This window comes from Ictidomys tridecemlineatus, chromosome 11, assembly GCF_052094955.1.
Source record: "Ictidomys tridecemlineatus isolate mIctTri1 chromosome 11, mIctTri1.hap1, whole genome shotgun sequence".
NCBI lineage: Eukaryota > Metazoa > Chordata > Mammalia > Rodentia > Sciuridae > Ictidomys > Ictidomys tridecemlineatus.
This window is the reverse complement of record NC_135487.1, coordinates 118,453,849-118,563,391: the sequence shown is the minus strand read 5'-3', so window position 1 is coordinate 118,563,391 and position 109,543 is coordinate 118,453,849. Positions and strand designations below refer to the sequence as shown.

General features: G+C 40.4%; 2 protein-coding genes, 1 long non-coding RNA gene and 4 pseudogenes across 9 annotated transcripts; 4 read left to right on the top strand and 3 right to left on the bottom strand.

Moving 5' to 3' along the window:
* Positions 1-24,453: 24,453 nt before the first annotated feature.
* On the bottom strand, positions 24,454-31,217 carry LOC144368360 (myomegalin-like). The gene is made up of 3 exons (XM_078027181.1): positions 28,617-31,217; positions 28,199-28,316; positions 24,454-26,629 (listed from the first exon to the last, which is right to left on the bottom strand). The coding sequence occupies exons 1-3, from the start codon at positions 28,744-28,746 to the stop codon at positions 26,626-26,628; spliced, it is 252 nt and encodes an 83-aa protein (XP_077883307.1). The 5' UTR covers positions 28,747-31,217; the 3' UTR covers positions 24,454-26,625.
* A 5,958-nt stretch (positions 31,218-37,175) lies between these two features.
* On the bottom strand, positions 37,176-45,339 carry LOC144367789 (uncharacterized). Its single transcript, XR_013427285.1, has 3 exons — positions 44,858-45,339; positions 43,848-44,023; positions 37,176-38,207 (listed from the first exon to the last, which is right to left on the bottom strand). It is a non-coding gene; the product is annotated as an uncharacterized LOC144367789 (long non-coding RNA).
* Positions 45,340-51,939: 6,600 nt separating this feature from the next.
* On the bottom strand, positions 51,940-65,333 carry LOC144368359 (uncharacterized). Of its 7 annotated transcripts, XM_078027177.1 has the most exons (6): positions 59,596-62,855; positions 59,265-59,448; positions 55,893-56,067; positions 54,605-54,810; positions 53,584-53,668; positions 51,940-52,150 (listed from the first exon to the last, which is right to left on the bottom strand). In XM_078027177.1, exons 4-6 carry the CDS (start codon positions 54,800-54,802, stop codon positions 51,948-51,950), a joined length of 486 nt encoding a protein of 161 aa, XP_077883303.1. In that variant the 5' UTR covers positions 54,803-54,810; positions 55,893-56,067; positions 59,265-59,448; positions 59,596-62,855; the 3' UTR covers positions 51,940-51,947. The 7 variants fall into 7 exon arrangements, 6 of the variants coding, with proteins under 6 accessions (XP_077883303.1, XP_077883305.1, XP_077883301.1 ...); XR_013428135.1 differs by lacking the exons at positions 59,265-59,448; positions 59,596-62,855 and adding an exon at positions 65,012-65,325 and having other exon boundaries at positions 51,940-52,092; XM_078027179.1 differs by lacking the exons at positions 59,265-59,448; positions 59,596-62,855 and adding an exon at positions 65,012-65,329 and having other exon boundaries at positions 54,746-54,810.
* A 2,101-nt stretch (positions 65,334-67,434) lies between these two features.
* LOC144368702 (poly [ADP-ribose] polymerase 1 pseudogene) lies at positions 67,435-68,288 on the top strand (annotated as a pseudogene).
* A 6,557-nt stretch (positions 68,289-74,845) lies between these two features.
* LOC144368357 (myb/SANT-like DNA-binding domain-containing protein 3 pseudogene) lies at positions 74,846-76,073 on the top strand (annotated as a pseudogene).
* Positions 76,074-76,075: 2 nt separating this feature from the next.
* LOC144368701 (autophagy-related protein 16-1 pseudogene) lies at positions 76,076-77,892 on the top strand (annotated as a pseudogene).
* Positions 77,719-78,336, top strand: LOC144368358 (autophagy-related protein 16-1 pseudogene; annotated as a pseudogene).
* Positions 78,337-109,543: the final 31,207 nt, after the last annotated feature.

Here is a 109,543-nt window from a genome sequence, read left to right as displayed (position 1 = left end):
CATGGGATATAGCCATAAAAAAGACTTGGTAAAATTTATAGAATCAGGGAAAATATAGTAAATTGTTGGAAATTTCCTATTATATTAAAAGTAAATATATGGTATCTTTCCTCTGTCAATCAGTCAATCAGCATATATACACCCATAAATACACAAGTATTATATTTTATTTAATATTGTATAATTTGTTTTCAAAAATGAATTGAAGCCAAGATCTGTTTCATAGATTTTGTTGTTAAAAATGGGATTGTTCTCTTTCTCATTTGATACAGTAGATTGTAAATCACACAAATTGACTGTCAGAGCCTTAGTCTGCATAGATGGTGACCTTGGAACAATCAGTCATTCCTCAAACTAAGTGTACTCATCTGTAAGACCAGAAGTCTTCCAATCAGGGCTCAAGATACTGTAAAGATAAGGACAAAGTAAACAATGAATCAACAATACTGCCTGATACAGAGAAAGCTCTTGAATTCTGGTTTCTAGTGCAACCATTCATGCTTTAGTTTGGTGATGCAGAGTACATGTGGGAGACTATAACTTCATAGTTTCTTTATTTTATTTTATTTGTCCTTTTTAGATATGCATGATGACAGAATATATCTTAGCATATTACACATACATGGAGTATGACATTGTATTTAGGATTCTATTTTTGTGGCCCTACATAATGCAGTTACTCTGGTCGTGTGTTCAAATACAAGGATAAGGAAGTTATGTCCAATTCCATAGTTGATTTCTGTCACCTCTAGCTATAATTGTATAGACTTCAGTGTTTTCAAGACTTTTTTCTTATTGGTGTTATTGAGGTGGAATTCTCATAAGAGTGTCCATCAAAAAATAAATTAAGTAGTGACATTTACAATGTTGTGGTTTAATTACCAAAATTACCTTCTTTTAAACATTTTAATTACTGAAAATAAATTATGAAGAGCCGCCCCACGCACCTGCAAGGTAGGTGGACCTGTGACCCACCGGCAGAACAGGACCAGCGGCCCGCCAGTGTGGTAGACATACCGCCCCTGTTGGGGGAGGAGCAGAGCCACTGTGTGCCTGCAAGGTAGGCGGACCTGCCACCCACCAGCAGAACAGGTCCAGAAACCCGCAGAGGGGCAGAGCCGCCCCCCCGCGCCTGCAAGTTAGGCAGAGAGGCGACCCACTGGCAGAACAGGCCCAGCGGCCTGCGTATGGACAGAGCCACCCCTCCCCCACCTTCAAAGGTAGGCGGAAATGCAACCACCCACACAACAGGCCTAGCGGCCTGCGGAGGGGCAGAGCCACCACCCATGCCTGCAAGGTAGGCAGACCTGTTACCAACCAGCAGAACATTGCCCCAATTGGAGGAGGGGCAGAGCCGCCGCCCGCACCTGGGAGGAAGACTTTGCAACTATACAAGAGCAATATAAATATATAGGGGGAAAATTCAATAACACAACAGTTTCACCAAGCAGAAAGAAACGCGAACAGTATGAAAAGACAAGGAAAGAAAGGACCACAAGCCATTTAGGTCAACTCAATATTAGAAGAGGTAATATCTGCAGCAGATGAAATGTCAGATAAAGAATTCAGGATATACATGCTTCAGATGATCTGGAGTCTCAAGGAAGACATTAGACAGCAAAATCAAACAATGAAAGATCACTTTGACAATGAATTACATAAACAAATCCAAGAAGCAAAAGATCAACTATACAGGGAGATAGAGGTTATAAAAAACAAACAAACAGAAATCCTAGAAATGCAGGAAGCAATAAACCAACTTAAAAACTCAATTGAGAATACTACCAGCAGAGTAGAACACTTAGAAGATAGAACATCAGACAATGAAGAGAAAGTATTTCAACTTGAAAAGAACATAGACAGCTCAGCAAGACTGTTAAGAAACCATGAGCAGAACATCCAAGTAATATGGGCTAACATAAAGAGACCAAACTTAAGAGTCATTGGGATACAGGAAGGTATAGAGGCCCAACCCAAAGGAATGAGCAATCTATTCAATGAAATAATACGAGAAAACTTCCCAGACTTGAAGAACGAGACAGAATCCCAAATCCTAGAAGCCTACAGAATGCCGAATGTGCAAAATCATAAGAGATCCACACCTAGACACATTATAATGAAGTTGCCCAACATACAGATTAAGGAGAGAATTTTAAAAGCTACAAGAGAAAGGAAGCAGTTACATTTAGGGGTAAACCAATCAGGATAACAGCTGATCATTCAACACAGGCTCTGAAAGCTAGAAGATCCTGGAATAACATATTTCAAACACTGAAAGAAAATGGGTTCCAACCACGAATTGTGTATCCAGCAAAATTAAGCTTCAGGATGGAAGATGAAATTAAAACCTTCCACGATAAACAAAAGTTAAAAGAATTTGCAGCTAGAAAACCATCTCTCCAAAACATCCTTGGCAAAACATTACAGGAAAAGGAAATGGAAAATAACAATGAAAACCAATAGTGGGAGGTAGTACAGTAAAGGGGGGAAAATAATCAAAGAGGAAAACAAATCATGTTTAGTAACATCAATCTCAATAATAACCCTAAATGTTAATGGCTTAAACTCACCAATTAAGAGACACAGGCTAGTAGAATGGATCACAAAACAAGATCCAACAATATGCTGCCTACAGGAGACACATTTGATAGAAAAAGACATACATAGACTGAAGATGAAAGGTTGGGAAAAATCATATCACTCATATGGACTTCGGAAACAAGCAGGAGTGTTTATACTCATATCAAATAAAATATATTTCAAGCCAAAGTTAATCAAAAGGGATAAAGAGGGACACTACATACTGCTCAAGGGAACCATACACCAACAAGACATAACAATCATAAATATATATGCCCCAAACAATGGTGCAGCTATGTTCATCAAACAAACTTTTCTCAATTCAAGAGTCTAATAGACCACCATACAATAATCATGGGAGACTTGAACACACCTCTCTCACCACTGGACAGATCTTCCAAACAAAAGTTGATTAAGGAAACTATAGAACTCAATAACACAATTAATAACCTAGACTTAATTGACATATGTAGAATATACCACCCAACCTCAAGCAGTTACACTTTTTTCTCAGCAGCACATTGATTCTTCTCAAAAATAGATCATATATTATGTCACAGGGCAACTCTTAGACAATATAAAGGAGTAGAGATAATATCATGAAACTTATCTAATCATAATGGAATGAAACTGAAAATCAATGATAAAAGAAGGAAGGAAAAATCATGCATCACTTGGAGAATGAACAATAGGTTACTGAATGATCAATGGGTTATAGAAGACATCAAGGAGGAAATTAAAAAATTCTTAGGGATAAATGAAAACACAGACACAACATATCGGAATCTATGGGACACATTGAAGGCAGTTCTATGAGAAAAATTCATTGCTTGGAGTTCATTCCTTAAAAAAAGAAAAAACCAACAAATAAATGATCTCATACTTCATCTCAAAATCCTAGAAAAAGAAGAGCAAAACAACAGCAGAAGAAGTAGAAGGCAAGAAATAATTAAAATCAGAGCTGAAATTAATGAAATCAAAACAAAAGAAACAATTGAAAAAATTGATAAAACTAAAAGTTGGTTCTTTGAAAAAATAAATAAAATCGACAGACCCTTAGCCATGCTAATGAAGAGAAGAAGAGAGAGAACTCAGATTACTAGCATATGGGATGAAAAAGGCAATATCACAACAGACATTTCAGAAACACAGAAGATAACCAGAAGTTATTTTGAATCCTTATACTCCAAAAAAATAGAAGATAGTGAAGGCATCGATAAATTTCTTAAGTCATATGATCTGCCCAGATTGAGTCAGGAGGATAAACAGACCTATACCTAAACAGACCAATACTAATTGAGGAAATAGAAGAAATCATCAAAAGACTACCAACTAAGAAAAGCCCAGGACCGGATGGGTATATAGCAGAGTTTTAAAAAACCTTTAAAGAGGAACTAATACCAATACTTTTCAAGCTATTCCAGGAAATAGAAAAAGAGGGAGAACTTCCAAATTCATTCTACGCGACCAACATCAATAAGTACATGAAAAAATGCTCACCATCTCTAGCAGTCAGAGAAATGCAAATCAAAACCACCCTAAGATACCATCTCACTCCAATAAGATTGGCAGCCATTATGAAGTCAAACAACAACAAGTGCTGGCGAGGATGTGGGGAAAAGGGTACACTTGTACATTGCTGGTGGGACTGCAAATTGGTGCAGCCAATTTGGAAAGCAGTATGGAGATTTCTTGGAAAGCTGGAAATGGAACCACCTTTTGACCCAGCTATTTCCCTTCTCGGTCTATTCCCTAAAGACCTAAAGAGAGCATGCTACAGGGACACTGCTACATCAATGTTCATAGCAGCACAATTCACAATAGCAAGACTGTGGAACCAACCTAGATGCCCTTAAATAGACGAATGGACAAAAAAAAAATGTGGCATTTATACACAATGGAGTACTACTCTGCATTAAAAAATGACAAAATCATAGAATTTGCAGGGAAGTGGATGGCAGTAGAACATATTATGCTAAGTGAAGCTAGCCAATCCCTAAAAACAAATGCCAAATGTTTTCTTTGTTATAAGGAGAGTAACTAAGAACACAGTTGGGGGGAAGAGCATGAGAAGAAGATTAATATTAAACAGGGGTGAGAGGTGGGAGGGAAAAGGAAAGAGAAGGGAAATTGCATGGAAATGGAAGGAGACCCTCATGGTTATACATAATTACATACAAGAGGAAGTGAGGGTAAAGGGGGAAAAAAAGTGGGAGAAATGAATTACAGTAGATGGGGTAGACAGAGAAGATGGGAGGGGAGGGGATGGGGGATAGTAGAGGATAGGAAAGGCAGCAGAATACAACAGACATTAGTATAGCAATATGTAAAACAGTGGATGTGATGCTGCAATCTGTACACGGGGTAAAAATGGGAGTTCATAACCCACTTGAATCAAAATGTGAAATATGATATGTCAAGAACTATGTAATGTTTTGAACAACCAACAATAAAAATTAAAGGAAAAAAATAAATTATGTAATCTGTTAATCAACCACTCACTTACATGCCTTCAAAGCCCCTGGCAAACTCTCCAAAAAGGAGAGACCTTTTTAACTCTATGATTTCCAGTTTGGGATATATAATATAAATGTAGTTATAGCACAGGTAAAATTTCATGTCTGATTTTGTTTACTTTTCTTAATATTTTTGAGATTTTGTTTACATGGTTGCCTGTTTCAGTACTTCATTTTTATGGAAGAGTAATAATATTCATACATATATATAGATGCTATATAGAGATATATATTTGTTTATATGAATATATCTATGTGTACATGTGCTTACTTAGACATGGATACATATAAATACATAGACACATTTTTTATCATTTTGGAAGGAAATTTGAATTTTCATATATTTCCTGGTGGAAATGGCGATGCCATTGATATTCATGTTCAAGTGTTTGAATATCTGTTTTCAGTGAATTTGGAAATATAGCTAGGAATAAAATTGGTAGGTCATGTGGTAATTCTATGTTTAAAATTTTAGCAATCATCAAATTTATTTCCATACCTACTATACCATTTTATATATTTAACAGAAGTGCATGAGGCCTCCCATTTTTCACATGGTGTCCAACACTTCTATTTTTAAAAAAATGAAGGTATTCTCTTGTTCATGAAGTACTCTTTCATGTTATTTGTTGGATTTCTGTTGTTCAGGTGTTGTTGTAGTATTTTTGGTGTACGGAAATGAACCTTAAGGTAGTCTACCAATGAGATACATCTCCTACCTGTTTTGTTCACAAATTCTCACTAAGTTACCCAAGGTTCCCAAAAACTTGCAATACTCTTGCAGACTCTCTCTCTCTCTCTCTCTCTCTCTCTCTCTCTCTCTCTCATTGCCTAGTGATTGGCTTTTCTATTCAAGAAGTTTTCCCTGACTCAGGGTACATGATTAGGAATGGCTCTTTTTTTCCAGGTGTAGAGCCAAAGCCTTTTGTAGTTGGAGACCACCTGATTGAGGCTAAGTGGAAAATTTCACCAGCTGGATAAGCTGCTGGCATTCCTGCATTCCAGGTAGGTAATTGTTCACATGTAGTGCTCTGAGCTAGTAACTGGTTAAAACATGAATAATGAGAAACTTAGAGATTTCTTGAGACTGATTCAAGTTTTCCTTATACAAGTCTCTAATTCAGGGTCTACTTTCTCTGCAACTCTACACCCCACCCCGTTCCATCTCATTTGACCCCACTCCTCCACCAGTATCCTTTCTTTCCTGAATTCCTACAGCATTTAGTATCTCACTCCAGGACTTGGCAAGCCCCCCTTAATCTGCTACCGGGTTGATTAGTGTGCGTCACCTCAGCAGTTCAGCTATATTGTTTGGATCCACAGGATGAGTCAACATTGAGCATTTCTTTTATAATTGCCTGCTGGTACCTTGTGTTGAATTGACACATAGTAAAGACTCAGCAAACATTGGTTCTTGTTAACGTGTAGGATTCGATTTAAACTCAAAGGGAACTTGTGATATTCTTTCCCAGAAATGAGAGTTGGGTATCAGAAAATCATAGTTGGTTAATGTTCACCAGCCTCGTATCCAGCATGTACATCTTCATGACCACAGGAAAGAGGGGGTCTAGAAAAAGACCAGATTCTCAAGAATTTTAATATTTTCCCTTTAGGATGAACTAAGGTGTGTCATGAACTAATCTAGTCTTGTTATATTTTATTGCCTTTTAGAGATGGAAACTTTTTATGTCACAGATGCAGAAAGGTTATGTCAATGTCATATTAGCTAGCAAATGGCAGAAATAAGAATTGAGGTACTCACCTTTACACTCAATGCTTTTTCCAACAATTTAGGGCTAGAGTGTGGCAGGAATTCTCGCTAACTCTTGATCTTATGTTTTGGCAATCTTAAGTTAATTTTCTTACAAAGAATATTGTATTGACAAAACTGTACTTATTTGTTTAGGCAAACTGAAAACAATGACAACAAGGGCTCTTAGCTTCACTGTTCTTACTGTATTATTTTGAATTCTCCTTTAATCTATTCACTGTGTATATGTAAGTTTTCTCATGTATTATGGGGGATTGCTTCTCCAAATTGTGTCTCAGATGCCTTTTCTAGATGATAATGGCTTATACCACCAACTAGGGCATAGCAGTACATAGCTGACCACCACTGATAAAAACACAGATCCTGGGACATACAGTAAATGCCATCTATCATCTGAACTAAGAAAGTTTCATAAAGATTAGCTTTAACCCTTCATTTGAATGAAGCATCTGATTCAAACTAAGAGTCTAAACATACTAAGGGCTCATGAATTTGCTGCTATCATTTCTGTGAATATGGTATCACACACTTGGTTTCCACCAAGCATAGCCATAGCTGTGTGCTCTAAACCAGCTTTCAGAACTTCAAACTGGTGTTAAGGTGCCTTGATTGAGGAAGAGCTTGCAGACCCAGCCAATGCAGTTCTATTCAAGCTGCCTCGGTCATCTTTTAATAAGGCCTATATTGTTGGGTGCAGAGCAGGCTGAACTGTGTTGCCTGCAGGGCAGGCTGAACAGATGTTGGCTATAAGATAGCCCACGCACTCAAACCCCCCTCTGTCTGGTCCTTTATCACCTGTTTGCGTCAAGTCTGAACATTCAACCCCACTCAAGGCTGAACACTTAACGCCCCCTTGGGCCAACAAGGCAGCTTGCAGACTCAGAGCTCCATTAGATTTGGGCTATAAAAACTCCCTCCTGCCAGGCCCCCCTCTCTCTTGCTCTCTCTCTTGCTCTCTTTGTCTTTCTTGTGCACGCTCTCTGTCTCTCTCTTGCTCTTGCTCTCTCCCTCTTCATCTCTCCTCTTCTCTTTTTTCTCTCTCTTTCTCTCTCTCTCTCTCATTATTTCCTTCTTTCTGTTCTCTTTGTTGCACTGCTGCAGTAAAGATCTTTTGGTTGCTCTGAGTGTTGTGTTCGCTTTTCTTTCATTGCTGCCGAAACCCAGGAGAGGGTTAAAACCCACTTTTGGGTCCCTCTTCCTTTGGAAGTGCCACTCACTGGATGGCCTGAACCCATTTTCTTGATTGCCAGAACTCCATCCACCACTGACCTTCGATTGGTGAGTTTCCCCTTCCTGGAGTCCTAAACTCAACAGTGGTGTCAGGAGGATTTGACCGTTGATTGTCCGGCAAACCTCTCTGCCCATCTGCGGGGAGGAGAGCACCCCACCACAGCCTTTAAGGCCACGGTGGCCCTCAGGGACTCCTTCCTAGGGCAGAAGAGACTCCTGGTTCAAAATTATTCCCTTCCCTTCCCAGCTGGTAGTTTACCAGCATAGGCTTTGTAGGTCTTCCTCGAAGGACTCTGGAACTTCCAGGGACACATAACAGAGAACTGAACATCACACCCCACCCAGACCTTCACCGTCTTGGTGGCTCTCCTAAAATCCTAGTCCTCACACCTTCAAGACTCAGCCGCCAGAGAGAACCTTACCCTCCCCTTCCTCTCTCTTCCCCTGTCTCTCTCTTTCCCCTCTTTCCGGCCCTGGGAGTATCCGGCCTCTCCAGGAGTGGTCCCAAAAAGCCTTGGCCAAGGTCTCCCACGGCTCCAGCTCTGTCTAGGATGAGAGCTTCGACTGTCAGGATTCGGTGACAACCAATCTCTGCAGCTCGAACCTGCCACTAAGGCACTCCTGATTTTTGGCTCTAGTGGGGATGCCCCTTTTGCCAATAAATAAGTTTCCTCCTTCTCTCTTATACTATCTTTGCGTTTCTTTACCTCTTCCTCATACTATATTTGAATCTCCTTCCTTCTTCCCTATACTATGTTTGCATCCTCTTCCCTCCTCCTTATACTATGTTTGTGACATGGGTAATGTGTCCTCTCTGCTGGTCAACTCTCCCCTATGATGCCTCTTGGATAACCTCAAAACCCTCTCCTTGACACCAGACATCAAACCCCCAAAATTGATCAAATATAGCATCCAGGTCTGGCCCACTTATCCCTTAGACAACCAAAGCAGATGGCTCCACTTTTGGGTCCCTGGATACCCCCATTCTAAGGGATCTCTACAATTACTGTGAGCATTCGAAAAAAATGGGTAAAAGGCTGCTATATCAAAGCTTTCTTCTTTCTTGTGCTCTCTGCATCTCTTGCAGATCTCTGAAAATTTTTCTAGCTTGCAAACCAACACCCGCAACCACTGATCCCCAATCTCCTCCTCCTCCGGACTCATCCACTCCTTTTGACCCTACTGATGAATTTCCACCCTATCGCCTGGTTCAAATAGGTCCTCACCCTCAACCTTCTGCCCCAGACCCTCCACTGTCTCCCCCACCTGAACAACCTGACTTCTCCTCTCCACTCTCTAGATCAAAAACTTAAACAACCGCCTTTCCTCAAGCCACTGCCTCTTTTCTGAGGTAGCAGGTACTGAAGGAATCCCTTCACCCACTCACTCCTCTATTCTTCTGTCAGCGCCCACACCAGGTCCCACCAGGTCCTCTTACCAGCTAACCCAAAGCTCAAACTAGCTGAGGAGAGCCCTTGGACCCTATCAGAGATCTGGTGAAAATGCCCTTAAAGTTGCTTTGTCATCACTGAAAACAGGTTACTAAGAATTGTCCCTTACAGGCTTTTTGGGATATCCACTCCCATCCTCCCCTCTGCTCTACCTGTTCTACTGCTCAAGTTTTCCTTGCTGGGAAAATCCTATTCCTTTACATCACTCCTTCCTCATTCTCAGATCCACAGCTACTCTCAGCCCTGCCTTCCCATCTTCCCCTTCTTACCCAGGCCCACAGAAAGGTCTTAACTGACCTTCTCTACAAATCTTCACCATGGCTGATTTTAGGACTTTCAGCAAAAGAATCTCTCCAAAAATATTAATGTAGATAAACTTCCTATTTTCCTGTTGCCCTGTTTCACTTGGCCACTGTCTGGAAAAAATCAGCACTCCAGACCCTGGACACCTCCTTACTAGTTTTCCCAAAATATGTAAACAAGGCCTCTGGCCTTGAGCTGGGGTTTCACAGAGAAGGCTACATTTCTAAGATAAGGAAGTTACAAACTGGGCTCCATGATAACAGCTGTCAGGGGAGGGGTGGGGGTGAGGAGGAGAGAAAAGGAAGAAAAAGCTCTCCCCTTCCCAGGTGTGTCCTTGGAAGGGTTAACTTGCCCAGAACACACACACACACACACACACAAATACACAAAAACTGCTTTTTGTGAACTTCTGCAGACTGTGAACTTCTGAGCCCCTTCCCTTACATGTTGGGTACAAAATTCTGAAACAATCTAATCTTGGGGTTCAGAGGATTAATTGATTACAACAGAAGCTGTGCCTTCTGAATCTGGCTGCAACCAAATAAAACTATTTCCCTATCTTCAGTGCTATCTTAGGTGCCTTGCCTTGTCTGTCTCTACTACAGTATAATTCTATATACTTAAACATTGTTTATGTTTTCATGAAATGGTCAACAGATGTGATTAAATGTGTGCTGCAAACAACAAAATATCTCTTATTAAAATGGAATAATTTGCCTAAATTCAGAAATTTACAAGGATTGTTTCAAAGTGTGAATAAAGAAGTAGTTAACAGGAGAGAGAAATTAGAAGGTTCTAAGTATGGATTTAATAGAAGAAAAATGTGTTTCTGGATAAGAGAGTCTATTAAGTAAATAAGAGGATTGAAGCAAGTGATAAAGAAAGTCTGTGTATGCTGGCTACATAGGTTTAAGTAAGTGCTAAAGAAGGTCTGTGTATACAACTATGGTTAAACAACAACTGTTATTTTGCAATATTGTAATATGTTATTTCTTGAAAAGCTAAACTTGATTAATATAAAAACATCAATAATAATTGTGGTACTATTACTCTTCTTTGTATATTAAATGCGTTCATATTTTCCAGGTATATGTCATTAAGATGGAAGCTTTAAAAAATTTTATCAAGCTAGTGTTCTACAAAAGGTTGCATGGTTATTTTAGGCTTATAAAAATAACATATTGGAGATTTATTTATATCATTTAGTCTTCTAAAACTGAACCTGTTATCAATAAGATTAATATAAAATTCTATACACTGGGTACAATTTAAATGTAATATACTGTTTTACCTAGAATTAATGTGACATCAAGCAACAACATATATAAACTTTATAAAATAATATTTAAAAACAAAGTTCAGTTTGATAGTAGAACACTTTACCTAAGATTTATAAATCTTAGCCTTACCTGAGATAAGGCTATGCTTCCCATCTTACTACATGTCAGAATGATTCCAAAGTAGGCCAGAATTTAGCTAAAGCCCAATACTCTTAATTTAGGGTGAAAATGACTTTGCTGGATGTTATAATCAAGACTTAAAGTTAAATTAAAATGGCCAAGAAAACCAATATTTGGTTCTGGCCCTCTGAGTCAGTCTGAATCCAGGGAACAGGGAACTTCTCTAAAGAGCTTTGCAACTCTGGGCCACATAACCTCCTGGTCAGGGAGATTATTGAGACCACTGGAGAATGAAAAGCCAATCAGTGCACTTGCTGTGAATAGGAGGGTCATTGGAGACAGGAGACATCCCTGATGCTTCCAAGGGAAGCCACATGATCAAGCAAGACCTGGACCCATCCTAGCACAAATGGCATTAGCAGAACTAAGAAGCTGCTCTCAAGTTCCCCCACGAGCGACCCCTATGGGAACTCAGCTGACTCTTAACAATAGATAGAAACAAAGTCAATTTTGACCAACTTGATCTTAAACACCTACCAAAACCAGTTAAGCCAAAACACAGTCTTTCCTGGGAGTAATAAAACACAAGAACAGCTAGAAAAGAGGAGACAGCAAATAAGCCAACAGGCTCCATGGGGAATGTTCAGTCAAGTATGGCCTTGGCTCCTCCCCCTCACAGGACTCCTATTAGTCCTCTCTAGGTTTCTCCTAATCCAGTTTTCGCAACCCCTCTTTAACTTCCTAGGAATGAGAACTACTCTCCAGCAGGTCTACTCTGCTTATTCTGTCTGTTCTACAGTATCCCCACAAGGAAGCATCAAACCTAAACTCCCCATACCTCAGATGAGGAGCCACTAGCCAGGCAAAGACTGGTAGATCAACTTCACTCATGTGCCTAGGCACAAAAAGCTTTGCTACCTACTTACATTGGTTGATACTTTTTCAGGTTGGATAGAAGCTTTCCCTACATCCAGGGAAATTGCTGACACTGTCACCTCCATCCTCATCCAGCAGATCATTCCCAGGTTCAGACTTCCCGCCTCCATCCAGTCAGACAACAGTCTGGCCTTCACTTCTCAGGTTGTTCAACTAGTCTCCAAAGGTCTCAACATCACTTGGAGGCTCCACATCCCCTATCAACCCCAATCCTTGGGTAAGGTTGAGAGGCCTAACGGCATTCTCAAGGATCATCTCACTAAACATGCTATTGAAGTCAGGCTCTTCTGGCCCAATCTCCTGCCATTGGCCCTCACCTGAATTCAGGTAGCCCCAAGAGCTCCCTCAGGCCTTAGCCCATTTGAGCTACTCTCTGGGTGCCCTTTCTTAATCAACCAAAGCTTTCCAATCACTCCTCCTCCCCTTGTGTCCTACCTGCCTAATCTCACACTTCTATGCAAACTCCTAAGGGAACATGCAGACCAGTGCCTTCCTGTTCCATTCATTGCCTCAATCCCCGCACAACCACCAACTGAATTGGACCCTCTTCAACTGGGTGACAGTCTTACTTCAGGAACTGCATTCTCAATCATTGGAAGCTCAATGGATGGGACCCCATACAGTCATAGTTATTACCCCCATGGTGGCCAAGCTTTTGGGCCACTCCCCTGGTACCATGTCTCGCACCTTAAAAAGGCACTTGTTCCAAATGTCCAGTCCTGGACTTCCACCACACCCACCAAACTCAAAAATTTCGCACGAACCCTCTTCTTCTTTTACTAATCATTTTTCTCTCTCAAGTTTTTATCTCAAACCACAGATACCACTTCTACATCCAAGTGACATGACACCAGGATGACACCATCCACTCTCAATTTATGGGTCAAGGCAATTGCCCTTCCACTGGCTGCAATCGTTCTGTCATCCTTAACATTACTGGATTCAACCAAGCCACCTCCAATACTTCCTAGAGTCCCTGCTACAGGAACAGTGGCTTATACCAGAATCTCCTCCATACAGGACTGGTTTGATGCCATCAAGGACTTGTGGCTTCAAGGAACTTTTATGGACTTTACCCCTACCACAGTAGTTGTCTGTAGCCACTGAGTGTTATTTCTGGCTGCCCTGGTGTTCTCAGACCTGTCCCCCAAACATTCCTCCACTTTCCCTTATAGGTCAAATGCCTCCCACATTAAGCAAGAAGTAGCCAGAGGACTTTACACAGTTCCCCATGTCACTTAGAAAAACCAAAAGGGAGAAATGTTGGGTGCAGAGCAGGCTGAACTGTGTTGTCTGCAGGGCAAGCTGAACCGATGTTGGCTACAAGATAGTCCACACACTCAAACCTCCCTCTATCTGGTTCTTTATCACCTGTTTGCATCAAGTCTGAACATTCAATCCCACTCAAGGCTGAACACTTAACCCCCCATTGGGCCAACAAGGCAGCTTGCAGACCAAGAGGCCCCATTAGATTTGGGCTATAAAAACTCCCTCCTGCCAGGCCCCCCTCTCTTGCTCTCTCTCTCTCTTGCTCTCTTTATCTTTCTTGCATGTGCTCTCTCTCTCTTGCTCTCTCCCTCTTCATCTCTCTCTCTCTCTCTCTCTCTCTCTCTCTCTTTCTTTTCTCTTTGTTGCACTGCTGCAATAAAGATCTTTTAGTTGCTCCCAGTGTTGTGGTCACTTTTCTTTCATGTACCACAACATGTGTCACCTGGACTCCCAGAGAATTCTTAGGCTTGTGATTCTTCTGACTAAGTGGGTCACAAGAGACACTCCCTTAGGAAGCCATGGTCAGGCAGGCAGTTTGGTCTCCCTTGAGGTCATCTGTGCGCACATAGTGTTCATGCATGTGTATGAACCTGGTTGCTTCTGCACACAATCACCCAGTGACACACTGTGCTCATTGAAGCACAAAAGGGGCTGTACTTTGCACAGTCTTATTGCAAACCGTGTCAGAGTGAGGGAATTTAGTCGTGTAGCACTGGCGTTCAATATCCCTTGAAAATCAACTCAAATCAGTGCAGAGAGTGATTTTGGTCTCTTTGTCGTCTCCCATTCTTTAAATTAAAAAAAAAAATTGCAGAAGCAATTTTTAAGCCACTTGTTTAAAATCTTAATGAAGACAAGTGAACTCATGGGCACAGAAATGACTAGCTGACTCAAGAGTTATTATACAGATGCATAAAACAAGTTCTAAATGCATGAAGAAGTGGCAAATTAGACAATTCTCATTTTAGAAATAACTGTGTTTGTTGTAAGTTCTTTGTGGCTAATGGCATCCCACTGCAAAGTTTCCTGGTGTCTCAATGACCACGACTTAGTTGTAATATAAGGATCTATCATGATTGATGTTTTCTGTTTTATAAGAATATTGCATGACCAATGTTCCACCTTTTATTTCCTTAGAACACTGAGGCCCTCCAGGGGGTTGCCTGACTCAAAGCAAGACTCATGTGTACCTAGTTGGCAGGAAACCAAGAACTGGGCACAGGTTCAGAATCCAAACAACTACCCTCTTTGGAGGACTAGGACCCTAAGCCAACCAGTGCAGGATGTGTGATGTTGGAATCTTTTACCTCCCTTGGGACTGCGGCCATTATTGGGTGTTGGCTATGGTGGCCTCATAGGTTTTTGACCTTAGTCCTGCCTAATGGTTTAACCTGAAATCTGCCTAGGCCCTTAGTGATAGTGACGTAACTGCTCCTTATTGGTTTTTGGTACTGTCTCTTCTTACTCCTTCTTTCTATCACTGTATAACATTGTCCCTGACACAATAAAGTTGAGATTGCTGCACCTCTATGGTTGACTCAACTCCAGACTCCCTGTAATTCTTGGCCAGGCTGGGTGGTGGGACGGGTTGACACTCACCCTCTTGCTCAGATAAGGGAAGCACCAGCTAGTCTCGTGCATTCCCCAAAACTTTGTTGGAGGGCGGTTCTGACAGTGTGAGAAACTCTCCAATACTGTAAATTAAAAGCATTTTATCATGTAACAACCAACTGGGCTGGATTTTACAGCAGTGCCCAATCACTCTGAGCCATGTGGGAAATAACTGTAGTGCTAACAGAGGAGCCAGTATGACCCTGCAGGTGCACTTGGGGAAAGGCCCAGGAGACTTGCATCAGGGTGTAACTCAAGCAAACTTAGGTGAAGGCAAATTGTACAAAAAGGTCTTTCATCTATAAGGGGGAGCATGCAGGGGCTACCTTCTCCTTGCTTTGGGCTCATTCCCCAGCCTCTATGAGGCATTTCTTCATAGAACTTGGAAGTCTTGATACTCCCCAAATGTCTGGAACAGCAGGTTTTTCATCATTTCTTGTCTGAGATCTGGCACCCTCCTGGGCCTCTGTCTCATCAGCCTCTACCCCAGCAGCCTCTACCCCAGAGACCTGTTATCTGCTGACAGCTGGGAAGGAATAGGCACAGGCATCACAAATCCTATTTTGTCACAATCCCTCCTGAACCACGGAATGAGCCTGGTGTCTCAGGAGTGCCCAAAGTGGAGGTGGTAATGGCATTGCAATTCTTCACAATCTGAGGTATCCTAGTGCTGCCAGGAATCTGCTTGAGTAACCTGAGAAGCTACACCATGATTTCCATGATGTCAGTGATATTTCATGAGCATTTCTCTATAGGAAGCAGAGGCAGGAGCAGCTCCATGCTCTCCCTGCTCTTCTTGTTGGATTCATGCTGAGCTGACTGTGGGACACTTTAAGCACATAGCAAGTAGAAAAACTACATCAGTGTCATGGTGTAGCCTCCAGCATTAGAACTGGAGTAACCAGCTATGGAGTTTAAAGCAATAAAGGGCCCATCTGTGTTGTCAAAGAGCAACCTCTGCTCATACACAAGCAAGATTCAGGAATCTCACTTTAAAATCAGCAGCATTAACCATGTTTTAGAACTATTTCTTCTGTCCAATTTGATCATAATTTACTCATGCTCTGAAAAGTATTAAAATGTACTTCAAATTATCTCTAATTGTTTTTATATATAAATCCATGAGAAGATACTTATCTACTTGAAATTTGCTTTTAGAGTTAATAAACTTTCTGCATGGAAGCAGAAACCCCAAGCCTGTGCAATCTGTGCTGTCACATGTCAGGAGAGTTGTAGACCAGACCACTCTTTCTAAAAGCAGGGTAGGGTGAGGTGCTGAGATGCAGAATCCCAGCACAGGAGCATGAGGTGCATGATGCTCACTCATACTTGGGGACTTAGAGGTCTTGACCTAATGGGGTATCAGGGCCACCATAATGCTTCTTAGGAACCCTATTTTTCTGCTTTTTTTAGACCTCAGGACAGCTGGTGCCAAAAATGAGCAAGGAGTTTAACCAAATTGGGTGAAGAAAATGGACCAAGAAAGAAAAGGAACAGGGGAAGAAAAGAAAAAGTGAGGAGGATTTTAGGGAAGGAACTTGGAAGCTGGAGGGAAACTGTGGTAGGTCACCACTCATCAGCACCTGTCCCCTGGAAAGATGATGAATGGAGGGCAGACAGCCTGGGACTAGATGCAGATGTTCAAAGAAATAAAAACACAGCAAATAATGTCAGCTGGACTGTCAGGGAGACCAGGGGCTATTTTTCTCCATCTCAGGGATCATAAAATCACATCTCTGTGAATCTCATACCCAGAAAGAGGTCAACTTAACAATGTTGCCTAAGAACTGACTGGCCCACCTGAGCCCCAACACTCCTCAGGGTGACCTAGGGGCTGATCACAAGCCCAGTTGACCCCCCACTTGCCTCTCTCACCTTTATCATAGGGACACTACCAGTCTGTCAAGCATGGGCAGGAGGATTCCACTTGAGAATATCTGCCCTTGCACTCCCACAGATCCCTAACTTGAGAGAGGTATGAGTCCAAAGATCAACTGCTGAAAAACATCCAAACTTTGCTCCTTGACATATTGCACTGCCCCCGCCCCAAGCCTAGGCAGAGTGTTCACCTGCTGTACTGCAGCCCTTTCCAAAGAGACTAAAGAATAAGGGGAATCTCCTCCTCCTTAGTGAGAAGAAAAGGGAAGAGACATTGTCCTTGAAGTGTAACAACTTTACTACCTAATATGCTTCCACACAGCCAGACTGAGAAGTGCTGGGCACCTGATCCAGAAGCCACTCGGACCCCACCTGTGGATATCAAAGAGAAGGACTTCCCAGGTAGCCTGGAAGTGACTTGATTCTGGAGAGAGGAACTGGAGAGAGAGTTTGCACCAGGCTCTGCACCAACTCTTCCTGCACTTGGCTCTTTTGGGATTCACAGTCACATTCTTCTGCCCCTAACCTACATCACAGCTAAGAACTGTCAGAGCTCTCCCAAGCATGTATCATTCTCCTCACTTCACGATACTCATCAGATAATGACTGCTTCCACCTAACCGGAAAAATGGCAGGCTCAACTTCACGTCTGCCAAAAAACTGTTGGGCTGACCTCAGTTTACTGATTTAGTGGATTTTCTAAACACACATATCTTCAAAGCTGTTCTGTGGACTCCAGGAATATTATTATCTATGCCTCATGCTGGTCAGGCATATTCTGTGCATCTGGACAAGACTAGAACAAACACGAAAAAGAAGTCCCAGGTCACACACCTCACGATAACTCAGAAACTGAAGAAATCACCTGCCATACCATTGACAGTCCTCCCATCACTGGAGACTCTGACAATGGCTTGTGGTGGAGTAGAGGGCTGGATGGGACCAGGAATGTTCATTTCTGGTCAGGTAGCAACAAAGAGCCACAGCTTGTCAGGGTGGGGCTCCATGCCATTCCCAGTGCCCATATACCATGGTGCTTAAGAGGCAGGATTATTAGACAATCTGTGGCAGCCAGATGCCAAATTAGCCAGAGAAGAATCTGCCTAACACTGGCTGTTCCAATGACAATTAGGCATTTTTCAAAGTTGGAGCTTCTTGTAGGAACTCAGGATGGGTGTCTAGGAAGAACAGTCTCTAAATCAGTGAGAATAGAATCTGCAGTTGTCAACACAGGCTGCAGTGTAGTCTCCTGGGAACTCAAACACTGATGTTCAGTTTCCCCAGAGCAACACAGCAACAGTCTCTGCATTAGGAGTAAGGGTGGGAAATGTTGCAAAGCTGCCAGGTGGTCCCCAGGGCATCCAGTATTGAGAAGTACAAAACAGAGTCCATTTGGCCCTGCCTGGCTGGGCCCTCAGCTGATGAGGGAGGGGCTTGTGGTAAGACTGGTAAAGCTACGGATTCCATAGACATGGTATGAAGATGCCACAATGCCAGGGACACAGTACAACTCCAAAGATAAATGAGGTCATTTGCAGCCCTGTTCTCCAAGGTGATGTGACCAACCTCAACTTCTAAGCCATAGGGGTGTTCCAAATCCAGCAAACATCGGTAGTTCTAAAGATGGGTCCAGGATTCTGAGGCATTCATCCTGGTGCCTTTCTGGGATTTAGGAGAAATGTGCTAAAATCTGACTTTGCTACATGGTATATTTATCTCAGCAGTCTCTCCAACAGCCTGGGTGCAGCCTTTTGATCTGTTAAGTTGGGAAGGAATAGTGTGAAATCTTTGATAAGCTCCACACCCAGAAGTGCCAATAGGAAGCAGCAAGGAGAACTGAGTGCCAGCCCCTGCCTGCATCATGAGACAGAGAAGTACATGTCAGCATGAATCCAGGGTTATTGTAAAGAGCTTTCAAACTGTGTACAATAGTTTCAATTCATGTCACCAGTATTTAAATTAACATTTAAATAAAGTGCCTATGTGACAGATACTTTAAAATCCACTAAAAACTTCTCAGTGCTTTGGAGATAAAAGCATAGACAGAAAACTCCACTGAGAGCTCAGGACCCAGGTAAATCACATCTGTGTTCTGCCAAAGACCTCACATCCTGGAAATTTTATAAAGCTGGCATGAGGATGAACTGAACATCAGGGACAATTACCAAAGGAAAAATAAAAGTAAACTCCACTTGAGCCTGGAAGAGACGGCTGTCCTGAAAGTGCTGAATACTCTTTGAAATTTGCTAAAACATCTAACTTAATACTCAACTCTAACCACCTGTTTCTAAAAATCACCCTCCTGCCCACCTCAGCAACTTCATCACTCTGGTTTTCTCATCCTTTTTGCATAGTTTTTACCTTTTAAGGATATACAGATTTGACTTATCTAAGGGCATATGACTTAATTTTCTATTTCTACTAATCACTTTTTAAACTTACCCCTCTTATTAAAACTCAATTTTTTTCTTATAACTAGTTAAAGATTTACTAAGTGGTGTATCCAATCCAAAGTCTCGGTTTAAAATGAATCTAGCAATAAATGCAAGTTTATTTATGCATTATTTCATAAATTTTGACAATGATTTTTATTATTACTGTATGGCCAAGAGTTCACTTGATCATTTTGCTGTAAAAGTCAAAGATTCCATCAAATAAAATAAATATACAGCATCAATTAATCAAATTAATAGGAAAATATAGTGCAAATTTGCACCCACAATTAGATGGAAAAGGTAAAAGCTAAAACCAATGGTAAAAAGATGGAGAACCCATGAGTTCTGTGTGTATTCATATAGCCACCACAAATATTTTAATCCAAGGGTCTTGGGGCACATGTATTTAAACTTCTTTAAATACAAAGAGCCACATCACCTGTAAAATGGTGCAGAATGGTGAATAATGAATAAAATACAAAATAATGCAAAAATACTGCCTTTTGATCAATTGGGTTTTTTTAAAATTTCTTAATTGATGTTCTATAAATGGTGACATTTGGGTAAATTGTCCTTTAGGTGTATTGATTGCTAGGAGAATGGGCGTTAGACAAATCAGTTTGTGTTGTTCCCAGTTAGAAACAGTTCATCACCTCCTAGATTCTGGGAAGAAGTCTGTTAGGAGAGGCCGTGCAGCACTGGCAGAGCATACTGTAGGAGCCCTGTGCATCCTTCTGTGCATCCATCCTGGGGCCCCCTCCCTGTGTATCTCCCCTCCCCTGCATGTCTCAACTTCTTGCATGACCCCACCCACCTCCTACCTGGGGCTATGCACCAAGTCCACAGCTGCTAGCCTGACACAGGTCCGCTGCTCAACAGACCCCCTCATGTCCTTTTCCTCCAGTGTGGTGCCCGCCTTTCCTCCTGTGCTTCTGCCTGGTACTTCCTCTCTGCCCCTTCTGCCTTCCTCTTTTCTTTCTTGGACTCTTGTCCTGCCACTTGGGGATCTGCAGGTGTGTGCTGTCTTGGTGTTGCCCTTCTGGTCCCTCTGGAAGGTGGGTGCTTGCACCTTGCTCATGTGGATGCTGAGGACCACCACACCTGGCCACTCACTTCTCTGATGCAGGAGCTTGTGGGACAGGAGGCTGGCCTTCCACCTGGCAGAGGCTGGCCCCTGGGCCCCTGGCAGGTAAAGAGATGGAGTGCTGACTCTTGGAACCTCCTCTCTGGAGGCCCTCTGGGCCTCAGAAGTCTGCTATTGTTGTTCAGTGCCTTCCTCCTCAGCCCTCTCTTGGGCAAGGGTGTCCTGGTTCCCTGCTAGCTGCTAGGATTTACTTACTGCCTTCTGCCTTTTTCCCACACAGGAAAGGTCCTCAGGGCTCACAGTTTGGCAATGATGGCTACAATTGGACTGTAAAAGCTTATGCTCATCGGGATCATATGGTCTAGGATGCTCCCATCCTCCAGGCCCCAGCTGGAGTGCTAGGTCAGCATGGACCACACAAACTCAGTGAGTCTCTGCAAGCATTTTTGGGAGGTTGTAGGCTTCAGAACTTCCTCAGAGCCCAGCAGCAGCTCTAGCCTGTACTTTTCCCCAAACTGTTCGGGAGAGGGTTGCACGCAGCCTCCACCCAGCCTATGTAAGCGGCTCACTTTTGGAGGGATATTTCATGACGCGTGTCCCTTCCATGTATATCTGCCCCTGCATCAGGACTCTGGAACACTCCATTTAGCCCTACATGGTGACTTTCATCATGGCAGTAAAGCTGAACACGTTCCTTCTTTCAAGATCAAGACCAGAGAAATAGTTGAACAGGTAGTTGGTGATGGTGGGGTGTCCTGCAGGCACAGCTGTGATTAGGGCCATGTTCTCCTCGTTGCCTTGCCAGTTGATGCTTATGGGGGCACTCTGCTAAGGTTATCACAGTGTCCACAAAGCACACAACAAAAAGGCCCATCGAGCACTGCGGTTGGTCCCCTGCACCTTCTCATTTCGAGGACCCCACTGCACCAGTGCTTGAAGGAGCCCTCAATCCTTGGCACAGCAGTGCACAGGAAGGTGGCCTCCTCCAGGACATTGTCCAGGGTGCTGTCCATGCTCACCACACTGCATTTCTCATCACTTTCAGAAAGATAGAAGGAATCATCAGAAGCGATTCTATGGGTGTCTGCCAGAGTATTCTTTTCTTCACATTTTAGCTTGTCTGAAATTGGGATGCATCTCATTACCACCAACCAGTTGATAGTCACAGAATTATCCCAGATTGTGCACATGTGAATTATAGCTTATAGTGGTATCCTCTTGACTGACCTGCATACCATTAATATAAAAAATGCCAGGTTTGATTGGCATTGTAAAATGGCTTCAAAAATACTACCCTATGACTCAAGTTTATCATATATGCAGAAAAGCATGGAAACAGAGCAGCAGGGTAGAAATTTGATATTAGTGAAACAAATACTCAGTGTTAGCAGAACTGATCACCATTTCATATTTTCTTGAGTAGCACTCACAAAATATTTTGAGAGCTAACATAGGAAGATAAGCACAAGTAGATGAAGTTGAACTACATTTTGTCAGTGAGGCCTTGCAAAAGATTGTCTGTCTCATGCCAATCAATGAAGTTGAAGGCAAAGAAAATCACTGTCTCACACTGTCTCATATGTGAGACAGTGCAAGAAGGTTCAGAGGAGAAATGACTGACTGCTTGTCTTGATCTAATCAGTGAATTAGTTGAGTGGTAAACTCAAGGCAGGTGGGGTGTGGCTGGAGGAAGTTGTTCATTGGAGGCATGTCTATGAGGTATACATTTTGAATCTGGAGAAAAGAGTTTCTCTCTTTCTCTGCTTTCTGATCATCGTGTAAGTTGCCTCCCTATGCCACACTCTTTCTCCATTGATATTAAATTTATGTCTAATTACACATGAATATTCGTATTATTACATATGCTTTATATTAATGTGGTTTTATGTATAGAACTAAATTTAGGAATAGTGTAGGGTTAGACATAGGGCTAGGGAATGAATATATATATCTCAAAAGCATGAATATTCATAAGAATGTACACGTGAAAATGTGTATGAAAATATATGTTTTTTGAAAAAGGCAAGGGTTTAATTTGAATCATAATACACATTTTTAATTTGCAAATGCAGTGATAAATTATGTAAAACATATTGCTATATATGCAAATATACCATTGAAATTTGAATATATAAGTCAAAATATACATAAACATATTACTACATACACATTCATGTAAAATTAAGTATAGAGATTTTGAGAGTTAATATTAAATTATAGCTTGGGTTAAAATTAGAGAATGAATATGTAAATCAAAAACAAAAATATAATTACACATGAAAATATATGTAAGTGTACATTTTTCAAATGGAGAAGGGTTTAATAGGAGACATAAATACACATTTTTTAAAAATTATAAACACAGATAAATGTATATTAATATGTAGTAATATTTATGAAATGGACGTGTCTAATTAACAAAAATATTCATATTATTATATATGATGCTATATTAATATTTTAGGTATAATATTAAATTTAGGATTGCTATTGTTTTTAGTGTAGGGTTAGGAATTAACATATACATATTGAAAATCATGAATATTCATAAGAATGTACATGAGTGTATTTGTATGGCAATATATATCCCTATATATGGGTTTGTTTTTTTGGGAGGTGTTTCCAGGGATTGAACTCAGGGGCACCCTTGACCACCAAGCCACATCCCTAGCACTATGTCAATTTTTATTTAGAGAGTCTTACTGAGTTGCTTATTGCCTTGTTTTGCTGAGGCTGGTTTTGAACTCCAGATCATCCTGAGACTCCAGAACCACTGGGATTACAGGTTTGTGTCACTATGCCCTTGGTATATGTTTGAAATAGGGAAGTGAGTCTTATAAATACACATTTTAAAATTGTAATTGTAGAGATAAATTTTATATATGCATATACAATTATATATGTAAATATACCATTTGTAATTGAATATCTAAGTTGAAATACACATACACATTCATATTACTGCACATATACTTATGTAAATGGGTTTAGGTATAAGGATGTTGTGAGAGTTAGTATTAAATTATGGCTTGGGTTACGGTTGATGTTTGGGAATGAATAAATTTTTCAGAAAACATGAATATTAAAGAACATATACTTGTGAAAATATCTATGAAAATATATATAAACACATATGTTTTAAAACAGTGAAAGGTTTAATGTGAGTTGTATGAATATACATTTCTTATTTTGCAAATGCAGAAATAAAAAATATATATTCATACAAAAATATGCAAATATGCCATTGAAAATTGAATATATGTATCAAAATACACAAAAACATTTATGTAAGTACATAAGCTTTTATGTAAAATTAGATTTACTTAAAGGGGTATGCATAGGATTAGTATTAAATTATGGCAAGAGTTAGCAATATAGCTATGGAATGAATATGTATATCAAAAAACATGAATATTTCTAAGAATGTACATGTGAAAATATATAAAAATATATTTTTTTGAAATAGAAAAGAGTTTAATGTGAGACATATACATACACATTTTTAAATTTGTGAATACACAAATAAATATACATATATAATATATATGCAAATATATTTTTGATAATTAAATATATGTGACTCATTACACATGTATATTCACAATTTTATGTATGCTTCTATATTAATGTAGATTTAGGTATAAGATTATATTTAGGTTTAGTGTTAAATTTTGTGTAGGGTAATGGTTAGGGTTAGTAAAAAAAATGCATATGAACAACCAAGAATAGTCATTAGAATAACTCATGAATATAAGTATGAAAATATAAATAAATACATATGTTTTGAACTAGGGAAGACTTTATTTTTTATTATTTTAAAAAATTTAGTTTTTGACTTTTATTTTATTTATTTATATGCAGTGATGAGTATAAAAACCCAGTTACTCACACATGCCAGTAAATTGCACTACCACTGAGCCCCAGCCCCAGCCCTGAACTAAGAAAAGTTTTAACATAACACATATGAATACAGATTTTTAAAAATAGGACTGCACAGATTTATTATATATATATGAGTACATACTTATACATATTCTAATATAACATTGATACCTGTATACATAGTTATTTACAAATGAATATTAAAATTATTATATATGCTTTTATTTAAAGGTAGGTTTAAGTATACAAGTAAATATAGGGTTATTATCACTTTCAAATTTTGGTTTACATTTACGTTTATCTTTAGGGAATAAATATACTAGTTGGAAAAATGAATACACCTAAGAATGTGCATGGTAACATTTGCATAAAAATTAACATAACTATATGTTTTGAAATAGGAAAGGGTTAATATGAAATATAAATACAAATTTTTAATATGTGAATGCAAAGATAAATTTTATATATGTATATATAATAACACTTCTGCAAATATAAGTGATAAATGTGTATGTAAATATAAATACATATGAGTATTCATATAAGTATATATGCTTTTATCTGAATGTAGGGTAGTTATAGGGGTAAAACTATGGTTAGAACTAAATTTTGTATATAGTTAGGGTTAGGGAATGAATAAGTATATTGAAAAATATGAATATTTTAAGAATGTACATGTGCAATTTTGATGTTTTGAAATTCTGAAGGGTTCAATGTGAGATTTAGGAAGACACATTTTTAATTTGTGAAAGCAGATATATGTATATATATGTATATAAAAATGTATATATGCAAATATACCAATGATATATGAAGGCAAGTCAAATTACACATAAACATTAGGCAATGAATAAGTATATTGAAAAACGAGTAATTATAAGAATGTACATGTAAAAATGTGCATTAAAATACATAGAAATATATGTGTTTTGGGATAGGATAAGGTGTGAGATATATAAATACACATTTATTAATTTCCAAATGTACAGATAAATTATATGTGAACATATATAAATACTTATGTATACAATTATCAATTGGATATTTGAATATGTATGCAAGAATATTCATATTGCTATATATGCTTTTATATTAATGTTCGATTAGGAATGGGGTAAATTTAGGATTAATAATAAATATTGTGTAGGGTAAAGGTTAAAGTTAGGGTATTAATATATATATATATATAAAACATGAATATTCAAAAATATGCATGTGAAAATACATATAAAATATATTTGAAAAATGAACATGGACCTAGTAAAAAAGAACATTATATGGCGAAATGTTGACAATAACTAAAGGAAATCCACTGCCATATATACAGTTGGAAACATATAAGTTTAATATACAATAATAGAAAATAGAAAAAGTACAAGGGAAAAAAAGTTTATCTCCGATATTTCGAAGCAGTGAAGGCAAGATAACAAATGCAGTCATAAAGCAAGACTCAAAATTTCCTCAAGGATTTATTGAGAATAGATGATTTGAACATAGAATTCAATTATGAGTCAACAATAAAAAATAAGTGAAAGATCAACAGAAGTTTCAAATAAAGCAAAGACTTTATATAAAAAATACATATGGGGTAAAGAAAAACATTACAAGGAAAATTGGAAATGCTTTTGAGATGACAGATAACAAAGATTCAACAAATCAAAGCAATAGGAGGCTGATGAAGCAGTTCATAATTCCACCTGCTTACATTAGAAAAAGACACAGGATAAAATCAGTGTTGACTCTGATCATGCAACTTGAGAAGCACTAATAATAATTTATTTCTAATAATAATTAAGAATTTGCTTAGAGTAGATATGTACATGGAGTTCAGGGCCAATGAATGTAGCATATACTAACGTGGGATCACAAAGAGTGCAGCACCATAGCAGGCAGATGAGCAAGTGGCCAGGTGCAGAATGGTGTCCTGAAGATGTGTGCAGGTCAGCTGAAGATCTTGACTTTGTTGTCTCTGGATGGGGTGGAAGAGAAAGGAAGGGAAAGGACTATTTCTTAGTTGTTTGTGCTGCTGGATCCTGGGCACATTGACCACAACCATAGAACTTTTTTTTTTTTTTTCTCTGATGTGTGGTTTGGTCTTTGGAGCATTTTTCTTCTAGGTCCACTCCCACTCTCTGTGACACAGGCCACATTTCATAAGATGAGCGTACACTAATCATGTGACCTGTCAATGCAGGGACCTGTGGTGGCTTTGCTTCTTTTGTGGCTCCTGGAAGGCAAGGGTCTCAATGCTGGAGCACACAGAAGGACCCTTAACGATTTCACCTGCAAGTAAACAAAAGAATTCTGTTCAGATGGAACTGTTAGACCCCACTTATGATGCCCAGACACTGGAATTAGGGCAAAGCATGCAGGAAGGCATAAACATGGTGGGAGGTAGTAAAAAGAATGAGTCAAGGGGATGCACTGGGTCTGGAGGAGATTCCAGGTTCCAGCTTAGAGGATAAGCTTCCCTGTGCACCCAAATCCCTGGTGCCCCAGCCATAGCCCTACTGCATGTCATATGGTCAGATCCTACTACTGTCCTTTTATTACCCAGTTCATACTACATGTTATGTGGTCTGAAGAAAAATAAAGGCCTTGTCATATTCCAGGAAAAGAAGGATGAAGCATGAAACACGCACATGTAGAAACAGCCTGTACTGAAGAGGACATATTGGGGCAAGTTCCCCTGTTAATTGTGTGTCTCATTTTTCATAAGGAGAAGTCAAATTGGCAGGGACCTCAGAGATGGTCCACCTTTAACAGATGAAGGGTAGTAGCTCACAGAGGCAAAGGGGCCAGCCAATGGCATACAACCAGTTAACATTTAGCCTGGAGTTAGAGACCAGAAATTTGGAACAAAAGAGGGTGGCCTGCACACTGGAGGGAGCCAGCAGGAACTGGAGGCTGTGGGTTAACTTGGCAGGGATAGGAAGAGGCTGTACAGAGCCAATCCTCTAAGTGTTGTGTTAAGAGGCTCAGGAAAGAAAGCAATTCTCAGAGAACCAAAGGGAATTAGAAAACAAGAGCTAGTTAATATACATCCCATGCTTGATCACACTATGGGTGTCAAGGCTCTCAGGGTACAACTTAGGAACATTCCTAGAATGCTCAACTGCTCTGATGTTTACCATATAAGTTTAAAGGTTTAATTTCTCATATTTAAAACAATCAGTTACACATGAATTTTCTCTTAATAGGATTTCTAGGGAATTATTAGCACAGCATTTAAGTGAAAGTAGAGAATATCTGCTATATGTATATATTTTAAAACTTTTCCCTTAAAGTGTATTTTTTTCTTTTCTTTTCTTTTTTTTATTGGTTGTTCAAAACATTACAAAGCTCATGACATATCATCTTTCATACATCTTTTTTTCATTATCAGTTTTTTCTTTTATATCCAGGAGACCAAATGGATCTTCCTTCATGTTTTTTAAAGAAAATGAGATGTTAAAATAAAATGCTGTTCTTAACCTAATTTTGTGCACTAAAGTCAATTTATAAGGTTATGCCTTATTTGGTTTTTCATAAAGTAGTTCAGGAAAGTCCAGAATGCACTTATGGCCTCAAGATCTCTTGGTAGACAACTAATTCACAGAGAGACTTTGAAAGTTTCTTCCCTCAGGGACCAACTGAACTGCATTTCTCTGGCTCCTTGCTTGACTGACATCAAGGAGAGAAAATTGGGCTAAAGGGGAGAGATGGTGAGGAGAGGAGAATAATAACAGGGTAGAAAGCGGAGCGGGCAGGAGGGTGAAGGGATGGAATCTTAAGAGGAGGCTATCCAGGAGCTAAGACCTGTGTGGTGAACCTGATATCTCCTAGAAGGTAAAGGAGGTCAGGGTCACTTACAGAGCTGATGTCAGATGGTGATGTATTTGAAGCAGGCTCTGTGACTGTGTAAGATGGAATCGATGCTTTCGCTCCAAGTTAGTCCTTGCCTTCTTCAAAACATCATGTGTCCTGGTCACTGAAAGAAGAAAAGAGCCCCAGAGAGAAGGAATTTCCAGCTGGGCCCTACTTGCTGGGCATGCATTTTCTAGAGCATTTTCTTCTCACCCCTCAATCATGGCCTCTTGCTGACCCCTTTTTCTCCCCCTCCTTCTGCAACCACAACTGCTCATGTCACAGGAGGGTTGGGCCCAGTGCATCAGACTCTCCCTTCCCAACATTCCCAGTGCCTCTGTGGTCACTGTTTATCTGCAGCACAAGTGGGACATCTGCAAGACAAGCCCTTTCCTCTGCTGCTCCACAGCTCAGGGGCACCTACGCTGGCTGACAATGAACTGTTCCATGTTCTCCTTCTGCTGGTTAGCAGTCTTCAGACGCTCAGCTGTGCTCTCAAGGAGCTTCTCCTGTTTCGATACTTGGGCTCGCAGATCCAGGAGCTCCCTTTCCATTGATTCATCCTGGGGAAGAAGGACAAGCTCTCAGACAACAGTTTGGAGACCGAATGTATCCAGTTCTTTGTGGTTCCTACCAATCAGAAGCAGAACTCCAATCTTCTCAGCAGACTGAGTTCCCTTCATTATAGCTTCTCAATCCCTCAGTTCAGAACAGTTGAGAAAAAGACCACAGGTAGGAATGTTGAGAACCTGAAAGCCCCCAATCAAGGATCAAGGAGACCCTGACTCCAGACCCACAGCAACTCCCAACTGTGAACAAGACCTCCAAATCAGTCCTTGAAGTAATTTTGTCTCACCCTTCTCCCATCCATGCTGGACTTGGAATTTCAGAGATACTATGTCTGGGACACAGGGCTACCTGATGACAGTGTTCACATTTCAAAATGTCTGTACGAATCTGAAGATGGTAAAGTGCTTCCTTGTAATTAGCATAGTTTTTTCCCCAAACATACCAGTTACATTAATATGGAAATAAAAACTAGTGAGCGGATCCAGATTCTAGTCCAACCAAGGCAGGACAATTCTTTAGGGGCTCTACCTTTTCCCCAGACTGGAACAGAGATAAAAGGTGTGTTGGGATTCTAGGAGCATGACTGAAAGAAGCTGCAGGATCACAGTGACTTCCTTTGATCTTTTGACCAAGAAGCCCTGAGGAATGGAGAAGCTTCAAAGGCCCCTGAATTTTAGTTCAAACTTCAGATTTATTGGAAGCAGATATTTATAGATTACCATGGCATCTATGTCTGTGCTTCTCCATTTCCTTTTCTTCTCTTCGAATTATTATCTTGGGGTTTGGGGTGTGAGGACAAAGTAAGGTAATCAGAGCTTCAATGAAAACATCCACCAGGGGTCTCCCTCCAGGATGCTACATTAAGATCCAGCACATTCTAACAACCTGTGTAGCTCCTGACCCTCAGAAAGCCCTGGAACTGAGAATACAGAATCTCATGGGGCAGAAGAGCAGGGCTTATACCAGAAGACAACACTGGCCTCTTACCACTTTGCCAGGCAGCCCAGGGCCATGGATACTTGGTAAAGCTGCTCTCCAGAACATGGTCAGGAGGGAGGCTGACTCATCTAGGGTGCGCTGCAGGGCATGAGCACTGCTTCTTAGCTCATGGAAACATTTGCTGCCTGGTGCCTGTGGAAAGGTGGGAGGGAGCCATGGACATCACTGAAGTTGAGACATCACAGGGCTCACGACATTGCAGCCCTGCACAAGACTCAAGCTTTCTTTGTTGATGAGGCACAAAGCATGGGCTGCTTGAACCTGCAAAACCCTAGCTCATCCCTTTGAGGTCCCAGGACTGAAGTGTGGCTCCTTTTACCTGGAATGACTCCTCACCTGGACACCCTATATAAGGCTGTCACAGCTCATTCCCATGTCATGTCCTCTACAGACCTTTTACCTTCCCCGCATGCAATAAAAGACCCTTCTGCACCAGTGAACGAGAGGCACAGATGTGACTTCTCACATTGGTCCTGTGGCCCATTAGTTGGTTTATGAATAGGGGTATGTATCTTGCCCTGAAGTGGGGGTTACCTGGATGCAAGGCTCTGTCTATACATCCATGGGTCTCTGGTAGCTCAGACAGCACAGCCATTGGCCCTTGTTGTCTCTGAACACAGATGCACTCTGAGAAGCATTTGCAGATTGCCTCCCTCCCACTGCCAGATTCTTACTCTTTCCACACACAAGGCCTTTATGGATGTGAATCCCATAGTACCTGTCCACCTGACAGATTTTAATCCACATGGGTCAGCATGAGTGTAACAGATAATGAGCCATGAGACTGTGCTGATTTCAACATCATATGGGCATCAACTCTTAACAAATACTTTACTGAGGATGGTGGCAACACTGCACAGACATCTCTGTGGCTCTGAGGCAGAATATCTAGTTGGTTTCCTATACCACAGAATAGAACATAGAATTAATAAGGAGATAGGGAAGCAAGGGCTTGGCTAGAATAATTGGAAGATGCTTCCTCTGTCATTGGGAGATGCAGGCCACAAAAATAAATAGGGGAGAAGAAACTAGAATTAAGGACGAAGGGCACAAAGAAAGAGTGAAGGCAGGAGCTGCAGGTGTGACTACCTCTGAGCCCTGAGCGTCAAGGCCCAGGAAGTTGCATGTGGGTGTCAGGAGAGACTGGATCTGTTCAACCAGCTGTTTCCCCTCCGCAATCTGCTCTCTGAGAGCAGTATAGTCATCAATGTGGCCTATGATGTGGCGGCCATGCTTGTTGGCGAAGGAGCCATCCATAGAATCACCCTCTAGCTTCAGAGAGTTCTTCATTCCTGAAGGATCATTTGAATCCAGCTCTGAAAAAGAAAGCCACAATAATAAAGATCTGCTGTTATTCATGAAAATATCCTCAGTTCTCACAGTGCAGAGACAGTGAAAGAGCTCAGGGTCAAGAAAGGCAGCCTTCAGAAATGCAGGGTGGCTCAAGCCTATAGACACCTTTTGGTTTCTTTATTTTTATAATCTTTCTTACAACATTACATAATGATAAACTTTCCAGAAGAAAAATTTTGTTTTCATTGACAAGTGGGCTATTCAGGACAATATTATAAACATGAAAGCTTTCTGTATAGAAAAGGCACAGACAACTGAATAAGAATGTGTACAGGGCAATGACCAAAAGACAGCAATAGGACAACTGTGGCAAGAAGAAGAATGAGAAGAAAGGCAGCCACAGAAGTCTCAAGGAACATGGAAGATGCTTTCTCTGTGAGGAAAAAGGATGTCGCACACAGAAAATTTTCTAAATTCACATGACACACTTACAGAGGACCAGGAGATATTTGCATTAATAATTTTCCTTCATTGTGTCCAAGCCCTTTAGTTGTCATATTTATACCATTTGTCCTGGTGACAATGACAGTATCTGAGCCAGGAGAAGAGAAAGAAGAGCTGTGGAGGACCAGAGTTAGAAAATCTATGCCAACACCCCAAATACAGAGGAAATACCTGAATCTAGGGAGTAAAAACAACCAGTATCAAGGACATCACAAACAGCCTGCACCCCAAATCATGCACAGTCTGGCCTTCACCACACAAGATCTAAGGTGCCAGGACTTCCCTCTCATATCATTAGCCTATATATGTCACATAGAAAAGCAAAAGTCAACAGATTGATATGTTTCTATTATTTAGAAAAAAAATGTTTGATGGATGGATATTCCACATGAATGTAACTTCCAGTAAAAACTTGTTAGGTACAATTTCATAAACCAACTTTGAGTATAATTTTCTATGTGCTTTCTAGTACAATGCCTTGTATTGAAACTTAAATATGCACAAAATCACATACATATATAAAATACACATATATGCATATATATGAAATATGTATATGTTAAAATATTTATCAAGGGCTGGGGTGCAGAGTTCAGTGGTAGAATGAAGAAAAAGAAACCACTCTATATAGTGTGGCAGGTCTAGCACACACAGAAGAACTTGGGTTCAAATTCTCTGTATTACAAAAGTAGATCAAAATGTAAACTATCAACAAAAGGAGTTCCTGGTAAGAGGAGAGTGAGTCATAGCCAGGTTCCAGTTCAGGCCTCTGGAAGCTGAGAACAAGAGGAAGAGCAGGGACTGAGCCATGCTGCTGCATCTCAGCTGGTACATGGGAACACAGTGACAGGGAAGCCCTGTCAGGAGGAAGTGAAGAGGAAACTCAACACCACACCCACCATGGCAGCTCCAAAAGGGCAAGGCAGCAACCTAATGTATGCTGAGCACTTCCTGCCAGCTGGGTACTGTGCTTAGCAGTTTACAGATATATCTTACTTACAGGCCACAATAAAAAGTCCATGAAATAGTCCACTTTCATCTGACATTTGAGGACATTAACTGAAAAATGAGTATTCAGTGCAACCAGAGAAAATAAGGATTAATATGACCCAAGAATATCTGGCATGAGAATGTCAAGGCTCAGACTTAGAGGAATCTGAGCAGAAGTGATTGAGGATATGGCCATGCAGGTTATTGGAGAGGGTGAATTAATTGGTGCCCCCCAAAAGACAAAACAGAAGACACAGAGTGGAATGTTGTGTCAAGAGGCTGGGGAGTGGGGCCTCTGTTAACACTCAAATTAAAACTAGGGAGGCAAGATACAGGCTGGATATGGAAGAGAGCCAGAGAAATCTGGTGAACATGCTTATCTGAACAGGCAGGCAAGAGACTGGGGCAGGACTGAATGTCAACCACGTGAAATAAGTGTGCCTTCCACCCAGCACTTTTCCACAGCCCTGATTTCCTTAGGGACACGAGCATTGTGCCACAAACTGAGGTCCCCCTAGGTGAAGAAAAGGAAGCCCTTCTAGAGAGTGTGGAAGGTCTGTGATGCTGAGACGGAGCCTAGTGAGGTGGAAGGAAGACCAACTAAAAAGCCAAGCACCTGATTAGGTCTCTAAGCCCTGTAAACCCAGCTTGTCTATTAATGTCTCAGTTTCCCCTTTGTCAGTTGGATCATGTAAAATATAAAAATGTAGTAAAACCTGTCCTACAATAAATGACATTGGGAAACACAGGCTCCAGGCCAGTATGTGTCTCCCACCTATAGCCAAACTTCCATAGAAATTTGTTTTTGCCTTTTTAGGTTTCATAATGATTTTCTTACCTATATTTCTTTTTTAAAATTAGAACTGTGTAGTTATATATAGTAGTGGGTTCATTCGGTCAAAAAAATACACACATGCAATTTGACTTCAGTTCATGATTGCCCCCTTCCCTCTCTCTTTTTTCTCCCATTCCCCCTAACATTTCCCAAATCTCTTTCATCTACTCTATTAGACTTCTTTTTTGCTCATCTATTAATTTATATTTGATTGCTTCTTTCTACCTATGCATAAAGGTGGAGTCCTTGTGGTATATTTATATGTCCACCTAACAACTTTTTAAGAATTCATTCTGGGGCTGGGGTTGTGGCTTAGTCGAGAACACTTGCCTCAAATGCCTGAGTCCCTTTGATCAATCCTAAGCACCAGGTTAAAAATATATATAAATATATTGTGTTCATCTATAACAACAACAAAAAACAATCATCTGCATTGCCTCCCCTTACCCATCTCTGCACTCTGCCTCTCAATCTTCTCCATTACTGCTCTTTCCTTTATCTGTATGATATCCTATCCTGCCCTCCCCATTTCCTTTGTTCTACTCTAGTTTCTGCATGAGAGTAAACATTCAAGTTTTGAGTTTTTGTGTTTGGCTTATTTCACATAGCATGATATTCTCATTGCTATCCATTTACCTGTAAATGCCATTATTTCATTTTCTTTTATGCCTTTGAAGAACCCTAGTGTGTGTGTGTGTGTGTGTGTGTGTGTGTGTGCGCGCGCGCGCGCGCGCGCATGTGTATTTACATACATATCATATATATGTGTCAGAATCATAAAATTTATTTATCTATTAAGGTGATTCCACCATTTAGTGAAATGTGCTTCTATAAACATTGAGGTGGCTGTCACTGAAGTATGCTGATTTTAAAAGTTTTGGCAAAATACCAAGGAGTGGGCAGATCCTCACAGGGTGCTTACATCTCTAGTTTTTTGATGAATCTCTACAGTGGTTTCTGGACTTGCACTAGTCTGCAGTCCCATTAACAATATACAAGTGTATATTTTCCCCACAACCTTGCCTGCATTTTTATGTATATTCTTGAACATTGCAATTCTGGAGTCAGATAAAATTTTAATATTTCTTTCATTTGCTTTCCCTAATTGCTAGTGATATTGAACCTTTTCTCATTTGGATATTTGTAATTTTTTTCTTAAGAAGTTTCAATTTCATTTTTTCTATTGCCCATTTATTGATTGGGTTATTTGGGATATTTTTGTATGAAGTGCTTTGAGTTATTTATATATTTAAGAGTATTAATCCCTTATCAGATGAGTAGCTGGCCAAGATACTTTTACCATTCTGTAGGCTCTCTCTTCACACTCTTCTTTCTTTCTTTTGCTGGGAAGAAGTTTTGTAATTTGATGGTGTCCCACTTATTTATTCATAGTTTCAGTTCATGTATTTTTGAGGAAGCTTGTGCCAGCAATTATATGTAGAATGTTGGCCCTACATTCTTTTCTAACAGTTGCAAGGTTTCTGGTCTAATTCCAAAGTGTTTGATCCATTATCATTTGAGTTTTGTGCAGGGTGAGAAATAGGGTTTTAGTGTTATTTTTCTAGATAGTTATCTAGTTGTCCCAGAACCATTTATTAAAAATCCTCTTTCCTCCAATGTATATTTTTGCACCTTTGTTAAGTATCAGAGGGCTCTAAAGATTGGATTTGTCTCTGTCTTCTATTCTGTCCTATTGGTCTTTGGGTCTATTTTTGTGACAATATCATGCTGTTTTGTTACTAGAGCTCTGCAGCTTTACTTATTGTCTGGAGTTTTGTATTTAACAGTGGTACCAATAATAAAAAACAAACTGAAATAGAAAACTACTTCAAGAATTAGATAGTAGGAGACAACTATGTAGGCTAATATATTAACATCCCAACTTGAAGTGGTGGGAATTACAATATATATTTAGGAATACAGTATTTTTCTTCTGGCAGAGCTATTTTTGTTTAATACTTTTACTTTATTTATTTTTACCTAGTGCTGAGGATCCAATCAGTGCCTCACACATGCTAGGCAAGTTCTCCGCCACTGAGCTACAATACCAAATCTAGGAATACAGTATTTTTATTGAAAATTCTTTTTAAAAATATTATTATTTTTACATAATAGCATATTTTGGCATATTATACATACATAGAATAAGTATAACTTGTTGAAAATAGGATCCCCCATTATTGTGGTTGTACATGACGAAGAACTTCATTGTTTGTATATTCATACATGAAGATAGGAAAGATGTGTCTTATTCATTCTCCTGTCTTTCCTATTACATGTTCCCCCCTTCTCTTAATTCCCCTTTGTCTAGTCCAATGAACCTCTAATCTTTCACTCTCTAGTTGTAAGTTAGCATCCACATTCTGCCTTTGGGTTTGGGACTGCCTTATTTCACAAAGCATGATAGTCTCCACTTCCATCCATTTACTGGTGAATGATATAATTTCATTCTTCGTTATGGCTGAGTAGTATTCCATTTTGTATGTATACCAAATTCTTTATCTACTCATCTGATGTAGGGCACCTAAGTTGGTTCTATAGCTTAACTATTGTGAATTGAGCTGATATTAAATATTGAAGTGTCTATGTCACTGCGGTATGCTGATTTTAAGTTGTTTGGGTACAAAGTGAGTGGGATAATGGGGTCAAATAGCGGTTCCATTCCAAGTTTTGTAAAAAATCTCCACACTGCTTTCCAGAATGGTTGCACCAATTTCCAATTCCACCAGCAATGTATTAAGTGAATCTCTTTCCCCACATCCTTGCCATCATTTACTGTTGCTTTTATTTTTAATATTTACCATTCTGAGTGGGGTTAGTGAATTCTCAGTGTAGTTTTGATTTACATTTCTCTAATTGCTAAGATTTTAAATACTGCAAACTCTAAATCAAACAAGTTCAGGCAGCTTCTCTGATTTCAGGTTTTTCTGTACTCAATCTGTGTTTCTCTGTGTTCTCCCCTCCCTTTGTGGGGTCTCTTTGCTGCTTTCAGTACCCATGTGGCAGGTGAGTTGGCATTTATATATTCTTACATTTTGTTGTTGTACTCAAATTTCTGATTCCCTAGTCCAACTGAATGTACACTATTATATTTTGTGAAATTCCTTTTTCATCAACCTCAGTAGGTGTCTATATTCCTGCTGCTGTGCTCATGATACAAGGTAATGCAGCTTTCCACTATCTCACCATCTTCTGGTCTTGCAATACAGCTTTTTATCCAGGATGATTGCTCATCAATTTTAACACTTTTCAGATTGATGCCATCCCATTTGTGGATGTTTCATTTTATTTCTTGAACTTTAGGAGTGTACTTAAGGAATTCAGTTCCTGAGTCTCAATGTTAGGGTGTTAGGCCTACATGTTGTTCTGGTAGATGCAGGGTTTCTGGTCTACTTCTCAGGTCTTTGATATGCTTTCAGTTCAGTTTTAAGAGAGAGGGGCTAAATTTCATTTGGCTACATATGGATTTCCAGTTTTTCCAGCCCCATTTGTTGAAGAGGCTATCCTCAGCACACTATAGTGATATAATCACATCAATGTTTTTAGCAGCACAATTCACAATAGCTAAGCTATGGAGTCAACACACACACACACACACACACACACACATACATGTATTACTCAGCCATAAAGATGAATAACTTTATAATAGTTGCCATTATATGGATGAATCTGGAGACTACCATGCTAAGTGAATTAAGTCAGTCTCCCCAAATACAAATATCAAATGTATCAAATGTTTTCTTTGACATTTGGAAGCTAATCTACACTAAGGAGGGAAGAGTGGAAGAATACAAATTCCAGGTATTAGACAAAGAGAAATGAAGGAAAAAGAGTACGGTAAGGAAAGGAAATGAATGGTAAGAAAAGGAATGAACCTGACATTGTGTTCCTATATGTACATTTGCTATGTACATATAGGAACACAATGCAGAGAATGTCACCTTTATGTACATCAAAAGCCTGGGGTCCTAATTAGATTAAGATATATTCCATGCTTCTATATGATCTCAAAATGGGCTCTACTCTCATGAAAAACTAAAAAGAAGTCATAAAAAACATAATAAAAATGACACTTTAATTTGCATGTCTAAGTTAACAATCCAGGGGGCTGGGTTTGTGGTTCAATGGTAGAGAAATTGCCTCGCATGTACAAGACCCTGGGTTTGATCCTCAGCACAACATAAAAATAAATAGGTGAAATAGAGGCATTATGTCCAACTACAACTAAAAAACAAATATTAAAAAAAGATAACAACCCAGGTTTGAGTTAGACTTGTTCCCTATGAAAACCCCCAGAGAGAGATCCATGAGCTACTAACTTAGTAAAGACTCATTCACAGCACAAAGAGGTAATGAAGTCAAGCAATTCAGGTACAGAAGGCAAAAAAGTGTAGAAAGTATACAATTTAAGAGAAGGGAGCATGTGTCTGAAAGATGCTCTTCATAGGGTTGGGACTGGGCTTCCCTGCAGCAGTTATCAAGAATATTAGGACAGCAGGCATGAGAACAGAGCAGATTTCAGAATGTAAATAGAAAATGTAGATGGAAGGGCAGGTCAGGGCTACAAGGCCATGGGAAGTACAGATAAGACCAAACAGAGGCTCCATCTCCTGTTGGAGACAAGCACAGATGAAGAGAAATCACTGCAGAAGGAGGAGCTACAATCTTACAGAGTTAAAAGGAGTCAAGTGCATTCCAGAGCCAACATACCTGAAGCCTGAAGGCCAGGGAATCTGCATGCTAGTTTCCTCTTGCTCATCAGAATTTTTCTTGTAATCATCTTCTCTTTGCTGACACCTGTGGCATCATTGAGGACATGCTCTGTAAGTATGTGCAAATAAGACAGGATTTGTAAAATCCAATAGCACCCAGATATATTTCCAAACACTAGAAAATCAGAGTGGAGGTAGGTTGTGCTTTGGGGAAGGAAGAGATAATAAAAATCAAGCAAAATCAAAGGAGAAACACATTATTAAAGAAAGGAAAACTCATCCTAAGGAATTTAAAAATATGCATAATAATAATACACTGCACGTATACCCATTATATATGAAAAAGCACATATAAAAAATGTGTAATACACACAAGAGGGATCTCTATATTTATCTGATGGACAACTGCTCCTTTGGGCTCTTGACTCCACCTGTGCATGGGAAACTTGCATCTATGATATGTATGGGCTCACATGTCCACTGAAAGGCCCTTGGGCCTTCTCAGAGGAAATTGAAAGGAGAAGAGGGTTCAGTAACAATCCCAATTCTCCCTTTGCTAACTACTCCTAGAAAACCCATTTCTTATGTCCCTGCCAATTGACCCAACCTAGCAACCCAGGCACAGTGACAGAAATCACGTGTCCAATGGACATGTCATCTTTTGTACATGTGCCTAGGTATTCTTGGGTGGGTGGTGCCCATGCAAAAGTTCCTAAAATAAAGTAATACAATTGACAAAAAGGGCTTAAAAGTAACAATGAATTCATGTTTATTATCCAAATATAATTAATCTTAGTCACTATTTCTGGAGAGAACATTCTACAGAGACACCAGGGCATGGGACAAAAAAAGGAATTTATTGATCTTGATCCACAGGCAGAAAAGATCATGAATAGAAATGGTGGACATCATATTTTTCTTTGGGGGGGGGGACAACAGGGATTTAACTCAGGGGACTTGATCACTGAGCTACATCCCAGCCCTATTTTGTGTTTAATTTACAAATTGGGTTTCACTGAGTTTCTCAGCACCCCAGAATGGGAAAAGATTTTTACCACATGCACCTTAGACAAGAGCATTCAATCCTCAGGATGTATTAAGAACTCAAAAAACAAAAAACCCAAAAGAAAAAAAAAACATTAAATAACCCAATAAATAAATGGGCAAAGCACTGAACATGCACCTCACAGCCGAAAAAATACTAATGGCCAAAAGATACATGAACAACTCTTTATTATCTCTAGCAATTAGAGAAATGCAAATTAAAACTATGCAGAGATTCCATCTCACTTGAATTAGAATGGCAATTATAAAGAATTCAAGTAACAATAAATGTTGGTGGGGAATGGGGTGAGAAAGGTACTCTCAAAAATTTGAGTAGGACTGAAAATTAGAGCAGCCACTATGGAAAGCAGTATGAAGATTCCTTAGAAAACTTGGAATGAAACCACCATTTGACATCATCAACAGATGAATGGATAAAGAAAATGTAATGTATATAGAGAATGGTATATTACTCAGCCATAAAGAAAAATAAAACAATGGCATTTGCAGAAAATGGATGGAACTGGAGATATCATGCTAAGTGAAATAAGCCAATCCCAAACACCAAAGGCTATGTGTTCTGACTTCTAGATGATAACCGGAAAAAAGGGAGGTTGAGGAAGGGAATAATAGAAATCTACTGTATTGGACAAAGGAAAATAAAAGGATGGGAGGAGAGGGAGAAACAGGAAAGACAATAGAATTAACTGGATTTAACTAGCCTTAACTAGCCTTGTATTTGAATACATAACCAGGGTAAATTCACATCATAAACAAAAAGAGCGGGATCATCCACAGGATAAGTTATACTCTACTAATGTGTAATTGGCAAAATACATTCTACTGTCATATGTTACTAAACAAGAACAACAACAACAAAGGCAGGTGTCCAGAAAAGAGTGTCCCTGAAGAAAAATCATCCACTTAAGATGGCTTTGAAGAAAAAAATGAGTTTAAGGCTATTTTCCCAGGATTATTAAACTCCATCACTGTTTGTAGAGAGGACATTCTATTGAGACTCAGTGACCTGATTGAAATTAAAAGGTTTATTGATCTCTCCCCCGAGGGAGGAAAGATCATGGAAAGAATCTAGGATACCATGGAGAGGGGTGTCCAGTGGTTGTATAACATTCCTAGTTATGGGACCCTCTCTGCATTTTGGAAGCCTATGACACCTTCTGGCCTATATACCACCTACAATCCATATACAGTCTGTTGCCACCTGGAGGCTGTTAGCAGCTATAAGCAATGCAGCAGAGGAGCTGGCTCCTTATTGTAAATCAACTGTATGAAACTGTGAAGAGATATCGGGTCCATAATCCTTATATTTTCCACATACTACAGAGGCAAATTGGACATTCCTCCTGATATAATTGAGTTCTATGTCCCTAGGGAAATGAATAATGTCCTCAGAAATTGAGCTGACTGGAGGTTTCCAGCAGCCTCATGTCTATCCAGGTCAGACTCAGGAAGAACTGGGTACAATAGGGCCTGCTGCCCACTACTGTGTTCTCCACACACTCTCCTTGAAAATCCCTCATTCTCACCACGATCTGCTTCAGTTTTCTCAAAATTTCTTCAATCTGACTGTTTGGCTCCATCACCCTGAGAGCACACCTCATCATACTCTCATCACTGGTGTCTAGATTCTTCCACTCTCCTCCTCACTACCTTCTCTTCTTGTGAACTTCCCCAAAGATCAACTGTCTCATCAGGTTAACGTTTGTTAAGATACAGCTGCACAGTGTTACCCATGCTGGCCTCATGCTCCTGGCCATGAGAGAACCTCCTGCTGGGACCACTGAGCCCAGCCTCACTAACCTCTAACTCAATGTCCTGCTCTTACCATGTTCCCACTCTGCTTGGGAAAACTGCATTCCTACATCCCCCTGAATAATTCCAACTCCCTATCCTGCATTTGAAGTCCTCATTCCTGGCCCCACAAGGTTATCCAACATCACATCCCAACACTCCAATACACCATCCTTCCTTGTCAGGCTGTCTCCTCCCTGACTCTCACTCTGCTTCTCTGTCTTCCAGCATTCAGGTCTTTGTTTACAGGTGCTGCTCCCTGCCTGTCATGTACTGTGTGTCCCCAAGTCTCAGTTCATCCATTATTAATCATCTGTCATTGAAGACACTCAGTAACATGCATGAGAGATCCTCTTGACCTGAAGGAGAAAGTATCTTAAACCAATATACCTGTTTGTGAAAGCAATGGTGAAACAGAGAAAAAAAGGAGATTAGACCCTGAAGGATTGAAAATGGCCACTGACACAAGAATCTCTTCATGGACTCTTGGCAACGTGGACAGTTTCTTCACAAAGGTCTTGTACAGCATGCTTTCTACCAGCCACTCTGTCGTTACATAATTTTGGTGGGAAGGAGAACTCCTTTTATATGTCCAACCCCTGAAATCCTGGCCCATTCCTTTTCATGAAAACCTATTTAGTATCATTATATCAAATCAAATTTCCTCCCCTTCAATCTACTTCTTTCAGTTCCTTGAGGCTGGATCCCTCAATCATTGGGTACAATATTTATTTCCACTGTGTCTAAACCTCCAGCCCCTCCTACATATAGTATCTATTATGAAAAGTGGCCAAATCTGTGAAGTCCCTTGGGAAAGTCTCACCTTCCCTCAAGGATATTACATTTAAACTACCTTGAACTCAGACTGAAGGGCTTTGGGGTAGTTTGGTCTCAAAGTGGCTGTAATTCAATGTAGACTCACTCTCTCTACCACTTCCGTGAATGACTACAGAGCTACTACTACCCTCTAGGTCATCTGCAATAAATATTTTAAATTGGGTTAGAATTTTCTCCTGTTTTCGGTTGCCTGCTTCTATCAGGAAGGAACCTTGCTGACATTTTTCAAGGCTCACAGTAGAAGATCCTCTGCAACTATTGGAGCCATTTATCAAACTCTAAAAGTATTGTTGCATGCCATTAGTGGGCAAGATGCAAAAGTCCTCAACAAAATATCAAGTTGTCGCTTAGTTATATTCATGTTGTTTCTGCAGGGCTTTCTGTGTACACAGAGGATAGGTCCGAGCAGAGAGGTCAGCACCACTACTGTAGTTACAGCTGTGTCCTGTTCACAATATACACATTAGGGTCAGTGAACCCACACAGGATGAATATTAGTACAATTAGAATGCTCTTTTTCTTCATTTCAGATTCATGTATAAAGGTGAATGTGTCCATCTCTATTTGGAGGGAATGGATGAGGCACTGGCTCTTCCCAGGGACAAAGTATACTGATTAATAGCTCAAAAACCCATGTGAGAGGCCTTATGAATTCTTTGTTCCAGAGAAGCAATGTCTGTTTCTCTTTGAAATTGTCTCAAAAACATTTGTAACATACAGAATTAGAAATGGGTGAACATCCAACCCAGCCTCCTCTTTGAAAGATCAGGCTGCACAGCAGTAAAAATATGTTGGCTGAGGAGCCAGGCAGACATGGGCCCTGTGTTCCCACCACACACTAGTGGAGATTTGGGGGCAGTGACCATGCTGAATCTCAGTGTCCTCAGCACTATTGTAGAGACACCACCAACTGTGAATAGTGTCTCTTGAGGATTTAATGGAGTAGTCTGTATACAGAGATCCCTTGGCAGTGGTTACAGTTCACACATGTATTTTATTTCTGTTTCTGAAATGTTGTGACACTGAGATTAAACTTTTGCATCACTGCACCTCAGTGGAAATGGGAAAAAGAAAAAGATGGTCACACCTGAAAAGGCACTGACTAAAGCAAGAGTTGGAAAATAAATTTAGTCAGTTAATTTTACTATAAAACATTCTGATACAGTGAGACATCAGACTTCTGCTCTTCCTAAAAACTGATTTAATGAGTAAAGACTCCCAAGAATTTCAAAAGTTTATCTGAGGAAAAGTTGAACTCTACCTTGAGTGAGAGGCAAGAAGAATATATTTTTTTTCTCTACATACTCTATAAAGCTTCCACCACTCATGGCTCTTGTTCAACAAGAGTGACATTCCTGGGAATTGTGGAGAGAAATGCTCTCTGCTGTCTGAATAACTGGGTCAGTTCCCCATCATGTACACTGGCCATTGACAATTTACATGAGAACATAACTCTCAGATGGAACACATGATTCAACATGTAATCTATGGAGGAAAGAATCATCTGTGCTCCTTTGGGTTGAAAACTACAGCAATGTATGGTGGAACAGAAACAGGAATGATTAATTGAAGGATAGCCTTCTCAGAGGAAGTTGAGAAAGTGCATTAACACTCAAGAACCATAAAAGACCTCCACAATGATTTTTGAATATTCTATCTCATGAAAAGAAGAGAGGAAATCATTAGAAAATAAATGCAATTTCCAAGGACACTGCAGAAGGAATGATTTAACCCCTTTAAAGACTGAGGTCTGACCAATCCCTCCTGGAACAAGTTGTAGTGATGTCTGTGAGATGCTTCTAATCCCCTCCTCCTAACTCCAGTCTACCTGCAACTGTGGCTGGCACATTGAAGACCAGGATTAAAAAAAACTGACCTGGCAAGAAAAATAACAAAGCTTCAGATCCACCTGACCTCTAAACCTGCTGAGAAACAAAATGGTCTCCTGGCTCTTCAGGCATATGTCTCAGCCTAGATAGTGGAGTTGAGTGCAGAGAATTTGTGATTTACCAGGGAGACAAGTTGCATTCATCTGAATTAGGATAAGAGTACTCACTGGTTCCATCCACAGTAGAGCTGACTTTACACTCATGTGATGGGAACTCAGAGCTTATGACAAGTTCTTGTGTGTCACATGAATTAGGATGACCAGAGTTCTGAAAATATTTTTCATCCAGCTGGAGGTCATTCTCTTCCTCTTCCTGAAATTCACTGTTCATACTGCTGAGACAGCTGAGGCAGGGAAGAACAAAAGATGAAATCATGGTGATTTAGAAGTTACAGTCTCCCAGCTGGTCCCGATTCAAAGCAGAAGGGTGGAGTTCAAAACAGGAGCCTCCCTTCAAAAATGATCCAGAAAACCATTTTCATCTCAAGGACATAGTTTAGGTGCCACGGTATGAGAGAAACCAAGGGCCACCAGTGCTCAGTGTAGTGATAACAAGATAACAAGCTAATGAGGAAGGAGGCTTAACTCACCTATAAGACACAGTCACAGAAGGATCACACAATGAGAAGCATAGCAGGGGCCAACCTTGTGCATAAAGCATGGTGAATTTTAGACACAAGTGTCTGATCAATAGTCTCCTGAATTCAAGAGTCTCAGAGACATTTTGCCTTCTTTGCACATCCATATTATGACATGATATCATTTTTATTCTGCACATCCATATTATGACATGATATCATTTTTATTCTATCTATTTTTCTTGCTATGGAATACCTGTTGATGAGCTCAGGCTAACAGTACAGAAATGATTTTTGAGTCTCATCCTGAGTTTGACATTTACAAAGGGAACATATGATTTATTTAAGATCTAGAAGTGCCCAAGGCTGCTCAGTTATTCTTGAGAAGACTTACTCTTACAATACTATAAAGCAGACAAAGAATTTTGCTAATGGGTTCCATCATCTTGGGTTGAATCAACAACTTCACTGCAATCAGCACTCCTACTGTGCCTTTAAGAAACTTTGACTACATTTGACCTCATGCTCTGTACTTTTAGGATTCCTGCACCCCTTTTATTTTATCCATTTTTTTTCTAGCCCCTGGTCATTCATTGTTACCTGAAATAAAGTGACTCTTCTTTATCATTGTCCTCATTGTCATGGTGTTCTGTAAACATATTCAGAAATGCAGAAGTCACTAAATAACTCCCCTTCACTCATTCCAATACAGACACCTCCCTCAGAAGAAGACATAATTTATGTATATATAATTCAGGGAGCAACTAAGGGACTTAACCTGGGAGAACTCACATGTTGAGTTTAAAGAAATGGTCTGAAATGCTATGCTGATCCATCATGCACAACGTCTCTGACTAGGGGGATCATTATGGAATGCTCTTCATGTAATTGGACAAAGTCAAAATGCATTTTGGTCTCCTGATCCCTGGATACTCATCCAGGTTCTTCTGGATTTCACTAACTGCAGCTTCCTTCCTTCCACAAAGCTCATTCCAACACTTAGTGGCTCTGGGCCCCCTCACAATTCTCAAATAGAACCAGTTTCATTCTCTATGAAGAGGATTAAAAGCCCTGAGCCTCATTTTTCTCAATACTAGGGATTGTTTTTTTTTTAAGATCGCAAAGTTAACTTTGGCAGTGTACTAGAAGGAAATTCCTCTTTCAGAACAGTTCTAGTATAAATATTACTTCCACCTGATTCTAGCATTTTAATGGAAGCAAAATTAACCATTTGAATGTTCTCTCTCTTTTATGTTTTTGGTACTGGCAATTGAACTTAGGGGCACATGACCACTGCACTACATCCCCAGGCCTATTTTGTATTTTATTTAGTGATGGGTCTGAGTTGTTTACTGCCTTGCTTTTTCCTGAGGCTGGCTTTTTAAACTTTAAATTTTTTTTTTTAGTTTTAGGTAGACACACAATACCTTTATTTTTTATTTTTTTATGGTGCCGAGAGTTGAACTCAGTGCCTCATGCATGCTAGGTGACTGTCCTACCACTTGAGCCACATCCCATGCCCTCTGAGTTGGCTTTAAACTCAAGATCCTCCTGCCTCAACCTCCTGAGCAGCTGGGATTAGAGGCTTGTGCTTGTAATCAAAGAATTAAACATGAGCAAGAACACTTAGGAGAGATAAGTTGTCCTAGGTTGTAAGAATAAGGTCATGCAGAGCCCTGATATGCACACACATAAATGGTACCTATGAGTAGGTTACAGTCTCTACAACTTCCCTGATCTTGTTAGTTCTAGGTTTACCATCCTGAATTTGTCACTGGACCCTCAGAAGTATAATTAATAGAAGTGCATTTGTGTTTTAATGGGGTGGTCATGAGCTGCAGCTAGACAAAGGGAAACTTCATGCTCACCCAAGAGATCAGCACTGAAGCAGGTGGGCTGGTGGATATCTGATGATTCAGAGTGACTGGGGAAAGTGTTACAGCCCTCATTCAATACGTCCTGCAGGATTTCTTTCTCCTCCTGTGGGGCTTGTCTCAGACTGGAGGGATAAAGAGTACAATTAAACGAGAGGATTAAATATGAGTCCCAGTTGGTCTAAATAGAGGCCTAAAGGAGTGGTCACAGAAGGGCAAGAGGGTACTCCTTTCAAAGAGAAAGAAAATGATCCTCTTAGGATGTGGGCAGGGTGCACATGTCTTTATGACAGGAGACAGGAATAGGGGCTCAATCTACTGACTAGAAAAGAGCTGAGGACAGAGACTCCACTCTCCCTGTGTGATACAACCATGAGCCACAGCATACACAGAAAATGAACTTTATGTGTGTGTTTGTGCGCACATTTGTATGTGTGTGTGTGTGTGTGTGTGTGTGTGTGTGTGTGAGATGTGTGTGTGTATGTGTATTCCCCCCACCCAAGGCTATGACATCCCTGCCAAAAAGTCTTATCAACCAGAAAGAAATCGATTTATATCTCATACTCAATGGACCCATACAAGACAGGAGATGTAGATTCTGTGAGGTAAAAAAAAAAAACATTTAGTTAGTTTGATTATTTCTAGTTGGATACAGACAAGAACCACAGAGAAAAGAAAAACACCTCCTTAAAAGATGGACTTCTTCCATGGTTGAGCAATGCAGTCATACCAGCAGCTTGTGTTTGCCTTTGCATGTGAATAGTGTGGACACTTTGTACCTCTTGGTTTGCTCATCTGGGGACCCTCCTCATATTTAACCCATCCTCTTCCAGGCTCTTAACACTCATTGTTACCTGGGAGCCAGTAATTCCTGTTCTTTTCCACTCTCCTCCTCTGCACCACTCCCTGAAATCAAATTCAGAAATGTCCAGTCAGTCAATGAGTAGTTTCTACATCACTCACTACAAACACAGGGGAAGCCTGAACTCAATGGAGAATCATTAGTCCCAGACCTTTACCAACACGGCCGTTATATGTCTGTGGATCTGATATGGTACAAACTGGATCCTGATATAAAAGATTTGAGGTATTCTTGAGGATGAAAAGGCATTTTCATGTCTCCAGTAGACATCAGTAACTGGGAATTAACCTATGCCCACTCTACACTTCCTTGTAAACTAGAAGTTGCTATAGTCTTTGTGTTTCATTATTCCATTGTTAGTAAACTGAAGGCAAAATAACAATATCTTTACTTCTAGAAATGATGGATTTCCTTTTGATGAAAGAAAAGAGGAGAAAAAGTTTTGGAGAAGATCTTTTTCTCAGAGGGGAAACAGACAATCATACCTCACTTTAGTGACCATAAACCTATCAGCAACTTACGATATTTCTGGAACTCGTTGGCCAGGGTATACACGGTAGATTGACATAAGATGAATTTTTCTTCCAGATCACGGAAATTCAGTTTGTGTTCTTGTAATTCGGCTTGTAGTCCTCGTATGACTTCTTTAAGTTTCATCTGAGGCTCTCCGTCAAGGTTCATTTCAGCCCCTCCATCAGGGGAAGGGCTGAAGAATACTGCCATGTTTGTACAGTAAATGTACAGCCAGGACCTGCAAAGAGGAAACCCAAACATGTTATGGGTTAAAAACAAGTGAATCCAAGAGCTGGATGCAGTGGCAAACGCCTATAATCTCAGAGGCTCAGAAGGTGAGACAGAAGGACCTAGAGTTAGAAGTCGGCTTGAGCAATGACAAGGTGCTAAGCCACTCAGTGAGACCCTGTCTCTTAATAAAATACAAAAAAGGGCTGCATATGTGGCTCAGTGTTTGAGTGCTTCTGACCCAAATATTTAAAAAAAAATAAAATAACCCAAGTAGAATTCATTGGGATTAAGGGAAGACAGCAGCTGTCACGATTCACTTACTGTTGAGAACTAAGTACTCAGCAGTCCACAACACTTCAAACTCCTTCACCTTTCAAACAAGGATTCACACACCTGAGTCTATAGCACGGACTCAAGACAGAAATGAGGAGGTAGGGCTGAGTGCGCTAGGTAACAGTCTAACAGAATCAGAAGGTGGGAGATGTCACGGAATGTGGGAGCCTCTGCCTTCCAATGGCCTCATGATGGCTGACCCACTGGTTTCCTCAGAAGGTCACTACAGATGTAGACCACCACTCATTGGGCAGTCTCAGTACTTGTGTACCTTCATGCCAATGTTACCAACTATTCTTTGTTCCCTTCTCGAAACATCATATTTCACATTACTCCTACAGGTATATCTTGAGAATCCTCGAAGTAAAAATGGTTTCCCAACAAGTTAAAATTATCTACAGGACTACCCAGTGGTCACCTCATTATTTCCTTAATAATAAAGTGGATCATAAGGCTTTTCCTCAAGGGAACAATGCAAAACTGTCAATGTAACATAGTCATAATGTTCTTCTCTGAATATGCAGCCAATATTTAAAAATCCACTAAAAACACAGAACAAAGAATAAACCATGAGTATTTGAAATTGTGTTCTGCACTCTCTTAATATTATTTTGTTATACTCCATTTTTATTGTGGCCTCTTTTCTCTCACTGGGACATCTGTTGGTGTATAGGACTCTGAAGGAATTCCTCACTTATTACAAAAGTTCCAATTGGCTCAGGCAATAGGAACATGGAAAGGAGAATAGAAACATGGAGGGGAGCCATGCTAAGTCTTTGTGAACCCTCAACTGTGGGACACTCATTGGAAAGAAAATTTCCAGATCCCTCTTACTAAGTCCAAAGCAGATAATGTCCAGTGCTGACTCTGCTCTTCCTGGCAATCTTCCCTTCACTAGGTCAGGCTACTGGTGTCTGCAATCAATGTTCTCACCTACTGAGAACCATGGCTGAATCTGAAGCAGATACGTTAAGCTCTTTTCAGTAAGGATTGGATACCCTTCCTAGCATGCTGCAGGGAAATGAGCCCAGTGCTTTATCTGTAGGACCTCAGCAAATGCATTAATTTGCTTTAACCCACTTATAATGTAAGTTCTCTATATTACATGGAGATTTTACATTTTACACACGTCACAGGGTAAACTGAGGAGCAAAGCAGGGGAGTTAGTTTATTCTGCTTCTATGAACACAAGAGTCATGGACTCTCATCCACTTGAATGTCAGAAAGCCTGGCTTTTAGCCCCACCTTCCTCCCTTTGGACTGCAAACCTGAAAATTACTTCAATTATTTACCTGCATTTGAAATGAAGTTTGAGTAAAAACAAGTGTTGAACTTTGAGGAATGACAATATTAGTTTGTTTTGAAGTGGATAGAAAATGCAGAGGTCTAGAGAAAACATCACGATAATCTTCGTAAGGAAGAACTTATGTGTCTTACTTATCCTGCCTCTTTCTCCAGCTGGCCAGAACATACTCAGTATCTGTTGATGTCATCAAAATCATCTTCAGATCTTGAGAATATGGATTTCTATGAGCCAAACTGGAGAGCAGGTGTTGGTCTGAGAAGTCATCCATCATTATGCTGAGACCTGTTGGAAACAACCAGTAGGGGGATCAACCTGACTACCAACAGTTTTTGATACAGCACTGGCTACACTCATCAATTAGCCCACTATCAATTCTTTCACTTGCTGTTCACCAGACTGACAGTTCTGTAAAAGCTAAGATAATGTTCTACCCATCTCTGTGTTCACAGTTTCCAGTGAAGACCAAGCACTGAGGCACCTGGCAGGATACACTGAATGAGTGCATAAAAGTGGTTGCCTACCACTGTCTTTAGAATGAAGTGCCTTTACAGTGTCATCTAAAGCCTTCTAGTTAGTGTCCCCTTCAATGAATCCACAAGTGCCACATACAGAGTCTTGCACATAACTCTGCATGTGAAGAAGAGAAAACTACCCTAAAAACACTTTGTTTCCCACCTATAATCCACATTGCACTCTAGGATTTGTAATTGGGGCTCTTGCCAGTTTTAAATTTTTTTATTAAATTTTTAATTTGTATGAAAGTTAAAGGTTGACTGAAGAAAAGGCTTACAGTTGACTTACTCTTATTCTAAAAGATAGGTGTTAGAAAAGCATCCATGTGCCAGTGATTTAGGAAGACCATGCCTCCCAGGAGAAAGAGGCAGTGGAGCTGAGGGAGCTGGGAAGAGAAGGCAAAACAGCCTACAAAGTGTGATTTCAGGGACAGCGCCATGTGTTTAAAGGATAATTTTTATAGTATTTGGACACAGAGTTGGCTCTGCGTCAGTGTGGCAGTTACAGAGAAGAGCAGGACAGCAGCTTTGGATACAGAAAAGTGTTCAGAGTGAAAACCACAGGAGTGAGTCAACCTTATGCATAGCCAAAGTTGAATTTTACACTCTCCTATCAAGTGAATACTTCCTGCATGTGGAAGGTCCCAGGGAACTTGTGCCTTCTACATACACAATATTTTGCTATGTTGTTGCTGTGTGTGTAGCTGCTGTTTTTGCTATAGCAGAACTGTCCAGGATCTTGGAATAACACTTCAGAAAGAAGTTACTCATGTCATTCTCATTTTAGTTCTTTCAAAGGAACAAGTGACTCTTTTAAAGGAGAAAGCCCCCAAGACTTCTCAGACAGATGATAAAAATGCTCAACAGAAAACAGGCAATTCAGAGAGGTTTAGCAAGGGAAACCAGTGACACCAGCAGATGGTTTTTACCTTTGCAGCTATTTTGGCCTGTTTATGTGCTCTTTTTGTCTGATAATTACCCTCCCATGATGATTCCCTGGGGGCCAGTGATTCAAGTGATGCTTTTCTTCATCATGATGCTCTTCACTATTTCCTACAACTGAATTTATTAAACCCCCTTTAGATATTAGGCAGTTCTATCTCATCCATTAAAAACTGTAGCCTTTCATGGCACAGAGAAAATATCGGTATGAATTTAGAAATTTAGAAATATCTCATGCATTTCTTTAAAGAAATGGCCTGCCCAGGTATTCTTATCCATGAAACAAAGTGGCCCCCATAAAGTAGATCTCAGGAGCAGCATGCTAGTTGTTTAACTGGGCAGAGGGAAAAATGTCCTTTCTTCCCCACATGAACAGAAACTGGAAACAACTGGTGAATGCTGGTAAATTTCAGCTATACCTACCTCCCATTACATGGCTGCTTCCCAGGCACAGTGATTTACTTCCCAATACGCCTTTCATAGAAAACATATTCATTCCTCTTCAGGGAAGAAAGACAACCCTGTCATACATCTAGGAACTCCATACATCTAGGAACTACACAGGACCCTCCATGCCTGCTCCTATCACTTAACCAGGGAAAATTCTCTCCATGTCACTTCTTAAGTATTAAAGTGTACCCTACATCTCACCCTCAGATTTTACTACTTCAACTCCCTAAAACAAACCCTGAGAGTGACTTTTGAAAGTACACTCATAAACATTCCCTGTTTAGATGCTACAGCTATCATGCCATGTGCATTTTAAGCAATATTTTTGAGAAGAGAAAACATAACCAGAAAAGATAAATCTCCCTTGGCCCACAATTAAATCAGCCTGCAAATTCCTTAAAAGTTTTCTTTCTTAGGCCATGCTCTTTTCAATTTCACAAACTTGCACCTGTCACACTCTCCTTCCTGAAAGTATGCTAGGTATTTGCTGCCTGCCATCTTAAAGGCACATGCCTGGTTCAGGAAGGAACATATGGGATAGTATGACCTCTGCCTAGTGGGTGAATCTACTGTCCTTTCACTTAGGCAGTCTCCATCATTCAAGACCACACACAAGATGCAGATACCAGGAGAGCAGGTACAAATATCACTTGCCTAATGGAATCTCTCATGAGCTGGGCACCTTGGAACATCTTTCTGTGAGCAGGGCCTCTGGGCACCTTACAAAATGCTCTGCCAACTTGTGCTCTTCAGCCAGTTCCTCTCCATGGCTCTCAGGGTCATGCTGGATGAGGAGGTCCTTGATATGCCTACTGAGGAAGAAAGAAGCATCTTCATCTTCCTGCAGCTTCAGGGGGCCAATTCTGGTGCCTGAAATTCAATCAGGACATTAAAATCCCTAAGGTAGGATACAAGGGGAAATTTATAACTAGAACTCAATGAATGGTGGGATAGTAGGATTTGGACACAGATTTCTATGACAATATCCCTTTGAAGCCTTCAAACCAATATTCTGGTACTTTTTGAGCAATTGTTCACACATTCTTGCACTTGCCAGTTTACCTCCTGCAGACTACTACACACCCAATGTTGGTACTTCATGTACTTTCTTGGTACTTTTCTTTTGATACTATCAAAAAATACATTTGTACATGTGTATATATTTATACATTTAGGCATATAAATGTATATGTATACTCATGTACAGGTACATATGTATAGATAAAAACATATATAAGTACAGATATATATCTAACTGCTTCCTTGCTTTGAGAGCCCTACTACAAAAGATGAAGTATGTGGAAGGAAGTCTGAATTTAACCCTGCATTTAGACTCTACATGAGAAGGTGGATGGGACCTGGGTACAGGAAATCCCGAGACTGATTCATTCAGAGTAAGTCTACAAGTACCAAAAGGAAAACAACTTATGTGGGGAATGACATTGCTGTTTGGGTGAATGGAATTGGTAGTAATCGGCAGCTTGTGTGTACATGGTCGTGTTTCTCTCTGTCCTTCCACCTGGGTTGAGCTTGGAGACAAAGTGCTGTGCCAGCCTGTTCCTATCAGCAATTTGCTCTCAGAGGACCTTCCCCAGGGGACTGTCAGAGTCTTCCATGTGAGGAAGTCCTTGAGATGCTGACTGAGGAAGAATTAGGCATCTCTCCCTTCCGGGGACTGCTGGGGTAACTGGGTGACAGCTCTCAAGCCTGAGCATGACTTAGAACAAAGAATTTCCTGACGCAGGTAGAAAGGAATGCATCAGAATGGATGCAGTATTGAGAAGCGATAAGGATTTGAGACAGGTGTTTCTGAAGACATCATGAGGAGTCCTTCAGTGCAATTCTGACTCATTTAATGCCAGAAGTCCATGAACGTTCATAGTTTACTTGAACTCTATTTCAATAAGTTCAGAAATAATAAGTTTTGACATTTAATACAGGAATATTGAAGAAAGCAAGCAATATCCTTTAAAAACACACTTTGAAACTCTGTGCAATACGTACAAACACACAGAAGACCAATTTTTCCCTGGATCTGGAGGGAAGAATCTATACAATCAACATATCACATTGGTTAGCTCAGCACCCCTGGATGATCAGAATTACCTGGGGGCATTGGCTCCTGTCCTTCATCCTTACCATGTTATTTATTTCCTGCCAATAAAACCAGACTGGGCCAGCCACATTAAACTACTCCTGCTTTACACATTGCAAACACGAGCATAGAAATGTTCTCTGGGTACACTGGGATGTCCTGAGAAGAATACTGAAGGAGAACTTAAAAGAAGGTACCCTGCACTTACCATAAAAACTGGCCTTGTTTTGGAGACCAGGTGAGTAGGCAGTCCTCTTCTGATAAATTATTGACCCAGATCCTGTCTCTGAACTCTGGAAAAAAGTCAAGCATGCACTTTTTTCCTCCCAAGAGATTCTGGTAAAAGTGCCTAGCTGCCTTCTAAAACACATGGGTAAGTTCCCTCAGCAGACACTTTGTTTCATGTTGGTTCAGATTAGAAAAGACACTGAAAATATATTTAGATGGAATATGCAAACTCTCACAAAGGAAACATTTATTGGTGTGCCATTGACACAGTATCCTTGGCTATTAATGGATTTTGCAGGTGACAGGGTAAAGCCTTATCTTCAGGGAAAATGCCATACATAGGCAATGAGAATTTGGGACTGGAGCTTAGAGCCAAGCAAACATGGTACCATCTTGAAACATATAAGCGATTTTGCTGTCCTTCTTGGATAGCCACAAATGTTCAAAAACCACTGCGGAGAATTGATATTTTAACAGGACAAGTAGAGGAGAGATAAGAGAACCCACTGCAAAAGAGTCTTTTGGATAGATGATTAGGCATCTGCATGCTAAAGAACTAAATGAGATTCTTTGAATACATTCACTCTCCTCATCCCTGCCTGCAATGTTCCATAGCTTGCATTTGCCAGTGAGTGCCAGGAGGGACAGGTGGGGCTAAAAGTTGGAAGAGTGCAAGCTACCTGACCCACCCAATGCCTGTACTTCAGACCTGGTCCTAGTGTTTGACTCATACCAATGAGTAACTATGGGACCTGCCTGCAGGGAGATCTCTCTACCCACATAGAGGGTTGAAATTGAAGAATAGGGAGGCTACCTGGGAACCCACCAGGAGCCACCTTTTTCTTTTTAATTTTTTTTAATAATTGTAGATGGACAGTTTTATTTGTTTTGTTTTTATGCTCTAATCTCTTTAGTTTTTTATGCAGTGCTAAGGATCACACTCAGTGTCTCACACACATAGCCAAGCACTCTGCCACCAAGCTACAGCCCCATTCCACCACCTTTTTCATGGAAGCAGTGTATTCACTGGCCCCATCCAGAGTAGAGTAAACCACATGTTCCTCAGAGAGGGAGGCTGGACTCTTGCTTGGGAGGCCAGAAAAGTGAGACAAGTCATGACAGCTGGAATGAGCCCAAAGCACCTCTTTCAATGAGTCCATCAGCACTTCATTCATATCCTCCTCCACTTGCAGCTCCATGCAGAGACCTGTATGATATACAAAACAATTACATGGCTGCATTTTCTTAGTTTCAGAAGAGTATATCACTGCAGTGTTTTGTACAAACACTAGTTTTTCCTATACTTACACACAAAAAGCAACCTTCAATGACAATAAATATACTCTACGTGAATGGCAGTAGTGATAATGATTTATATGCTCCATTCAAAGTTAGTAACATGAAATGCAAAAGTACTAAAAGAAATGATCTGAGCAAGTTTGACAGCCAGAATCGAAGATTATTGTCTTATATCATCTTGTTATTCTGAATAATTGTAATATATGTGTGTGAGGTTGTATATTCTGAACTTAGTCCTATCAACAAAATTAATTATTTGACGGAATTAATTATTTTGAGTTTCAACATTCACAGGCAGGGATAGAAACATTTTTATATGCAGATCTAGCTTCCAGGCCACAGGTCAGAACACCCAGCATCACATTTAATTCCCATTAGTAGTCCAGTCATTATTTTATTATGATTATACAGTCTTGTAAATTGTCCTTTTTTATGAAATGCAATCAATTTTCATCTAATAACATTTTAGATGCCAAGTATTTAGAAGTGACTCTGAAGAACAAAGTTATTTCCTGAAAATGTTCATACTAACATACAAATTAGCACCAGACTGAAGACAAGGACAAAACAAAATCAAATATAAAGACTGGATTTTAAATGCCACTACTAATACCACATTAATTTTGAATATTCCTATTTGTACTGGAGTATTCATTACAAAAAGAACATTTCTAGTTTAACATCTTCAGAATAAAGTTTTAAATAGCAATCCTTAAAATAGTTCATTTGAAAATATATAGAGAAATGTAATAAGCATGCATAAATGTTTTTTCATCAGATTTGATTACATACTTATTGCAGATATTTATAAGTTATTCACCCCTGATTATCAGTAAAGTTTGCTAGATGTCATGAAATAAAAGATCCGAAAAAAGATTCTAGAATAAACACTGCCACTGGAAAAGACACTGAAAAGCAGCCGTTTGCAACATTTTGAAAATCTGCTTTCATATTTCAGTTTTATAAGAAGTAGTTTTAAGTATTACATACATGATGATAAATTTATACTTGTCTCATGTAGTCCTGAATTTGGTACAAAAGAAACTAAAATCACATCAAGGGCTGGGGATGTGGCTCAAGTGGTAGCGTGCTCGCCTGGCATGTGTGCGGCCCGGGTTCGATCCTCAGCACCACATACAAGCAAGATGTTGTGTTCGCCGAAAAACTAAAAAATAAATAAATAAATAAATAAATAAATATTAAAAAGATTCTCTGCTCTCTTTTTTTTTAAAAAAAAATCACATCAAATCTCAAATCGAGAAAAGTAGTTTTGTTTTGTTTTTTCCTTTTGATAAGTGAGCATGTGTTTTGCAATCTCTCAATTCACAGGAGTACAAAGTTAGACCCTGAACATGTCTTGTGGCTGTCTTTGCCTTCCTTCAGAGCTCCCAAATCACAATGAAGTACATTGTAACACAGTACTGAGGTTCAATAGTTGAACACCTGAAAAATATGACTGATTAATTGGTTAAAATGTAATCATATTTGTCAATATAATTTAAGATTAAAAATAATTCTCATATCTTACTACTGATTTTCAATATAGCCCATCATTTTGATTCTTTAATACTTGGTATATTTCTCTTAAAAAACATATTGGGAAAGGACAGTTTCATTGAGATAAGGACAAAAACAAAAATTATTGAGCTCTATGGAAACTTTGATGATTAAACAGACAGCAGTTCAAGCACCTCTTACTTTCTTAGCTAAAGGTACTATTGATGAGCACATCAGGTACTAGGAAGGTCAAAGTGCATTGTGCTAACAGACAGGAGAGTTGTATTTAAGGTAGTGTGTTAATAAGCACTGAAGAGATCCATTAGTAACTACAATGAGGTTGTTTTAGTCAAAGGGAGTAATTAATAGAATTATGAATAATGGTTGTTATGCAATTCAACCCTAGAAAATGATATTGAATATGAAAAGACAGACTTGATATTATCCAATAATGTAGTGTTTGTCAAGTGTCAACGTTAGACTAAAAAGGAGTTGATTGTGTATATCTCTAAGTTAAATACAATTGCCTAATTGTTGAGTGACTTCTACAAGTGTTTTGTTTGTAAAAAGGTTTTTTTTTTTTCTTTAAAAGTGGGAAGACACAAATTGCTATTTGCTTACTGTATTTCAAACTTTCACAAATAGTGAGGATGGGGGTTAAGAGCATAATGTTGGATAAAATGTTCAAATGTTCTAATAAAGACCAAAAAAATGTAAATAAATCTACAAGTGCTGCAAGACTACTTATTTCTCAGTTCAGAAACTGATTTTATGACATCAATGACAGCTCATTGTTAGAAAAAAATTGAAGACTAACTCTGATAATAGGAATTTCTTAGAAGATACTGATCTTTTCCTTCATTTAATAAAATTGATTCACTTTCTGCATTCCCTTCTGCTTTCTACCTTCCTTTAAATACATTAACAGATTAAATATATTAACAGACTTTCCCACGAAATATATTAACAGATTTGCCATTCTTATTGACTTTCTATTCTCATTTGACAGCCCCCCAGCCTTCAGTGCCAAAAGGAAGCACTAAAATAACAAAATGATTGGCTCCAGAAATTACTCTAGGCAACAACCTTTATCTTCTGTCCATTCTTTTTCAGTTCATCTCCCATTGACCATGAGCAATCTTCCTCCTTTCTTTTGACATCTTAGAGACTTCACTGGCTTTGAATCAGCTTCTACCCAGGTGGGAGCTATAAAACTACCCCAGTAATCACAGAGGACTGTGTAAAGGCAAATTCAAAACCTTTTTCATGGTGAGGAAGAGATGAAAGGCTTAGAACTCTCATAAATTAATAAATTCTTCTAATCACAATTCTAAAATAGTATTCTTCCTTTATATTCATATTTGTCTTTCCAGAGCTCAGATCTTCAACAATTATTATAATAGTATACTTATTATTCATTTCCTCCTCAATTCACTTAACTACATATACACACATACAATAAAGGACTCTAATAACTCTATCAATGCAATTTTCACAGAGAGTATACCCGATTGCATTATTGTCATTAAAATCATTCAATATCACTCTTTGTTTTTAGAAAAATTCTATTTGGGGGGATTGGTGTTTCATGACTTGGATCCTTTTCACTAATTTGACCTGCTTTTTTGCACTTTAAAACAAAAATGCTAATTCTAGTGTTGCAAACCACTTTGGGTTCTCTAGATGGTCAAGCTTGAGTATTTCTGTGCACCTTCAATCCCTTACTCCTTAATATGGCATTTCCAATGACTTATAATTCCTGCCTCATACCATGTCATTGCCTGACTGATTCCTACCTAGCTTTCTAAAGTGAGTCTATCAGTGGGATGTTCTGATAACTGGTGCTTACAATTCGCTCAGTTGCTCTTTCTAGGTGATTCTATGGCACTCTGTTAATTCCCATCCAACAGATACAGAACGTGCACAAATTCTTTTTCTGCTTGCCACTTTATGCAACGATACCACACACCACCTGAGGGTCTTATATCTTGTATGTTTGAATTCCAAGCACTTTGTCACAGTAAGTGCACAAAAAATGTTTGCCAATTGCGTGCCATAAACTCCAGATACTAAAATATTAAAAATTTCATATATGGAATTTCAAACTTAAATTTTAAAATATGAATATTGATGTTAGGACAAAGTTTCCCTTTTAGAGTCTTTCTATTTGACTAACTGGATTCTAAACTGGATATCAGAGCTCTTGGAACATGAGGCAACAACAAAAGCCAGGGACACTTAATACAGGAACTTTTCTCTACCTACTGGACTTCCAGAATACATCTCTGTGTTCTATAGATCAAAGAAAGCTCCCAAATACATAGCAATTCTGGATGTTGAGAAACTTTAAAAAAGGAATGTCCAAAAGAATATCATTTCAACAAAACACAGAAGTCAAGGGGAAGAGAAAAGGACGAATAGCCAATAGTAGTGAGTGACATCTAATATTATGATGATAAGATGGAGACAAAATAGTCTTTATGCTCATTTATGATATGAAAATACTACAGTTTATATAGCATAAGGATGAGAGATTAAATAGAATATCAAGCATAACAGACAGAAAAAGCAATTTAAAATCATGACTACATAAGGTATTTGTGACTACATTATTAAATACATCTTATTCAGCTTTACATGGTTTCCTTTATTTTGGTAATTTAGCTCAATGTCAGTATTTCCCTTCAAATTACTGAAAATAACTTTAAAACACTTTGGAAGATATTAAACAGTTAAAAGCATACACTACTTATAATTCTTACTAATTCCACACTTAAATGTATGACTTGTAAAGTTGTTAGTACGTATTATATTAGAAACAAAAAGTTGTCGCCCACATCTTTCTCTAGCTGGGCCCAGTTTTACCTTAGAAATTGTATTATTTTAGGAAGTCAACTGAGTGGTCCTCCCAATTATGCAACAGTGTGACGAAAAATCACGCTTCTGTGAATGGGGACAGAGATACTTGACCTTCAGTGTTCTGACTGAAGCTTCCCTGACCACTAGCCCCTTCCTGTGTAGAAATGATTGTAGAAAAAGGACAAGGAGCCTGCTGGGAAGAAAAGGAACAGAGTTCAGGAGTCAACATCCAGAGCCTACAGAGACTCTAAATTTCAGAGCTACTTCCAGCAATAGGGCCCAGAAGCATTTGAACATGGAAACTTGTGTGCAGAATACTTTGAGCTCATCAACTTACATTTGTGTATTCTTTAGAATGGAAAAACCTCCAAACTAATAGAATTCTGGAATTTGTGAGGTCCAAAACAGTTGATATTAGACTTCTTGGCAAAAAGGAGAGAACTCATGCCATTAATTGGGCAAGTACAATATTCAACGGTATTTGTACCACCAAACTTGTGAAGCAGTTCATGCAGCTTGTGCTGAAGGGGAAAAATAGCATTTGTAACACCCATTTCCAGATATGAAATATTTTTACTACAAAGACATCTGTCTCTGCATAACAAAGTTATAAATCATCTGGGGAAAAATTATTTCCTGTAACTCTACCTTGTATGGATGCTAAAGCATCAATCATTTTTCTTCTACAAATGCTATTTTGGTTCCAATATTAATAAATATAAACCTATTTCCTCTGTTGACCTCTCAGGCATGTTAAAACAACTGCTGCCTTAGCAATGCTTTTCTCAGACAGCACGTACATCCTAGCCAAGCTAGATTAATTTTATCTGCTTTCCTGATTCTCTTTAACACAGTACAATAAATTAATTCAATATGAAGTAAACTTTAACATATCCAAGATTTTGTACATGTAACAGATACAGATTTTGTAAACTTGTTTTTGAGGGAAAAAGTAGCTTAAATTTTAGTTTTTTCAGTCCACTTAATCTGTATTAATTACTACATTCTTACTTTGAAGCTTAAAAGCAGGCAATATGTACATGAATGATCATGGTTATTCTAACAAAAGTTTATTTACAAAAACACTCATAACAGGTCAGATTTGAACTGTGGGCCCACTTTTTTTATCCCTGTCATGTATTACAAAACTGGGAAATAATACATAAAAGAACGTGCAGTAAAGCAAACCATGACTAATACAAGTAACTACAAAAAATTTCTAGGACATAAAGTATATTTACCTCAGATTTGTTACTATTATCTCATAATTAAGTGGCCTACAAATGGTTGAATAATGGAAATACTCTACCAGCATGCAGGTAATTCTAACCTAGGTCAGTGAAAATCATATTGCCTCTCAAAAATTCTTTGTTGGGGCTGGGGATGTGGCTCAAGTGGTAGCGCACTCACCTGGCATGCACAGGGCACTGGGTTCGATCTTTAGCACCACATAAAAATAAAATAAATATGTTGTGTCCACCTAAAACTAAAAAATAAATATTAAAAAATTCTCTCTCTCTCTCTCTCTCTCTCTCTCTCTCTCTCTTTAAAAAAATTCTTTGTCAAAGCTCTAAACAATTGCTTTGGCTATTGTTGAATTTTAATAGTATACTTGCAATTTTCAGATTATCATGTTTTCACTAGTGATCCTTAAATTGATGAGGAAAAAAAACTGTATGGAATATGGGTGTTAATTGAGCCACCTTCATTACACAGTCAAGAGTGTGGTCATGAAGTTTTGATATCCTCTGCACTCACTTCAGGCAGAGTTCATATCCACAGACCCTGTGATACTACCTATCCCTGCAATAAAACTACAGATTACATGAGCTATTCCTCACTGGGCATACAGTGTCAATAATGCAAGCTGAACAAATTCTTGACATCTGCTGTACAAATTTGTTCCTCTCAACCACACTGTCTTCTATACCTAAATGTTTGTTAGGGGATACATCTTATGTTAAGTGTTCTTACCACAATAAAGTAAAATTTAAAAGTCACAATAGATTAAATATAAGCACAGACATTATATTATTATAAACAGGAAGAAACAAATTTGAGTTACCTCATTTCTGTCATTCAATTTTACAACTTGAGTTTTTTTTAATATTTTCTGGAATTTATTGTGAAATAAACTTTTTATGTATCTTTCAAATTGATTTTTCTTTTTAAAACGTTCTGTTTATTATTCATGTTTCAGAGAACCTGCCCTTTACTAGTGTTCTGCTAGAGCACTCCTCATTCCAGTTCACCCTGACATGTCACACCTCCCTGCCTTTGCATAGATTCTTCCCCTGCCAGGTGTCCTTCCACTTGATGAGCTCTTTCTCCTCTGAAAACCACATTCAGAATTATTCTCTCTTTGGATACCCCATAGTACTTTCTCTTTCAAATATTTTGTTTTAGTTGTAGTTGGACATAATACCTTTATTTTATTTGTATATGGTACTGAGTATCAAACCCAGCTAAGCCACAACCCCAGCCCACCCTACAGCATTTTAAAAGTATTCGCATTATTCTGCAGTGATAATTTATTAGATTATAGACTAAGGTTTTGGTTTTATATATTTATTTTACTTTCAAGAACTCTTAAAATGATTAAGACCTTGTCTCCTTGCACGGATTTCCTACAGCCTACTCTTATCTCTCACAGAAGAGAAACATCAGTAAATACTTGTTAAATGAATGAGTTTATTGAAAGATCTATCTATCTTCATTTCTAAGGCGCTATCTATTGTAATACTGTCTTTCAAGTCGACAAAAGTTTTTCAAAAAAGAAAAACTACATTAAACATTTACCAATTTAAAAATGCACCTTAATTTAGGGAATATGAAAATGGAAAATTATTTACATATCTGAATTGATGTAATCCAATAATGTCTAGAAAAGAGACTAAATATATTAAAATAAAGCATGTGCACAAAACAAATTAATGGAAAACAAAATATTCCAAAATAAAACTGCATCTTCTGTTTTAGAACATAGTACTGCATGGAAAATGTTGCTTTTGTTCAGAAAAAGCTTTTAGTTTTAACCCAGTATGTTTTCTCTCTAAGCAGTTTTTTGCAAAAATACAACTGCTTCCATTTCTCTCTTCTTTCTTGATAATTACTTCACTCCCAAGTAATTATCTCATCTTTTCATCAATTATTACATTTCCCACCTTTCGGTTAATGATGCCTTTGCTTGCTTGCCTATAGGTAGAATTAAGATTAAGGATAAAAGCACATTATTTAAGTTAATTTCAATCATTTATGTTATTATTAAATGGAGAGCCAAAGACTGCTAAGGTGAAGTTGGAATTTCTGGATTACTACCATCCTGTGGAAGTTATTAATCAGCTACATCACAATGGCCTGATGGACCATAAGAACTCAGAAGCCTTCAATTATGTCACAAGGTCTACACTGCTGCAACAACTAACACTCTATGTCTCTAGAGGGTGAAGGAGGAAAGTATGTACCTAGTCTGGTGTTTGAAAATTTATGTCTAATCTGCACAGAAAAAAGTAATTTAAGATTTACTGTTTTTAGGTATTAGCTTCATATCATAGCCATGCAAATTAGAAAAAAAGTAAAATTACATTTAATGATAACAAACTAGAAATTGAAATAATTTTATATTTATTTTAATTGCTAAATGTTCATACATACTTAATTTCATTTTGATGAAATTCTAATTCTCCAATTTTTAGATCTTGAAAATATGTTCAAAGTATACTATAAGGAATCACAAAATCATTCTTTTTAACATTAAGATGTTCATTTAGACACAATATAGAATAATATAGCTCATATTAATTATCCTCCAATTCTAGGCACAAAATCAATATGCTATTTTTCACTGTGTGGCTAATAAGGGCAACAATTAGTCAACAGTGAATCAGTTACCTATAAGAGTGTCAACAGTCTTATAACAGTACACAAACTATTATATTTATGCTATAGTACAATAAATTATTTTGTTTGTAATTCTTTCAAGGATGAGTATATTAGCGGACATCATTTTATACCTATAAGAACAAGATTAGATACATAGGTCCCTATAGCAATTTAAAAACAAAACCCCAAACAGTGAATCACTATTTTTAAGAAAATGTGCTCCAAGATACACAGTTCCTTATTGTGTGTGTCTATTTTCTGTGGGTCTTGCTTCATGACCATTTTGTGCAGCTTGTGTGTGTCCAGTTAGAGATTTTTAAGGTTGCTAAATGTTGAATGGAATTTCAGTGGCTGCTTGACTACAGAAGAGCATAGATAAAGGGTGTGATTATTTAACAGCTAAAAGAACACAAAGATTATTTAAGCATAAATCAACACAAAAAAATATCAAAAATGAAATTGATGATGTTCAATATTCAGTATAACTATACAAGCAAAGACCGTTTACTACAGACTCATATGATTAATATGAAAATAACCTTGTTACACAGGACACTTTTTCAATAGAAATACCTATCATGAGATTCCAAACTTAACATCATTTGACAAATTAAAACAAGGGAAAAAAACTGTTATTGCTTTGTTCTCAATATTGTGGTTCTATCACAAAGATTATTATTTTAAACTTTTTCTGGTTTGCTTAAGTATTAATGTAAAGCATATGCTTATTAATCGAAGAAAAATTCACTATGCAATAACAATTTCTTGACATAAATTTGCATAAAACAATGCAGAATGATATTAGGATCACATGGTCATGCAAAAGTGCCTTTCTTTTTTTTTTTTTTTTTTTGGTGGGGAGGGAGGGGGGCATCCAATGGACTTAACTCAGGGAAACTCGACCAGTGAACCACATCCACAGCCCTATTTTGTATTTTACTAGACACAAGGTCTTACTGAGTTGCTTAGCGCCTCTCTAAATTGCTGAGGCTGGCTTTGAATTCGAGATCCTCCTGCCTCCACCTCCAGAGCCACTGGGATTACAGGAGGGCGCCCCCATGCCTGGCCAAAAGTTCCTTTCTTAATTTTCAGGATTTTTTCTCCTTTTAAAAAATAATTTATCAAAACTACACTGAGTTTTATCTCGCTCCAGTTTGAATGCCAACCATCAAGAGTACAAATAGTAAGAAATGCTGACAAGGATGCAGGGAAAAGGGAACAGGGACCCTCAGTGGAATCCTAAATTGATCAACCAATATGGAAATCAATATGAAGGTTCTTCAATAGTGTAGTCATATTACCACCATATGCCCTAGCTACACCACTCCACAGTATTTATCCAGAAGAACTCTTAGTTAGCACATATAGAGCAAACATAATCATGTTTATAAACATGCAGAACATGCACAATTCATGTTTATAGTAAAACAATTAACTATAGCCAAGTCGTACAAGCAGCCTAGGTGTCTGTCACCAGATGAAAAGACAAAAGAAAATGTGATACATATAGACACAACAGAGTTTTACTGAGCCCTGGAAAACAAAACAAAATTATGTCATTAGTAGGAAAATGAATCTAGAGAATATGGTGTAACGTGAAATAAGCCAGACTCAGAGAGTGAGAGTCATCTGAATCCATTATACGTGGAAGGTAGAGAGAAAAGGGAGGAGGGGGGAATGCAACATCTCATAAAGACAGAAGAGAGAACAGTAGTGTAAAGGATGGGTTCAAGGGGCGGGAGGATGGGAGAGAGCGCGCAAGTACTGGGGGATGAAATTAACCAAATTGTGTTATGTGCAGGTATAAATATCGCAATGAAGAGGAGGAAGGGTCCGCACAGGAGGCAGCCCTCCTGGAGAGCGGGGTCTACCTGCGAGCAGAAGTCCATGCCCTGGACGCCCAGCTTGATGCACGTGGGACGCTGGAGCTTGGTCTCGCTGCTGCAGCCGTCCATCTCGCACACCCCCGTCTCCACCGCCGCTGTGCTGCCCGCCTGCCCGCCTGATGCCGGCGGAGGAGCGGTTCACTGGGGAAGAGGTGGGAGGGAGGGGGACCAACAGCGCAAGGGGAGGAGGTGGCAAGGGAGTCTAACAAGGAGTCCCGCCCCCTGCGGGTCCAGAAGTGAAAGTGGGGAAAGCGGAATCCCGGAGGGGACCACGCTGTGCGCTCCGCCCTAGTCCAAGAGCGCAGCTGGCGCCCCGCCTACGCCTTCCCCCGCCTTAGGGACGGAGCGCAGGTGGGGGCAGCGGGGAGCCCAGCCTCGCTTTGTGCTGGTTGAACGCAGTTCACTGTCTGCGCTCAGCTCTCTCAAGCTCTGGGCGGTGAAGGCCAGTGAGAGTCAGCGAGGAGAAGGGGGTACGCCATGCCAACTCTGTGCCTTGGAAGACACATGCCCAGATGTCCTTACTGACCAAGGCTCTAGAGCTCTGCAGGTTCCCAGGTCCTGCACCTCAGGCAGGTGAAAAGGGCGCTCCACTCTTCTGCTTTGGTTCCACTGGCCGCTCGGTGCAAAGTAATTTCTTTTCCTATTTCTCACTTATAATGTTTCCTCTGAGGCCTAAGGACCACCGCTTGTCACAGAAAGGAGAATCAGAGCTGTCATGGGGCAGAGAGCTGGGGTTTGCATCTGTCCTCCCTTTCTTTCTCTCTCTCTCTCTCTCTCTCAACTTTTGCACACACCATCACCACTGCTGGTTTATCTCTTGCAAGAGAAAACATACCTTATACATATTTACATATATGTAACCAGGGATATAGTAAATTCTAAATAAATAATTAAAGAATGAAAGGTAAATGAAGTATTAAGAGAGTTCTTTTTTCAAGTGACAAGAATTTTTGGCTAGCAGATTAGCAGTGGAAGCGAAATTAACCAAATCAGGGTAAACTGAGTATTTATACAAAAAAGACAAAATTGAAGTGCCAATCATATAGTCAGAAAACTTTCTACTGAAAAGTTTGCAATTTTATTAAATAGATACTAAATGGACATGTAAGTCATGTCCAAACTATTTTATCTCAGTGTAGTGTCAAGATTACAAAATTCACTTCTTTTATACGGGAGAAAAACAGTGTTTTTATATGTCATGTCAAACATGATGAGACTTCCCTGAAGGTACTCAAGGATATATACTTATCTTAGAAAAACAAAGAACACAAAATCAGATATTTTTATGTTTCATGGATTATCTTTTTCACTTTTTAGAAAAATAAGGAACATTACATGATTACACAGGCCTCTCCCTAACCTCTTAAAGACTGAGTTGGGATGGGTGTCATAGGCATCACTTTCCTGGTCTTTTGCAAAGCCCACAAGATGGTACCCCTATTTTGCATGAATTAGGCACAAATAGAACTTGCCTTCTTGGGTTTTCTATCTATGTCCTTGATCTTCTTTGCCAAAATGTGGGTATGTAGAAATACTTGTGTATGATGCAATCTATGACAGTTTTTATCATCTGTATAGTTTGTATTCAATTAGAGACCTTTCCTATGGAAATGTTACTAATTTTTATTAAAAGATTGCTATTGTTCATGTAAAACATGAAAAAAAAATCAGTGAATCTGATAGTGTGAACTTGGGGGACTAGTTACTCAGAGCTGTGACCAAGCAGAGGGATTCTTGCAAAATGTATGTGCTTTCCTCTCCTGGGCTCACTTCTGTTTCACACTCTCTTGCACTCCAGATGATCAATGATGTCTCTCCATCAAGAGCCTGTGCCTCCTGGGCATGCCAGTCTTGGCATCTGGCCTGCAGCACCTGGCTCCACATCCTGCCCCAGCTCACAAGCACTGTTGTGCAGTATTGGTGGGAATTGTTTTGTGTTGTTGGAAGGCTTCTTGGATACTCAGCAAGCATCAGCCTTTTAATGTTGGAGGCTTATTGTCATTCAGATGTGTAACTCTGCAGGTGTACAGAGTATCAGATTTTACTGTCAGTGGGTTGTACTTGACATGTCTTAAATTGTATGTTTTTTGGAGAAGTTTATATACTTTCTTGGAGACAGGATAGCCTTTTCTTTAATATCCATTTAAAATCTATTCATTTCATTTAGTGGGAGTGTTAACTTGTCACCAAACAGGACTCTACTTAAAAGAAAATTTAAAACTCTTTGGCTTATATGTGCAGGCTGGGTGTGGTGGTACATGTCTGTAATCCCAGCAGTGCAAGAGGCTGAAGCAGGAGGATGGGGAGTTCCAGCCAGCCTCAGCAAGGGCAAGGTACTAAGCAACTCAGTGAGACCCTGTCTCTAAATAAAATACAAAATAGGGCTGAAGATGTGGCTTAGTGGTCAAATGCCCCTGAATTCAATCCCAGATACACCTCCCCACTCCCCACCAAATTGCTTCTACACCCTGATGCCCCTTGACTATGGGATGAGAAAGTTCTGCTCCTGAACAATGCAGACAGTGTGCAGGCCAAAGTACAAATGCCGGACAACTTCCTGGACATTGGGATGGCCTGCAGTTGGCTTAGGGGTGGATCTGATGACAGTAGCAAGGACCCCATTGATGTCAACTACAAGAAGCTCAAAAGTGACATTAAGGTAGTTGACAAAGACTCTGAAGAAGCAGAGATCATCAGGAAGTATGTTAGGAACACACACGCACAATGCCTATGACCTGGAAGTTTGGATATCTCTAAGGTAGAGTGCAAAGGGGAGAGCCAACACTACAAACCCTTTAAGTAGCTTCACAATCGAAGTTTGCATGGCACAGGTGCAGGACTATCCTGGTCCCCTTCTAGGCATAGCCCTGCCTGAAGCACCTGTGACAGGCTACATGTTTGGCAAAGGCATATTTTTTTCTGATATGGTCTCAAAGAGTATCTACTACTTCCACACATCTCAAGGAGACAAGATAGGCTAAATCCTATTGGGAGAAGTTGTCCTAGGGAACATGGATGAACTGAAGCATGCTTCACATATCAACCAATTACCCAAGGGCAAGCAGAGTGTCAAAAGATTTGGGCAAAACTATCCCTGATCCTTCGGCTAGTATTACTCGGGAGAGGATAAAGGACTGGTATCTCATAAGGTGTTATCTATACCTGCCTACTATATAATGAATACATTGTCTTTGATATTGCTCAGGTAAATCTGAAGTATCTGCTGAAACTGAAATTCAACTTTAAGACCTCTCTGTGGTAAACAGAAATATGAGTTGCACCCTGGTGACTCTCATTTGAATTAACTGTGTGCTCATGCACCAACACACCCAGCAGAAACCTCAACTAAGCTGCCAATGGATGTTACCTTTACTAAATCTCCTTAGAAAGGGTTTTTACATAAACAGGTTAAAAGGTTTTTCTCAAATTTTCAAATCCTTTTTATGTTTAATTTTGCATTGGAGGGTTTGAGGGTTCTATCTAGCCAGGCACAGTCCTGACAGATACATCTGACAGTAGAGGGAAAGTGGGGGAGAGGTTTTTGGTTTGTTTTGTTTGCTTAGACTAGTCCTGTTTCAAAAAAAAAAAAAAAAAAAAAACCAAGCCAAATTACAGCACTTGCCTTATTGGTTTCCCAAGAGATGGAAACAATGTGTTTCCACCCTTTTCTCTAAGTGTTCATCTTTAGTTTTAATTCTGGCAATGTGTGATGCATTTATTTTGAGCTAAACATAAAAAGTAATTTCATACTAAAAATGCTACCATTAATAATATTTGTCAACATCATCAGTGATCACTTGCCTATTATGTTTCTCAAGACCAGAACTCTAAAAACACAAATAGTTTTTGGTGGTTACATACATTTTCTTTCTGTTTTCCTTTTTTGTATTTTTATTTAGAGACAGGGTTTTGCTTAGTTGCATAGGCTGACTTTGAACTTGTGATCCTCCTGTCTTAGCCTCCTGATCTGCTGGGATTGCAGATGTGCACCACTGTGCCCAGCTAGAAAAAAAATCTTGTCTGGTCTTCTGGTGGTGATATGGACAGAAGCTAATTGAGCCATGTATGAAATGCTTGCTTGTGCATCAGTCCTATGATGAACCTGTCACCTGTTTACCCCACTAAATTCACATGACCAAGAGTGGAGGAAGCATGAATCCCCAAGGGACAATCAACGTGCTATTACCAGCAGAAGGGGAAACACAGGGTTATATCTCAGTAATACGGTAACCCTGGGTTCAATCCTTTGTCCTGCCAAACAAAACAAAATAAATGAAATGGTCTGAGATGAATCCACAGGCAGACAGACCAAGAATACCCCCAGATCTTTCCATAATACAAACCACCTCAAAGATGTCCAAATCTGCTTTCAGTCTTGCTCTGCCTACACGGCTCCTGAACACAGGAACCTCAAACTCAGCATGTCCCAAATCAAACTTAACTACATCTAAACTTGCTTCTTTTTTATGTTATCTTCCCATTCACCTCGTTTCCCAAGCCAGAAATATGAGAATCACCCTGAAGCATGAGTGGAGAGAGTAGCTGGGTATATAAATATGGAGCCCAGATTTCAGAAGGAAATTATCATGAAAACGCATGAGACCACTTAGGGAGAATTTGATAGTGTGAGCAGAGAAGAGGTAAAATAGACGGAGTCTCAAGGAACAACTACATTTAAGGGAAAGTATTCCCTTAAAGAAGAAAAAAAGGGAGAAACAAAGAGTCTTGGCATCACAGAAACCCAGGGAAGAGTGTTTTGAGAAGTGGGAAAGTTTGATTGAAAAATGCCACTCTGGTCATGTATAAGGAATGAGGATGTAGTCACTGGGCTCCACAATTAGAAAACCATTGGTAATCTTGACCAGACCAGCATCAGTGGAGTCCTGGCAACAGGGATTATTAGACTGCAGTAGGCTGAGGAGGAACCAGGAGAGCATGTGGAGACAGGGAGAGTAACTAGCCTTTTCAACAAGCTTCACTATGAAGGGCAGGATCTGGGTGCAACTTACGTTTGAGGCATGGATTTAATTTTATTTTTAAGGCAAAAGAGATTCCAGCATACAAAATACTGATGAAAAAAGCTGGTAATGAGGCAAAGGGGAACACTACAGGAGAGAAAAAATAAAGTCCTTGAGGAGATGGGAAGGGATTTAACTGTTGAACAAATGAGAATTAGTCCTAAGAAAGAATACCAACTTCCACTCTGATAGGAGAAAAAAGAGATAGAGGTCCGACTGGGGACACATTTACAAGTTGGGAATATGGAAGTCGATGGAATCCTTGATTTTGGGGATATGCCTGTAATCCCAGCAACTGGGGAGGCTGAGGCAGAAGGATCAGGAGTTCAAAGCCAGCCTCAGCAACTGAGTGAGACCCTGTCTCTAAATAAAATGCAAAATGGGGCTGAGGACATGGCTTTTTTTTTAATCATCAAATGTTCTGTTCTAAAATATTAGAGAATATCAAGAGAAAAGCTCCCTTAAAACTGTTCTTTTTCTTTTGAAATTTTCTATTGTTTCCACCACTCAGCAAAGGCTACCTGCTTCTAAGGCAGGATCAAGCTTATAAGGCACAAGCTGGATCCTTGGGAAAACTCCTGCTTCAATTCAGGGGAAGTCATGCCTTGGTGGGTTTGAATGAAATTGTTGAGGATGTGATTCCTTGCGACTTTGCCAGCATCGTCCCACTCTTGTAGAAAGCTTAAGAGCCTGCTAATTACTGCCTATTCTTTTATAAAAGTCATGATCAATCAGTAGTCCTGAGGTGGGCTCACTACCCCCAAAGGAGTACACTTCATATGTGATTCCAGGAAGGGTGTCCACTTAGCCTAGCCAAGCAAGACAACTGGGTGGACAACTGTGGATCAATCTCCAGCCCTGGAACTGCAGCTGGTAGTGGATAGTGGAGGCAGCTGGACAATGAAACCAAAGGGCACTGTCTTCACAGGATACTAATAGATGCAATATGGAGAGGAGAGACCCTCTGGGTTGGCAGAATAGGACACTGCAGGCTTCCTACCTTCACAGCTGTGTGAGGGGGTACATCTTCCATTTATGACTCAGTTTAAGCTTTTTGATGTTCCATAAACAAGACAAACATATATATTGGGCAAATCTGGTGTTTCAAACCCAGCAACTGCCAGGAGTGGTGGCTCCTGCCTACAATCCCAGCAACTGGGGAGGCTGAGGCAGAAGGATCAGGAGTTCAAAGCCAGCCTCAGCAACTGAGAGAGACCCTGTCTCTAAATAAAATACAAAATGGGGCTGAGGACATGGCTTGGTGGTCGAGTGCCCCTGAATTCAATCCCTGTTACTCACCCCCCTACACCCACCCACCCCCCCCAAAAAAAGAAAAACCAAACCCAGCAACTGAAAACTACCATTTTGGCTCCTTGCTGGTAGACCCTCTTCTTTCTCCTTTCTTTTTTTTTTTTTTTTTTTTTTTTTTATTGTTGGTCGTTCAAAACCTTACACAGTTCTTAATACATCATATTTCACAGTTTGATTCAAGCGGGTTATGAACTCCCAACTTTACCCCGTATACAGATTGCTGTATCACATCAGTTACCCTTCCATTGTCTTTCTCCTTTCTGTTGCCATCCCCTCCCTACAGGACCATCCAAGGCTCCCAACTCTTTCTTTTCTTTTTTTTTTTTTTTAAAGAGAGAGTGAGAGAGGGGAGAGATAGAGAGAGAGAGAATTTTTAATATTTATTTTTTAGTTCTCTGCAGACACAACATCTTTGTTGGTATGTGGTGCTGAGGATCGAACCCGGGCCGCACGCATGCCAGGCGAGCGCGCTACCGCTTGAGCCACATCCCCAGCCCCCCCAACTCTTTCTTTTCAGATGCTCCCAAGTGCGTCCCTCCAAAAAGCAATCATTTTCACGGAAATTAAAAAAAAAAAAAAGAAAGAAAAGCCTGTCTAGCGCCAGGTGGGGAACATTTTAACTAGACAGGAAGCTCCTTTCAAGTCCTCTCCTAAATTTCTCCGTGAAGAGGAGGAAATCGCCATAACTTTTCATGGTCTCCAAGGCGCCTCCACAGAGCAGAGCCTGGCAGAAGCGAGGAGCAACCCTGCTATGCTGGGGGCGCCCCTGAGCTGCTCAGGTTCCTCTCGCCTTCTCCCAGGACGAACTCCGCTGGGATGCCCTACACTGAGGCGCAAGACCCTGGGCACCTGCGCCCCCTACTGGCCTCAATAGATGCTTGGAAGCGCGCGGTTCTTCAGGTCAAACGTGGGTGACAGTTAAGAATCTAAGTAACTGACTGAACTGCTCCCAACCGCTTGAACCCAGGACTGGAAACTGAGTCTGATCATCCCACCTCTGAGCCTAGGAACACCTTTTCCTATTTCAAGTATTTTCTACTTGAATGGAAATAGGACAATAGGTCCAAATAGAAGCAGGTGTCCTGGCGAAGGATTTGGTGGTCAGCGGCTTAGGGTCACCTGAGGACAGAGGGGGTCTTGCAGGGTCATGGGGCCCATTGGCCACGGGGTGGAGACCTCCAGTGCCAGCAAGCATGGAGCCCTCAGAGTCATTCTTGATAATACTAATATGTGTTTTCCTTCTTTTTTCATAAATACCAGTTAGAATATTACATTTTTTACTTTCTCAGAAAATAACATTTTCAAAAATTAAAGGAAGAATTGTGGGAGAGAGGATCTGAACAGTGGATTTGGAGAGTCAGAAGAACCACTGAGAAGGTAATGAAGGTAATGCATAGAGCTGGTATGTCCATTAACTCAAGTGTGACCTCAAGGAAAGAAGTGCTGGACTCACCTAGGGAGTTATTCCTTTGTGGTTCTGCACCCAGATATCTGGGTATGGGCTTCATGCCACTGTGGGTCTATGCTGGCAGCAGTCACGAAGGAGAGCTCTGTGCAAGTGGAGGAGAGCAAGGGAAAGCTGGAACCCACCAGTTCCTCTCCATCTGTTCATCACCACATTAAACCAGAAGAGTCCTAAATTTATAATCTAGACTAAAATTATAATTGATATTTTAAGAGAACATGCAATTCATAAATGTGTGTGCACCTAATATAGGTTTCAAAATACGTGTAGAGAAAAATGACAAGAATTAAAGGAAATCTACCATCACATATAGAGTTATAAACATTTGTCTGTAAAAGGTAGAACAAGTACAAGAAAAGAAAAAAGTGTGTATGGCTATAGAAGATTTAAATACTACAAGGGTATTTAGATTATTATATCTAGCAGATAGAGAAGAAACATTCATTTCAGGATTACATGGAACATTCACCAAAGTAAACTGTAAGGTACATCTTGGTTATAGATTTAATCTTGTATTTTCCACACATACTTAAGTGCTGAATGTTGGGTCCCTCACCGATGGCACTATTAGGAGTGGTGGAAACTTTGGGAACTGGGACCTATTTTGAGGAAGTAAAGTCATTGGAGGCATGTCCTGGAAGGAGGCCATAAGTACTTGGACCTCTTCTGCTCTCTCACTTCCCACACACCATGATGTGAATACCTTTGCTCCACCACATGACCCCAACCAAAGTGTTTGGCTTCACCACAGGTCAAAGAAAAGGGGCAAAGAATCCATGGATTTAACCTTTTAAAACATTTGCTTAAATATATTTTTCCTTCTTTTAAGTTGTTTATCTTAGGTATTTTGTCACAGTGTTGGCAAGTTAACTCATACAATATAAAGTGAGTCTCAAGATTTTCTTAAGAATTTTTTTCAGTGTATATTATTTGACAACAGAATTAAATTATGTGTCAACATTGTAAGTATCTGAAAGATAACCAAACCTTTTGGAATCGAGTAGCATATTACTTTTTAAAATACATGTGTGTTAAAAAAATTACAAGGGAAATTGGAAATTATTTTGAGCTGAAGGATAACTGAGATTCAACCAAGCAACAGCAATAGTAGGTAGATGAAGAAGATCTTAAAAGAGCATTTCTACGTCCACCTGGTTACATTAGAAAAAGACACATAAAATCAAGGATGTCTTGAGTTCCCACCTTGGAAGCTACAAATAAAGAAAAGAAATAAGCCAAAGTAAATGGATGAAGGGAAATAATAAAGATAGGAGGAAAAATAAAAGAGAAAATGATGACACCATAAAGAAAAACAATAAAATGGAAAATGATTCTTCAAAAAGCTAAAGAGCAAGACCAAGCAAGAGAGAGAAGCGCAATAAGCAATACCAAATACAAAAACCATCTCAATAGATCCTAATGTACTACAATAATGTAGTATTGTGTATCTTCCTGTAAGGTTCTATTGTAAAAAAAAAACATTTAATTCAATGACAACATATTTTTTTTAAAAAACCAGAAAAAAGTGAAAAATCTGAATAAGTATATATACATGTGATAGTAACCAAATTTATAAAAACATATCAAATGTACTCTAAAACTATGACTTCATTGGTGATTATGTCAAATATTTAAGAAAGAAATAAGACTAACCTTATCCAAAGTTTTCTGATAACATGCCCTGGATATATGATACAGCCAAACCCATAATATGAGGTCAGAAGGATCCTGGTCACAAAATGCCCAAACAACACTTAAATGTTTTATTAAAACTTATAACTAGTATCACTTTTTTCAGTGCTGGTGATCAAACCCAGGGCCTTGTGAACCCTAGTCAAGGATTCTACTGCTGAGCAAGCACCTCAGTCATCCCAAGGGCGCCTACCGACCGGCAGGCGGCGGTGGCCCGCGACAGGGCGGTGGATTCGGGCTTTGTGGCCGCGGCGCGCGCGGCGGGGCCTGGCCGGCAGGGGGCGCGCGGCGGGGCCTGGCCGGCAGGGGGCGCGCCGCCGGCGCCAGGCGCTCCGGAGCCCGCGGCCCTCCCGGCCGCTCAGCCCGCGAGAGGAGTCGAGGCCGCCGCGCTCGCGCCTCGCCGGCCCCTCCCCGGGTCTCCGCGGCCGCCGCGCCACCCCCTCAGGATAGCTAAATGCCCAGAGAAACAGAGTGGAAAATGCAAAACAATGAAATTATAAAACCTGCCAAATACTTCTCAGAGTGGGAAAAGAGCATCTTGCTTGCTTTGGTAGAAAAGCACAAATATGTGCTGGAGTGCAAGAAAAGCGATGCCTGAACTATCGCCCTCAAGCAGCGGACCTGGCAAGCGCTTGCCCACGAAGACAACTCTCAGCCCAGCGTGTCGCTGCGGGATTTCAAACAGCTCAAGAAGTGCTGGGAGAAGATCAAGGCTCGGACCAAAAAAATTATGGCCCACGAAAGGAGAAAGTGAAGCGAAGCGTCAGCCCACTGCTGAGCACCCACGTCCTGGGGAAGGAGAAGATGGCCAGCATGCTGCACGGGCAGCTGTACTTTCTGCAGAGCCCGCCCGAGGAGGAGCCCGAGTACCATCCTGATGCCGCAGCCCCAGAATCATTTGCTGTTTCAAATAGAGAACTGTGCGATGATGAGAAAGAGTTCACATTTTCCGGTATGTGAGGGGACCTCTCAACCTGAACCCTAGTGTTCAGCTGTCAGAATAACAGCAAATAAAAACTACAGGAGCAAAACCTCTCAGGAAGGTGCTTTAAGAAAGATGCATGAGGAAGAACACCATCAACAAATGTCCATCTTACAACTGCAGCTGATACAAATGAATGAGGTGCATGTGGCCAAAATCCAGCAGATAGAGCGAGAGTGTGAGATGGCAGAGGAGGAACACAGGATAAAAATGGAAGTTCTCAATAACAAGAAGATGTATTGGGAAAGAAAACTACAAACTTTTACCAAGGAATGGCCTGTTTCTTCATTTAACCGGCCCTTTCCCAATTCACCCTAAGACTTTGGGGTTGGCTCCCTTGTAATTAATCTGTGTTGGCAAAGGAAATCTGGAACATGAACTTGCGGTCAGTAACCTGTAACAGAGCTACAACTAGGAAAATTAGAGTGGTAGTAGTCACTTATTTAAGAATACATTCAGGTAAACAGCTGCACCCTATGTACCCCTTAAGTGGCAACGAAGCTGTTATAGTTTCTGAAAATTATCTCTGAGTGCTATAATTCTGAATGTATTGTCTCTTAATTAGAATTCATATGAGAACGATGTGTGAGTGTTGTATCTTTTTTTAATCAAATGCAAGTGTGACTATAAAGGAGTGTGGCTGATTTTTTTCTTTTTTTAAGCAGACAACAGAATTTTTCTATCAAATGAATGCTCTCCCCATTGAAAGTGGCTGTCCAGGCAGGGTGCCCATCCGTTTCTCCAGTGGCTGTGTTATTACTCAGAACTTGCTAGAGGTCTTTAAGGAATTTCTGCAAAAGCTGCAGCACCTCTTTCACTTTTTCCAGTGTCATCCTCTGACTGTGGATTTTCTGTTTCCAAAAAGCCCAGCATTTGAAAGGATAGTTTCTAATGTGGCTCATAAACTGCCATTTAAGGCTCTTCCAAATACTGTCTCCAATAGTAGAGAGTTTTGTTGGGAACTAAGGATGTAACAACTTTGAGGGAGAAATGTTTATTTAGGTTTCTACACTGTTATGTTTGTTTTATTTAAAAAAGACTTGGAATTAAAAAAAAAGAAAAAAGTAAATCTCAAAAAATTACAAAATGGACATGGCATTGGGAGCACCTGTGTCTGGAGTTGATCTCTGGGGCTGCTCTCCTTCCTGTCTCCTTTGGTCCCCTTATGCTGTGGTCGGAGGCCTCCACTAGGATAGGAGTCCCTTAGGTGCTGTGGCAACATGCCACTTCTTCAGGCTTCAGTGTTGCTGGCATTTCCAGCTGACATGCCACCTTGCAGAGGAGCTGAGGTGCTGTAACTGGATGCAGAGAGAGTCTTTGGGGAGATAATCCTGCAGTTCCTGGATACAGTGGCACATGGAATGTTGACATATCCAACCAGACCTTGAAGGACAAATATGATGCCATGAAGGTCATTTTACTGTCTTTGAGGAGAACCTGAGGACAACTACTGCAGAGAACCAGGAGCCAGTCACTAGGCAGATGGCCAACAAGGCCCAGGAAGCCAGCTGCCTCAATGCAGAGAAGGAAAGGGACTCCAGGAGACAGCAGGCCTGGCTGCAGAAAGAGCTTGCCGAAGCCACAAAGGAACCGCTGCCCATTGAACAGGATGATGACATTGAAGTCATTGTGGGTGGGATGAGCACACAGAGGAGATCTCCCCTGTGCAAGCTATCAGCAGAGCAGCTGCTAAGTGACCCTCACAGCCCGCTGGAGGTCTTCAGGATTCTCTGTCTCTCCGTTTCCACTCCCCCAAGACAATGTGAGCACTCATCCTGGCTCTGGTAAACATATGAGGGTACCATCTACTACTGCCTTATGTGTGCACATGATGGGGAAGTTAATCCTGTGCAGCTCAGGGCAGGTTCCCTATTACTGGCCACAGGTGAATGGAAATGTTAAGTTATGGGAAGCATTTGGAGACAAATATGAGTTCAAAGGCTCCCTATCTGGTAGTAATGCTGGAATTACAAGCATTGAATTTTTTTTTTTTTGAGAGAGAGATTTTAAATATTTTTTAGGTTTTGGTGGACACAACATCTTTATTTTATTTTTATGTGGTGCTGAGGATCGAACCCAGTGCCCCATGCATGCCAGGCAAGCATGTTACCACTTGAGCCACATCCCCAGCCCCAAGCATTGAATTTTCTTTTTTTTCTTTTTCTATTTTTTATTGGTTCTTGTTGGTTATATATAACATTAGGATTCATTTGATAGTACTAGGGCTTACAACTTCAAATAATTTTGAAGCTGGACTGTGGATGATTATTGATTATAGCACATGCTCACAGGACATAGTGGGAAAGTGTTCCCTGCTGATTTCCTGCTGGACAATGCATGGATGTCTCAGGAAGTCATGACCTGACTCTTGAACTCTGGGATCTATGCAAGAAAGCATAAGGAGAGCATTTGCAGGATTCAGTTACAATGATGTTGTTTGCACAGAGCAATGTGTGATGAGTGGACTTTTTGACAAGAAAAGTCATTTCAGGGACATCTGGTCAGAGTGTGGTGTGAGAAATGGAGCTGTTGGGGAAGATTTTTGCTTTGGATCTAAACCCAGAAAGGACTGAACTTCTGAGCTCTTCCCATGATGACTTGCTGAAAATCATTGGTTTTCAGACAAATGCTCTCAAGCAGAGGTTCAGTGCACCTGGATTCAAGTGCAGCTCTGTACCAGAGTCTTCAGGCCTGATTGCAGTTATGTGGCAGCAGTCTTGGCCAAGGGCTCTCTCTGTTCTCTCTCTATGTCTGGATAGTGCTCACAGGGAAAGAGGAGAAGGTTCTTTCAAAACAGCACAGCTGCTCCCTTAGGCTGGATTCAGTGAGGCCCGACTGCTAAGTGAGCCAGACTTACAGTGCATGGGGAATTTCTCTAGAATTCTTTTGCTGTCAACGAGTCTCTGCCTGGGCAGGTACAGCTGGATTTGGAATGCACTGGGTATGGTTTACAGTCTTGACTCCAGTGCTCTTCTGGTCTCTCCCAGAAGCTCTTCTGTCAACACTGTGGTGTGGTGTCTCTCCAGTGTGCATGTTGTCAGTGTGAACAAAAGCAGCAAATCTATGCTAAGGGCACAGAATTGATGACCTTCAGGAGAGTAGCAGGGATGCACACAGTCCTGTCCTGTGGGCACAGGTCCTTCCAGAGAAGAGCCCATGTCATGCAACATGGTGGCCTTCCTTTGTACAGGATTTCTGAGAATTTTGACTAAGCTCTCTAATGGCTCGGAGGAAAAAATACTGAAACAGCCTGACCCTGCAAGTCACCTGGCCAAGGATCAGGCTCTTGTCTCAGTTGGTGTGGGAAACACTAGTAATTCTGATCTTCCATACCTCATTGGGGAGCCACAGGGTCCCCTCTAGCTCTTCTCACTGGATGACAGTGCCAGTGACACCCACATGTCCAATTTTGTCCGCAGCTGTGCTGCTCCCATCCAGTTCTACCAGATGCACAGCTATGGGAGGCCATCCTTGCATGTGATTTGAGTTACCTCCCTGGCTGGGTGAGAGACGCTTAGAAACAACTGTGTTAGAGCCTTCCCCACCCTTTTCCAGGTCTGAGGGCTTGTCCTTGCAGAGGCATGTCTGGCCACTGCCCTGAAGACCCAAGCATCACCCCTGACCTTGGGATGCTGCCCCCCTTCATCTTCATTGGATGATATTTTCCCTGGAAGTTTTTGTTCCCCAATAAAAGCCCACTCCCTGACATGTTCTCTCTCTCTCTCTCTCTCTCTCTCTCTCTCTCTCTCTCTCTCTCTCTCTCTCTCACCTCTTCTGTAAACCTCGCCACCACTTTAGGTGGCTGGAGGCAGGAGCTAGGAGAAGCCATCTCAGAGCTGGTATTAAAGGTAATGAGAGTCTTGTCTCTTTAATTTTAAACTCCCTAGCAATTACTTATGAACCAAACCTTCTTTCAAGAATCAAGAAAGGCAGTCTTCAAATTACAGGGTGGGTCAAGCCCATAGAGACATTTTGATTTCTTTATTTTTATAATCTTTCTTACATCACTGCATAATGATAAACTTGCCAGAAGACAAACTTTGTCTTCACTGGTAAGTGAGCTATTCAGGACAAATAGTATAAACATGAAAAGTTTTCTGGATAGAAAAGGCACAGACAAGTAAAAGAATGTGTACAGGGCAATGACCCAGACAGAGCAATATGACAACTGTGGCAAGAAGAAGAATGAGAAGAAGCCACAGAAGATTCAATGAACAGGACTGAAGGTTTTGTTGTGCACAGAAAATTTTATAAATTCACATGACACACAGAGGACCAACAGTTACTTGCATTAATAATTTTCCTTCATTGTGTCCAAGTCCTTTAGTTTGTCCTGGTGACAATGACAGTACCTGAGCCAGGAGAAGAAAAAGAAGAGATGTCGAAGACCAGAGTTAGAGAACCCAGCCAACACCCCAAACTACAGAGAAAATAACTGAATCTAGGGAGTAAAAACAACCAGTGTGTAGGACACCACAAACAGCCTGCACCCCAAATCATACACAGTTTAGCCTTTACCACACAAGGTTCCAGGACTTCCCTCTCATTAGCATGCATATGCCACATAAAAAACCAAAAGTCGTCAGATATGTCTCTATTATTTAGAACAACAACAAAAAAATTTGATGGACAAGTATTCCAAATGAACTTAACTTCCAGTTTAAAACTTGTTAGGTATAAATTTATAAACCAATTGTGAGTATAATTTTTTATGTGCTGTCTAGTTCAATGCTTTGCAATGAAACTTAAATATGTACAGAATCACACATATATAATACACATATGAATATATGTGATATATGTATATGTTAAAATATTGATCAAAGGCTGGGGTGCTATTCAATGGCAGAATGCTTACTTAGCACACAGAAGGACTTGAGCTCAAATTTCCTGTATTATGAAAGTTGATCAAAATGTTATGTATCACAAAAAAAGTAGTGTGGTAAGAGGAGAGCGGGTCAGAGCCAGGCTCTAGTTCAGGAATCTGGGGTCTATGAACAAGAAGAGCTGGGATGAGCCATGGTGTTACACCTTAGCTGGTACATGGGAAAACAGTGATGGGGAAGACTGTGTTAGAAGGAAATGAAGATGTGGCTCAACACCACACCCACCATGGCAGCTCCAAAAGGGGAAGTCAACAACCTGATGTATGCTTAGCAGTTCCTGCCAGCTGGGTACTGTGCTTAGCACTTCACAGATGTTTCTTACTTAAAGGCCACAATTAAAAATCCATGAAATTGTCCATTTTTATTTGACAATTGAGGTCATCATCTGAGAAATAAGTATTCAGGGCAACCAGAGAAAATAAGGACTAACATGACCCAAGAATATCTGGCATGAGAATTTCAAGGTTCAGACTTAGAGAAACCTGAGCAGAAGTGATTGAGGATATGGCCATGCAGGTGATTGGAGACTGAGAATCAATTGGTGCTCCCAAAAGGCAAAACAGAAGACACAGAGTGGAATGATGTGTCAATAGTTTGAGGAGTGGGGCCTCTGTTAACACTCAAATTAACCTAGGAATATTGAAGAGAGCCAGAGAAATTTGGTGAACATACTTATCTGAAGAGGCAGGCAAGAGATTGGGGCAGGACTGAAAGTCAACCATGTGAAATAAATGTGCCTTCCACCCAGTGCTTTCTTCACAGTCCTCGTTTCCTTAGAATCAGGAACATTTTGCCACATACTGAGGTCCCCCTAGGTGAAGAAAAGGAAGCCACTCTAGAGAGTGTGGAAGGTCTATAATAATGAGACAGAGCCTAGTGAGGTGGAAGGAAGACCAACTAAAAACCTAAGCACTTTATTAGGTCTCTAAGCCGTGTAAACCCCAGCTTGTCTATTAAAGTCTCAGTGCCACACTTTGCCAGTTGGGTCGTGTAAACTATAAAAATGTAGTAAAACCTGTCCTACTATAAATGAAATTGGAAAAAACAGGCTCCAGGCGAATATATGTCTCCCACCTATAGCCAAACTTCCATAGAATTTTTTGTTTTTGCCTTTTTATATTTTACAATAATTACATTTTTTTAACTTTAGAAGTTTACAGTCATATGTAGCAGTGGATTCATACATCTATGCAATTTCAGTTCATGATTTGCCCCTCTCCCTCTCTCTTTTTCCTCCCATCCTCCTTCTCCCAAATATCCTTCATCTACTCTACTAGACTTCCTTTTCCTAATATAATAATTTATATTTGATTGGTTCTTTCTACCTATGTATAAAGGTGGAGTTCCCTGTGGTATATTTATATGTGCATATAACAACTTTTTCAGAATTCCTTTTGGGGCTGGGGTTGTGGCTCAGTGAAGAGCACTTGCCTCTCATGCCCAAGTCCCTGGGTATTATCCTCAGCACCCAGTAAAAATAAATATATTGTGTCCATCTACAACTAAAAAAAAATCATTCTTCACTGCCTCCCCTTACCCATCCCTGCACTCTGCCTCACAATCTTCTTCATTACTGTTCTTTCCTTTATGTGTAAAATATCCTTTTCTGCCCTCCCCATTTCCTTTGTTTTACTCTAGTTTCAGCATGAGAATAAACATCCAAGCTTCAAGTTTTTGTGTTTGCCTTAGTTCATGTAGCATGATATTCTCATTTCTATCCATTTATTCGCAAACACCATAATTTCATCCTCTTTTATGGTTTTGTAGAACTCCAGTGCATCTCTCCCCACCCCCCTCTCTCTGTCTCACACACACACATACACACAAACATTTTATATATATATATATATATATATATATATATATATATATATATATAATGTATATATATATATATATATGATCAGAATTTTAAAATTCATTTATCTATTGTGGGGAATATTGAGGTTGATTTCATAATTTAGCTATTGCAAAATGTGCTGCTGTAAATATTGAGGAAGCTGTCACTGTAGTATATTTATTTTAGAAGTTTTGGGAAAATACCTAGGAATGGGAAGATGCTCATAGGATGGTTACATCTCTAGTTTTTTGATGAATCTCAATTCTGCTTATGGAATGGTACTAGTCTGCAGTTACAATGTACAAGTGCACCTTTCCCCCACAACCTTGCCCACATTTTTTGTTTGTGTATCCTTGACAATTGCCATTTCCGGGTGAGGTGAAATTTCAGTTTTGTTTTCATTTTGTGTTTTTCTGATTGCTTGTGAGGTTGAACATTATCTCATATATTTGACTATTTGTATTTCTTTTGTTAAGTTTCCATTTAGTTATATTGCCCATTTATTGATTGGGTTATTTGGAATATTTTTGTGTGAAGTGTTTTGAGTTCTTTGTATATTCTGGATATTAATTCCTTATCAGATGAGTAGCTGGTCAAGATTTTTTCCCATTCTGTAGGCTCTCTGTTCACACACTTATTTCTTTCCTTTGCTGGAAAGAAGCTTTCTAGTTTGATGGCATCCCACTTATTTATTCTTAATTTCAATTCATGCACTTTTTTTCTTTTTTATTAGTTGTTCAAAACATTACAAAGCTCTTGACATATCATATTTCATACATTTGATTCAAGAGGGTTATGAACTCCCATTTTTACCCTATATACAGATTGCAGAATCTCATCGGTTACACATCCACGTTTTTACATACTGTCATACTAGTGTCTGTTGTATTCTGCTGCCTTTCCTATCCTCTACTATCCCCCCTCCCCTCCCCTCCCATCTTCTCTCTCTACCCCATCTACTGTAATTTATTTCTCTCTCTTGTTTTTTTCCCTTTCCCCTCACTTCCTCTTATGTGTAATTTTGTATAAAAATGAGGGTATTTCATGCACTTTTGAGTATCCTGTTAAGGAGGTTGGTGCCAGTAATTTTATGATGGAATGTTAGCCCTATATTCTCTTCTAGCAGTTGTAATGTTTCTGGTCTAATTCTTAAGTGTTTGATCCATTTTGATTTGAGTTTTGTGCAGGGTGCAAAATAGGGTTTTAGTGTTATTTTTCTACATATCACTATCCAGTTGTCTTAGCACCATTTATTTAAAATGTTTTTCCTCCAATGTATATTCTTTTGCACCTTTGTTAAGTATCAGATGGCTCTAAGTATGTGGATTTGTCTCTGTCTTTTACTCTGTCCTATTGGTCTTTGGGTCTATGTTGGTGCCAATATCATGCTGTTTTTGTTATTACAGCTCGGCGGCATTATTTATTGTCTGGAGCTACAACATAATATAGAGTTAAAAGGAGTCAAGTGCATTCCAGAGCCAACATACCTGAAGCTTGAAGGTCAGGGAATCTACATGCACATTCTCAACAGAATTTTTCTTCTGATTATCTTCTGTTTGCAGACACCTCTGGCAACATTAAGGACATGCTCTTGAAAACCACGTGTGTTGTCAGATGATCCTTTAAGAGCATCATCCTCTATCTTGGCATGATTTTTTATTGGAATGGAAGCATCTAAATTCAGCTCTGAAAATAAAACCAGAGACAACAGAATCCTTTATTATCTATGATCTCACTGTGACACACTCTTCCACTAAGAGGGTCGCCAAATGAAGAAAGCAGCTTTGGACAAGGAAGCCCATGAGTTGATATGCAGCTTATAATGACTCTGATATTTTATTTTTCCTTTCTTTTACTCTTATGCTTACTTTTATGTGTAGAGAACTACACAGACTCTGACTGATTCTACCCTTAAAAATGTCCACTGTACTGGGCACAGTGCTCAGGACTATAATCCCATTGGCTCAGGAGGCTAAGACAGGAGAATCATGAATTCAAATCGAGACTCAGCAACTATAAGATGCCCCTACCTCCTAAGTGCAAACAATATGCAAATATATGGCTGGCATAGCAAAGGCACAATGAAAGAAAACTGACCAGGATATAGGAAAATAGCAAAGCTTAAGATCCACCTGACCTCTGTACCTACTCTGAAACAAAATGGGTCTCCTGCCTTTGTATGCATATATCTTAGCCTACACAGTGGAGTTGAGGGCAGAGAATTTGTGCTTCACTAAGGAGACAAGTTGGACTCATCTGAATTATGATAGGAGTACTCACTGGCTTCATCCACAGCAGAGCTGACTTTAGGCTCATTGATGGGAAGACAGAGCTTCTGAGAAGTTCTTGTGAGTCAGGTGAATCAAGTTGACCAGAGGGTACAAAATACTTTTTGATCAGCAAGAGGTCATTTTCTTTCTCTTCCTGCAATTCACCATTGAGACTTTTGAGACAGTAAAGAATAACAGATGAAATCAAGGTTGTTTAGAAGCTAGAGCCTCCCAGCTGGTCCTGCTTCAAAGCTGAAGGTTGGAGTCCCCAGAAAGTCCCTCCCTTCAAATATGATCTAGGAAACCATTTTTTTTAAATTTTATGGACATAGTTATCACTCTATGAGAGTGGGAGAGCCACCAGTGCCCAGTGTACTAGCCAGAGAACAAGCTAATGAGGAAGAAGGCTCGACTCCATCTCTAAGGTATATGGCCTCAGAAGGAGCACACAATGAGAAACAAAGCTCTGGTTGAACCTCCTGCATGACTATATTGACACTTACATATAGATGGCCAGCAAATACAGCCTGGTATATAACAGAGTGCCAGAGAACTTGGGCCTTCTGTTAATTTATCTATCCATTTTTGACATAATACTTTTTGGGGGGGGCATAGGGGGTGTCTTTCTGCTTTTCTTGCCATTGCACACCTGTCCATACTCTCAGACCATTAGTATAGAAAGACAGTTATAAAATCCTGATTTTATAACTTAAAAGTTAATAAGTGATTTCTTTAAAAGCAAGAAATGTTCAAGACTGACTGCACAGTTCTTCTTAGCCAGGGTATAGGTGGTACATTTACATAAGAATTTTTTTTTCCAAATCTCAGAAACTCTGTTTGTGTTCTTCTAATTCATATTGTAATTCCCATATGATTTCTTTGATTCATTCCAGGCCCTCCTTCATGGTTCATTTCAGCCCCGAAAGATACTGCCATTATGGTGTTTGTAGCAGTACACAACATCTAGGGCCTGCAAAGAAGGAACCCAAACATGTTATGGGTTAAAAACAAGTGAACCTGAGAGCGGGCTTCAGTGGTGCACACCTGTAATGCCAGAGGCTCAGGAGACTGAGACAAGAGGATCTGGAGTTCAAAGTCAGCTTGAGCAACTGCAAGATGCTAAGCCACTCAGTGAAACCCTGTCTCTTAATAAAATACAAAAAAGGCTGGGAATGTGGCTCAGTGGTTGAGTGCCCCTGACCCCCCCCACACACACACACAAATTAACCCAAGTAGAATTCATCAGGACTAATGGATGACAACTGCTGTCATGATTAACTTACTGTTGAGAAATGAGTACTCAGCACTTCAAATTCCTTCACCTTCCAAACAAAGATTCAGATACGTGAATCTATAGCTCAGACACAAAACAGGAGTGAGGAGGTAGGGATGAGTGTGCTAGGTAACAGTCTAACAGAATTAGAAAGTAGGAGATGTCATGGAATGTGGAGAGCCCCTGCCATCCAATGGCCTCATGCTGCCTGATCCACTGTTTTTTTCAGAAGGTCACCACAGACGTAGACCACCACTCATTGGGCAGTGTCAGTAGTTGTATACCCTCATGCCAATATTACCAACTTCTCTTTGTTCCCTTCTCCAAATTTACCATATTTCACTTTTCTCCTATGGGTGGATGTTGAGAATCCTCAAAGTAAAAATGGTTTCCCACCAAGGTAAAATTATCTGCAGGAATTCCCAGTAATCACTTCATTATTTCCGTAATATTAAAGTGGTCATAAGACTTTTTCTTAAAATGCAAAACTGACAATCTAAAACAGTCATAATGTTCTTCTCTGACTATCCAGCCATTATTTCCAAATCCATTAAAAATCCTGAACAACTAGAATCCTATAACACTAAAAAGTAAACCATGTTTGAAATTGTTTTCTGCCCTTTCTCAATTTTTTTTTTTGTCATACTCCATTTTTATTGTGGCCTCTTTTCTCTCACTGGGACATCTGTTGGTGTATAGGACTCTGAAGGAATTCCTCACTTCCATTACAAAAGTTCCTATTGGCTCAGACAAATACATGATGAAATTGGTAGAGAGTGGCTGCAGATCATAGACTACATATTTAGCATCCACTGGGTCCAACGTTTTGCTGTACTTTTCTAAGAAATAGTGCTAATCTGAGCCAGCTAATGTGCTCTTTTCAAAGCCCTTGGGATGCCTTTCCTTTCTTGGCCCTAGAGTCACAATTATTTTTCCAGCTTGTTTAAGTGCAAGAGGGGCCTCAGGTTACTCAGGTCAAGGGAAGTCTTTGCCATTTGGCGTAGGGCCACCAATTATATTACATGGAAATGTATTTTCTCCTGAAGTCATTAAGAGTCCTAAGTGCAGTGAATATTCTCTCACAACAGGACAGTAACCCCCCTAATGCATTGAATTCCTCTGGCTTCACTTTCTGGGCACAATCTTGACCTTGTTGGAGAATCACAAAGTCATATATATCAGGCTTATCCACTTCCTCTCTGTGAGGATTCTCTTGATTTTGCTACTATCTAAATATGATCAGTTAATAGAAACATGGAGGGAAACCATGCTAAGTATTTGTGAACCTTCAACTGTGGGACACTCACTGGAGGAGGTTTCCAGATCCCTCTTACTATGTCCCCAGCAGATAAAGTCCAGTGCTGACTCTGCTCTTCATGGCAATCCTTCCTTCAGCAGGTCGGTCTACTGGTGTCTGCTATGGATGTTCTCACCTACTGGGAACCATGGCTGCATTTGGAGCAGATATTTTAAGCTCCTTTCAGTAAGGTTTGGATACCCTTCCTAGCATGCCCCCAGTGAAACAAGCACAATGTAGGAACAAGCACCTGTAGGAACTCAGCAAATGCATTCATTGAGCTTAACTCATTTATAATGCAAGTTCTCTAGATACAGGTTGATTTTAGATTTTATAAATATAATAGGGTAAATTGAGTAACAAAACTGAAAATTTTATTTTATTCTGCTTCTTTGGACACGAGTCGTTGACTCTCATCCACTTGAACTTCAGAAAGCCAGGCTTTTGTTTCCACCTTCCTCCCTTTGGACTGCAAACCTGAAAATTACTTCAATTCTTTCTCTGCATTTGAAAAGAAGTTTGAGTAAAAACAAGAGTTACACTTTGAGGAGTGACCAATATTAGTTTGTTTTTAAGTGGATAGAGAATGCTGACATCTAGAGAAAACATCTCAATAATTTTTGCAAGGATGAACTTATGTGTGTTACTTAATTTTCCTCTTTCTCCAGTTGGCCAGAAAATACTTAGTAGCTACTGCTGTCATCAGAATCCCCTTTAGACCTTGAGAGTATGAATTTCTATGAGTCAACCTGGAGAGCATGTGTTGACAGTAATCTGAGAATTCATTCATCATGATTCTGGGATCTGTTGGAAACAACCAGTAGGGGGATCAACCTGACTACCAACATTAGTTGATAGAGCACTAGCTACTCCCATCAATTATCCCACTACCAATTCTTTGGCTTGCTGTTCACCAGATTGACAGTCCTGTGAAATCTAAAATAATGTTCTACCCATCTCTGTCTTCATAGTTTCCAGTGAGGTCCAAGAACTTAGGCACCCGGCAAGGTAGACTCAATGGATGCATAAAAGTTGTTTCATACCACTGTTATAAGAATGAAGAATGTTGGGCTGGAGATGTGGCTCAAGCAGTAGTGCACTCGTCTGGCATGCGTGCGACCCGGGTTCGATCCTCAGCACCACATACCAACAAAGATGTTGTGACCGCCGAGAAATGAAAAATAAATATTAAAAAAAAAGAATGAAGAATGAAGTCCCTTTACCGAATTATCTAATGTCTTTTAGTTAGTGTCCCCTTCAATGAGTCCATGAGTACCACATACAGAGTCCTGCACATAACTCTGCAGATGTGATAAAGAGACAACTGTCTTAAGAACAATTTGTTTTCTACCTATAATCCACCTTGCACTTTAGGGTTTGTAATTGGGGCTCTGGTCAATTTAAACTTTTTAATTTGTATAAAAGTTAAATATTGACTGAAAAAAAAGGCCTTCATGTTTACTTACTATTGTTTTAAAAGCTAGGTATTTGAAAAGCATCCATTTGCCAATGATTTATAAACATCATGCCTCCTAGTAAAAACAGGCAGTGGAGCTGAGGATGCTGGGGAGAAAAGGCAAAACAGCCTACAAAGTGTGGGATTTCAGGGACAGTATCTTGTGTTTAAAAGACAATTTTCATAATATTTGGACACTGAGTTGGCTCTGCTTCAATGTGGCAGTTACATAGAAGAGCAGGACAGCAGCTTTGGGAAAAGAAAATTTCAGAGTGAAAAACATAAGAGAGGGTCAACCTTATGCATAACCAAAGTTGAGTTTTATACTCTTCTATCCAGTGAATATAGCTTCCTGCATGTGGAAAGTTCTAGAGAGCTTGTGCCTTCTATGCCTCTTTCTCTACAACATTTTGACATGTTGTTGTTTGTGTAGCTGCTGTTTTTTTCTATGGCAGAACTATCCATGATATTGGGATAACACTGAAGAAAAGAGCTATTCATGTCATTCTCATTTTAGTTCCTTCAAGGGAACAAGTGACTTATTTAAGGGAAAAAGTCTCCCAGACTCCTTGGATGAAAAAAAAATACCCAACAGAAAATAGGCAATACAGACTGGTTAAACAAAGTAAACCAGAGACACCAGCAGATGGTTTTTACCCTTGCAGCTATCTTGGCCTGTTTGTGTGCTTCTTTTTGTCTGATAATTACCCTCCTGTAAAGTTTCCCTGGGGACAAGTGATCTGACTTATGCTTTTTCTTCATCATCATGCTCTTTACTATTTCCTACAACCAAATTTATATAAGTTCCTTTAGATTTTAGGCAGTTTTACCTCCTCCATTAAAAACACAGTGACCTATCATGGCACAGAGAGATTATTAATATGAACTTAGAAAGGTCTCATGCATTTCTTTAAACAAATACCCTACCTAGGTATTCTTATCCATGAAACCAAGTGTCCCCTGCCCAAAGCATATCCTTAGCAGCATGCTAGTTGCTTAACTGGGTAGAGGGATAAATGTCGTTTTATTCCCACATGAACAGAGACTGGAGATAACAGTGAACATTGGAAAGCTCCAGTTGTACCTACCTCCTGTCACATGGCTGCTTCCTAGGCTCCCAATATGACTTTCATAGAAAATGTACTCATTCCTTTTCAGGGAAGAAAGACAACCCTGTCCCATGACACTCCATACATCTAGGAACTACACAGAACCCTACAGGCCTACTTCTATCACTTAATAAGGGAAAATTCTCTCCATGCCACTTTTTAAGTATTCCAGTGTACCCTATATCCCACCCTCAGATTTTACTACTTCAACTCCCTAAAACAAACCTTAGGAGTGACTTTAGAAAGTACACTCATAAACAATCCCTGTTTGAATGCTACAGCTATCATGCAATGTGCATTTTAAGCAATATTTTTGAAAATATTTGAAAACATAAACTAGAAAGGATAAATCTCCCTTGTCCCACAATTAAATCAGCCTGCAAATTTCATAAAGTTTTCTTTCTTAGGCCACGTTCTTTTCAATCTCACACACTTGCACCAGTAACTCTCTCCTTCCTGAAAGTTAGTTAGGTAGTTGCTGCCTGCCATCTAAAGGACACATGCCTGGTTCAGGTAGGAACACGTTGGGATAGTATGACCTCTACCTAGTGGATGAATCTACTATCCTCCCACTGAGACAGTCTCCATCATTCAAGACTACAAACAAAATGCAGATACAAATATCACTTGCCTAATGGAATCTCTCATGAGCTGCGCACCTTGGAGCAGCTTCCTGTGAGCAGGGCCTCTGAGCAACTTACAAAGTGCTCTGCCAGCTTGTGCTCCTCAGCCAGTTATTCTCAATGGCCCTCAGGGTCATGCTGGATGAGGAGTTTTTGATATGCCTATTGAGAAGAAAGAAGCATCTTCCCCTTCCTGAAGCTTCTGCCTTCAGTGAGCCAATTCTGGTGCCTGAACCTCAGTCAGAAAATTAAAAAAACCTAAGGTAAGATACAAGGGGAAATTTATAACAAGAACTCAATGAATGATGAGATAGTAGGATTTGGACAGGGATTTCTGTGACAATATCCCTTTGAAGCTTTCAAACCAATATCCTGGTACTCTTTGATCAATTGTTCAACATTTTTGCACTTGCCAGTTTACCTTCTGTCGACTAATAAACACCCAATGTTGGTAATTTGTATACTTTCTTGGTCCTATTCTTTGGATACTATGAAAAAATACATTTATGCATTTAATCATATGTAAGTATGTGTATACATATGTATAGGTAAAAACATATGTAAGTACAGACATATATCTAACTGTATTCTTTACTGTGAGATCCTTACTACAAAAGATGAAATATGTGGAAGAAGGTCTGAATTTAACTCTTCCTTTAGACCATATATGAGAAGGTGGATGGGACCTGGATGTATAGGAAATCCTGAGAGTGGTTCATTCAGAGTAACTCTACAAGTACCAAAAAACAAACAAACAAACAAACAAATAAAAACAAGAAAACAAAACAAAACAAAAACAACAAAAGACATACAAACTTATGTGGGCAATGGCATTGTTGTTAGAGTGAATCGAATTGGTAAAAATCAGCAGCTTGTGTGTGTGTGGTCATGTTTCTCTCTGTTCTTCCACCTGGGTTAAGCTTGTAGAAAAAAAAAGTGTTGTGCCAGCCTGCTTTCATCAGCAATTTGCTCTCTGAGGACCTGTGCCAGGGGACTGTCAGTGTCTTTCTTGGTAAGGAAGTCCTTGAGATGCTGACTGAGAGAAAATTAGGCATCTTTCTCTTCTTGTGACTGCTGAAGTAATTAGGTGACAGCTCTCAAGCTCAAGCATGACTTAGAACAAAGAATTTCCTGATGCAGGCAGAAGGGAATGCATCAGAATGCATGCAGTATTGAGAAGAGATAAGAATTTAAGAGAGGTGTTTCTGAAGGTATCATGGGGAGTCCTTCAGTGCAATTCAGACTCATTTAATGCCAGACGTCAATGAGCATTTATAGTTTACTTGAACTCTATTTCAATAAGTTCATAAACTAATAAGTTTGGGCATTTAATACAGGAATATTGAAGAAATCAAGTGACATCCTTTCAAAACACACTTTAAAACTGTGGACAATAGGTACATAAATACAGCAGACCAATTTTTCCCTGGAATTGGAGGAAAGATGATATACAATCAACATATCACATTAGTTAGCTTAGCAGACCTCAATGATCAGAATTACCCGGTGGAATTTGACTCTTCTTCTTCATCCTTACTATCTTGTTTGTTTTTTGCCAATAAAATCAGACTGGACCAGCAACATTATACCACCCCTGCTTTACACACTGCAAACACACGCATATAAATGTTTCTCTAGATATAATGGGACATCGTGGGGAAAACACTGAAGGAGAAGTTAAATGTAGGTACCCTGAACTTATGATAAAATATGGCCTTGTTTTGGAGACCAAGTGAGTATGCAGTCTTGTTCTGATAAATTATTCACCCAGATCCACTGTCTGAACTCAGGGCAAAAGTGGAGCATGCACTTTTTCTCTCCCAGAGATCCTGTTAAAAGTGCCTAGCTGCCTTCTAAAACACATGGGTAACTTGATTCAGCAGACACTTTGCTTGATGTTGGTTCAGATTAGAAAAGATAATAAAAGTAGATTTAGATGGAATATGGGAAAGAATTATTGGTGCTCCATGGACACAAGACGCTTGGCCATTCATGGGTTTTGCAGGTGACAGGGTAAAGCATTCCCTTCAGATAAAATGTAATATATGGGCAATGAGAATTTGGAACTGGAGCTTAGAGCTAAGAAAACATACCATATCTAAAAATGTAAACTATTTTGCCATCCTTGTATAGCCACAAATGCTCAAAAGCACTGTTGAGAATCTTTATAAGAGGAAACATGGGAAAAGAATTCTGTATAAATGAGGAATCTGAATGTTGAAGAACTATCTAAGTTTCTTTGGATACATTCACTCTCCTCACCCATGCCTGCAATGTTCCATAACTTGCAATTGCCAGTGAATGACAGCTGGAACAGGTGGGGCTAAAAGTAGGAAGAGTGCAAACTACCTTACCCACCCAATGTCTGTTCTTCAGACCATGTCCTAGAGTTTGACTTAAACCAATGAGTAACTATGGAACCTTCCTGCAGGGAGATCTCTCTACCCATGTAGATGACTTAAATTAAGAATAGGGAAGCTACCTGAGATTTCCTCAGGAGCTGCAATTTTCTTTATAATTTTTTAACAGTTGTAGATGGACAGCTTTATTTGTTCATTTCTTATACCTTTATTTGTTTAGTTTTTTTTTATGCAGTGCAAAGGATTGAACCCAGTGCCTTACACATGCAATGCAAGCATTCTGCCACTAAGCTACAGCCCCACTCCACCACCTTTTTCTTGTAAGCATGGTGTACTCGCTAGCCACATGCAGAGAAGAGTACACCACATGTTCCTCAGAGAGGGAGGCTTAACTCTTGCTTGGGAGGCCAGATGAGTGAGACAAGTCATGGCAACTGAAATGAGCAAAAGCACCTCATTCAATGAGTTCATCAGCACTTCATTCATGTCCTCCTCTACTTGCAGCTCCATGCTGAGACCTGGTATATAAGGAGAGCAGAATGCTCTAATTGAAATATTGGACTGTACAACGACTCACCTGGTCTTGGTTAAAACATTCAAGGAAAAGCTCCAGAAAGCAGAGTGTTTATCCCTTCAAAGCAGGGGAACAAATAAATCCCCTGACTATAGAGTTTGACTTTCCCGGGATTTTCAGAAGGAGGGTGGAGTGTGAGAGAGGGCTTCAGGTGCTCAGTTCACTGGTTAGGTAACATTGCTGATGAGAAAGAAGACTCTTCTTCCACAACCACCCCACTCTGTTTATTCCTGGGTTCACCATCCTAAATTTTCATTGACCCCCTCCCCCCAGAAAAATGACTGATGTGAATATAATTCTCTTTTAATGGACTACTCCTAAGCTGCACTCAGAGAAGAGACTTCATACTCACCCAACAGGTCAACACTGGAGCAGGGTAGTTGGTGGATTTCAGGCAGTTCATAGTAAGTGGAGGATGTCTTATGGCCCTCATCTTCAGGGCTTTTTCTACTTCTTCCTTTTCCTCCTGTCCCCCTTTGTTCAGCCTTGTGTGATGAAGTGTATGATTAAACCAAGAAATATTGGATGCAAGAGTTCCAGGTGGTCCTGAAAGAAGTCTAAGGGAGTGGTCACAGTAGATCAGGGGGACTACCTTCTAAGAGAAAGAAATTTGTTCACCTAGGATAATGGCAGAGTGCTGCTGCTTTCATGGCAGGACATAAAAGAAGATGTGCTGACTGAAAATGTGCTGAGGTGCCGCAGTCTGGCTGCAGCAAAATAACCCGGGGTGGGGGGGGTGATGAACAACTTGTGTAGATTGATACAGCAGGATTGGAAGCCGTTTATTGTAAGACAGGAACAGTATTTACACATTCCACACAGCTTATCTAATTAACATAAACTAAATACATCAGTCAACCAACAAGGAATCTCCACACTTAATGGTTCGCTGCTATTACTTCACAAACCACTCCCTCTGTCATTTTGCCAGGCGCCATTCAGACTTGTTTACAGACTCTAACACTGAGGATGATGGATTCTCAACATTCCCTGTTTGATATAAGCATGGCCTACAGCACACACAGAGAACACATCAGTGCCTCCAACTTTTCTATAAATTGCATCAATTTTTACATACATTGGAAGTCAATGCTCTTGAGACACTGCAGAATTCAAGAGATGTTTGGCATTCTAGGATTATTTCTCTACATATTGTGAATACATATTTTTTTTCTGGTTCCTTGGAATGAAATCCCTGCTATTATGCTACAGCCAACCATGCATCAACCAGATATACATCTCATCCTGAGTTTCTCCATACAAGAGTGTATGGATTCTGAGTTTAAAAACTTTAACAAAGTTTATTATTTCTACCCTCATGAGGCCCAGCAAAGGACAGTTCCCAAAAAGAAACCCTTGTCAAATAAATAAGTGAATTTAGTATTTGTGTTACCTTAAAGTTGAAGAGAATAACATGGGATATAGCCATAAAAAAGACTTGGTAAACTTTATAGAATCAGGGAAAATATAGTAAATTGTTGGAAATTTCCTATTATATTAAAAGTAAATATATGGTATCTTTCCTCTGTCAATCAGTCAATCAGCATATATACACCCATAAATACACAAGTATTATATTTTATTTAATATTATATAATTTGTTTTCAAAAATGAATTGAAGCCAAGATCTGTTTCATAGATTTTGTTGTTAAAAATGGGATTGTTCTCTTTCTCATTTGATACAGTAGATTGTAAATCACACAAATTGATTGTCAGAGCCTCAGTCTGCATAGATGGTGACCTTGGAACAATCAGTCATTCCTATAACTAAGTGTACTCATCTGTAAGACCAGAAGTCTTCCAATCAGGGCTCAAGATACTGTAAAGATAAGGACAAAGTAAACAATGAAACAACAATACTGCCTGATACAGAGAAAGCTCTTGAATTCTGGTTTCCAGTGCAACCATTCATGCTTTAGTTTGGTGATGCAGAGTACATGTGGGAGAGTATAACTTCATAGTTTCTTTATTTTATTTTATTTGTCCTTTTTAGATATGCATGATGACAGAATATATCTTAGCATATTACACATACATGGAGTATGACATTGTATTTAGGATTCAATTTTTGTGGTCCTACATAATGCAGTTACTCTGGTTGTGTGTTCAAATACAAAGATAAGGAAGTTATGTCCAATTCCATAGTTGATTTCTGTCACCTCTAGCTATAATTGTATAGACTTCAGTGTTTTCAAGACTTTTTTCTTATTGGTGTTATTGAGGTGGAATTCTCATAAGAGTGTCCATCAAAAAATAAATTAAATAGTGATATTTATAATGTTGTGGTTTAATTACCAAAATTACCTTCTTTTAAACATTTTAATTACTGAAAATAAATTATGAAGAGCCACCCCACGCACCTGCAAGGTAGGTGGACCTGTGACCCACTGGCAGAACAGGACCAGCGGCCCGCCATTGTGGTAGACATACCGCCCCCATTGGGGGAGGGGCAGAACCACTGTGTGCCTGCAAGGTAGGCAGACCTGCCACCCACCAGCAGAACAGGTCCAGAAACCCGCAGAGGGGCAGAGCTGCCCCCCCGCGCCTGCAAGGTAGGCAGAGAGGCGACCCACTGGCAGAACAGGCCCAGCGGCCTGCGAATGGACAGAGCCACCCCTCCCCCATCTGCAAAGGTAGGCGGAAATGCGACCACCCACAGAACAGGCCCAGCGGCCTGCGGAGGGGCAGAGCCACCACCCACGCCTGCAAGGTAGGCAGACCTGTTACCAACCAGCAGAACATTGCCCCAATTGGAGGAGGGGCAGAGCCGCCGCTCACACCTGGGAGGGAGACTTTGCAACTATACAAGAGCAATATAAATATATAGGGGGAAAATTCAATAAACCAACAGTTTCACCAAGCAGAAAGAAACGCGAACAGTATGAAAAGACAAGAAAAGAAAGGACCACAAGCCATTTAGGTCAACTCAATATTAGAAGAGGTAATATCTGCAGCAGATGGAATGTCAGATAAAGAATTCAGGATATACATACTTCAGATGATCTGGAGTCTCAAGGAAGACATTAGACAGCAAAATCAGACAATGAAAAATCACTTTGACAATGAATTACATAAACAAATCCAAGAAGCAAAAGATCAACTATACAGGGAGATAGAGGTTATAAAAAACAAACAAACAGAAATCCTAGAAATGCAGGAAGCAATAAACCAACTTAAAAACTCAATTGAGAATACTACCAGCAGAGTAGAACACTTAGAAGTTAGAACATCAGACAATGAAGACAAAGTATTTCAACTTGAAAAGAACATAGACAGCTCAGCAAGACTGTTAAGAAACCATGAGCAGAACATCCAAGTAATATGGGCTAACCTAAAGAGACCAAACTTAAGAGTCATTGGGATACAGGAAGGTATAGAGGCACAACCCAAAGGAATGAGCAATCTATTCAATGAAATAAACGAGAAAACTTCCCAGACTTGAAGAACGAGACAGAATCCCAAATCCTAGAAGCCTACAGGATGCCGAATGTGCAAAATCATAAGAATCCACACCTAGACACATTATAATGAAGTTGCTCAACATACAGATTAAGGAGAGAATTTTAAAAGCTACAAGAGAAAGGAAGCAGATTACATTTAGGGGTAAACCACTTCTCTATTCTTCTGTCAGCAACCACACCAGGTCCCACCAGGTCCTCTTACCAGCTAACCCAAAGCTCAAACTAGCTGAGGAGAGCCCTTGGACCCTATCAGAGATCTGGTGAAAATGGCCTTTAAAGTTGCTTTGTCATCACTGAAAACAGGTTACTAAGAATTGTCCCTTACAGGCTTTTTGGGATATCCACTCCCATCCTCCCCTCTGCTCTACCTGTTCTACTGCTCAAGTTTTCCTTGCTAGAGAAAATCCTATTCTTTTACATCACTCCTTCCTCATTCTCAGATCCACAGCTACTCTCAGCCCTGCCTTCCCATCTTCCCCTCCTTACCCAGGCCCACAGAAAAGTCTTAACTGACCTTCCCCACAAATCTTCACCATGGCTGATTTTAGGACTTTCAGCAAAAGAATCTCTCCAAAAATATTAATGTAGATAAACTTCCTATTTTCCTGTTGCCCTGTTTTACTTGGCCACTGTCTGGAAAAAAATCAGCACTCCAGACCCTGGACACCTCCTTACTAGTTTTCCCAAAATATGTAAACAAGGCCTCTGGCCTTGAGCTGGGGTTTCACAGAGAAGGCTACATTTCTAAGATAAGGAAGTTTCAAACTGGGCTCCATGATAACAGCTGGTGGGGGGGGGGGTGAGGAGGAGAGAAAAGGAAGAAAAAGCTCTCCCCTTCCCAGGTGTGTCCTTGGAAGGGTTAACTTGCCCAGAACACACACACACACACACACAAATACACAAAAACTGCTTTTTGTGAACTTCTGCAGACTGTGAACTTCTGAGCCCCTTCCCTTACATGTTGGGTACAAAATTCTGAAACAATCTAAACTTGGGGTTCAGGGGATTAATTGATTACAACAGAAGCTGTGCCTTCTGAATCTGGCTGCAACCAAATAAAACTATTTCCCTATCTTCAGTGCTATCTTAGGTGCCTTGCCTTGTCTGTCCCTACTACAGTATAATTCTATATACTTAAACATTGTTCATGTTTTCATGAAATGGTCAACAGATGTGATTAAATGTGTGCTGCAAACAACAAAATATCTCTTATTAAAATGGAATAATTTGCCTAAATTCAGAAATTTACAAGGATTGTTTCAAAGTGTGAATAAAGAAGTAGTTAACAGGAGAGAGAAATTAGAAGGTTCTAAGTATGGATTTAATAGAAGAAAAATGTGTTTTTGGATAAGAGAGTCTATTAAGTAAATAAGAGGATTGAAGCAAGTGATGAAGAAAGTCTGTGTATGCTGGCTACATAGGTTTAAGTAAGTGCTAAAGAAGGTCTGTGTATACAACTATGGTTAAACAACAACTGTTATTTTGCAATATTGTAATATGTTATTTCTTTAAAAGCTAAACTTGATTAATATAAAAACATCAATAATAATCGTGGTACTATTACTCTTCTTTGTATATTAAATGCGTTCATATTTTCCAGGTATATGTCATTAAGATGGAAGCTTTAAAAAATTTTATCAAGCTAGTGTTCTACAAAAGGTTGCATGGTTATTTTAGGATTATAAAAATAACATATTGGAGATTTATTTATATCATTTAGTCTTCTAAAACTGAACCTGTTATCAATAAGATTAATATAAAATTCTATACACTGGGTACAATTTAAATGTAATATACTGTTTTACCTAGAATTAATGTGACATCAAGTAACAACATATATAAACTTTATAAAATAATATTTAAAAACAAAGATCAGTTTGATAGTAGAACACTTTACCTAAGATTTATAAATCTTAGCCTTACCTGAGATAAGGCTATGCTTCCCATCTTACTACATGTCAGAATGATTCCAAAGTAGGCCAGAATTTAGCTAAAGCCCAATACTCTTAATTTAGGGTGAAAATGACTTTGCTGGATGTTATAATCAAGACTTAAAGTTAAATTGAAATGGCCAAGAAAACCAATATTTGGTTCTGGCCCTCTGAGTCAGTTTGAATCCAGGGAACAGGGAACTTCTCTAAAGAGCTTTGCAACTCTGGGCCACATAACCTCCTAGTCAGGGAGATTATTGAGACCACTGGAGAATGAAAAGCCAATCAGTGCACTTTCTGTGAATAGGAGGGTCATTGGAGACAGGAGACATCCCTGATGTTTCCAAGGGAACCCACATGATCAAGCAAGACCTGGACCCATCCTAGCACAAATGGCATTAGCAGAACTAAGAAGCTGCTCTCAAGTTCCCCCACGAGCGACCCCTATGGGAACTCAGCTGACTCTTAACAATAGATAGAAACAAAGTCAATTTTGACCAACTTGATCTTAAACACCTACCAAAACCAGTTAAGCCAAAACACAGTCTTTCCTGGGAGTAATAAAAGACAAGAACAGCTAGAAAAGAGGAGACAGCAAATAAGCCAACAGGCTCCATGGGGAATGTTCAGTCAAGTATAGCCTTGGCTCCTCCCCCTCACAGGACTCCTATTAGTCCTCTCTAGGTTTCTCCTAATCCAGTTTTCGCAACCCCTCTTTAACTTCCTAGGAATGAGAACTACTCTCCAGCAGGTCCACTCTGCTTATTCTGTCTGTTCTACAGTATCCACACAAGGAAGCATCAAACCTAAACTCCCCACACCTCAGATGAGGAGCCACCAGCCAGGCAAAGACTGGTAGATCAACTTCACTCATGTGCCTAGGCACAAAAAGCTTTGCTACCTACTTACATTGGTTGATACTTTTTCAGGTTGGATAGAAGCTTTCCCTACATCCAGGGAAATTGCTGACACTGTCACCTCCATCCTCATCCAGCAGATCATTCCCAGGTTCAGACTTCCCGCCTCCATCCAGTCAGACAACAGTCCGGCCTTCACTTCTCAGGTTGTTCAACTAATCTACAAAGGTCTCAACATCACTTGGAGGCTCCACAACCCCTATCAACCCCAATCCTTGGGTAAGGTTGAGAGGCCTAATGGCATTCTCAAGGATCATCTCACTAAACATGCTATTGAAGTCAGGCTCTTCTGGCCCAATCTCCTGCCATTGGCTCTCACCTGAATTCAGGTAGCCCCAAGAGCTCCCTCAGGCCTTAGCCCATTTGAGCTACTCTCTGGGTGCCCTTTCTTAATCAACCAAATCTTTTCAATCACTCCTCCTCCCCTTGTGTCCTACCTGCCTAATCTCACACTTCTATGCAAACTCCTAAGGGAACATGCAGACCGGTGCCTTCCTGTTCCATTCATTGCCTCAATCCCCGCACAACCACCAACTGAATTGGACCCTCTTCAACTGGGTGACTCAGTCTTACTTCAGGAACTGCATTCTCAATCGTTGGAAGCTCAATGGATGGGACCCCATACAGTCATACTTACTACCCCAATGGTGGCCAAGCTTTTGGGCCACTCCCCGGTACCATGTCTCCCACCTTAAAAAGGTACTTGTTTCAAATGTCCAGTCCTGGACTTCCACCACGCCCACCAAACTCAAAATTTCTCACGAACCCTCTTCTTCTTTTACTAATCATTTTTCTCTCTCAAGTTTTTATCTCAAACCAGATACCACTTCTACATCCAAGTGACATGACACCAGGATGACATCATCCACTCTCAATTTATGGGTCAAGGCAATTGCCCTTCCACTGGCTGCAATCGTTCTGTCACCCTTAACATTACTGGATTCAACCAAGCCACCTCCAATACTTCCTAGAGTCCCTGCTACAGGAACAGTGGCTGATACCAGAATCTCCTCCATACAGGACTGGTTTGATGCCATCGAGGACTTGTGGCTTCAAGGAACTTTTATGGACTTTACCCCTACCACAGTAGTTGTCTGTAGCCACTGAGTGTTATTTCTGGCTGCCCTGGTGTTCTCAGACCTGTCCCCCAAACATTCCTCCACTTCCCCTTATAGGTCAAATGCCTCCCACATTAAGCAGGAAGTAGCCAGAGGACTTTACGCAGTTCCCCATGTCACTTAGAAAAACCAAAAAGGAGAAATGTTGGGTGCAGAACAGGCTGAACTGTGTTGTCTGCAGGGCAAGCTGAACAGATGTTGGCTACAAGATAGTCCATGCACTCAAACCTCCCTCTATCTGGTTCTTTATCACCTGTTTGCATCAGGTCTGAACATTCAACCCCACTCAAGGCTGAACAATTAACCCCCCATTGGGCCAACAAGGCAGCTTGCAGACCCAGAGGCCCCATTAGATTTGGGCTATAAAAACTCCCTCCTGCCAGGCCCCCCTCTCTTGCTCTCTCTCTCTCTCTCTTGCTCTCTTTATCTTTCTTGCGTGTGCTCTCTCTCTCTTGCTCTCTCCCTCTTCATCTCTTCTCTCTCTCTCTCTCTCTCTCTCTTTCTTTCTTTCTTTTCTCTTTGTTGCACTGCTGCAATAAAGATCTTTTAGTTGCTCCTAGTGTTGTTGTCACTTTTCTTTCATGTACCACATGTGTCACCTGGACTCCCAGAGAATTCTTAGGCTTGTGATTCTTCTGACTAAGTGGGTCACAAGAGACACTCCCTTAGGAAGCCATGGTCAGGCAGGCAGTTTGGTCTCCCTTGAGGTCATCTATGTGCACATAGTGTTCATGCATGTGTATGAACCTGGTTGCTTCTGCACACAATCACCCAGTGACACACTGTGCTCATTGAAGCACAAAAGGGCTGTACTTTGCACAGTCTTATTGCAAACCATGTCAGAGTGAGGGAATTTAGTGGTGTAGCACTGGTGTTCAACGTCCCTTGAAAATCAAGTCAAATCAGTGCAGAGAGTGATTTTGGTCTTTTTGTCCTCTCCCATTTCTTTAAATTAAAAAAGAAGCAATTTTTAAGCCACTTGTTTAAAATCTTAATGAAGACAAGTGAACTTATGGGCATAGAAATGACTAGCTGACTCAAGAGTTATTATACAGATGCATAAAACAAGTTCTAAATGCATGAAGAAGTGGCAAATTAGGCAATTCTCATTTTAGAAATAACTGTGTTTGTTGTAAGTTCTTTGTGGCTAATGGCATCCCACTACAAAGTTTCCTGGTGTCTCAATGACCATGACTTAGTTGTAATATAAGGATCTATCATGATTGATGTTTTCTGTTTTATAAGAATATTGCATGGCCAATGTTCCGCCCTTTATTTCCTTAGAACACTGAGGCCCTCCAGGGGGTTGCCTGACTCAAAGCAAGACTCATGTGTACCTAGTTGGCAGGAAACCAAGAACTAGGCACAGGTTCAGAATCCAAATAACTACCCTCTTTGGAGGACTAGGACCCTAAGCCAACCAGTGCAGGATGTGTGATGTTGGAATCTTTTACCTCCCTTGGGACCGTGGCCATTATTGGATGTTGGCTGAGGTGGCCTCATGGGTTCTTCCAGAGCATTTCCGTATACATGACCTGGCTGGATTGGGGTTTGCCAGCTTTTAGCCTGTGTGCGGGCTTTTGACCTTAGTCCCGCCTAATGGTTTAACCTGAAATCTGCCTAGGCCCTTAGTGATAGTGACGTAACTGCTCCTTATTGTTTCTTGCTACTGTCTCTTCTTACTCCCTCTTTTTATCACTATTTAACCTTGTCCCTGACACAATAAAGTTGAGATTGCTGCACCTCTATGGTTGACTTAACTCCCGACTCTTGGCCAGGCTGTGTGGTGGGATGGGTTGCGACACTCACCCTCTCGCTGAGATAAGGGAAGCACCAGCTGGTCTCATGCATTCCTCAAACCTTTGTCGGAGGGCGGTTCTGACAGTGTGAGACCCTCTGCAATACTGTAAATTAAAAGCACTTCATCATGTAACAACCTGGGCTGGATTTTACAGCAGTGCCCAATCACTCTGAGCCATGTGGGAAATAACTGTAGTGTTAACAGAGAAGCCAGTATGACCCTGCAGGTGCACTTGGGGAAAGGCCCAGGAGACTTGCATCAGGGTGTAACTCAAGCAAACTTAGGTGAGGGCAAATTATACAAAAAGGTCTTTCATCTATAAGGGGGAGCATGCAGGGGCTACCTTCTCCTTGCTTTGGGCTCATTCCCCAGCCTCTATGAGGCATTTCTACATGGAACTTGGAAGTCTTGATACTTCCCAAATGTCTGGAACAGCAGGTTTTTCATCATTTCTTGCCTGAGATCTGGCACCCTCCTGGGCCTCTGTCTCATCCACAGCAGCCTCTACCCCAGAGACCTGTTATCTGCTGACAGCTGGGAAGGAATAGGCACAGGCATCACAAATCCTATTTTGTCACAAGCTCTCCTGAACCACGGAATGAGCCTGGTGTCTCAGGAGTGCCCAAAGTGGAGGTGGTAATGGCATTGCAATTCTTCACATTCTGAGGTATCTTAGTGCTGCCAGGAGTCTGCTTGAGTAACCTGAGAAGCTACACCATGATTTCCATGATGTCAGTGATATTTCATGTGCATTTCTCTATAGGAAGCAGAGGCAGGAGCCGCTCCATGCTCTCCCTGGTCTTCTTGTTGGATTGATGTTGAGCTGACTGTGGGACACTTTAAGCACATAGCAAGTAGAAAAACTACATCAGTGTCACGGTGTAGCCTCCAGCATTAGAACTGAAGTAACCAGCTATGGAGGTAAAAGCAATAAAGGGCCCATCTGTGTTGTCAAAGAGCAACCTCTGCTCACACAGAAGCAAGATTCAGAAATCTCGCTTTAAAATCAGCAGTATTAACCATGTTTTAGAACTATTTCTTCTGTCCAATTTGATCATAATTTACTCACGCTCTGAAAAGTATTAAAATGTACTTCAACTTTTCTCTAATTGTTTTTATATATAAATCCCTGAGAAGATATTTATCTACTTGAAATTTGCTTTTAGAGTTAATAAACTTTCTGCATGGAAGCAGAAACCCCAAGCCTGTGCCATCTGTGCTGTCACATGTCAGGAGAGTTGTAGACCAGGCCACCCTTTCTAAAAACAGGGTAGGGTGAGGTGCTGAGATGCAGAATCCCAGCACAGGAGCATGAGGTGCATGATGCTCACTCACACTTGGAGACTCAGAGGTCTTGACCTAATAGGGTATCAGGGCCACCATAATGCTTCTTAGGAACCCTATTTTTCTGCTTTTTTTAGACCTCAGGACAGCTGGTGCCAAAAATGAGCAAGGAGTTTAACCAAATTGGGTGAAGAAAATGGACCAAGAAAGAAAAGGAACAGGGGAAGAAAAGAGAAAGTGAGGAGGATTTTAGGGAAGGAACTTGGAAGCTGGAGGGAAACTGTGGTAGGTCACCACTCATCAGCACCTGTCCCCTGGAAAGATGATGAATGGAGGGCAGACAGCCTGGGACTAGATGCAGCTGTTCAAAGAAATTAAAACACAGCAAATAATGTCAGCTGGACTGTCAGGGAGACCAGGGGCTATTTTTCTCCATCTCAGGGATCATAAAATCACATCTCTGTGAATCCCATACCAAGAAAGAGGTCAACTTAACAATGTCGCCTAAGAACTGACTGGCCCACCTGAGCCCCAACACTCCTCAGGGTGACCTAGGGGCTGATCACAAGCCCAGTTGACTCCCCACTTGCCTCTCTCACCTTTATCATAGGGACACTACCAGTCTGTCAAGCATGGGCAGGAGGATTCCACTTGAGAATATCTGCCCTTGTGCTCCCACAGATCCCTAACTTGAGAGAGGTATGAGTCCAAAGATCAACTGCTGAAAAACATCCAAACTTTGCTTCTTGACATCTTGCCTTGCCCCCCACCCCCCAAGCCTAGGCAGAGTGTTCACCTGCTGTACTGCAGCCCTTTCCAAAGAGACTAAAGAATAAGGGGAATCTCCTCCTCCTTAGTGAGAAGAAAAGGGAAGAGACATTGTCCTTGAAGTGTAACAACTTTACTACCAAATATGCTACCACACAGCCAGACTGAGAAGTGCTGGGCACCTGATCCAGAAGCCACTTGGACCCCACCTGTGGATATCAAAGAGAAGGACTTCCCAGGTAGCCTGGAAGTGACTTGATTCTGGAGAGAAGAACTGGAGAGAGAGTTTGCACCAGGCTCTGCACCAACTCTTCCTGCACTTGGCTCTTTTGGGATTCACAGTCACATTCTTCTGCCCCTAATCTACATCACAGCTAAGAACTGTCAGAGCTCTCCCAAGCATGTATCATTCTCCTCACTTCACGATACTCATCAGATAATGACTGCTTCCACCTAACCGGAAAAATGGCAGGCTCAACTTCAAGTCTGCCAAAAAAACTGTTGTGCTGACATCAGTTTGCTGATTTAGTGGATTTTCTAAACGCATGTATCTTCTGAGCTATTCTGTGGACACCAGCAGTATTATTGGCTATGCCTCAGGCTGGTCAGGCATATTCTGTGCATCTGAACAAAATTAGAACAAACATGAAAAAGAAGTCCCAGGTCACACACCTCACAATAACTCAGAAACTGAAGAAATCACCTGCCATACCATTGACAGTCCTCCCATCACTGGAGACTCTGACAATGGCTTGTGGTGGAGTAGAGGGCTGGATGGGACCAGGAATGTGCATTTCTGGCCAGGTAGCAACAAAGTGCCACAGCTTGTCAGGGTGGGGCTCCATGCCATTCCCAGTGCCCATATACTGCCAAAGGCCAATGTCTCGGCTTGGCACCAGAATCACGAGGCACTCACAGCTTTGTAGGTTCAAACAGCAATTCTTTATTCCCGCTCTCACACCGCCTCCACACAGGTCCAGGGGCAAACACGTTCTGCCGTCTGCCTGCACAATTCACCTACTCCACGAGGCTATCTCCAAATCCCATTTTAATCTCACGAGAACTCAACGGGAACAAGCAGCAGGAACACCCTAATCCCAGCAATAATCTTCAATCTCCAACTTCCCTAAAACCCATTATCTTAAACTGGCAACGCCTTAAACTCAAGGAGCCGGTTACTTCCTCAAACCTGATCAGCTCTAAACCCGGATCTGCCTAGGTCCTTGAGCAAGGTCACCTCATTAAACCATGCATGCAATGTCCCATCAAATGTCCTCTAAGCAGCATGGGGTACGCTTGGCAAGGAAATTTCGATGCGTCATTCCTACTTGGTAATGGCCCTCAGCAATATACCATGGTGCTTAACAGGCAGGATTATTAGACAATCTTCTGGCAGCCAGATACCAAATTAGCCAGAGAAGAATCTGCCTAACACTGGCTGTTCCAATGACAATTAGGCATTCTTCAAAGTTGGAGCTTCTTGTAGGAACTCAGGATGGGTGTCCAGGAAGAACAGTCTCTAAATCAGTGAGAATAGAATCTGCAGTTGTCAACACAGGCTGCAGTGTAGTCTCCTGGGAACTCAAACACTGATGTTCAGTTCCCCCAGAGCAACACAGCAACAGTCTCTGCATTAGGAGTAAGGGTGGGAAATGTTGCAAAGCTGCCAGGTGGTCCGCAGGGCATCCAGTATTGAGAAGTACAAAACAGAGTCCATTTGGCCCTGCCTGGCTGGGCCCTCAGCTGATGAGGGAGGGGCTTGTGGTAAGACTGGTAAAGCTATGGATTCCATAGACATGGTATGAAGATGCCACAATGCCAGGGACACAGTACAACTCCAAAGATAAATGAGGTCATTTGCAGCCCTGTTCTCCAAGGTGATGTGACCAACCTCAACTTCTAAGCCATAGGGGTGTTCCAAATCCAGTAAACATCGGTAGTTCTAAAGGTGGGTCCAGGATTCTGAGGCATTCATCCTGGTGCCTTTCTGGGATTTAGGAGAAGTGTGTTAAAATCTGACTTTGCTACATGGTATATTTATCTCAGCAGTCTCTCCAACAGCCTGGGTGCAGCCTTATGATCTGTTAAGTTGGGAAGGAATAGTGTGAAATCTTTGATAAGCTCCACACCCAGAAGTGCCAATAGGAAGCAGCAAGGAGAACTGAGTGCCAGCCCCTGCCTGCATCATGAGACAGAGAAGTACATGTCAGCATGAATCCAGGGTTATTGTAAAGAGCTTTCAAACTGTGTACAATAGTTTCAGTTCATGTCGCCAGTATTTAAATTAACATTTAAGTAAAGTGCATATGTGACAGATACTTTAAAATCCACTAAAAACTTCTCAGTGCTTTGGACATAAAAGCATAGAGAGAAAGCTCCACTGAGAGCTCAGCACCCAGGCAAATCACACCTGTGTTCTGCCAAAGACCTCACATCCTGGAAATTTTATAAAGCTGGCATGAGGATGAACATCAGGGACAATTACCAAAGGAAAAATAAAAGTAAACTCCACTTGAGCCTGGAAGAGACGGCTGTCCTGAAAGTGCTGAATACTCTTTGAAATTTGCTAAAACATCTAACTTAATACTCAACTCTAACCACCTGTTTCTAAAAATCACCTCCTGCCCACTTCAGCAACTTCATCACTCTGGTTTTCTCATCCTTTTTGCATAGTTTGTACCTTTTAAGGATATACAGATTTGACTTATCTAAGGGCATATGACTTAATTTTCTATTTCTACTAATCACTTTTTAAACTTACCCCTCTTATTAAAACTCAATTTTTTTCTTATAACTAGTTAAAGATTTACTAAGTGGTGTATCCAATCCAAAGTCTCTGTTTAAAATGAATCTAGCAATAAATGCAAGTTTATTTATGCATTATTTCATAAATTTTGACAATGATTTTTTTTATTACTGTATGGCCAAGAGTTCACTTGATCATTTTGCTGTAAAAGTCAAAGATTCCATCAAATAAAAAAAAATATACAGCATCAATTAATCAAATTAATAGGAAAATATAGTTCAAATTTGCACCCACAATTAGATGGAAAAGGTAAAAGCCAAAACCAATGGTAAAAAGATGGAGAACCCATGAGTTCTGTGTGTATTCATACAGCCACCACAAATATTTTAATCCAAGGGTCTTGGGGCACATGTACTTAAACTTCTTTAAATACAAAGAGCCACATCACCTGTAAAATGGTGCAGAATGGTGAATAATGAATAAAATACAAAACAATGCAAAAATACTACCTTTTGATAAATTGTTTTTTTTTAATTTCTTAATTGATGTTCTATAAATGGTGACATTCAGGTAAATTGTCCTTTAGGTGTATTGATTGCTAGGAGAATGGGTGTTAGACAAATCAGTTTGTGTTGTTCCCAGTTAGAAACAGTTCATCACCTCCTAGATTCTGGGAAGAAGTCTGTTAGAGGCTGTGCAGCACTGGCAGAGCACACTGTAGGAGCCCTGTGCATCCTTCTGTGCATCCATCCTGGGGCCCCCCTCCCTGTGTATCTCCCCTCCCCTGCATGTCTCAACTTCTTGCATGACCCCACCCACCTCCTACCTGGGGCTCTGCACCAAGTCCACAGCTGCTAGCCTGACACAGGTCCTCTGCTCAACAGACCCCCTCATGTCCTTTTCCTCCAGTGTGGTGCCCGCCTTTCCTTCTGTGCTTCTGCCTGGTGCTTCCTCTCTGCCCCTTCTGCCTTCCTCTTTTCTTTCTTGGACTCTTGTCCTGCCACTTGGGGATCTGCAGGTGGGTGCTATCTTGGTGTTGCCCTTCTGGTCCCTCTGGAAGGTGGGTGCTTGCACCTTGCTCATGTGGATGCTGAGGACCACCACACCTGGCCACTCACTTCTCTGATGCAGGAGTTTGTGGGGCAGGAGGCTGGCCTTCCACCTGGCAGAGGCTGACCCCTGGGCCCCTGGCAGGTAAAGAGATGGGGTGCTGACTCTTGGAACCTCCTCTCTGGAGGCCCTCTGGGCCTCAGAAGTCTGCTATTGTTGTTCAGTGCCTTCCTCCTCAGCCCTCTCTTGGGCAAGGGTGTCCTGGTTCCCTGCTAGCTGCTTGGATTTACTTACTGCCTTCTGCCTTTTTCCCACACAGGAAAGGTCCTCAGGGCTCACAGTTTGGCAGATGATGGCCACAATTGGACTGTAAAAGCTTATGCTCATCCTGATCATATGGTCTAGGATGCTCCCATCCTCCAGACCCCAGCTGGAGTGCTAGGTCAGCATGGACCGCACAAACTCAGTGAGTCTCTGCAAGCATTTTTGGAGGTTGTAGGCTTCAGAACTTTCTCAGAGGCCAGCAGCAGCTCTAGCCTGTACTTTTCCCCAAACTCTTCGGGAGAGGGTTGGGCGCGGCCTCCGCGAGGCCTATGTAAGCGGCTCGCTTCTGAGGGGATATTTCATGGCGGGTGTCCCTTCCATGTATATCTGCCCCTGCATCAGGACTCTGGCACACTCCATTTAGCCCTACATGGTGACTTCATCATGGCAGTGAAGCTGAACATGTCCCTTCTTTCAAGATCAAGGCCAGAGAAATAGTTCAACAGGTAGTTGGTGATGGTGGGGTGTCCTGCAGGCACAGCTGTGATTAGGGCCATGTTCTCCTTGTTGCCTTGCCAGTTGATGCTTATGGGGGCAGTCTGCTAAGGTTATCACAGTGTCCACAAAGCACACAACAAAAAGGCCCATCAAGCACTGCAGTTGGTCCCCTGCACCTTCTCATTTCGAGGACCCCACTGCACCAGTGCTTGAAGGAGGAGCCCTCAATCCTTGGCACAGCCAGTGCACAGGAAGGTGGCCTCCTCCAGGACATTGTCCAGGGTGCTGTCCATGCTCACCACACTGCATTTCTTGTCACTTTCAGAAAGATAGAAGGAATCATCAGAAGCGATTCTATGGGTGTCTGGGAGAGTATTCTTTTCTTCACATTTTAGCTTGTCTGAAATTGGGATGCATCTCATTACCACCAACCAGTTGATAGTCACAGAATTATCCCAGATTGTGCACATGTGAATTATAGCTTATAGTGGTATCCTCTTGACTGACCTGCATACCATTAATA

Coding starts and splice junctions, on each gene's coding strand:
- LOC144368360 (XM_078027181.1), bottom strand. CDS start 28,746: ATGGAAAGGGAGCTCCTGGATCTGCGAGCCCAAGTATCGAAACAGGAG. Junction 28,317..28,616: donor ACAGTTCATTGTCAGCCAGC/GTAGGTGCCCCT, acceptor TTCTTCTTTCAG/TGACCAGGACACATGATGTT.
- LOC144368359 (XM_078027178.1), bottom strand. CDS start 54,802: ATGGAGCTGCAAGTGGAGGAGGATATGAATGAAGTGCTGATGGACTCA. Junction 53,669..54,604: donor ACACTGCTTCCATGAAAAAG/GTGGTGGAATGG, acceptor ACTTTTTTCCAG/AGTTCAGAGACAGGATCTGG. Junction 52,151..53,583: donor AAACAAGGCCAGTTTTTATG/GTAAGTGCAGGG, acceptor ATTGAATTTCAG/GCACCAGAATTGGCCCCCTG.